The sequence below is a fragment of the Phascolarctos cinereus genome, unplaced genomic scaffold (assembly GCF_003287225.1).
Source record: "Phascolarctos cinereus isolate Bilbo 61053 unplaced genomic scaffold, phaCin_HiC Scaffold_2;HRSCAF=192, whole genome shotgun sequence".
NCBI classification, from domain to species: Eukaryota; Metazoa; Chordata; class Mammalia; order Diprotodontia; family Phascolarctidae; genus Phascolarctos; species Phascolarctos cinereus.
In genome coordinates, this window is record NW_027555625.1 from 24152605 (window position 1) to 24287474 (window position 134870).

At 44.5% G+C, this 134870-nt stretch overlaps 2 protein-coding genes across 2 annotated transcripts; both read right to left on the reverse strand.

The window, feature by feature from the left end:
- Positions 1–17689: 17689 nt before the first annotated feature.
- ATP6V1B1 (ATPase H+ transporting V1 subunit B1) lies at positions 17690–59182 on the reverse strand. The gene is made up of 14 exons (XM_021001055.2): positions 56643–59182; positions 37369–37424; positions 33680–33778; positions 32039–32132; positions 31124–31201; positions 29458–29597; positions 27565–27666; positions 26645–26742; positions 23405–23528; positions 22910–23060; positions 22488–22570; positions 21895–21999; positions 18447–18576; positions 17690–18333 (listed from the first exon to the last, which is right to left on the reverse strand). Exons 1-14 carry the CDS (start codon positions 56758–56760, stop codon positions 18143–18145), a joined length of 1569 nt encoding a protein of 522 aa, XP_020856714.1. The 5' UTR covers positions 56761–59182; the 3' UTR covers positions 17690–18142.
- An 86-nt stretch (positions 59183–59268) lies between these two features.
- On the reverse strand, positions 59269–88320 carry VAX2 (ventral anterior homeobox 2). Its single transcript, XM_021000996.2, has 3 exons — positions 87992–88320; positions 65879–66066; positions 59269–59914 (listed from the first exon to the last, which is right to left on the reverse strand). Exons 1-3 carry the CDS (start codon positions 88314–88316, stop codon positions 59417–59419), a joined length of 1011 nt encoding a protein of 336 aa, XP_020856655.2. The 5' UTR covers positions 88317–88320; the 3' UTR covers positions 59269–59416.
- Between the last annotated feature and the right edge of the window lie 46550 nt (positions 88321–134870).

A 134870-nucleotide genomic window follows, 5' to 3' on the forward strand; every position in this document is an offset into this window, starting at 1 on the left:
GAGGGAAAGAAATCGCCTCCTCACCCTTCACTGTAAGTCCAAAGGAGAGCTGATGGTGGCCGAATCTCAGGCAATGAGGCTGCCCTGAAAGAAAGAGGAAAGTTTTTTCCTCTGTCTTTTATCTGTCCTACTTAGAGGGTGGCTCTTCCTTGCATGGTCATCGTTTGCTTTCAACACAGCACCTCCCTCCCCCCACCATCATAGGGACCAAGGAGAGCCTTGATGAAGCTGGCCAAGAAGCCAAGATGAGGAGAGAGTGCATCCCATCCAGCCTGTTCAGAGCAACCTAGTTTAGAATGTTTTACCAAACAACAGTTTGGTAAACCAGGCAACAGTGAGTGGACCAGTTGGGTTGGAATGTAGAGGCTGTGACGGGGAGTTATATGTGATAAGCCTGGAAAGCTGGACAGCAGCATTTTATTTCAGGGGCAGTGGGGAGTCAGTGGCGCTTCTTGAGCTAGAAAGTGACCTGTGGTTAAGATCAGTGTGGCAGCTGTGTGGAGAGCGGTTTGGAGTGGGGAGAGACTTGAGGCAGAGGCTCTTGTTGTAGTCCAGATGAGAGGTAAAGAGGCCCTTAACTGGATTCATGGTGGAGAGAAGGTGATGGAGATGAGAAATATGAAGGTGAAGTTGATCAGATGTGGAGTTGAGGGAGGGGTGAAGGAGAGAGAAGAGCTGAGCTTGGCTCCATGATTGTGAACCCGGGTGCCCAGAAGGATGATTGTGGCCTCAGCAGAAATGAGAAATGTAGGAAGAGGATTTTGGAGAAAAGGAAATCAACTCTCTTTTGGACCTGTCGTGTTTGAGATGCCCCTGCGACACTTGTTAGAAATGTCCAATAGGCAGTTAGTGAAGTGAGAATGAAGCTCAGGAGAGAGACTGGGGTTAGATATAGAGATCTTGGAATCGTTATTGAACCCATGGGAACTGATGAGCTCAGCACCAGAGAGTATAGAAAGAGGAGAAAAGACAGCCTAGGCCAGAACCTGGGGGGATCCCCCAGAGTCAATGAGCATGACAGGGATGAAGATGCAGGAAAGGAGATTGGAAAGGAGCGAGCAGATAGGTAATTGGAGAACTAAGAGAGGCCAGGGTCGGGAAAATTTAGGAGGAGAGGCTATATCAGATACTGCAGAGAGGTCAAGAAGGATGAGGACTGAGGAAAGACCATTAGATCTTGCAGTTAGAGATCATTGGCAATTCTGGAGAGACTCATTTGGGGTGAATGTTGAGGTCAAGACCCGAGTTGTAGAGGGTTTAGAAGAGAGTGAGACAGGAAGTCGGGGAACAAGGCTAGTTAGCTTTTTCTAGGACTTTGATGGAGAAAGCTAGGGGCAATACAGGAAGACAGCCTGAGGGCATGGTAGGCCGGAGTGAACGTATTTTTAAAAATAGAGACAGATGACTTGGGCACGTTTGTGGTGAACCAGGATGGAACCACCAGCTAGGGAGAGACTGAAAATTAGAGTGGGGGATGATGGCTGGAAGAAATGGGAAGGGATGGAATGGTCTCTTTGTCTACTGAGTGCTTCTTTGCAACTACAAGCATATGGATATCTCTCTTATCTTTAAAAATCCCTCACTTGGCCTCCTTAGCTATCATCTTCTGCCCTTTTTTCCTTTCAGGACTGAGCTCCTTGAGTTCTCTGTACATTCACATCAACAAAGCCACCTACAGTGAGTGCCTCCGCTTCCTTCCAATGCCTTTGGGCTCAAAATCTGTATGGGTGTGGTGTTTATCATCATTGCCATATTTAGCTTCCTTTGGAAGAACTTGGGAAGCTATTATTAAAAATGTGCTTCTTGAAAAGCTTTGGATAAAATACAACACCCATTCCTACTAAAAACGCTAGAAAGCATAGGTATAAATGGAGTCTTCCTTAAAATAATAAATAGCATCTATCTAAAACCTTCAGCAAGCATTGTAATGGGGACAGGCTAGAAGCATTTCCAGTAAGATCGGGGGTGAAACAAGGATGTCCATTATCACCACTGTTATTCAATATTGTACTGGAAACGTTAGCTTTAGCAATAAGAGAAGAAAAAGAAATTGAAGGCATTAGAATAGGCAAAGACGAAACAAAGCTATCACTCTTTGCAGATGACATGATGATATACTTAGAGAATCAAGTAAAAAACTACTTGAAATAATAAACAACTTTAGCAAAGTTGCAGGCTATAAAATAAACCCACATAAATCATCAGCATTTCTATATATTACCAACAAAGCCCAACAGCAAGAGATAGAAAGAGAAATCCCATTTAAACTTACTGTAGACATTATAAAATATTTAGGAGTCTACCTCCCGAAACAAACCCAGGAACTCTATGAACACAATTACAAAACACTTTTCACACAAATAAAATCAGATCTAAATAATTGGAAAAACATCAGTTGCTCATGGGTAGGCGAGCTAATATAATAAAAATGACAATCCTACCTAAGCTAATTTACTTATTCAGTGCCATACCAATCAAACTACCAAAAAATTTTTTATAGAGTTAGAAAAAATAATAACAAGATTCATTTGGAAAAACAAAAGGTCCAGAATATGAAAGGAACTAATGAAAAGAAATGCAGGGGAAGGTGGCCTAGCAATTCCAGATCTTAAATTGTATTATAAAGCAGCAATCATCAAAACTGCTTGGTACTGGCTAAGAAATAGGGAGGTGGATCAGTGGAATAGGTTAAATATGCAAGACACAGTAGTCAATGACTATAGTAATCTATTATTTGATAAACCCAAAGACCCCAGCTTCTGGGATAAGAACCCACTCTTTGAAAAAAACTGCTGGGAAAACTGGAAAAGAGTATGGCAGAAACTAGGCATAGACCCAAATCTCACACCATATACCAAAATAAAGTCAAAATGGGTTCATGACTTAGATATAAAGGCTGATACCATAAGTAAACTGGGAGAACAAGGAATAGTTTACCTATCAGATCTATGGAGAACAGAAGAATTCATGACCAAACAGGAGATAGAGAACATTATGAAAAGCAAAATGGATAATTTTGATTACATTAAATTGAAAAGTTTTTGCACAAAGCCAAAGCAACTAAGATTAGAAGGAAGGTAGAAAATTGGGAAAGAATTTTTACAACCAGTCTCTCTGATAAAGGCCTCATTTCTAAAATATATAGAGAATTAAGACAAATTTATAAGAACACAAGCCATTCCCCAATTGATAAATGGTCAAAAATTCTCAGATGAAGAAATTAAAGCCATCTATAGTCATATGAAAAAATGCTCTAAATCTTATTAGAGAAATGCAAATCAAGACAACTCTGAGGTACCACATCACACCTATCAGATTGGCAAACATGACAAAACAGGGAAATGATAAATGTTGGAGAAGATGTGGGAAAATTGGAACTGTAATACATTGTTGGTGGAGTTGTGAAATGATCCAACCGTTTTAGAGAACAATTTGGAACTATGCCCAAAGGGCTACAAAAATGTGCATACCCTTTGATCCAGCAATAGCACTTCTAGGGCTATATCTCAAAGAGATCAGACAAATGGGAAAAGGACCCACATGTACAAAAATATTCATAGCAGCTCTTTTTGTGGTGGCAAAGAATTGGAAATTGAGAGGATGCCCATCAATTGGGGAATGGCTGAGCAAGTTGTGGTATATGAATGTAATGGAATACTATTGTGCTATAAGAAATGATGAACAGGCTGACTTCAGAAAAACCTGGAAAGACTTATATGGTCTGATGCTGAGTGAAGTGAGCAGAACCAAGAGGACTTTGTACACAATAACAGCCACATTATGCAATGACTAAGTTGTTAAACTGAACCCTTCTCAGCATTACAAGGATCTAAGACATCTCCAGAGGCCTGGATGGAAAATGCTGTCCACATCCAAAGAAAGAACTATGGAAGTGAATCGCTATCACTTATTTTTACCTTCTGTTGAGTTTTGTTTCATCTTTGTGATGGTTCCTCCTATTGGTTTTAATTTTTACTTACAACTTCACTCATGTGAAAATATGTTTAATAGGAATGTAAATGTAAAGCCTATATCAGATGTGCGCCGTCTTGGGGAGGGTGGTGGGGAGGAAGGGGGAGAAAAATTTTCAACTCAAAAGCATATGGAAGTGATTGTTGATAAATCAAAATAAATTAATAAAGTTTTTTAAAATGTGCTTCTTGGAGCGTGCCATATTTCATATGGAATAACTGGATTTTGAGGTGGAAGGAGCCTTAGAGGCAATGGAGTTCAATCCTGTCGTGTTACTGGGAGAATACAGGCCTCAGAGAAGGGGTGTGCCTTACTCAAAGGCCCCTTACTGGTCACTTACTAAATAAGTGACTCTTACCCATGGGTTGGGCAGGCCTACCAATTGGGCTACCCAATCCCAGATTGTTCCTTCTCCTGAAACTTCAGTGTGATCTCTCCAGTGCGGTCAGGGCCAATGGTCCCCCCTCCCATAGCCATCCTCTGCCTAGTTAAAACTCTGCTTTTGAGCTAACCAAGCCATCCAACTAGGAAAGACTTTTTTTAATTTTATTAATATTTTGATTTATCAACAATCACTTCCATATGTTTTTGAATTGAAAATTTTTCTCCTCCTTCCTTCCCCCACCCTCCCCAAGATGGCGCACAAGCTGATATAGGTTTTACATTTACATACCCATTAAACATATTTTCACATTAGTGAAGTTGTAAGTGAAAATTAAAACCAACAGGAGGAACCATCAGAAAGAGGAAACAAAACTCAACAGAAGGTAAAAATAAGTGACAGCGATTCGACTTCCATAGTTCTTTCTTTGGATGTGGACAGCATTTTCCATCCTGAGGCCTCTGGAGATGTCTTAGATCCTTGTAATGCTGAGAAGGGTTCAGTTTAACAATCTTAGTCATTGCATAACGTGGCTGTTATTGTGTACAAAATCCTCTTGGTTCTGCTCACTTCACTCAGCATCAGACCATATAAGTCTTTAGGAAAGACATTTTGAAATGGAATAGTATCTTGGTAATTTGGGGATGTGTGGAATATCCTCTGTCTGGAAAACTGCCGTATCCAATCAGGGACTGCCAAAGTGGTGATTGATGGAATGGACAAAAAGGAGTGTCAGCACTTTTACAATTCTGTTTCCCTACAGTCCTTCTGGCATCTTCGGGCCTTCTTCATGGGAGCTGCCATTTACAAATCTTTGGGTTGGTGTTCTTCCTCATCAAACCAGTTGTCCATGGGTTAGGGTGGTTCCAATAAGCTTCAGTCCCCCAGGATGGGGTGTCAGGGTGGTAAAAATAACACAAGGGCATATGCAAATTCAGAGCGTTAGAAATACAGGAGTTGTGTCTTTTCCACCCCTGTATTCCTATCACTGGGCTTGGGAAGCCAGGAGATAGTTATAGTAAGAATCATCATAAGATGGGGATGGGGAGGAGGGAGGAGAATGAAGCTTGGACAGCCTGGCCTACCCCCCAGTGTGGAGGCCCCTGGAAGGAACTTAAGGTGGGAGAAGGGGCTGGCGTGACAAAGGACAAGATCCATCAGTTCATTTGAGTCCAGGTAGATACCATGACCCTTTCTGGGATGTCAGTTCATACATCCCAAAGCCATGTTTGTTAAGAGGTATCATTGCTGGTTGCACATTCTAACAGGTGGGAAAATTTCTCAGTTAAAAGGCTAATAGCGCAATAGAGAAATGGATTGAGGACCATACTGCTATTACCTCTGCATGACATCTTCTCAACTTTCTTGACAACTGATACCTGCCTGCCCTCCCGCCTTTCCAGTCTTCTTGTACCCTAAACTCCCATCCCCTCATGCTTCAGGCCAGTGACACTGGCCTTTTGGCTGTTCTCTGCATGAGATGCTCAGGCTTTTTCTCTAGCTGGCCACCATACCTGGAATGCTCTGCCTCCTCATGACTGCCTCCTGGCCTCCCAGCCAAAATCCTATCTTCTGCAAGATGCTTTCCCCAATCCCCCTTAATGCTGGTGTCCTGATGTGGAGATTTCTTGGTATGCTGATTATTGATTCAGCAGCATAAATGCTTTTACCTGCCTTCAGTCTGAAATCAGACCAGTCTTATGGTACCAAGAGTTTCTACCACACAGTAAATACCACTGCTTATGACTTAAAGCAGGATGCAAATTGTTTTTCCAGTTAATACCAAGAAGATCATAGTTGTAGCATAACACAAAGCAGTCATTGGAAACATCCATATCTTATATCCATGAAGCCTCATTTCCTAGTTAACACATTGTTAACAGGCAAGGGACTGAACCTGTGATTTCATTAGTGTAGGGAATTTCCAGGTGAGGAATTTCTGCTTCCCAGGCCTGGGGATGAAAACTTCTCACAACTTAGTGTCTTATGGCACTTGTGAAACTTATTATGCAGAAAGATGTAAAGTTAATTTGCTACTTTATTGGCATTGAAGAGTGGGTGGGTGAAGTAAGAGCCTTTGGAGTGTAACAATCAATTTGCAATTTGTGATGTGAAAAGAAGAAAATAATGATCTACAACCATAATTGTTGTTCTCCAAGGGTTCTGTGACAATTAGAGTCCTATAAAAGATAATAGTGTTTACGAGGGGTATTGTTTTCAATCATTGTTCAGAGTAAACTGTGGTAGAATTCACTAAACAATATTTGTCAGGATAAGGAAGGGTTCGGTGGGCTCTCGTTAGCTCTCTGTGGAGAGAAATACACACATTTATAAATTTCATTTAGCATACTGTGAGATAACATGTCAATGTGAAGCTTTAAAAATCCAAAAGCCAAATGCCTGTTGACTGTGATTTTTATTTCTTGGATTGAAATTCTTTTTCTCACGGCTGATCAGACTAAGAGAAGCCAAGGTGTCCTGTTCAGATCAGCAAACACAAGATACAGACAGAAATTTCTGGCGCCGTGTACTTGTTCTGCATGACAAAGAAAGATGAAGAAGGAGAACTTTTCTCCTTAGGAGAGGGACAGGGAAGCAGATTAAGGGGTTCAGTTCTTGTTTCAAAAGGAACTGGGAGGTTTTTCTCTCCTGAAAATCTGCCTGTCAGGTAGCGCCCTCAGTGGGTGTGGAAGCGCGGTCTTCCACACACACTGCTTTATCCTACTCTTTCCACCCAACCTTGTCCCACCAGTGGGATTTCTGCCATATTGTCCTAAGTTCTAGTGCCGCCCTGCATCACAGGCTGATTGAGGGTTCAAGTTCTCTCCCTCTCTCCTCTCCCCTCCCTTCCTCTCTCTTCCTCAATCTCAATCTATCCCAAAACAAAATGGACAAATACTTATTGGTTACCTTTTATATCATAGAATCATAGACAACTTGAACTTTGGACTAATTTCCGTTGCAGTCTGACCCAGCATCCCTTTAATCCAGAATTTTGACAATGTTGGGATCTCCATGAGGGAGTTTGAGGGGGGATGCTCAGGAGGGACGCCCCCTCCATGACATCATCCAGGGTAGGAATGGTCTTCAGAACTCTTGTCCTTTGTTCAGTGACAGAAGAAGAATTCATCCTCTGGGCATCTGGCAAAGTCCCTCCTGATTCTGTCTCCTTCTCCAGCCTGGGACCTCTCTTTCAGAGTAATGAGTTCCCCGTCCCCCACCTCCCATGGCTACCTCCCTGAGGTTTAGACCTGGAACAGATCTGAGAGGTTATCTCATCATCCTAGTGAGCTGGGAGTCCAAGGATCGGACTTGGATGGATGGGTCCCTGAAGCCCCTTTGAGCTCTTGCAGGATCCCTCATTTTCCAGATGAGGAAGCAGAGGCCCCAGGAGGTTAAGTGATTTGCCTAGGGCTACATAGTTAGCAAGTGGGAGAGTTGGGATTTGAACCCAGCTCCTTTGACTGCTCTTTGGGTGCTCTTCTGTGCTGCTGGGCCTTTTCTTATGCCTGTATCAAAGCAGCCTAAGTGCTCACCCTTCTGAAGTGACAGGTACTTTCCCATATGACTTGGAGCTTCCCTGTCACAGTCTGGGAACTTCCCCCTTTGACATTCTCTGCCGCATGCCTGCTCCAGCTCAGGGAAGGTGGGGAGCCTGGCCCTAAGCTCGACAGATCCCCAATCTACCCCCTAGAGGCCTCAAAGTAGTTACCCTGAGTAGATGCAAGTGCCGTGATATTTTCATCCTAAAAAAAAAAAAAGATTGGGGAGTTTAGTGGACTGAAAATTCAATGTGAATTAGCAAGGTGATATGGAAGCTAAAAAATCTAGTTGTGACTTATATTTAACTGCATTTCATCCATTCACAACAACCCCAACCATCCTCCTTTGATAGGAATTAGCTTTCCTTAAAAGGAGACAAAGCTGTCCCCACCTCCTGGTTGGCTCCCTCAGTTTAGCTTCCTGGTCACTAGTTGGCACAGAAAGTCCCACACATGGGCAGTTGGGGCCTCTTGGACCTAGAACTTGTGACTCATTATGCCCTTTTACTGTCCTACAGTGATAACCAATGAGTTCCATATGTAGAGGAGAAGCTAAGTGCTATTCTATTCTTGTGTTAGGGCAAAGGAAACCTCCTTTAGTTAACTATTCAGTGACTTTGAGTGCCCTGCATTGTCCAAACATTGAACCTGAACTGAGAGAGTACTGGCATTAGAACCTTCTCCAACAACCCAAAAGTGAACCCGGGAGCTGGAAAATGTGATGTTCATTACAATATAAATTGGTTTCTTGGCAGGTCAGCCCCTTTGCTAACTTGGACATATGGGAGAGAGTGATTAGATAAGGAGAGACTAAAGATGGAGCTAGGTCATGGAGGGGCCAGGAAGGAATGAGATGGAAGAATGGAAACTATAAGGGAAGAAGTTGAAGCTGTCAACAATCATATGAAAAAAGTGCTCCAAAACACTTAAGAGAAGTGTAAATCAAAGCAATTCTGATATTCCTCCACAGATCCTTCGGATTGGGAGAAATGACAAAACAAAAATGGCAATTGTTGGAGGGGTGAAGGAGGACAGGAGCCCCAGTGGACTGTTGGTTGAACTGTGAATAGGCACAGCATTCTGGAAAGCAACTTGAGACCGTGCCTCAGAGGTCACGTGGATTGCATACTGTTTGATAATCAATAGTGCTATGAGCTATATACCCTTGAAGAGACAAAGAAAAGTAGAAAAGGACCCATAGGTAAAAATGTATTCGTAGCAGCACTTTTTTGTGAAATGAAGGGAGGGGAGGGTGCCTAACAAGTAGGGAATGAGTGACCAAATCATATTATAGGAATGTAATGGGGGTGACAAAAGAGAGATTCAGAGAAACTTGGCAAGAATTGTATGAACAGATGCAGAGGGAAGTGAGCAGAACCTAGAGAACAATTTAAACAATGACTTACAGCTATGAGTAGCTAGGTGGCGCCATAGTGCTTAGAGCGCCGGCTCATCTTCCTGAGTTCAAATCTGGCCTCAGACACTTATTGGCTGTGTGATCCTGGGCAAGTCACTTCACCCTGTTAGCCTCAGTCTCCTCATCTGGAAAAGAAGCTGGAGAAGGAGATGGCCAACCCCTCCAGGATCTTTGCCAGGAAAACCCCAAATGGGGTCACAGAGAGTCAGACAGGACTGAAACCAACAGCAGCAACAACGATGTAAAGAAAAGTAGTTGTGAAAGACTTAAGCCCTGTGAGGAAGGAGACCAAACATGGCCCCAGGCGACAAAAGATCCTCCCTCCTGCAGAAGAGCTGCGGAGTAGACCTGCAGAATGAGGCAGTGTTTTCAGATACTGTCAGTGTGTTGGGGTGTGTGTGTGTGTGTGTGTGTGTGTGTGTGTGATTCTGCTTTTTGTTACAAGGTACAGCCCTTTTCTTTTTGGGGAGGCGTTGGGGGAGAGTTGGGAGGAAATGTGGGAGTACTGATAGTGAGGGGGACCTTGATGCTAAGAGGAAAAGAAGGCGAGAAAGAAAAGAGAGCCCAGTGAATCATCAAGAACAAATTGAGGAAAGCAGAAGGAAATTCCGACAGGGATACAAACAGTCTGGACAGCGGTGGAAGTGCCATGTAAAATCTGAATTATGCCTCCCTCAAGTCCCCCTAAGCAGAAAGAACCAAACTGGAAATAAAAGAAATTCAGTTTCACTTAAAGTCTCCCTTCTTATTTTTTGTGAATATTGAAATGTTCCTATTTGTTAAGTTTGTAATAAAAAAGAAAAAAAGGTTTTTAAAAGATTCTAAGGAAAGAGAGGGTCCCAGCTTGGGACACCCCCAAAATCATGTCTTTAGAGGCCATCTGGTCCCACTCTATTTTACAGAGGAGCAAACAAAGGCCTAGGGAGACTAAATAATAGGAATGTGGGTCTTCTGAACTAAGGTAAATTTACCCTTTGGCAGATGTTTGCTTCTGGGTATTGCTGTGGTTGGAACAGCTGCTGGAAGGGCCATGATGAAGATCGAGGGAGGACTGCTGTCTGAGCAGGAGATGCCAGGTAGCAGGAAGGTGAGGCCACTGAGCATGGTTTCCTGCCGTCCTTCGGGAGCAGTTGGGGGCTATAGAATGGAAGGTGGAGAGTGGGGGTGACCCAGAGTTGGGGACTGGTGGAGCTGTAACTTCCAAAGGACAAGGGGACATATTGTCTAGGTGGGCGGGCAGTACTTTGTTGAATTGCTTATCTGGGGGTGAACATTTTGAAGGGAAGGAAGGGATGGGCCAGGAAAACAGGTAGGACTTAGAATAGGTTTAGAAGCAAGGACGTGTTTAGGAGAGATGGAAGAACAGCAGACTGATCTCAGAGAGGAGTTTCAGAGGCCTGGGTTTTGGAGCAGTTTTAAATGATGCTGAATGATAAGGTGTCTCTGCTTCTAAGACCTGGGTTGCACTGATGCTCTGGGCCTGATTTCCTTCTACATAAATTTAGGGGGTTGGATTATTCATTGATATGAAGTTCTATGGTTCCATGATTTTGAGACTGTGGGATGGTGTCACAGAGTCCTCACTGTCCCTGCCCTAAAGCCTGAGACCTTCCTTCTCCAGAAGCTGCTGGGGCCCCACTTCCTCCCTCACTCCCTTTGCATCTAGATCTCAGATCCACTTTCAGATTTGCTCACTTCCCCATGGTAGCAAACCCCATGGGAAAGTCCCCAGCCCAGTAATCTTCCACAGCCTGGGACTTATTCGCTTACCCCTCCTGGGAGCTGTCCTGAGTAACAACCTGTCAGAGATTAAGGTTTTTGAAGAGTGGACTGAGGGGTGTGTGTGTGTGTGTGTGTGTGTGTGTGTGTGTGTGTGTGTGTGAGAGAGAGAGAGAGAGAGAGAGAGAGACAGACAGACAGACAGACAGACAGACAGACAGACAGACAGACAGAGACAGAGAAATAAATTCTCCAATGTGAATCCAGAGGTCACTCTAAGGACACTGCTTTGGAGAATGTGATGCAGAGGCCTGAAGTAACACAACAAGATGTGTGTGTCTGTGAGGCTTGGCTAGTAAAGGCATATAATGAGGCCCAGTCACCAGCCAGACAAACTGAGGTATGAACAGGAGATGGGACTGCCCCTGATTTCTGAGTAAAACCTTTTTCTATGGATAGGGCTTAGGTACAGTGAAAAGAACCTTGGATTTGGAAGTGAGTACCTGGATTCAAATCTCAGCTCTGTTTCTAAGTGGTGTGACCTTGGCCAAGCCCCATCACTTTCCATCTCTGGGATTCAAGATCTTTTCTTTGCTTTTTTAAAAATGACCAACTTGATGAATATCAACAGACTTGAATGTTTCCATATATCTAGAACAGAACAAGAGGATTGTAGGTCAAACAGTAAATTTCCTTTCTATATGGATAAAGACTATTTTAAATCTGACATGGAGTACTAACATTGCCCTGCTTACATGTGTCTCCTTCTGCTCTCCTCTTTTCATTTAAAAATATTTCATTAATATTCTTTCCTTTTTAGCATCATTGTCATCATTCCCTAGTCAAGAAGATCCACCTCCGGGCTCCCTGTGCTATTGGAATCCTACGTCTGGTCCAAATAAAAGAGGAGAAGGTGTAAGACAGGCTTGGGCCGATGGTCACTGAGGGGAGTTTAGGGAGTTCAAGGCCTTCCTCTGCTAGAGCCTCTCCCAAACTGCCTTTTGGGGACCTTGTCAGGCCTGGGATCCTGACTTGGAGGGACTGGACATACCCCAAGGAGCGTCATGATCCTAGCTTCTCCCACCTTGCTCCCTGAGTTTCAGTACATTTGGTGCATGGTTCTCTTACTTAGTGAACTGTCCTTCCTCTCCGGTGCTGTCCTGGCTGGAGTAGGAGAAGGCCGCTGCCGACCTCAGTGCCCTTACAGATGGTGGGAGATGCCTTTCTTCCAGCTCTGCTCAGTCTCTAGGACCTACTATGTGTCACAGACTCCTGCAGACACTCTGTGGCTTATCAATATCCTCCGTTTTTTTTTTTTTGCTAGGCAATGGGGTTAAGTGACTTGCCCAGGGTCACACAGTTAGTAAATGTTATGTGTTTGAGGCCAGATTTGAACTCAGGTCCTCCTGAATCCAGGGCTGGTGCTCTACCCACTGTGCCACTTAGCTGCCCCTATCAATATCCTTCTTAAACCTGGGGGCCCAAACTGGACCCAATATTCTGTCTTCTGCAGCTGCCACCTGGTGCAGACCCTCACAACAGGACTGTTGCAGTAGCTGCTGGTGGGTCAGCCTGCCTCTCCATGCTCTCTCCCTACTCCATCCATCTTCCACTCAGCTGCTGAAATGATCCTCTAAGAGTGCAGCTCTAAGCGTGGCACACCCTTACTCAGTAAACTCCAGTGGCTTCCTATTGCCTCCTGTATCAAATATGAGATCATCTTTGTCATTCACAGCTCTTCATAACCTGGCCCCTCTTACCTTCCATCCTACCAATTACAGGGGGCGTTGATCTGCCCTCTGAATTCTGAGTTTATCAGCAGGGCAGTCCAGAACCTTACATATTTTCTGAAGACAGCAATAGTAAACATGTACTCATTTATTCCACTCTTGGAATGAATCAAATCCCACATTGCTGGGTTTTCCACATACATTTGTCATGTTAGTAATCTCCCTTGATAGAAATAGAAGTCATATTTTTATCCAATCCAGCCTCCAGCCTGGGGGTTCTTCACCTTCTTTGTCCTGGATGCCTTGAACAGTCAGTCTGGTGAAGCCTGTGGACCCCTTCTCAGACTCGTGCTTTTAAACTGATGACATAAAATGCTTAGGATTAGAAAGAAAACAAACCAGCGGTTAGACAAAATGTGTAGCTATGGAAACAAAAGTGACTTGCCCAGTAATTGTTGAGCTAGCGAGTATCAGCAGACTCTTCTGATTTCAGGTCAATATTCTCCTGCACCTTTCCCATTGCTTGGATGCTGAATAGGGTTACATCAGATAGGAGGATGGAGCAGTGGACTGTGTTTGTTTTAGAGTCAGGAAGGCCTGGGTTCAAATCCTGCATCTGACACTTTACCAACTCTGTGACCTTAGGCAAGTCACTTAACTTTTCCAAACTTACATTTCCTTATCTGTAAAGCTGAGACAATAAAATATGTAGGACCTAAGCCTGGAAGTGGTTGTGAGACTCTAAAAGGTATTTAAAAATACTTTGCAAACCTTAGAGGGCCACACAAATGTCAGTGGTTATGATGAGACACTCATTACCAGGTTTTTCACCCCAAAGACTCTGCCTTTTTAATTGATAACCTTCCAGCAGCTTCATTGACTGTCTATTAAACCAGCCTCTCCCAGTACCCTTCTTGCTTTCTAATCATTCCGTACCTGCAGCATAGGCCAAACACGTTGGGGAACAGTTGGGGAGATATCAAATCTTCAGCTACGTTTATTGACCTTTAAGGTACACCACCCAGTTTTGGGCTTTCTGACTGTTCTGTGCCTGATCCAAGAATAGCTCTAGGGGATTAGCCCTCAGGATGTGGCATTTTATAATTCTATTTTTACTTTTTTTTGAGTGTGTGAGGCAGTCGGGGTGAAGTGACTTGCCCAGGGTCACACCGCTAGTAAGTGTCCAGTGTCCGAGGCCAGATCTGATTCAGGTCCTCCTGACTCCAGGGCTGGAGCTCTATCCACTGCACCGGCTAGCTGTGGCATTTTGCTGGTGTATAAGTCTGTACCGAAGGGGAGGCCCACTGTGGGAAGATCAATAGCAGTATTAAGAAGCTGAATGTAGGAGACATTTTCCTAGATACCAAGGCACAAGTGAATTGATGTGAACACAGGTGCCAGAATCTCCACATTTCAAAATACTGACTAAGCAACAGGGCACATAATCAAGCTTCTTCCCTTGTTGATCTGAAGTGTGTTGCCACAGAGACTTGTAGGGTCAGTCAGAGTTCTCTTCCTCTTTCTTCTCCTACCTCTATCCGGCACAGGTTGGTAGCCCCGTGCGTTTCAGTGTTTCCTGCCAATCATTATAGAGCTGCAGAACATAGACACCTCCCATCCCGTTCAATCTAGAAGAATCTTTTACCATCATCATCTGAAAGTGGCCATGGTAAGTTATGCTGTGAACTCCCCCCTGGACTGTCCTGAAACATTCAACACCCACAAATCCAATTTTGTCAGTGTGAACACCTCTGTTATCTCTAAAGGCAAAGTTAGAGGCATAAAGAAGGTCAACATTCCCCCACTCACCCACCCCAGGATAGTCCAGGGAATGAGCTGCAAAACTTCTCACTGAAGAATGAGATGCCCTAGCACCGCCACCGCCTTTGCTCAACTCATCACAGAAAAGAAATAAGGACAGGAAAGTGTGATTACGCAGAATAAAAGTCAAGAAAATTATTTCTCTCTTCCAGTGGGCTGGGAGAGGGATTAAATGAGCTTTGAAAGAGTAAAGATTACAGCACCTGTTTCATTATAGGGACATATATGGCACTGAGAATTCTCCAGGGGGAACCATTAGTTCCACACTACCCTCTCTTTCTCTCTGAAGGTTAATGTCTGTAGGAAAAGCCTTTTCCCCTGGAAGGGTAGTGGTTCACACCTTTGCTGCTGGAGATCTAGACTTCCCAGGATCCTTACTTTGGTGGTGTTGAGGGAATTTTCTATTAAGCATCAGGGATATAGAAGTACTATTTGTTTCAACCAGTCCCCTGTACCAGAAACAAACCTCTCTGGTCCACTATTATGGAAGAGTAAAAGTCACTTTCCCCTGATTGTCAGGGTCTGCTACCCCCTTTGCCATAATAGTTTAGATGTTAATCCAGATGTTAAGATCCACTACAAATAGCCTGAAGATGTCAACTGCCATTTTAGGTGTATCCTTAGGATAATATATGAGGAATGGGCACCCTTCCCTAAGGGCACTGAGTTTGGGGGTTCACACGGGCTTGCTGGGGGTAGGAGAGGTAACCCTCATCTCCCCACCATTGATCAGCAAATGCTTTCTAAATGTATGAATCTGCTACCATATAGTGGCCTCATGGACGGAACAAAAAATGCCTCACTCAAAACTTATCCAATTTGAGCCACATTTATCGAACGATGTTTAGAGTCATGAATAACTGGGTTGTAGATGATGGGGCCAAGAATATGGCTACTTATTCTCCCAATGTTCCCCTGTATAAAAATTCTCTTATTTTTCCTGTGGGGTTTTCAAGTATTCCATCCACTGGTGACCCAGCCCACATGAAGCACAAATGGGGAAGCCAGCTTGTAAGATAACAGCAGCAAAAATAGCTGTTTTCCTTTCTCCTCATGTATGGGAAAAGTCTCATCTCTGATGTAGGTTGTGTCTCAGCTTTTCCTTCTTCCAAAATTGATATCTTGTTGGGTTCAGATGTCGAATGCCAAACTTTGACTTTGGATTCCAATGGATGTAAGAAAAAGAGATTATTAGAACATTTAGAAACAAAGTAACAGAAAGAAAGTACAGAAGTCATCTAGTACAAGTAGTTTCTAATTTTTCCTAAAATAGTTTTATATTAAAGAAATATAGAAGCTTGTTCCTACAGTATCTATACAAAATTTCTTCATCTACTTTGGAAATCCTACAACGAACTTGGTCAGAAATCAGGTTCTTAACCTTCTTCTGACTTTGAAAAAGAAGAGAAATAGTGGTGGGAAGGGGAAGGAAGAAAACTTGAGGAAGGCATTGGAGACATCAGCAAAGGAACTTTTACAGGAAGTTGTTACCCTATCTATTCACATGTGTGTAGATCATAGAGAAGCAGTTTGGGCTGGTGAATAAGAAAGCCAGCTCTGGAGGGAGCTTCACATGCAGCCTGCCGAGTGACCCTGGGCCAGAATACTTCTTAGTATTTTAGAGATCTCTTTAAGATTTTAAGTTACGAAGAAAGGTGTTGACCTACATTGGTAGAGGGATTTCCTCGTTTGAGACTTCCCTATTTCAAAGAAATCCCAGGTGTAGTCCATTTCTCTATGAATATCTATGCATTTTCATGTAAAATATATAGTATATATATATGTATATGTATATATGTGTGTGTATGTATGTATATATGTATGTATATATGTGTGTGTGTGTATACACACACACACACACACACACACACACACACACGTTCATCTTTTTAATCGGAAGTCAAGCTCTGAGGTCCCTGTTTGAATTTTGAAAAGCAAGTAAAGACATAATGTTACTAATTATAGGTTGGTTTGTTGTTTCTTCTTCTTTGCTAAGCAGGCATCTTCAAGAAAACCAGTTGCTCAGAAGGGAAAAGGACAGCCCTGAGACATATGGACTTGAACAAAGGGATTTTTTAAATACTTGCTCCCTCACTAATAATTCTGTGCATGTAATCCAGGAGGCTATTTGGAAAGCCAGGGCACATGGCTGTGTTTTAAATGATAACGATACCTTACATTTCTATTTGGAGCAGTAAGTGACAGGAGCAGGGGTATGCCGGTAAATGTTTAACAACCAGCCTTCCCCTTCCCCAGTGTATCACTGTATACTTTTAAGTTTAATCTCCATTATTAACACTTTATCACTTTCTTAAGAATAGACAATCAATGAAACATCAAGGTGTGAAATGCAGTGTTTGCTGATTTCTGCAGTGTACATGCTCCCATTAAAAATTTAGTAATCTGTTCTTGAGAACTTCTCCAGCACACCCCTGGTAGAAGTCATATAGGAGGAGAGGTAGATGACAGCTTCCTTTCCCAAAGCTTTAAGGGCAGAGCTGGGAAAAAAAAATAGAGGCTTCTTTAATAGGACAGGATACTGAAAGTCTGGCATCAATTGGTTAAAATTATTTGTTCTGGGCTCAGACTTGAAGTGTTTGGTATGGGAACTTGGAGACCTTGGCGCAGACCTTGGGAGAACCCAGTCAATCCCATATTGTGATGCAAAGTGACTACATACAGCAGATGCTCAGTAACTTCTAGAGTGAAAAAAGTGAATGTCCTTGCCTGAAGAGACACCTCTAGCACTTAATGATTCCCTTTATTTTCTTCTAACTACCTCCCCTCCCCTCCCCTCCCCTCCTTAACTTGCAGTTTCATTTCCCCCGGATTAGGGAAAGTGGTGGCCAGGGGGAATGTGGAACTGGTAGAGAATTAGGATTTGTAAGTGGTCTAGTGATCACTAGAAGAACCCTGGCAGACAGTTAGGAGTATATATTTGTTTGCATGTTGTTTCTCCTGTTAGACTGTAAGCTTCTTGAGGCCAGGGCCTGTTTTTTGCCTCTTTCTGTATCCCCAGCACTAAGTACAGTGCCTGGTACATAGCAGGCCCTTCCTAAATGTTTATTGATTAATTAGCCAAGCCACACACACACACATCTATGTACTCTTCTTAAGCAATGGGATTTTTAATAAAAGATAGTAGCTGAAGTTAGCAGGGTAGGGAGCTATTCTCTGATTTATTTCTTCTCCATTTTCTCCTCCCTGCTAGTATCCAAGGGAAATGATGGAATGACTTGGCCTCTGGGGAAGGATCTAGGGTGGGGCTCAAGCGTGGGGTTTCCTTATTTGTAGGAAGGAGGGGAGGGGAAGTGATGGAGGGGAGGAGGAACAGAAGTCTGGGGGATAGAGATACATCAAAAGCATTTGGCTGGAGGGGGATGCAGGTGGAGTTTAGGTTGGCTGGTGGGAGCCATCAGTGAGTGGGGGGAGGAGGATGGGGACCAGAGTGTATCAAAGGCCCCAGAACAAGGGCTAGGGAGAGGTCAGTGGAGGGAGTGGGCATAAGGTGTGGTCTCACTGGAGGGGTCGGTGCTGAGGGTGGGATCTAGGGGCAGCCCTATAGCAGAGAGGTGTCAGAGGCGTCAGTGAGGCCTGGGCTCGGAGGCAGGGCCTGGTGCAAGGTCTCTCGAGGGTAGAACTCTTCTACGACGCTCTGGGGGATCCGTTTGAGCATCTCTTTGGGGAAGATGCGTAGCAGCTGCCAGCCAAGGTCCAGGGACTCGAACACACTGCGGTTTTCATAGGGGCCTGGGGAAGACGGGGAGAAACCGAGAAGGGGGCTGATCCAGGCTCAGGCAGACGTTCCCTCCGCTCTTGCTCAGTCCTTCCAGGGGACCCCTCCTCCCCCCAAGTCCTCCTACCCTGGTTGATGAAATTCCTCTCAAACTTCTGCAGAAACTCAAGGTACAGCAGGTCATCTGAGGTCAAGGCCTCCTCCCCCACCACAGCCTTCATGGCCTGGACGTCCTTCCCAATGGCGTAGCAAGCATACTGCAGGGAGGGGAAGAGATGAATGGGGCTTGAGGCCTGAGCCCCTGGACATTCAGCCGGCCTCTCAGGGAGGCTGACACAGGGCAACTTGAGGCCTGGAAACTGGCTTCAGTGCTTTGGAAGTCCTCCCTCCCCTTTCCCAACACCCCCTCCCATAACCTTATCTTGGGTTTCACAGAATTTCAGATTTTGGACTTCCCTCAGAAGTCAGCTAATCACAGGGTTGGGAGCTGGAAGGAACCTTAGAGAGGTAGCATCATGCAATCAGGAAAACCTGAGTTCCAATCCTGTATCAGATACTTACTAGCTTGTGTGACCTTGGGTCACCACCTCTCTGGGTCCATCTGTTAAGTGGGGGGTTGTATTCTATGACATCTAAGGATCCTTCCAGTTCTAAATCTACGATCCTGGCTGATCTAGCCCAACTCCCTTGAATTTCCAGATGGAAAAATTGAGGTCCAGAGAATAACTCACAGTCAACAAGCATTTTAAGTATTTAAGTTGTGCTAAGCCCTGGGGATATGAAGAAAGGCCTAGAAGTATTCTACCTTGAACAAAGAAGCTAGGTAATAAATTGATCATTATCCCCAGTTCACAGATGATGAAACTGAAGTTCCAGAGGTCAGTCAGTCAGTCAATAAACACTTATCATCACGCCCAGGCTTATGTAGTGACCAAGTATTCAGAACGGGACTCGAACCCAAGTCCCCTGACTTTGTATTCTGGGAATCTTTCCAGTACATTGTACGGTCTTTCCCTTCCATTCTATCCCATCAGTCGAGGTCTCACAGCTAGTTAATGGCTGCTCATTTACCTCACCAGAGAGAATGTCATGAATTCTGCAGAGTGGGAGGAGAGTTGGCCCAACCTTTCCCGTGCCCTAAGCCATACATGTGCCTATGTATGTGTTCTCCATGGCAAACAGCCATCAGTCAGTGAGTAAGTCAACAAGCATGAGGCTCCAGGCACTGATGTGTTACCCAGGTGTGTGCCCACTTTATCCACTCCCAGGTCCCAGGTGCTCATGTCAATACCTTCCATGCATATTCCCTGGCAACGTGTGTGCTCTGCATATGTGTCTTCCTCCACTGGTGATGTGAGGAGGTACACCATGCGGACATTGTGCAGGGCGTATTTTCTTGACACTTAATTTGCTTGTTTGACTAAATGTCTTTTGCCTTGAATCAGTGTGGCATCTGGTCGGCTGCTGCTAAAAGGAAAATATGTTGGTGGGCTTGTGAGCTAGATGAATATAATGAACCTGGGATATGGAATAGCTTTTTTTTTTTTTTGATGGGCCCCTACGTGGGGGCAGCAAGTGCTCTACTGTTCATAGAATCATAGGTTTAGCGTTGGAAAGAATTGCAGAAAAGGCTGAATAGGAAAAATTCAGCAAAATTTGAGAAGACTTCTAAAAACTGTTTTTTTCCTATTAAACATATTTTCACGTTAGTCATGTTGTAAAAGAAGAATCAGGACCAATAGGAGGAAGCACCAGAAAGAGGAAACAAAACACAACAGAAGAAAAAAAAAAAGAGCAAACAGTCTGCTTCGATCTGCATTCAGCTCCTAACTTCTTTCTCTGGATGTGGATAGCATTTTCCATCATGAGACCTTTGGAGATGTCTTAGATCCTTGCATTGCTGAGAAGGGTTAAGTTGATCAATATTAGTCATCACACAATGTTGCTGTTACTGTGTACAATGTTCTCCTGGTTCTGCTCACTTCACTCAGTATCAGAACATACAAGTCTTCCCAGGTTTTTCTAAATTCTGCCTGCTCATCATTTCTTATAGCACAATAGTATTCCATGACATTCATATACCACGCCTTGTTCAGCCATTCCCCAATTGATGGGCATCCCCTCAATTTCCAATTCTTTGCCACCACAGAAAGATCTGCTATAAATATTTTTGTACTTGTGGGTCCTTTTCCCATTTTTATGATCTCTTCGGGATACAGACCTAGAAGTGGGTCCAAAGGCATGCACATTTTTATCGCCCTTTGGGCATAGTTCCAAATTGCTCTCCAAAATGGTTGGATCAGTTTACAACTCCACCAACAATGCATTAGTGTTCCAATTTTCCCACATCTTCTCCAACATACTTATCATTTTCCTGTTTTGTCATGGCAGCCAATCTGATAGGTTTAATGTGGTACCTCAGAGTTATTTTGATTTGCATTTCTCTAATCAATAGTGATTTAGAGCATTTTATCATATGACTGTAGATAGCTTTAATTTCTTCATCTGAAAATTGCCTGTTCATATCTTTTGGCCACTTATCAATTGGGGAATGACTTGGATTCTTATAAATTTGACTTAATTCTCTATGTATTTTAGAAATGAGGCCTTTATCAGAGACACTGGTTGTAAAAAGTCTTTCCCAGTTTTCTGCTTCCCTCCTTATCTAGGTTGCATTAATTTTGTTTGTGCAAAAACTTTTTAATTTAATGTGATCAAAATTATCCATTTTGCATTTCATAATGTTCTCTATCTCTTGTTTGGTCATTAATTCTTCTGTTCTTCCTGAATCTGACAAGTAAACTATTCCTTGCTCTCCCAGTTTGCTTAATAGTATCAGCCTTTATATGGAAATTGTGTACCCATTTTGACTTTATTTTAATATGCGGTGTAAGATGTTGGTCTGCCTAGTTTCTGCCATACTATTTTCCAGTTTTAGCTCACTTCCATTGAGCTAGATTACAGCTCTTCTATAGCTTAGCAGATGGTCTAAAAGCGATAGTTTCGCCAAAAATTTCATTCCCCTATTGGCTAATCTGCTGATTTAAAAATCTTAATAAGCATTTATTAAGTGCCTACTGAGGGTTTTATAAAAATTACCTCACTTCATCCTTACAACTATTTCGTGAAGTCGGTGCTATTACCACTCCCCTCTTACAGATGGATAAACTGAGGTGCATGCAGGATAAGTGATTTGCCCAGGGTCACTCAGCTGGTAAGGGTCTGAAGCAGGATTTGAACTCAGGTCTTCCAGACTCTAACTCTTGGACTCTCCACTCCACCACCTAGCTGCTCCTGATAAGTCTCTCCGAAGGTCAGTATTAGAAGCCTGCCCAGCTCAAGTTCTGCTGGTGCAGCTTTGAGAACCCAGAGTCACCACGGCGCTCATAGCCATGACAAGATCTCAGAGGAAGAAGGTATTAGTTAAGGGTCAGCTCCATCCCCCAAACAAACGAATGACTTTGGAAAAGGGCGTCCAGCCTCGTGGACGGGTAGCAGAGCTGAGCCCCCTGTACTCTGAAGTGGCGTAATCAACGGCTCTGCACCTGGTCCGTTCCCCAGCGTCCTTTCCTTACCAGCTGGTTCGAGACGTCACCGTGGTCCTTCCTTGTCATGCCCTCGCCGATGGCTGACTTCATCAGACGGGAGAGGGAGGGAAGCACGTTGATGGGAGGGTAGATCTGAGGGAGTAAAAAGGGATAAGAGGGGTTAGGGTGGGGCAGAAAGGGAAGTGAGGAAATCTATTCAGCACCAATGAGCAGCCACCATCCTCCTGGATCCTCTCTAGATCTGGGGACACCACTGGTGCCTCCTCCCGCTCTGTATAGAATCTGAGTGCACAAAGTCGTTGGCTGCCTTCCCCTTTAGAGCAGGGGAGCGCCTCTAGCCTGACCCTGTTTTTGCCTTTCTTTTTATCTCCAGAGCCTAGCACAGCACACGGCACACAGTCAATAAACATGTATTAAGCACTGACTGGCCTCAGTTTCCCCACTTGTAAAAGGAGGGAGCATCACATCTTTCCTATGACTTTATCCTTTCTCTTAACTGACTGTGGAAATGAGGTGTCTACTTATAGTTATCCCTCTGAGTGGTTCAAAGACCGCATGGGCTGGGAGAGAAAAGCAGCATTGAGCAGAAAGAACACAAAGGGGAGGGAAACTGCCGGAACCTGTCTGTTGTGCAGCTGTCTGTCCACATAAATCTGTCCCTCGGTAATGAAGCCAGTCAGGTCAGGGATGGGGTGGGTGATATCTGGAATAGAGAGTTTGGATGTTAGTGGGACTGGGAACCACGTGCTCCCCATCAGACCAAGGAACCGCGTCTCCTCCAATGAATAGCAGAGGATCGTAGATTCATTAGAGTTGGAAGGGACTTTACAAGACATCTAGTCCAACCCTCTTCATTTTACAAATGGAGAAACCAAGGCACAGAGTGATTAAGGGACTTGTCAATGTTCTTGCCAATGTTCTCCAAGGCTGGCTGCCTTGGAGACAACTGACTCTGGGTAGGAGTGGGGGACAGGACTAAAGCAAGGGGAGAGACGGCAAGGGAGATTGTTTGGGGTGGAGAAGCTGGCAGGGGAGTCCTCACCATCATTGGGCATCGTGAGAATGGGGATCTGTGTGATGGAACCTCCCCGGCCTTCCACTCGGCCTGCCCGCTCATAGATGGTAGCCAGATCCGTGTACATGTACCCAGGGAAACCACGTCGGCCAGGTACCTCCTCCCTGGCAGCTGAGACCTGGGTGTGCCCGCCGCGGACAGCAGGGAGAGAGACATCAACTGACGAAGAGTCACCCAGAGACAAAGCAGATATGGAAATAAATGGAGACAGAGACAAGAGACAGAAACAGCAGTAGAGAGGCAAGAAGAGAGATAGACCAAGGCAGACACAACAGAAAAGCAGAAAGGTAAATAAACAAGGATAGAAAAATTCATTGAAGGGGTTGAGGTCCACCATCTGTCTCTTCTCCCAGAATTCCTGGATCCAAGGAGGATTGGAATGATGCCTTCCTACTGCCTCCCCGCCCATTCCACCCGTCCCCACTCTGGTGCCTGCCCCCTCCCCCCAGCCCCTATCCTCACCTCTCTCAGGGCCTCTGCGTAGGAGCTCATGTCTGTTAGTATGACTAACACATGCTTCTCACACTGATAGGCGAGGAACTCAGCTGTAGTCAGGGCTAGGCGGGGTGTGATGATCCTTTCAATCCTGGGGGTATGAGGGATGGAGAAGGGAGTTAATGAACTCAGGTTTAACCTGGGCTTCTGGGCATGTGCAGTTCAGGTCAGAGAACTAGGTGAAGTTACCTCCTTAGTTTCAATTCAATTCAATTCAATTCAATTGAACAGAATAAGCACCTGCTATGTTCCAGGAACACTGTTAAGGCTTAAGATACACAGACAAAAACATAACTGACCCTTTAAGAAGGTTGCCTTGGTGGGGGTGGGAGGGTGGGGGGATACAACATTTGCTAAGGAATGTTTTTCTTCATGGATGGGACTTTCTTTTGGATGTGTTTTCATTGGTAGAGGACATACCTTCCACCCATGCTAACTGCCCCCTACTGTGTAACGTATAATCTTACTGAGTTACCTGAGCCGTTGAGAGGCTGGGTGACACGCCTGGGGTCTATATCAGAAGGGGTACTTGAACCCAGGTGGGCAGCTACGTGGATAGAGCGCTGGACTTGGAGTTAAGTAGACCTGAGTTCAAATCCTGCTTACTAGCTGTGTGACCCTGGGCAAGTCACTTAACCTCTGTCTGTTTCAGTTTCCTCACCTGCAAAATGCACCCACCTCCAGGGCTGTTGTGAGGATTGATGAAGTAACACATGTAAAACTTTTTTACAAACCTTAAAGTGCTATATAAATTTTAGCCATTATTGCTTCTTGTTCCAGGCTGGCTCTATGCACTTTGCCATGGAGACTTTCTAGGTTACTCCAAAGCAACACAGGACAGTCAAGAAAGGCTGGATGTGGGAAGAGGGGGGGAAAAGAGGGGAGAAGCATGCTGCAGAAATGGGGAACCATCTGAGTTAAGATGTGGCATTTGATGAGGGAATGTCTCGTATGGGCTAAAGATCAGTTTGATGGTTTAAACATGCCCCTCCCAATAACCCCCAAACTAGGGAGTCTGGGAAATGTGAAGCTGGTTGAAATATGGTTTCCTCCTCACAGTGAAACATGCTGTCCATTTCTGGATGGAGAGCTGAGGAACTCACAGAACAGACTGAAACAGACTTTCTCCTCTCTCTTTTTTTTTCTGGCCCCCCCCTCTTCTTTTTGGACATGGCTCATGTAGGAATTGGTCTTTCGTGACTGTACATATTAGTAATGGCCTTTGTCTTTCCTGCCTTCCCAATGGTGGAGGAGGGCGAGGGACGAGGAATTTGGAACTGAAAATCAAAATGAATCTGTAGTGGAACATGGCACTGAGGTTTTGTGGCTTGTTACAGCAGCGTTCAGAGCCTCAGGTGTAGTAATAATAGCTGGAACTTATACTTTATGCATATTACTTCATTTCAGTCTCACAATAACCTGGTGAGGCAGAGGCTGTGAGCATTACTGCCCCCACTATACAGATGAGAAAACTGAGGCTTAGACAGTCTCAGTGACTTGCTCATAGTCACTCAACTAGTAAGTGTTAAAGAGAAGAGGGACGTGAATATGGGAATGCCCTGTACTCTCTGCTTAGAAGGCAGATAAGATGTGTTGCTAGGTAGAGGGGCCCAAACCAGTGCTGTGGAGGCCAGGTAATCCTTTGTCCATCTCCAGGAGGGGAGGATCAGTAGCTGCAGGGACTGGCCATTGGCTTTCACCCTGCTGTGTGGGGACTTGGAAGAAACCCCAGTCTCTGGAAACTCCTCTGCTTCCCAGGAATTTCTCCCAAGCCCCAGGACTGGAAGGCAGGTCTTGCTCCTGCTTCCACACCCATCACCCTAGCCACTGCTTCTCATCAATAGATGATGCAGAGTGGGGGTGACCTAGAGTTGGGGACCAGCAAGGTTAGAGTGTCCAAGGGACACGGGAACATGTATTCAGAGGTGGAAAGCATGTCTTGTCTGACTGGGAAGGGAGGGGAGAAAGGAGACAAGAATAATAACTCACATTTATGTAGGGTTTTAAGGTTTGCAGAATGGTCTCCATATATTATCTCATTTAATGCTCGACCTTGTTATTATTGTAGCACAATCGGTGATATTATTAATGGAATCTCAGAGAAGGAGGCTGAGGCAGAGAGAGAGGTTGTGACTTGCCCAGGGTCACACAATTACTAAGTGGCTGATGCCGGTGCTGCAAGCCATCACACCATCTGGGAGATGCTTCAGCTGCTAGTGGCGTTGCTAAGTCACTGCCACTCCTGGGACTTGGGCTCCAGTCTAGCTTTGCCCCTGACTTGCTGGATGATTTGGGGGCCTCAGTTTTCTCCTCTGTACAATGAGAGGCTTGAACTTGATGGTCTTTGACGTTCCTACCAGCTCTCCATCTGTGATCCCATGATCCCTAGAGGCAGCTCGATGTCATAGAAAAAGAGCCGGCCTCAGCCCCAGAAAGATCCAGGTTCAAAGTCTACCTTCGACCCACACAGACTGGGTGACCCTGGGCAAGACTCGTTCTCTCCCAATGGTCTGTGAAACTCTCTGAGACTAGGAGCTTCTCAACAATAGTAGAGGGACTTTCCTCACCTGGGAGTTCCCTTTGTCAAAGCTTCAGTCCTAGATCCAGTCCCTTTCACTACCTAGGGTCTCTAAGGTTCCTTCCAGCATGTACACGCTAGGGTTCCGGGGTGCGCACAATCCTGGACAGCAGTGGTCATAGCCCAGGTCTTATGTTTGGAAGTGACCTTTCCCTCCTCCAGCCTCCCTCAGGAGGAAGGTATTAACCCCCTCAGGAGATGCCTTTCCACATTTTCAACTTGACTTTGTATTGTCGGTCTTATTTCTCTCAAGGTTAGCTCTTGCAGGGCAGGGACCTGGCCTTCTCTAAATTTTGTATTCCTTTGTTGTGCCGAGAGCATAGGAGACACTCAATGAGTGAATTTTGAGAGAGAGACAGAGACAGAGACAGAGAGACAGAGAGACACAGAGAGACAGAGACAGAGAGACCAAGAGACACACACACAGAGGAAGACAGAGACAGAGATAGAGATAGAGTATAGAGACAGAGACAGACAGAGAGACAGAGAGAGACAGAGAGCGTATCAGAGACAAAGACAGAGAACGTGGGAAATCCAAGTCCCATCCTAGGAAACTTCAGAGAGTTCAGAGCATTTTAATATGTGTGGGCAGGGTGGCAAAAAGGGTTCCAAGGAGCTAGGGGGCTCACGTGGGGTCGTTGGCCAGGTTCAGGAACAAGCAGACATTGCCCATGGTACCATTCTGCTCAAAGTCACACTTGAAGAATCGAGCCGTCTCCATGTTTACCTGGTCATTGAGTGGGGGAAAGTCACTGGTGAGGTGGAGACAAAAAAGACGACAGCTCTCTCCCTCCCCACTGGATGATAGGATGGAAAGAAAGAGAGAATATATAATTTTTTTTCAGCTGAGACTGTTAAACTAAGATGATGATTTTCTGAAGGTCAGGGGCTGCATGTGCATTTTTCTCTTGTCTCCTCAGAGCGTACCTGACCCAGCATTGAAGCATGTGTGGGGTTTGGCAGGTGAGAAGGGCAGCTGGGGAAGTGGGGTGTGTGAAGCGGAGGGGGGCGATGCCTGCCCACCTATCCCCCAGGTTCTTAGCGACGCTTCCGTGCTTAAACTGAGAGCTGGAGCTATGATGTCACCCAGGGACCCTGGCCCAACAATTGTCCTTGCTGACTAGAGCTAAGGTCTGTGGTTTCTACGCGCTGCAGGACCAACCCCTAGTGCCGTCCGTCCCCCTTTAAACTCAATAGCCTCACTATCCTGGAAGCCCCATCGCCACGCCTTAGTTACAGTTCTGCTGAGAGCTATGGCCGAAGTTCCAAGCTTCCCCAGCCTGGCTGTCTGCCTCCTCCCTACAATTGTCTTCTCTCCCTTAGCTTCCACTTTCCCGGGTCATACTGGAAGCCATTCTCCGCTAACTTCTCTGATCTCCAAGACCTTCTTCCCTCCTTTTCTCTCTTTCCTTCTAAGCTGGCTGGAGTCACTCATCACAGAGGCTCCCTTCCCACTGACACTATCAGCCTCCCCTCCCCCGCCTCGCCCTCATATCACTCTGCTATTCTGCCCCATGAAAGTCTCAGACCCACTTTCTGTTTTGCTCACCCCCATGGCTGCAAACACAATGGCAAAGTTATCTTCATGATAATCAATGACATCCTTAGACTTTTTCACCAGCCCCGCCTGTCGGCAAATCTGTGCAGCGATCTATTAGGGAGGAGAGAGACAGAGAGACAGAGACAGAGACAAAGACAGAGACAGAGATAGACGGAGCATTAGCATCAGAACGTGGGGGGGGTTCATGTTCCATCCTAGGAGACTTCAGAGAGTTCAGAACCCTTTTATTTATTTATTTTTTCAATTTATTTAGTATTTTATTTTTCCCCAGTTACATGTAAAAACAATTTTAACATTCGTTTTTAAAACTTTGAGTTCCAAATTCTCTCCCTTCCTCCCTCCCCACACTCCACCCCTCATTGAGAAGGCAAACAATTTTATATAGGTTATGCATATGTAGTCATGCAAAATATTTCCAGATCAATCATGTTGTGAAAAATAAAAAGACAAAAAAACCCTCAAGAAAAATGAAGGAAAAAAAAATATGCTGACAGATTCAGACACCATCAGGTCTTTGTCTGGGAATAGATAGTATTTTTCGTCACAAGTCCTTCATAGTTGTCTTGGATTGCTGAATTGCTGAGAAGAGCTAATCAGAGCCCTTTTAACATGCTGTATAATGTCTCATCACCTTTGGTGGGAAGACTGAAGCTCAGAATGAAGTCAAGAGTTATAAAGTATACAACAATAAAACATATGTGTATTTGAGTTGGTATTTGGGGATAAGAATGACTAAATTATCAGATGGAGAAACCAAGGCATGCTCAAAGGATGGAATGGATTCTGTCTTGGAGGAAGCTGACATTTTCCTGTTACAGAAAGGAGCCCGGCTGCTGGTAGGGTAGGGGAGCATGAGCTCTGGCTTAGAGCTAAGGACCTGGACCCAACCTTAGCTCAGCTATGTATGAGGTATATGATCTTGGGAAGGTCATTTTTCCTCCCTGAGTTTCAGGTTTTTGTTTTTCAATCTGTACACTGAGGGATTTGGACTAGATGTTCCCTAATGGCCCTTGAAAACAGTAGGTGAAACTTAAAGGGAGCTTGTGGCAGAATGGGTATCTGCTGGAGTTGGAGTCAGGAAGTCCTGAGTTCAAATCCTGCCTCAAACACTTACTAGCTGTGTGACCCTAGGCAAGTCACTTAATCTCTGCCTACCTCAGTTTCCCACTCTGTAAAATGGGAGAAAATAATAACACCAACTTCACAGTATGTTGTTAAGAGGATCAAAGGAGGTGACGTAAATAAAGTGCTTCACAAACCTTAAAGCACAGTATAAATGTTAGTTATAACAGTAAGAACAAGAACAAAAACAATAATAATAATGATTCCTGACTCCAGGCCAGCTCTCTGGCCACAATGACATTATGATATGATAGATATGTTATTATATGATGTAATAATAATTAATATATATAAAACATACTACAAAAATATTAGCTCTTATTATATGGCACTTTAAAGTACATAGAATGCTTTTGTGCATTTTTTCAATTGGTCCTCACAGTAACCCAGTTAGGTCAGTACTATAGGTATTCTCATACCTACTTCACATATGTGGAAACTGAGGATGAAAAAGCATAGATCACCTCCACAGGGTCACACAGGTAATAGGAGTGAGAGGCAGTATTGGAACCCAGGTCTTCCAGACTCCCAACCAGACTATTTTAAACTATGCAGAACTGATACACTGATAAACCTAAGGATGTGTATTGGAACCCAGGAAGCATCCAGGGCTCTTACACATCCTAGAGGAAGAGGGAGGCCAAGACAGTAGGCTTGGCCAAGGTCAGACAAGCTATGGAGCTTGGCAGCAGCCCTGGGGTTCTCCCAGGAGTGCCAGGGATGCCCAAATGGACACCAGCCTAGCTCTTCTCTTCTTACCTCATTGTGAGGGAGTCCTGCTGCAGAGAAGATGGGGATCTTCTGCCCCCGGGCAATGCTGTTCATGACATCGATGGGTGAGATGCCTGTCTGGATCATCTCCTCAGGGTAGATTCGGTTATGGGGGTTGATTGGCTGACCTGGGGCAAGAAGGTGGGGGAAACACAGGGAGGGGGTGAGATAGGTTTCAGATGGGACTTGCTTTGTCCACTAGGCCTGAAGTTCCGATTTCCCTGAAACTGTAGTCCCCAGACCCATGAGTGAGGAATGGAGCCCTAGGAAAAGAAAGGGAAGAGAGGCCAGTGTGATGATGATGAAATAATCCCCAGAGGACACTCATATATTTGGGGATGCAGTGGTTTGATACATAGCAATGGGACTGATTCAGTAATAGAAATGTCATTAAGTCTTTCATTGAATCTTCAATTCAATTGAATCTTCAGGTCCAAATATATCCGTCTGCCCAACTATCTATCCCCTGCAACAAAAAATAGAAAAGGAAGAGAAAGACCTGTTCAGCACTCTGAAGCCACACATCAACCATATCTGGCAGCACTCAGGATGTGCTGGAGCCAGCTCAGCCTTGAATTAGGCTTACATCACTGACTCATTGTACAACCTGGAAAAATCACTTTTTCTTTCTCAGCCTTGAGTTTCCTTGCTTGTAAAATGATGCAATAGATGCAGCTCTGATATTCTGTTTTTTAAGACCCCTTCAGCCATGATCTCTCTTAGATCTGACATCCTGTGTTCCAAGGTCCCTCCTAAATCTGACATTTTATGTTTTAAGGTCCCTCCTGGCTCTGACATTCTTTTCTAAGGTCCTTCCCAGACCTGACATTCTCAGATCCTTTCTTGATTTGACAGTCTGTATTCTAAAGTCTCTTTCAGTATTGACATTTTATATTCTAAGGCCCTTTCTGGGTCTAGGATTCAATATTTTGCTGTGTTGTTGTAAGGACCAAGGACAGTCCTAAAGAGGAGTGAAAGAATGCATCTCCTCCCTTCTTTGCCCGAGGTTGGAGGTGGGGAGCCCTATGGTGGGATTGGAATGACAGAGTCTGGATGAATGACCACACTTTTATCTGCATTGTTAATGGTTTCACCATCACTTTCTTAAGTCTAAACCAGGAGTGGGGACCTGTGGCCTTAAGGCCACACATGGCCCTCTAGGTCCTCAAGTGTGGCACTTTGACTGAATCTAAACCTCACAGAACAAACTCCCTTAATAAAAGGATTCGTTCTGTAAAACTCGGACTCAGTCTAATGGCTGCATCCAACGACCTAGAAGGCCACGTGTAGCCTCAAGGCAGCAGGTTCCCCACCCCTGTTCTAGATAATCAACAGAGCAATAAATCGGCCCTGATTGGGAACATTTGCTGAGTTTCAAGGTATAAAAACTCACACCTAGAATTGAACAATTGACTCTGGTAAGCTGGTGTGAGCTGGCTCCAGCACATCCTGAGTGCTGCCAGATATGGTTGATGTGTGGCTTCAGAGTGCTGAACAGGTCTTTCTCTTCCTTTTCCATTTTTTGTTGCAGGGGATAGATAGTTGGGCAGACGGATATATTTGGACCTGAAGAGGGCATGAACGGCAGTTGGATATAGTACCTAGAGATGGGAAGAGAGGTCCTGAGGTCCACTCACACCCACTGGTTACTCACCATTGATGTCCAGAAAGTCTTCAGCCATAACCTCTGGCCCTTGGTCAATGGGTTTGCCAGAACCATTGAAAACTCGACCTAAGAGGAAGGAAGTAGGAAGAAGTCAAGGAATATAGAGAAATGTTTGGAGTGCTGAACAAATTAGGATGTAAATTAACTGTTAACTCCTTAATTGTTGATTTCCCTCTCTTGACACCCTGCAGCTATCCAGAGATTGTTCCAATAGTTTTCTCTCCCAATCCCTGTCCCATTTTTCACAGGGCTCTTCTGAGGACAATGTTCCCACCAAGGGAACCAACTCTAATAGAGGAGAATTTCAGGGAATGGGAGAGGAAAAGGTGGGGCCATGGAAGGGTGGTGAAGAAGTACTCTGGGAAAAGACAAGGTCCTGGGGTGTCCTTTGCAAGAAGCATCTTGGGATAGTGGGAAAAATGCTTGACTAATTCAGAAGACTTGGATTCTAAGCCCAGTTCCATTAATTACTAGCTGGGTGACCTTAAGTGAGTCACTTCCTCTATAAGCATCTGTTTCCTTATCTGTTAAATGAGGAAATAATTATGCTCTTGGACAATCCCTCCAGCTCTAATGTTCTATATCCTAAGGTGCTTCCTAGGTCTGACATTCAGTGTTCCAAGGGACCTTCCAGCTCTGACAGTCCCTATTCTAAGGTCTTTCCTCAATTTGATGTTGTAGGCAGGACGGGATCTTAGAGATCATCTGGTCCTTCAGAAAAATTAGATGAATTGCCCAAGGTCACACAGGTCATGAGTGGCTGGTGTGAAATTTGAACCCCTGTTGTCAGCCTCCATTTCCAACTTTCTTTCCACCCAACTATGATGTCCCTACAGCATCATTTGAGGTGACTGACAATTTTGCCTATGTTTGGAGTTGTCCTTTCCTAATCCCATTCCTTACCTAGCATGTCTTCTGATACAGGAGTCCGGAGGATGTCACCAGTAAACTCACAGGTTGTCTTCTGGGCATCAATCCCTGATGTCCCTTCAAATACCTATAGGGCAAGAAGTTAATGGTGAAGGTACTGCTGGTGGTGCTGGTGCTAGTGCTAACAACAATTATTCATGGTGTCCCCAAAATCACTGTACAGTTTTAAGCTTTAATAGCTTAAATACGGTGCATCTAGGTGGCACAGTGGATAGAGGATCAGCCCTGAAGTCAGGAGGAACTGAGTTCAAATCCGGCCTCAGACCAAACACTTGACAGTTACTAGCTGTGTGATTCTTGGGCAAGTCACTTAACCCCAATTACCTAAAAAAAAAATGCTTAAATGCCAAATCTAGCTTTAATAGCTTAAAACAGTGCCATGGTACTTTTGGGACACCTTGTATAACATCAGCTATCATCATCACCACTATTATTATTATATATTACATTTCATAGGCATTTGTTTGTTGTTATATGTACATAATAGTACCATAACTTTAACCTTTCCTAATTGTTTCTGATACATTTCCCTATTTAATCTTCAAACAAGCTTGTGAGATGCCTGTCCTAGGTATTGTAACTCCCATTTTATAGATGAGGGAACTGAGGCTGGGAGAGATTGAGTCACTTGGCCAAGGTTGAACAATAAGAAAGCTTCAAGGCTGGATCTTGAACGCAGCTGTGACTGAGGCAGGACTCACACCCAGGTGTCTCCTCCCTGTGGGGCTGGCATCCTTTCTGGCTGAGCCATTGGTTAAGGGTCTGTGATTTTACCGAGGTGGTGGCTCTTTTCACTGATGAAGATCCCAAACCATTCTATATCTGTTACTTAGTAGGGAGGTCCTTGATGTTGCTGTGGGGTCGAGAGGTTAAGGGACTTGTTTCTGGTCACCCAGTCACTAGATGTGAGAACCAGGATCCCATTCAGTCATCGAATCCCAAAAATATTTGTTCAGTGGTTCCTCTGCCAGACATTAGGGGCTAGAAAGATAAAAATGAAGCTCCCTCCTCAAGGAGCTTTGCAACCTGACTCCAACCTACCTTTCCAGGCATGTTCATGAAGTCTGTGGTCCAGCTAAACTTCTTACTCTTCTTCACACATGACATTTCATTTCCTGTTTCTGGACCTTTGCCCAGGCTGTGCCCTCAGTCTGGAATACTCTTTGTACTTACCTCTGCCTCTTTTAATACTGAGTTTGTTTCAGAGCTCAGCTTAAATGTCACCTTCTCTGATCCTCCAGCTACTAGTTCCTTCATATTTGCCATTTGTTAATTTTGTATTTTGTACGTATGTTTAAGGGTTTATGTTGTCATTCCTTATAGAATGCTGTGTGTGAGACAAGGGAGGAATATATAGTTCCTGCCCTTGGGAAACTCCCAGTGTGGTTGGTGAGACATTATTTACACCAATGAAAGCATTGGAGAGCCAGCTCAGACTGATGTAGACAAGGGCTGCTTCTCAGGGAAAATTCTAGGTGCTACTGTCCATAGAATCAGGGAAGTCTTCCTGGAGGAAGTGGGATTTGATCTGGGCCTTGAAGAGAGGAAGGAGGAAGATGTTCCAGGGGGAGGGTAAACCCTCTCTCCCTATCCACACGGAGTCTTCCCTCTTACCTGAACAATGGCCTTGGTCCCAGCCACCTCCAGGACCTGCCCGCTTCTCTGAGTGCCATTTGGGAGAGTGAAGTTGACGATCTCAGCATATTGGGCAAACTGGGGAGAATGCAGAGCATCCAGGAAAAAGATGTGAGAGCAAGAAGGGCAGAGGGCAACACTGATCAGCCACCCACTCCTTCCCATGATGTGGAAAAGAATGCATAGGACGAGAAGTCCAGAGTTAGGGTTCTGGCACTGACTTACTGTGTGACCTTGAACAAGTCATTTACTGCTGTGAGCTGTGGTTTCCTCTCTCGTAAAATTTCATCTGGTTAGAGCTAACAGGTGAACCAGTTCATTAACTTTGCTACAAATTGGGGATTTATTTACTGTTTTGTTGACTGTTAGACTTAAGAAAATGTAACAACAACAATAATGCAAATTCAGCTGAGAAGTGTGTTGTTCGTACATTTCCTCCCCTAGAGAGCTGGTTGTTAAACATTTACCAGCACACCATTGAAGGCACAGGAAGTCAGCTAGTCTCCATTAAACAATTTTTTTGGGGGGGTGGGGTGGGATGGATTGTGATTGGCCGTGTCATTGAAGAGAATATCTCAATTAATGAGATCACAGATAGCAGACTGATCTTGAGTCTCCAAATGTCATCCTTTTCCATAGAATTTAGATCTCTTCCCCCTATAATCACATCTGTTCTTCATAATTTGGGGTTAGGGCTCTTTCCTTTTAAAATTAAATTTTATTTTTTTATCAGAGAAAATTCACTTTCTTTTCCTTCTATTATCCCTTCCTAATTGAGAATGAAAGAAAAATAAAGCCCTAATCATGGACATGTATGGTTGTAATTCCTTCATTTTATTGAGGAAGGAATATGACCAAAGAGATGTGATTTGCTAAGGTCACACAGCAAAGACGACACCTGAGGTTGGAGCTGAGGCTCAAGTCTCTCCCCTGCTCTGTGGAGCACCTGTTAACCCCATGGGCCCCATGTTGTAGAGAAGCAGAGTCAAGAAGGGTTTACATCCCTGCTGAGGCTCTGAGAGTTATCTAGGGAATTTAGGACCTGTCTCTGCTGTGATGATGGTGAGGGTGTGTGTGTGTGTGTGTGTGTGTGTAGAGTCATTGATCCCCCCAAAACTGTGTCCCTTGGGGACTGGACTGAAGCCCGGGGCTGTTGCTTATTCTAATGATCCCTTCCTCTGCTCCCAGCGGTCTTGCTCTTCACCACAAGAGGGTAGACAAGATCAAAGACAAGTGGGCAAGCCAGAAACCCTGAAGTCAAAAGGCTTTGCTACCACTTGGATCTTACTCTGCCTCTGCCTTGCTTTTGTCCTCCCCTCCCCCCATTCCTGTCTGTCTCTGCTCCTCTCTATCTGTCCACCTTTCTGTCCTGGTACCTGTCCCTCTCTCTGCCCTGTCCTCACTTTACTTTGCCCTCACTCTTTCTGCCTGGCCCTGTCTCCCTCTCTGCTTCTGTACTTGACATCTTCTTTCCCCGCAAACCAGGATTTCAGACTTAAAAGAAGGGAATCTAAGGGTTATTGAGTCCAACCCCTTTGTTTTTACAAATGAGGGAACTGAGGCATAGACAGATTAAGTGACTTGCCCAATGCCACGTAGCCAATAAATTTCAGAGATGGAGTTTATATATGGGCCTTCCTGACTCCAGGTCCTTCAGCTATCCTGCCTCTATGTCCCTGTCTTCTTCCTTGCTCTTCTCTGTTGGTCTCTGTCTCACCCACTCACCCTCCCCCTTCCCTCTCTCTCTCTCTCTCTCTCTCTCTCTCTTTTTCTCTTTCTCCCTCCCTCCCTCCCTTCTTTGCTCCTGTGTCTGTCCTGTTCCTCTGTCTACTCATGTCTTCCCTGTCCCTATCTCCCTCTCAGTTCTTGTCCCCATTCTCTCCCTGCCCCCATTTCCCTCCCTTCTCCTGTCTCTGTCCATCCCTTCTTCTTCCTTCTCCTTATTCCCCTCTCAGCTCCTGTCCCTCTTTCTCTCCCTGCTCCTCTCTCCCTCCCTGCTCTGTCTCTCACTGTCCTGTTTCTCTTCCCATTCCTTTCTCTGTCTATTCCCGTCTTCTTCCCTCTTCCCGTCTCTCTCTCAGCATCCGTCTTTCTTTCTCTCCCTGCCCCTGTCTTTCTCCCTGCTTCCCACTCTGCCCCTGTCCCTGCCCTTGTCCCTTTCACTGTAAAAACTGGTGCTTCTTCCACCACCCTTCTCTGATAAATGGAGTGAAATCGAGACTCAGAGGTTAGGCTGGGGCTGGCCGGACAGTGCCATTTTGGGCATGCTTCCCCAGGATGTTTTCTCCCCACTAGGGAAAGCATGTTCTATAGTGACTGAGCTCTTTTTACAGTGCAGGGGTTGTCAGAAGATGGCGCTGTAGGGACAAACATGAAGAACCTGGAATTTGGAAATGAAAGGGAAATGGGTTCTGGAGCATGGGTGGAGAAAGGTCTCTATACCAGGATCTTAGCACCGTTTACCTTCCCCCACATTCAACCCCAGTTGATCTAGGATTAGCTTGCTACTTCTTACCAAGCTGTGGTTTTGTAGGACCTTAGACCTGGAAGGTGTCTTTAAGTCTTGACCCTCTCATTTTACAGATGAGGAAACTGAGGGCCAGAGAAAAGATTGACTTTCCCAAGGCCACACAGCAAGTTAATAGCAGATCCAGAGAGGACTGGAATCTTTCTACTATGCCAGAAAGAGTTCCTTCTATATTATATCATGTACAGCATTCCACTGTCTGTCTCCTCGTCTTTGCACTGATTGGCCCCAATGTCTTCTTAACCTTCATCTCATAGACTGCCCCCCCCAATACTCAGTTCAAATATTACCTACTCAAATCTTATTGGATTTCCCCAACTACTTATTCCTTTCGTCAATTACCTCATCCTTATTCTGTATATAAATATATACAAAAATGTTGTCTCCTCTGATTGAATGTAAGTTACCTGAGGGTAGATACTTTTTTTTTGTTTTTGTCTGTCTAGTGTCTAGGCAGGTAGAAGGGAGGTAATGGAGCTGGGTTATCCTTGGTTAGATGTGACTATTTCCCATGAGCTTTGTGGTGAGGCTTATTTGCTTCCCAAGTCAAGCGTTCCTGAAATCGTATGGCATTGTTCCATTGAATTACATATCTATACAGACCATCATAATCATCATAATAACCCTTGGAATATATGGTACTGGGCCTTGTCCACCCTGTATTCCACTTAATCCCTCACAGGGCCCTAGGAGATTGTCAGTATTGACTCAACTTTATAGGGAAGAAAATGGAGGTCCATAGAAGGTAAATGACCTACTCAGGGTTACCCATGGAGTCAGTGTCAGAGCAGGGAGTAGAAATCCTGACCTTTCCCCTACCTCTCAGCCCAGAGCTCTTTCTGTTACACCATAAGAGACTTACTCACCTTGATAGATATATTCTTCATGACTTATTACCTTGGCAGCAAATGGAGGATAAGGGGAGGTATTTCGTGTGTTTGTCAGGGACTGGGGAGGAAAGATGTATTGCCTTAGAATGCAGCTTTATGGCTTAGGGGGATAGGGAGGCAGAGTTTAGTAGGAGCAGTAGCAGGTGTTGGGGGTAGGATAAAGAATGAGGAGACAGAGTTTGGGGAAGTGTATCGTGGGTCAAGAACAAGAGAGAAGGATGCAGCTTCAAATCACTCTGCCATCTTCCTACCTTTACATTATCCAGAACAACCAAAGGCCCATTGACACTGCACACAGTCCTATAGGCTGAGGAAGAAGAGAAAAGATAGATGAATTGGCCTCAAAAACTGTATAAATTAATCAACCAATAAGCATTTATAAAGTTCCTACTATGTCCCACAGCTGGGGATAGAAAGACAAAAATGAAATGTCTCTGGTCTCAAGGCACTTATATTTTATTAAGGGAAACACAATTATGATTCACATAAGAGAGCTTCCTAACTCCAGACTCAGTGCTCTATCCACTGCATCAACAGTGTGACCTTCAAAAAGGTTAAGGAGATGTGAGGGCTGAAAAGAGTCTGTGAGATTTGGTGGTGAGTGATCTCTGAGAGCAGTTTCTGGAGCATCATGGCGGGAGAAGTTTGGATTGCAATGGCTTGAGGTCAAAGTGGGTAGCGAGGAAGAGGAAGCCTCAGGTATAGACACATTTTTCAAGATTAGCCGCAAAGATTAGTTAAGTCCAGGGATAATAGTTATTCAGTAGAATGGTTAAAGGAAGGCTTTTTAAGGAATGGAGAGGCTTAAGCATATTTATATTCAGATGGGAGGAAGCCAGTAGAGATGGAGAGGCTGAAAATGCACAGGAGAGACCAAGTAAGGATCTAGGGGAGGCTGGAGGGAATGAAAACCCAAGTGCAGGGGAAGCTCAAGGTCAAATAGGAATTTTATGTGCGCTGGCCAAGTACTCCCACCCCACCAACCTCCATCTCCTCCCTCTCCCTCTGAAATCTCTGACTCTCACTTCCTTTCCCTTCCCCTCCCCCAATCCCAGGTTTCTCTGCCTTTTCTTTCATAGAATCGTAGATCTAGAACTGGAAGGGAACTTTGTGATTTTCCAGTCTACCACCCGTTGTACAGCTGAGGAAACTGAGGATTGGAGAACTGAAGTGACTTGCCAAGATCATGAAGGTTTAAGCAACTGATCCAGGATTTGAACCCCTCTTCCGATGCTGAATCTAGACACTCCTTCCACCACACCATGCTGTCGTTCTCTCCTTTTCTTGTCTACCCTTTTCATGTCTCTTCTTCTGCCCTCCCCTCCTCTCCTCTTTTCCCTTTCCTCCTCTTCTCTTTTCTCCTCCCTTCCCCTCTCTCCCTTTTCTTCTCTCTTCCCTTCCCCTCTCCTCTCTTCTTCTGTTCTTCTCCTCTTCCTTCCTTTTATCAGCCATCTCCCCTTCCCTTTCTTCTCCTCCCCACCCCTCTCTCCCACTTTCCCTTTCTCTTCCCTCTTTTCCCTCCTTCCTTCACTTTCCTCCAGCCCCCTCCCTCCCTCAGTTCTTCCTTCCCTGCCCATCCTACTCCTGACAGCTCGGGCGCATCCAGGCCATTAGCTGTGACAGGGGCAGCCACCATTGCTGTAAGGGTCATGCTCCCGACCAGGGCCCCACCTCACCCTGAACACCTGCGGGAGGCTGGGGGAAGGGGCACAAGGCCTCCCATAGCTCTCATTGGCTGGGCCCTTCACAGCTCACCACTTCCAGAATTAGAGAGGGCTTTTTAATCCCCAGGGGGTTGCTTCCTCTCTTGCCCTCCCTTGCCCCTTCCAGCCTCAGCAGCTATAGCTAACTCCTCCTCCCTCTCTGCACTGTGGGAATGACTCAGGCTCCCAACCCTGCCCAGCCCAACCCTGCCCTACTCAGCCTCTTACACTGGACTTGGGCATTTCATTCATAATTGTTTGAGTATTGTTTCTGTATACCCGGCACCTACCATGGAGCCCGGCATGTTGTAGTCCCTTAACAAATGTGCCCTGAATCAAACTGAGTAATAACGAGATTAAAATAGGGGACGGAAAGTCAGCATGGACAGAGAATTGTCCTCTAAGCTGGGAAAGATTGCCTTTGACATATACTGACTGTGTGACCAAGGGCAAATCATTTAACCTCTCTGTGATGCCTAAGAACTTTCTAATGTTATACTTTGTTGGCAAATTGTAGATCAGTGTCAGTGGGTGGGAGTTTCCACACTGGGAGTTACTCATATCAATCACAACAGCACAGGTCGGGACCTAATAATATAGAGGACACTTACAACCTCAAAACACTTTGCATAAATTATTTCTTTGGAGTCTCACAAAACCCTGGGATGCAGAGAGTGGAATTCTTTTATCCATTTTATAGATGAGGAGATAGATGATATAGATAATAGATAGGTAGATAGATGATAGACTAATAAGCAGAGATGAGTATATAGATGATATAGATATAGGTAGATAGTAGACTGATAGAGATAGGTGAATAGATGGATAAATAGATAGATAATATAGATAATGGATGTTTCCTCATATGTACCATGAGCTAGAGAAGGAAATGGCAAACCACTCCAGTATTTTTGCCAAGAATACCCCAAATGGGGTCATGAAGAGTTGGACATGACTGAAATGATTGAACAACAACAATAGATGATGGATAGGTAGATAGATGATAGACTGATAGAGATAGGTAAATAGATGGATGGATGGATAGTAGATAGATAAGCAGATAGAGTTATGTATTAAGTTCCTAATATGTGCTAAGTGCTAGGGCAGGCAAGATAATCTCTCCCTTCAAGGATAATACATTTGGATGGGGGAAGATGATTCTTAAAAGGGAAAGAGGAGCCAGAAAGGAGTGTGGGGGAACCTGATGTGGAGGGGAATGATGTGGAGGCATGGTTCCTGGAAAAATAAGGTAAAAGCTCACTTAAACTGAGCCCAGCTCCCAGGGGCAGTCCAACATTCCAAAATGGGGTGGGAGGAGAGATCTCCTAGTGTGACCATGCCTAAAGAATCCTTTATATAACATGTCTAACAAGTAATCAGCAAGTCCTTGCTTGAACACTTCCATTGACAGGGAACTCATTACTTTATGAGACATCCCACTGCACCTCTGGACAGCTCTAACCGGTGGGTAGCTTTTCCTCTGACATCATGTCTAAATATGTCTCTCTGCAGCATCCACCCCTGGCTCCTAGCTCTCCCTTCTGGAGCTGGATAGAGCAAGGCTCATTCCTATTCTCTGTGATAACTGTTCAATGCCTTCCCCTTCTTTTTCCTGTTTCTTTTTCTTTTAGCACTCAGGCCTCCAACAGCAAATACCCTATCGGTGAGTCTAGATAGAGAACTCCAAATGCACACTTTTCCTCTCCAGGAGAGGAGTGCTTAAGGTCCAGACTTTCTCATGGACCAGCCACCTCCCTGCACCAAGGGGAATGCAAATGAGCGTAGAACTAGCATTGGGGTGGCATGGTTCCTGGAAAGAGAAGGTAAAAGCTCACTTAAACTGAGCCCAGCTCCCCTTATATTGCCAAGATTTTATAATTAAGTGTGATTCCTGAGTCAGGAGGCCTAGATTCTAGATTCTGGACCCAAGTTGGATATATGACCTTGGGTAAGTCCAATACCTTCTTGGGGCTCCAGTTTCCTCACCAATGAAATGAGAGATTGGACTGACCTGGTGTTTCTCAAACTGTCCTGCATGTTCGAGGGGTTCTCCAAACAAAAATGCTGTGACAGTGGACTAGAATACCTGCTTTGCTGCATATGATGGCTTCATTTAGTGTATACATTAAATGGATGCAGAGAAAACATTCATTAGCATCAGTCACATGACCAGGACCCTGCCTCCTCACTGATCTAGAATCATGCTGCTGATCTCTAAGAACCTCCTTACTGCCACCTTTGAATCCCACATGACCCCATCCCCCACACCATTCCCCCAGTCCTGTTCCCTGCTCCACTAATAATATTAATAATCAATGAGCTGTGACTTTCTTGTTGTAGAAGGAGCTCTGAGTTTGAAGTCAGAGATCTTGGGTCCAAATCTTGGCTCTTTTGAACACTAACCTATGTGACCTTGGGCAAGATCTCTTCCCTTCACTGGGCCTTAGTTTCCCCTGGGTAAAATGAAGGGATTGAATGAGAAGACTTCCGAGGTCCTTTCTAGATCTAAATCTTATGACTTAAAAAGATTTCCTTCACAAGAAAAGTACGTGGCCAAGGTAGCTTAAGGATTTCATCCTACGTTCACTGGAAAGAAAAAAAAATAGGGATGCAGCTAGGTGGCATGGTGGAGAGAATGCTGTATTTAAAGTCAAGAAGTTCTGAGTATGAATCCTGACTGTATGACTCTGGACAAGTCACTTAACCTCTGCTCAGTTTCTTCATCTATAAAATGGGGATAATAATGATAGCACCTATTTCACAGAGTTGCTGCAAAGCTCAAATGAGAAAATGTATGTAAAGAGCTTTGTGAATCTTAAAGTGATGTATAAATGCTAGCTATTAGTAAAATATGTCACACTGATAGGGGATATATGGGAACAGAATCTGGGCTTAGATAATTCAAATGCAGTGGATAGTAAGACAAAAAGTCCTTTTTTTAAAAAAAACCATCATATGGTATGTAAATGTGAAATCCTTTAATATGGGGCCCAGAGATGACATAATCATGGAGGTTTGTCTACTAGCAAAACTAGATTACAGATTAGATTCTATGCCAGGACCACGGAGCAGCGATATTTGGATTACCCGTTTTTCCTGGATCTGGCTTTTCCATGCACCTGGTAACTATGGTAACTCTTCAGGCCTCCAGCAGCTCAGTTCAGTAGTTAGAGCTAAGATCAAATGAGCCAAAGGTTGGGGACTTAACTGTGTACAAGCCACTGAGCAATATTATGTCCCTAGCCCTGGACACAGGCTGACCCCTACCCACAACCACAGACTGACCATCAGTCCTGACCTCTATTTCTGCTCATAGACTGCCTGCTACCCCTGTTCAAAGAATGACAACTAATTCTATCTGTAAACCTACCATTCATCCTGGACATAAACTGATCCCTGTCCTGACTATAGACTGACCCTTGACCTCAGTCACACTGACCCCAAATGACCACTACAGAGTGACTCTTGACCTTGGCTTTAGCATCTAACCCAGACCCTACCCTGACCCCAGCCCCTCGTTACCACCAGAACCCTATCCCTGTCCTGAGTGAAAGAATATGGAGAGCTCAGTAACTCAGTGCTGCCAATCCGTATTTTTAGGAAACATCCATGAGGAAATGCAAAAAGGCCCTTATTCATGCCCCACTCTCAATAGAAAATGTATATTCTTAAAGATGACAAAAGACAGGAATAGCTAGTGTTGGAAGGATTATGGAAGAACAGGCATAGTAATGCATTTTTAATGAATCTGTCAGAGTGAGGGCATTCATTTTGGAATTACAAAGATAAAGTGGCTGAAGACCCCAGACCTCTTAGCCCAGAGATTCCACTGGTAGCCATATGCCCCAAGGAGGTCATCGATGAAAAGTCCCATATAAATTCTAGTAGCTAAGAACTAGAAATAAAGCAAATGCCCATCATTTGGGAAGTGGCTGCACAAACTGAGGTACAAGAGTGAGACAGACTCTTGTGTGAATGTGATCAGTACAGAGAAGCATGGGAAGGTCGATATCAACTGATGCAGAGTGAAAGCAGCTGAGCCAAGGAAACAAGAGAAATACAATGGCTGTAACAACGTAAACAGAAAGAACAACCACGACACAATCCACAAGGAATGTTACAAAGTCACAAAGAAGAGACAAGAGAAGAAACCTCTCTCTACTGTTTTGTAGAAGTGGGGGGTCTACAGGTCTGAAAAAATCACATGGGATAAAAAAAAAATGTTTTTGGTATTAATCAGTTCTGGTATTTACTATTCTTCCTCTTAAATTTTATTTTATTTTCTTATTTTCTTTCTTTCTTTCTTTCTCTTTTTTAAAATAAGGGATAGCTTTCTGGGAGAGAGCTGGAGAAATATGCAGGGGAATTTTTAGGCTGTTAAAAACAAGATATCGATACAAATTTAATTAAACTTTTTTTTCCCAATAATATCAACCATACAAAATTAGGGAGCAAAAGGGGAGGAGGAGGGAGAAAGGGATAGAGAGACTCCCAGACACAGAGAGTAGATACAGAGAGAAAGAGAGAAATTGGGAGAAGGGAGAGAAAGAAATAGGAGTAAGAGACCTAGAGAGAGTCAGATACGAAAAGACAAGGGGGCGGGGGACAGAGACAGAGACACACACGGAGAGAGACAGAGAGACAGAGATGTCAGCATCTATGGAGTAGGGAGAGAGGCAAAGAGGTTCATTCAGAGCTGGCCAGAGAAAGACAAGGGTTAGCCCATCGGAAAACTCCAACGCCATCATCATTAAGCTGTTGGCGAGAAGAAAGCCTTGAACTCCGCGGTGCAAAGACGCAGGGTGGGTGGGCTGGGGCAGGGTGGGGAGCGGAGGGAGAGAAATCGCCAATTCTTGTCCCAGAAGAAAAGTCTTTCAACTTCACCCCGGCCTGGCCTGCCCCCCCCCCCCCATTTCACAGCTCCTGTCACATGAAATCCCCATTAAGCCTGACAATCAGCCGCTATTACCTCCCTGGGGGGGGGGAGAGAGAGGAGGAGAAAAGAAGGGATTGGGCAGAGGACAAAGACAAAAAACAGCCATCAGCGGCCCCCCCCCCCGCCCCAGCCCCAGTCCCAGCCCCGGGGGAGGGGCTTCTTTCAGTGGGGGATCATGGCCGCGGAAGCTTAGGGGCTCACTGCAAAGAGTCTGTCCTTCGCAAAAAATTCCTTTGCTTTCTGTTTGAGACTCAGGGAACCAGAATTATAGTTCATCTCCCCCCACCTACCTCCATCATAGACCTTAGGGCCTCAGGGGCCATCTGGTCCAACCAACTTATTTTACAGTGGGGAAGAATAAGCTTGAGGAGTTTGAGTGCTCAAAGTCACGTAGTAAGTAGCAGAAACAGGATTTGAACCCAAATCTGGGAAAGAGCCATCCTCTTCATCCTCTTCAAGTCCCCTTTTGACTGAGAAATCACTCAGAGGTCCTGCCACCCATAAAGCAACAAGCATTTGTTGGATGGTGCAATGGATAGAGTATGGGGCCTGGAGTGTGAAAGACCTGAATTCAAATTTGGCCTCTGACACTTCCTAGCTGTGTGACCCTGGGCAAGTTACTTAACCCTGTTTGCCTCAGTTTCTTCATCTGGAAAATGAGCTGCAGAAGGAAATGACAAACCTCTCCAGTGTCTTTGCCAAGAAAAAGGTTCACAAAAGGGGTCACAAAAAGTCAGATACGACAGGAAATGACTAAATGCCAAGCCCTCTGGTAAGCCTTGGGGATACGAATTCAAGTTAAAAGACAGTCCCTACCCTCAAGGAGCTTACTTTCTGGTGCAGGAAGACAACACATAAAAGGGTCTGAAAAAGGGAATGAGTCTACAAAGGGGTATGGTGTGCAAGCTAGGAGAATCAGAATCAGGGCTGGAGTTGAATGAATAATGTCAGACCTGGGCCTTTCCTCAAAATGGAGGCCATAGGAGGAACTCGCCAATGGAAGAAGGGGCCAGCATGGGGGAGAGATGTCCCAGGTTCCATTTTCTAGGCAGCTGGGTGGCACAGTGGGTAGAGCACTGGACCTAGAGTCAGAATGACCTGAGTTCAAACCAGGCTTCAAAAACTAGCCGTGTGACCTTGGGCAAGTCACCCAACTTCTGTTTGCCTCAATCTCCTCAACTGTCAAATATGGCTAATAATAGTGCCTCTCTCCCAGGGTTGTGAGGATCAAATGATATAATATTTGTACAGTGCTCAGTGTGACTCCTGGTGCTTAATAAATGCTTGTTTTCTTCCTGAGCCTGGCTTCTGGGTCACCTCTTTTCTCCCTCCTAGTGGACACCTCACTCCAATAGAATTTTCCTGCTCAATTGTCTCTCTTGCTTCTGAACCTTCACATCCTTCAAGGCCCCAAGGCCCAATTCTTCTGGGAAGCTTTCGCTGACTTCTCACTCACTTGGATCTCCACATAAACAATCTAGCATTTGAATTATAGTGTAATCCTCAGCATCCTAGAGAGCAGAACTGGAGGGGTCTTAGTCTGACCTACTCAGGTCACAGTGAGGAAAGTGAGGCCCAGAGACAAGAAGAAGTAGCCTTGCTAGGATTTGAACCCAGGTCTCTTGAGGTCTGCCTCCCACAAAGCTTATTGGGGATTATGGATGCTTTAGGTAGCAAGCTCATCTGAGATAGGGACTGTGACTTCCTCATCATATGGGGAGCTCACTGAGGTTGTGGGCACTTTGTCTCCTCCAGACTCAGCAAACAGAATACAGAAGGACTCTCTAAATGGACCATCTGCCCTGGCTGGTCAGCAAGCCTTTGAGAGACAAGGATGGTTTCTTCCATTTTCCCATAGCCTGGAGGGGGTGGGAGGGTGAGGCAGAGGGGGTGGCTGAGGCCCAGAGCAGTGCAGCTTGGCCACAGAGCCAGTGGGGGCCACAGGAGGAAGAATTCAGAGGCTTGGTCCCCACTTGGTCATCAGAATCATTGTCCCTTCAGAGGATTTTAAGAGCATGGGTTCTGCTTGCCCATGTTTGTGGGTAAGGTTAGAAGGGAGGCAGGGTGCGGGCTCAGATGACTTCTATGAGGTCTGTAGCAGGACTTCTCAGATCTTTTTAGACGCTCCCTCAAGGAGCCCCTGAGCTCCTCCAGCCTCCATTCCCCCTTCTTCTCTTGTGTAACCTGCTCATTGTACTATCTGACAGTTTTTACCGGGCTGTCAGTCCCAGGCAAGCCCCCACTCCTAACCCCCAACCCTTACCCCCAACCACCCCCTGCTGGCTCCCCTGTCAAAGGCCCAGCAGGGGATCCCCCACCAGCCCACTAATTAGGGGCTGGGGACCAGCAGACCAGGCACACCTGCAGCATCATGTGAGGGGACAGCAGAGAAAGGCTGGGGTCGCCCAGGCGTGAGGCTGTGGAGTGGGAGGGGGGCACGGGAGACAGCGATGTGGTGTGGGCCCTGTTACCTCTTGGCCAGTTTCTGGTTGCTGGATTGCAGGGGGAAGAAGGGCTGGGGAAGGAGGGAGGGTGGTAATAGGAAAGGGGGAGGAGGAAAGATGGGAGTGACAGCAGAAATTTGGGGGCAGCAGGAAAGGATTGGGAATGGTACATTTACAAGATATCAGAGCTCGAAGGGACCCCAGAGGCCACTGAGTCCAACCCCCTCATTTTATAGACAAGGAAACTGAGGCACAGAGAGGGAGAGAGGATGGAAGAAAGGGAAAAGAGAATCGGCCTGACTTTCAAGATCTGTTCTCTCCCAATGGTCCAGACCCCTCTCCATCTATGGCTAATGAACACGTATGTGCTCTACAGGCTAACTTTGGCTCAGATGTTTCCCGAGCCTGGAATACTGCCACCACCTTCCCATCCCCTCGTTGTCCATATGTGGCAATCCTAGCCATTCTTCAGGCGATGCAATGGACCATTAACTATTGAAGAACCAGGAATCCCAAGTTCTGTTACCAGCTCTGCCCCAGTCTTTCCAAGGGACCAGAAAACCCTGCCTCTAATTTTCCTCTTCCACACCTTCCGTTATCCCTTCCCTTTGGCACAGACCCAGGTGATCATGGGTCTAGAGCTGGGAAGGACCTCAGAAGCCATCTAGTCCAACCCCCTTCCTTTTACAGAGGAGGAAACTGAGGCAGGTTAAGAGATTTGGCCCAGAGCACACAGGCACTAATAGAGCAGAGATCTGAATCCAGGTCCTTTGATGCTCAATTCAGCCCCCTTTCCACTGTACCATGCAGCTTTAGAGTTAGAAAGAACCTGAGACATCAAGTCCACTTCACCCCTTCCCTCTCCCCCCCATTATGAAACTTCTCTGCTTGAGCTTTCAGTGATAGGGTGCTGATTCCCCCCTCCCCGCATCAAGATGTCCTAGGCCACCTAGCTGCCTCCCACATTTTCAGGTGTATTTCCTATTACCCATTCTATGTACCCTATCTTCCAGCCAAATTGGTGTGCACGCTGTTTCCCATATACAACATTCCTTCTCCTGCCTCCAATGCTTTGCCCAGGCTGGGCCCCATGCCTAAAATGCTCTACCTTCTCACTTCCACTTCTTGCAATCCCAAGCTCTATTCAAACATTCCCTGCTGCATGAGGCTTTTCCTGATTCTCCCAAGTATTACAGACTATACCTTACCCCCAGATAACTTCCTATGATTTGTATTAACTTATCTCTGTACATTGTTGTCTGTCCCCCCCCCCCCATAATGTAAACTCCTTGAAGGCAGGGATCCTTTTCATTCTTGTCTTTGTATCTCCTGCGCCCAACCTTCCGTCTAACACATGGCAGGTGTGACATAAACGCCCACTCAATTGGATCTGGTAGAATTGGACAGCGGCTTTGATAATTGCTAGAAGTTCTTTTGCTGAACTGAAATCTGACTCCCTTTGACTTCAACCTGTTTATTACTTCTTGATTCTTGTGATGCAGAAAGGGAGGTCTTCGAGGGAAGAGAGGGGTTCTATACTTTGGGTGTTCTGTACTCTCTGTCTCCTCAATGTCTGCCCCAGCCACCGTCCTCCTCTCCCCCCAGCCAGAACCTTGTATTCTACCCCTGAGATAGCAGGTTCTAACAGGGGGCTTTTCCTTATCTTCCTCAGAATCAGACCTCTTTGCAGCAGGCACAATGCTCTCCTTTCCAGAACTCCTTCAAATGTTGACACCAAACTCATTGGGGGCAGGAATTATCTTATTTGCTTGTATATTTTATCCCTGGTGCTTAGCACAATGCCTAGCATATAGCAAGTACTTAATAAATGCTCCACTGACCTATCTTTATTATCTAGCTACATCTATCTATCCATATAATCTATGGTCTGTCTGTCTGTCTATCCACCTACTATTGCTCTGCTTGATGGGTTTCCCCCCCTCCCCACTTCCCCCCAGAGAGTGGCAGGGGGATGGTTTAATCAGATGACATTTAAGAAGGAAGGTGAGGTTGGATTACTATATACCAGACTATTGTTCAAAAAGCTTCCTGATTGGCTGATGTTGAGTCTTGCATTTACCACCTGTTGGAGATGAACTTCACCCACAGCAGTGGCTAGACCAGTCCCAAAGCAGAGAGGTACACTGCTGAGGCAGAGATAGGAGGCAGCTTGTGCCATTCAGGTCCAACCCTGCTTCCACCTTGACTGTTACCTCTTTCTGGACCCTGGTGGAGACAGCTAGGACCAAAATTCCAAAAGCTCCAGGCATTGCTGTACTCTCCAGACTATGCTATTTTTAGCTTGGCCCCCACAGCCATCAGGAGGTGAATAACTCTAGGGGAGAAGGAACCCCAATATCCCTACACCATTATCAGAGACCAGAGACCAATTGCCACCAATAAGCAAATAAACTCAAGAGTCGTAGAAATGGCAATGCCTTCAAGAACACTAACCCTCCTACCAGCCTGGTCTTTAGAGCATCATCTGGGGAAACAACCATTGTGGAGTTTCAGCCTGGTAGATTCTTCTATGGGAACTGCAGCTGTAGCTACTGAACACCCAGAAAAGAAAACTCTTATCACCGAAGTCCTTTGCATTATCGAATGGATCAACATCAGCAATGGATATGGTTTTGTCAAGGGACATTCCATTAAAGAAGAGGCATAACCATCTGAATCGCTGTTGCACCCTAAGGTCCAGGGGACCTCACCAACTGATTTAAAGCTGGAGTCTCCTATATGTTGTCTCTCTGTATTAGAACAGGAGCCCCATGAGGGCAGAAACTCTGGCTTTTTCTGTTTGTATCCCATTACTTAGCACAGTGTTTTGCACATAGTAAATCCTTTTTCATTCATATATTTATTCATAGCTGGAAGGGACCTTGAGATCATTTAGTCCAACTCACATATTTTTCAGACTAGGAAACTGCAGCCCAAGAAGAGAAGGGTTCTGATAGTTAATGGCCCTCGAAGGAATCCTGGTGGATGAGAGGAGTTCAAAAAAGAGTTTAGGAAGTTTGGGAGATGTTCAGTATGTGCTAGGGGAAGATTCTTTCAGATAGAGAGATGAGCTTTTCCTTAATGGGGAAGATAAAATTCTTGGACCCACAGTAAAGGGTCCCCAGTATGAGTTTAGAGGCTAATTCCCAGGAAGACTCAAGCCCTTGGTAAATTCTTCTTCTTTTTTTAAGGCAATTGGGGTTAAGTGACTTGCCCAGAGTCACACAGCTAGTAAGTGTCAAGTGTTTTGTCTGAGGCTGGATTTGAACTCAGGTCCTCCTGACTTCAGGGCCAGTGCTCTATCTACTGTGCCACCTAGCTGCCCCTCCTTGGTAAATTCTTTATAGTAACATATAGTATACTTACAAATGTTATATCTGGTTTTATGATGTGTAAAACACCGATTGTTCATAAATAGACTCTTTCCATCTATCTATCATCTATCTATCTATCTATCTATCTATCTATCTATCTATCTATCTATCTATCTATATCTATCCATCCATCTATGTATATTTACACGTGTTATCTCCCCTCATGGAATGTAAACTCCTGGAAGGAAGTTTATCTTAGTGTCCTTAACACCTAACATAGTGCCTGGTGCACAGTAGGTCTTTACTAAATGGTGAACTTGTTCTACTTGGTCTGAGATGAGAGAATGCTTGGTGGTTCTCTCATCTAAGACCAAGCAGAACAAGTGTAGCCCCACTTTCACATGAAAGCACATTAGATATTTAGAATCTTATCATTTCTCCCTTCTCCCCCTGACCCTCATTTTGCCACTGCCTGTTTTTAGGCAAACATCACCAGTTCCTTCAGTAGATCTCCTGTGACATAGTCTCTTGATCTCTCAAGTTCCTGATTGCTGTTCTTTGAGTGTGCCCTTGCATTGGTCATCTGGAGTTTGGAGTATATCCCATCTCTGGCCTCTCTAAGAGCTGATATGCACAGGATCTGACCCTCTTAGCCTGTGCCCTCCAAGACTGAAAAGACCTCAGGGTTTTAGCCTGGCTTTCCATGGGCGACCCTGTGCCCCCATCACTTCCTTCCAGCCCCAGCCCCTGCCCTTTGTGAAAGGTGTTTCTCCTAATGAGCCTCCCTGCCTAATTGGCTTCTCCTCCCACCTCCTCCTGTGAAGGCCCTGCCCTGCCCTTCACACTAGGCAGAGCCAGGGGTCAGAGGTGAAGAGCAGGGGGCCAGAAAGAGGGAAGGAAAGGGATTAGGCTAAGACAGCAGGGAATCTGGAGGTTGTTCTTATGGAAGGAGCTGACCCCTGGGTTCTTCAGAGGCTGAGGACTGTGCCGTCGGGAGCCTCTACCTCCTATTCCTTACTACCCCACTGTACTCTCACCCTTGTATCCTAAATGCCTTCAAAAAACACATCACATAGCCTGCAGGAAAGGGATTAGTCTTCATGGTGTAAGTACAAGGTCGGGGAGGCTTGGCCAAACCTCTAAAGATCTGGGGTATTAGTGGATGACAAACTCAATCTGAGTCTAATGTGGTAAATGAGAAAGGCTGATGGGATCTCAGGCTGAATTCAGAGAAGAATGATGTTTAGTACAAAGGGAATGTCCCTCATTCCACTTGGTTCTTCCTGGTCAGACAGTGGCTGGAGCACTGTGCTCGATTCTGGGCACATTTTATCAGGTGAACATCCAGAGGAGGCCAACCTGCATGACAACAAGCCTTGGACCATGCTATATGAACATCAGTTGAAGAAACTAGGCCTGTTTGGCCCGGAGAAGAGGAGGCTTCAGAGGACACAGTAGCTGAAGGACTGTCACGTGGGAGAGGGATCAGATTGTTCTGCTTGGTCCTGGAGGGCAGGGGGAGGAGCAAAGGGTGAAATCCAATAGGAAGTAAGCTTCTTGAGGGCAGGGCTTTTGTATCCCCAGTACCCTAACAGGGTAGCCACTTAATCAATGCTGAATAAATGAATGACCAGATGTAGTTTCAGAGGAGATCTAGTGTTGATGGGATAAAAAAGCTGATAGTTGGGGCTGCCTCAGAGTGGATGGGTTGTCTTGGAAGGAAGTAGCTTCTGTCTCCTAAGGGCTCTTCAAGACTGTATGATCACTTGTCAGGTTGTAGAGGGGAGTGTTGAACAGGGCTGGGCTGCGCTGTATGCTCCACAAGGTGCCTTCTAGCTCTGAGGGTCCATGGTATGCTGTTAGAACATGAATGCTCTCTCTCCTCTCTCTCTGTCTCTATCTCATTCTCTCCGTCTCTGTCTCTGTCTGTCTCTGTCTCTCTGTGTCTCTTCCCCCTTGGTTTTGTGGTATGCAATGATGTTGTTAGGAGAGGGGCAGCATGGTCTAGTGGATAGAGTACTAGACTTGGAGTCAGAAAAAACTTTAGTTTGACCCCACCTCTGAGATTCCCTAGCTGTATTACCATGGAAAATTCATGAAATTTCTCTGTGCCTCAGTTTCCTCATGAAAAATGGAGATGATGATTCTCATAATGCCTATGTCTTTGTTTTGTGGTTGAGGGCTAAATAGATTTAGACCTTCAAGTTCAACCTGATCTTTGTACAAATGAGGAAACAGACCCAGATAGGGGTAGGGACTTAAGTAAGGTCGTATAGATGGTGAGTGTTAGAAAGGAGGTTCAAATACTGCATCTCTGAAGGGATCATTCCATTACCTGATGCTTAGAGGGTTAGAGTTAACTGGGCAACAAGGGTCAGGTTGCCAAAATCAAGACTTAGTGCCCCCCCTACCCCCCAACAATCACAGCACATATCTCAAGCTGGAAATGCATTTGAAGATCACAAGTCCTCCATGAGGATACTGGGGTCTAGGGAATTTTAGTGTCATGTCCAAGGTCACACAGGTCATCACAGGCAGAGCTAGGATTTGAAGCCAAGTGTCTGGCTTCAAATTTGAACTGTGCCATGCAGAAGAGATTTTCCATGATAAAAGTTTCATAAAATACTGGCCATACCAGTAAGAAAAAAAAACTGAAAACAAAAGTCAAAGGCCATTTGAGAACCCTACCTAACCAAAGTTGGGGTCTTCCAGGTAGCTGCATCGTGGGCAGCACCCCCCCCCCCAGTTCTCTGGCACACAGCAGCTCTCTTCTGCAGTGTTGGTTACAACCATTACTTTATGGGTTGTTCCAAGACCACTTTATCATAAAGGAGGTAGGAGTGCAGCTGTAGCCCTTGTGGTAGGCAAAGATGGCTGACATGAGGTTGATAATGACAGGAGGAATGGCTAGGTGGTGCTGCAGTGGATAAAAGGCCAGGTCTGGAGTCAGGAAGACCTGAGTTCAAATGTGACCTCAACGTTCACTAGCTGTTTTGCCTTCATTTCCTCATTTATAAAATGAGCTGGAGAAGGAAATGGCAAACCACTCCAGTATCTTACCAAGAAAGCTCCAAATGGGGTCCTGAAGAGTTGAACATGACTGAAAACAAGTGAACACAAGTGTGGTATAGTGAAAAGATTGTATCTGGAGTCAGGAGACCTGCATTCAAATCACAGCTCAGCCACATGCTAGCTGGGTGAACATGGGAATGTTATTCCTCTCTCTAAGACTCAGTTTTTGTTTTGTCAAGCATTTATTAAATACCTACTTTGTGCCAGACACTTGGCTAAGCACTAGGAATACAAAAAAGGGCACCTCTGCCCCCAAAAAGCCCCCTCCCCAAAAGGAATTCACATCTAATGGGAAAGAGGGGAGGGGAGAGGGGAAAGTCAGTGTCATACAGTGCATGGAGAGCCAGTCTTGGAGTCGAGAAGACCTGAGGTAGAGTCCTTTCTCTGACACCTAATAGATGTAGGTGACACTGAGCAAATAATTTCATATCACAGGCAGCTAAGTGATAGAAGACTTGCTGAGTTGCCTTACATGGATAATGAGCTACCTACACCAATGAAACCGCAGGTCCAGACCAAAAAAAAAAAAAGAATTTTGCTTCCCATCTCATAGAGGTGTCATGAGAAAAGCACTCCTGAAACCTTAACTGCTACATAAATGTAAGTTGTTAGTAATCTGTGCAGTATACTTTAATGCCACTTCCTCATGGGGCGTGGCCATGCTCACCCCATTATTAGCCACACCAGGCCCTGCCAGACCCTAGGAATGTCATCACTGTGTCAGATATGGGATGATGAAGTAGAATGTCCCTTGGCTTCTCCTGGGAGTAGAAAAGCACTGACCTTGACTCAGCATAAGGACAGCCTCTTCCCTGGCTGTTGACAGTAAACTGCGTCAGGTCAGGGAGGGCAGCTGTGATCAGAAAGAAGCCAGTTGGGCTGGTTCTGAATGCGGCTGTGTGTGAACCCTGGGGCCAAGTGGTTGAGGAGGTGGATGTGGAGAGGATGTCACCTTTCCTTGTTCATTCTATCTGGGGTGGGGGGGAGGGATCCAGGGAGCCAAAGGTCCTGGACACTGGACCCAATGATGGCCAGACCTTCTGGTCACTTAGCTCCACCCGGCACCTTTCTCTCCCTATCCCAGCACTAGTGTCTATACTTCTGGCTCAGTCCTTATCTCTCTGTACATGTTCTTTCTCAACTCTATCAGATCTCTAAGTTTCCTGAAGGGCAGGATCTCATCAGGACACTCAGCCTCTTAGAGGATGGGGCTCCCTCCTTCTGGATCATCCCCAGGACAAGGACTACATCTCCACCATCAGACTAGGGGATCTTCATCCGCTCCTTCAACTCCCTTCTCATTGTTCATTGCCCCTCCCAGTCTCCTGACTCCTCTACTCAGCAGCCATCCGTGTGTCCTATTGCCTAGGAAATAAAGCATAGGCTCTCAGTCCTGGTATATTGGGCCATTCACACTCTGACTTCAAGCCACCTTTTCTCACATATTCTATTTCTGGTCAAATTGTACTGTTCTTGGTCTCCATCTCTTGTGCAGCCCTCTACTGGTTCCTCTGCACTTTTGCTCACATACATCCTTGGGACAGATTGTCCCACCTTCATCTTTACCTAGGACCCCAGGACCCCAGAATAGAGTCAGGGGGACCTTAGAGGCCATCTAGTACAGCCCTCTCATTTCAGGATGAGGAAAATGAGTTCTAGAGAGGTGATGGGATTTATCCAGAACCCCATAGCTTAGTACGTGAAGCAGGATTTGAACCTAGGTCTTCCTGACTCCAAGACAAAAACTCTTTTCTTTCAAGGTCAACTCTAGCATCATAGTCTCCGTTGAGCCTTCCCTGTACTCCTCCCATCATCTCACCCCAATCTTAACTCAAAACAAGAGGCAGGTAAAGATCATGGGAATTAAGCCCAAATCCTACTTCTTCCACTGACAGTGGGACCTTAGGGGAAATCATATAACTTCTCTCTCTGGACTTTAGATTGGGCATCTGTAAAACAAAGCAGTCAGACCAGATGGCCTCTAATGTCCTCTTGGAATGCATATCTGGAATCCTCTTTCTTTTCCTTCCTTCCTTCCTTCCTTCCTTCCTTCCTTCCTTCCTTCCTTCCTTCCTTCCTTCCTTCCTTCCTTCCTTCCTTCCTTCCTCCTCTCCTCTTTCTTTCTTCCTTCCATTTTTGATGTAATTTTTCTAACCTTAACACCCTTCTGTGGGAACATGCCTGACATAGCTGTCTGGAACTACCCTTTCTAACCCTAATTCCCTTTTCCGACACTTGCCGGAATTAGAACCTTCCCTCCCCTTTTCACAACATAAATCTCGTCTGTACATAGCTGATTGTTTGTTGTCTCTCCCATGGGCATGTGAGTTTTTGAGGGCAGGGCCCTCTGTTTCCTCATCTGTAAAATGGAGATAATAATAGCACCTACCTCCCAGGGATGTTGTGAGGTTCAAATGAGATGATTTTAAAGTGCTCAGTACAGTTCTTGGCCCAACGTAGGCTCTATAGAAATGTTAGTTATTCTTATTAATGTTAGCTGCTGTCGTTGTATCCTCAGCACTCATCACAATGCCAGGTGTATAATAAGTGTTTAATAAATGTTTGTTGATTGTAAACCCTCCCAGGGAGGTGAAAGATTAGACTGGATTACTTTTAAGCTCTCCTTGACCTCTAAATCTTTCCTTTCTCAAATTTCTCATGGTACTTTGTACCCTGGTACATGGTCTGTCTCCTTTGCCTCTCCCACATTCTGGCTTTTATCATAGTTAATTACCTCCATATTTTATCCCCTTCCTCTCAGCCCTCCTTCCCAGACTATAAGGTCCTAGAGAGCATGTCTCATCCATGTATGCCTAGTCCTTAGCCCAGTCACTTGAACATAGTAAACATTTAACGAAAGTTTGCTGAATTTAGTGGGATCTAAGTCTCCAACCTGGTTAGCAAAAAGTCTTCCCTTCCTGGGGCATTCAGGAGGTGCGGAGGCTAAGCCTCCCCCTCCTCTCTCAGCTCCTTCCTTTTCAGGGCCAGCCAGGGCTCACCTCTGTCTCTGTCTGACCAGCTTTCAGTAGTCTGAGGCGGCTCCGGGGAGTTCTGAACCCTCCAGGGCTGAGGGGAGGAGCTAGCTCTGTCAGTTTACTCTCCAGGAAGAAGGTGCTCCCAGCTAGCCGAATGGCAGGTGTGACCTTGGTAAAGGTGAGGGGAAGTAGGGGGTGTGTGTGTGTGTGTGTGTGTGTGCGTGTATGTGTGTAAGACTGAGGGAGGGAGATGGATATGGGCCAAGAGGGAAAAGGGTGACTCGAAGGGGGAGACCTTAGGATCGTGGTTGCCCTGAAATCTCTGGAGCTGGGAACACCCATAAATAGACATACAGTGTTGCTTGCATGTCTGCCCCCTCCAAGCACCCTCCACAATGGGCACAGCTGGCACCCACATTAGCACACTCCACACACTTTGGCATCCATACATGGTTTGCAGGGCTGTCCTCCACCTGACGTGTTTGTGGGGAGCCCAGAACCTGTCCATAGTTTCCATAGGAGCTTGTCGGAACTGTGGGTGTCGGTATGGTTGAGGGTGGGGACAGCAGAGAAGACACAGAATAGCCCTCTTTGTTGTAGGATCCTTGCTAGTTTAGGGGGAGAGAGGAACGAGGGAAACCCAGAGTCAGAGTTGATGGCAGCCAGATTGAAGAGGGAGAGGGAGAGAGTTGACAACTTGGAGATACTCCTCCTCCCCAATTCCACTTCCTACTGCCCTGTAATATAAGGCTTTGAGCAAAGGTGCCTCACGACCCCCTAACTCTGCCAGTCTCTCACCCCCCCCCCCCAATTCCCATCCCACTATCAGGTCTGTAAAGTACTTTTTTACTCCATGCTATGAAGACAGACATAGGAACAGGCCCAACATACAGGAGGATCACAGGCAGCATGAGGGACATTTCCTCTCCCCAGCCCTCCACCCCCAAAAGACTGAGGCATCCTGGCCATCCAATGGTTTCCCCCTCACCTGAAAGGGTCCAGGGAAGTGGGATGCTGTGTAGCAGGGAACCTATCCACCCCTCCCTGGAGAGCCCTCTCGTGCCATGGGGGAATAACTCACTGATTCGGGGATGGGTGATGTAGTTTCGTGTGACTGCCTGGATGTGTTCCCCAGCTGCAGCTTCTGCTCCGAAGGTGCCCAGGATGTCACTTGGCCTAGACTCTACCTCAGTTGCCATTTCCCGGCTGGTCTACTCTCAGCAGTGGAGATGGATGAAGCCAGGGCAGTCAGCAGTTAAACTAAGAGTCTGGGCTGGAGCTGGAGAGGGCTGCCTCCTGCCTGCCTAGCTCAGCCCCTTCCTCCTCCTCTTTTCCACACTTGTTGACAGTAAATGGGAAATGCTAGGCTTTCAGAAGGCAGCTGTTCTCTCTGCCCCAGAGGAATCTCCTATCTCCTCCCCTCTACTTAGATCCTACCCCTTCCTTAAGGGCTACCCCTTTGGATAGGATCTCAGAATCAGAGATGTATCCCTGGAAGGCACCTTAAAAGTCACCCGGTCAAATCCCCTTATTTAACAGATGAGGAAACTGAAGCCCAGACACATTAGGTGATTTTCCTAAAATCACACAAGATGTTGACAAAGCCAGGATCTAAATCCAGGATAAAGGTAGCTAGATAAAGGGAAAAGGGAGATGTAGGGAGGGGGACTGTTTGGAGGTTGTTCCCAGGAGTTCCTTTAGGGAGACAAGGATGAGTTCTGAGGAAATGGGGTCATTGCCACTGATAGAGAAGGCTTTATACCCTGGGGCTGAAGCCATCTCCTTCTTTAGTTGTGTTAAGGTGCCATTTGTCTCTCTACTAGATTTTTAGGCCCCCCGGGGGCTGGGACCTCTAAGGTGTATGTGTGTGTGTGGTACTATATCTCCTTCTCAGAGCTGAAGGGTTCTGTCTTCTCATTCTTCCTAACTTTCCCTATGCCATACAAAGAAGTGTGGTTGTGGGGGCAGTGACACTAGCAATTTACAATGATGATGATGATAGAAGTGATGAGGATTGTGATAACTATGATTGTGATCAGGATGGGCCATGGCATTGGTGACAGTGATTTTGACATGGATAGTTGTTGGGCATAGTGATATTTGGATGGTGAGGATATTGATAATGACGAGGGTGAGACAGTGTTTTTGATGATGATAAGAACATTAATGGGGATGAAGGTAGTTATGATGAAAGTGACAATAGTTATGATGATGATGGTACTGATATATTTATAGTGATCATGATGGTGGTGGTGGTGGTGATTGTGTATTTGTAGTGATAATGTTGGTGGTATAGTTATGGTAATGATGGTAGTGATAATGGTAATGATGGTGATGCTAATGATAACATATTTATAGTGATAATGGTGATGGTGTTGCTGATGGTAATAATGGTGGTGATGACTGTGATGGGGATCACACTTCATAATGTTAGTGTGGATACTGTGTTATTGATGATGGAAATGGTGATGATAATGAAGGGTGGTGAAGAGAGAGTGTCAGTGAAGGTGATGTCATGATAGAAGTGATGATAGGGATGGTGGTGAGTGAGGACACAATATTTTGACCCTAGGGATTCTGTGATTCCCCTCTTAGGAGAGTAGACCCACATTCTTTTTTACTGAAGGTATACTATGAAAGGCAGAGAATGATGACAATGATTATCTTACCCTTTCCCTGAGGTTGAGACTCATCTCCTAGGATTCGAGACTCGTTGTCTACCATGCACTAACCTCAGCCATTTATTTTTGGTTATGCCATCTGCATTTTTCTTATTGGTTCTTAGATCCTTCCATGTAATGTACAACATTGCAAAGCAATCTCCCTCTCCACACTCCCCGCCATTTCCCACACCCCACTTATCACCATATCATCACCCCTGGAACACTTTTCCAGGCCTGCTCTCCTGGAGCATAAAAGTGGAGGCATAAAAGTAAGGAATCTCTTATTGCCTGTTTCTGTAGGATCCTGCCTTGTGCCAGTTGAAAGGTAGGTTCAGGAAAGGTGGCCCCACTATGGGTCCATTTCCCTAAATATGGAATGTATTGGCAAAACTTCCAAGTTAGCAAATTTTGTCCTCACTCCCCCCATCCTCCCCTTTCTGAGCCTATTTCTTCCATCTTATCACCCTTACCACCCACATTAACTTAGGGACTGAATGCATTCCTCCCCACCCTACCTCCCTAGGTAGTTATCATTTTAACAGAGAAAGAGTAGTGATGAACTCAAGGGGATTGTGTGTTAATGATGGAATTTCAGGCACTGTGGCACCTGGGTGGGGGAGATATTTTTGGAAGGGAGGAACCTTCCCTCATATCACCTTGTGTAAGCAACCACATCCTCTGCAGGGGAGGCCAGCTGTGGCATCTACATGTTAAGAGGGGCCCTGAACACACAGAAGCCACCTTCCAGCACATATAGGAAAACCAGCACTCTGGCTCTACTTCCAACCATTAACCCTCTCACTCTTCTCAGAACTCTTTGCTCTCAGTTCAGCTCCTACTAAAAGGGCCTGGAGAGGATGAGGAGAATGAGGAAGGAAGGAAGGCTTGAGGATTAGAAGTCTGGTGGGAAGGGCAGGGCAGTTATTTTATCTCCTTCATTCTTGTGCCTTTCCTTTTATTTGTGTGAGAGACACATACTTGCACACTCACTGGAGTGAGCGCACACACATACACACACACACATACACACAAACCGCCCAGACATTTGCTTGATGAGTTTTTTCAGCTGGGAGAGAGAGATTAATGGAGAGTGGGAAAGTCTTTCTCTCCTTACTCCCTGGCTGGGGTAATGGGGTGGAGGGACAAATGGAGGTGTGATGGGGAGGGAGTGTCAGTGTGGGGTAGGAGGTGGTTAAGTTGTGTTGGCCTTCTTGCTACTAGGGCCACTGTTTTTCCTTTCCAGTCGACTGTATGGCTCAAAGGCCGAAGTGCCCAATTCATACCCACTGGGCAAGTCCAGGAGTGAGGTTGTGGTGAAACAAAGTGGAGGTGGTGGGGGTGGCAGCCGAGGAGAAGTTGAGGCTGAGGCCATTTGGGGCCCAATTAGGCTAAAAGGGGCTCCTGCCTTGGGGGGGCTCTCAGTCGGGCTGTTCCCCATGAGGTTTGAAGAGGAGTTCCGGGGGAGCCCCAGGGTGGTGGTCCCGTTGCTGGTGGTCAGGCCTGGTGGTATGGAAGTCAGGGCCAGGAGGCTAGAGGCCCTGGGGACTGAGAGAAGACGTCCCTGCTCCAACAGTCGCAAGATGTTGGATGTGGCAAACGCCTCAGAGGTGGAAGTTGATGAGTTCTTCTCTGAGTCCCGGCTCTGGTCCTTCTTCTGCTTTGTCCGGCGGTTCTGGAACCAGACCTTGACCTTGGTGAGGTGGAAGGAAGAGTAGAGGGGAAGAGAGAAGTCGGGAGTCAGGAACAGCAAGAAATACAGAGAAGACAAATGAGAGGGAGAGAGAGTGGGAGACATGAAAACAGAAACGAGGGCGGTGACGAGAAGCAATGGTTTTGGCCAAGCCAGTGAGAAGATGGGGAAATATTAGATGGCAAAAAGGAGAGAAGGTGGTGATGAGAGCAAGAAGGAGGGATTAGGAAAAGAAGGGAGAGAGAAGAGAGACAGATTCTATTAAACAGGCAACCAATGACCTTTTTGGGGTAGAGCATCCAGAGGTCTCCCTAACTTTTGTCCCCCTACTTCCCTCTGCCAGTCCATCTTCATCCTTAAAAATTTCTTCAATGGAGAATCCCAATGCCTAAGGGTAGGTAGCCATCAGAACTACTGAGCTGCTTTGAATCGCTTATGTTCATGGGAACAGAGATTCAAAAAGTCATAGAATCTAGAGCTGGGAAAGACCTTAAAGGTCATCTAGTCCAGCCCTACCATTAATGAATGAGGAAAAAAAAAAGGCCTGCAGAAGGGAAAGGACCCATCTGACATCATAGAGATAGTGGTCTCCCAGAGGTCTCATCCTAAACCTGTCCTAACCTTAATGTCAACATAGTGCCCTAGAAATCACATTGGTTTGGGAGTCAGGTGATAAGAACTCAAAGTTTGGCTCAGCCTCTTGCTACCTTGTGTGGCCCGGGACAAGTCACACAACTTCCCTGGGGCTCAGTTTCCTCATCTGGAAAAGGAGGGTGCTGGAATTCATGGTCTCTAAGCTTCTTTCCAGATCTGTGGTTCCAACAGGAATGTGGCTCCCATCCCACCCCTCTCTGGGCTTCCTTCTGAAAAAACAGAGAATTGTGATGTTCTGGCCTTCTGCTTTCCAGTCTGAAAGACTTCCAGAACAGGACACCATGGTTACTAGAGGCTCCCTCTGCTGACCATTCTCTAGAAAAGCATTTGGCATTGAGGACTCTGGATGTAGGTATAGTGTCTGTAGCTCCTGTTCTGGGATGAGGAGTTTATAAGGCAATCCAGATCCAAGTTACATCCTGAAAATGCTACACGTTATCTTCATCGCAATTATCATCACCATCATTTCTACTATCATTTAATCACCCCTATTACCATCATCATTGCTCCCAATCATTATCGTTCAAACTTCCTAAGGGCAAAAGCCTGGTCTTTCCTCATCTCCTTTTCTCCCTTATAGCATAGCCTAGCGGAGGGCTAGGCACATGAGAGGTGCTCAGGACCACAGAATCTGAGAGGTGGAAGGAAATGAAGTAGTCATGTTGTATGATCCTTTTTATCATAGGGCCAGAAGATACCTTGGAGACCATGTAGTTCAACCCCCTCATGTTACAGAAGAGGAAACTGAGTCTCAGAGAAGTGAAGTGACTTACCCAGCCAGGGTCATACAGGTATTAAGGAAAAGAGGCAGGATTTGAACCTACGTCCTTTGATTTCAGGTCACTACCTTTCTAGGCATCTAGTTTTAACTCACGCATGAACAAAGATCCCCTTTACATCATAATCAACATACGGTCATCCAACCTTTACTCCAAACTTTCAGTGAAGGGGAACACCCTACTACCCAAGGCATACCCTCCATGTCTGAAGAGTCATAATTGGTATGATGTTTTTGGTTACGTTCAACCTTCATTTAGCACAGTGCCTGGCACATAATTGCATTGTGGTTCAGTTGTTTCAGCTGAGTCTGACTCTTTGTCATTCTATTTGGGGTTCTCTTGGCAGAGATACTGGAGTGGTTTGTCATTTCCTTCTCATCTTACAGATGAGGAAACTGAGGCAAACAGGGTGAAGTGACTTTCCCAGGGTTTCTGACATGAGATTTGAACTCAAGAAGATGCGTTTTCCTGCCTATAGGTGGGATGCTTTATGCATGATGGCGCCACCTAGCTGTCCCAAGACTTTACAATTGTTAAAGTTTACCTTATTAGGGTCACAGACAGGGTGCAAGGTATATACAAAGACAAAACTTTGGGAACTAGGTTATATTTTGAGAACATTTTCCACAGAAAATAATAGTAATAATACTTTAAGATCTGCAAAGCAAGTGCTTTACAAATATTATCTCATTGGAACCTCACAACAACCTTGGGAGGTGGGTGCTGTTATCAGCCCCATTTTATAGATGAAGAAACTAAGGGAGACAGAGGTTGAATGACTTGCCTAGGGTCAACCCATTGAGTAAGTATCTGAGGCCTGATTTGACCTCAGGTCTTTGGGACTTCAGGTGTCTCTATCCATTGTGTCACCTAGATGACTCTAGACAAAATATACACTAAATAATCCACAGTTATTTCAAAAGGGAAATCATATTCATAACTAGGGATGGGGAAGGGTGTCTGGAAAGGCCCTCTATAGGTGGAAACACCTTAACTACGTCTTAAAGGAAGCTAGGAGATGAGGAGGTAGTGCATTCCTGTTGTGGGGGATCACCAGTGCAAAGACTGCAGGTGGGAGGTATAATGTCTGCTGTAGAGAGCCAATAGGTCAATTTGACTATCACAGAGAGAGTGTCTGAAGAGAAAGAATATGAAAGGCATGTGAAAGTCACGAATGGAAAGGCTAAGGATTTTGCATTTCAGCCTAAAGTCAATGGGAAGCCTTTGAAAGCTTTTTAGGTAGAGAAATTCAAATGAGAACAACTTTCTCAAACCTACCAGATTGGAGAACATGACAAAAAAGGGCAAGGCTTATTGTTGGAGGGGCGGTGGGAAGACAGGCACCAAGTTGGAGCTTGAAGTGGTGGCCTTCTTGTGGGCAATCCCAGGCTTCTTTAGCCATAGCTTTCCTAAAAGTAATGAAGACCTAAGAGTACACTGATGGTGAAGCTGGGAATGGTCTAGCCATTCTGAAAAGCAATTTGTAATTACAACCAGCTCATCTAAACTGCATACTTTGACCCAGTGATACCAGTCCTAAGCATATACCCCGAAAAGATCAAAGAACTGCTAGACAAAGACCCCAATATTTATAACAGTCCCTTTTATTGTAGCAAGGAACTGGAAACAAAGGGGATATCTATTAAGTGGGGGAAAGCTGAACAAATTATGGAATCTAAATGCAATGAAATATTTTTGTTGGTTTTGTTCAGTTGTTTCAGTCGGGTCTGACTCCTCATGACCCCATTTGGGGTTTTCTTGGCAAAGATACTGGAGTGATTTGCCATTTCCTTCTCCAGCTCATTTTACAGATGAGGAAACCAAGTCCAATAGGGTTAAGTAACTTGCCCAGGGCCACACAGCTAGTAAGTATCTGAGACTAGATTTGAACTCAGATCTTCCTGACATCAGGCTAAGCACTCTATCCACTGTGCTACCTAGCTGCTCAATGGAATATTACTGCACTATTTAAAAAAATGACAAAGAAAATGATTTCAGAGAAATCTGGGAGACTTATATTAACTGATGAAGGTTGAAGTAAGCAGAACCAACTAAAACAGTGTCAACACCGTAAAGACAAAAGACTTTGACCCACCATGACTCCAGAGCAGCTCCCTCTTCACAGAAGAATGGTGGATTATAGGGGCTAAAAGAGACATACCTTTTGAGACTTGGCCAATGTGAAAATTTTTTGCTCAACTATTTATTTGTTACTAAGCAAGGCTTTTACATTTAGTGGGGAAAGAAAAGATGTTGGAGGTGGGAGAGATGAATAGTGGTATTGATGTAAAAAAATAGGAAGAAAAAAAGAAAAGAGCTTCAATAAAATATTAAAAATACACAGACATGAGCAGAAGAGAGTTCAGAATGGAGCACAAATACAGAGAGCAGGGTTGATACTTTAGTGTTAAATTTAATATATACTTAAAAAAAAAACCCGAGTGAATCTAATAGAGATTTGAGGACTTACATGTAATCCCCTTTTTTTGTGTTCTTCTTTGCATAACAGAAATGCTCATGTTTGTTGATATTTGTTAAGTTCAGAATTTTTAAAAAATAATTTTTTTTTTTTTAAGAATGAACCCTTGGGTCAGAAGCCAGAATTAGAGTCCTCACAACACCAGGGCTTTCATTTCTCTTCCTCTCAGCTTCTTTATGTGTAAAATGAGAATGATGTTAATTAATAATTCCCAGCATTTATGTAGGGCTCTTTGCTTTGCAAAGCAGTTTACAATTTTTTTAATTCTCAAAACAACCCCGAGAGGAGTGTGCTGTTACAGTTGAGAAAACTGACATTTAGGAAGATTGTGACTTGCTCAGGGTCACTAGTAAATGTCTAAGACTGGATTTGAATTCAGGTCTTCTTGACTCCTCATCCATTTTTCTCTATAGCTGCCTCCTGGGGCTGTTGTGAGGGAAGCATTTTGTATTCCTTAAAGTGAGTTATTATTTATAAATCTTAAGATGATGTACAAGTGTGAGTTCTAATGGTGATGATGGTGATGCAAGCACAGGTCATAATAATGACATATACAGGGAGTACAATAATTTGGACTACCGATGAATTGAACAATGCTCTCCAGTTCCATTGCAACCTTCTACAGGAATTAATTTGGATGGCAACCAGAGGCATTGTGAAAGACGGAAAAAATGAACTTCATCTCAGCTGTACTCAGTGCCATATCAGTTTTGCTAAGTGGAGTCCCAGGATGACTTAAAGGGACCCAGGATTTGGACCCAGGGATATGATAGGAATGAAAAGGAATTTTGGACCCTAACTAGGATAAGAGTTGAAAATGAGGGAGCCTGAGCAGTAACAAGTGAAAGGAATCAGATATTTAGAACTGGAAGGGAGCTTATCAGAGTAATCCCCACATTTTACATATGAGACAACTGAGGCTTACAACTCTGCCCTCCCACCTCTGTCATCCTTTAGTACCCATAGGTTGGGGCTGGTTTCTTGGCTGTTAAGGCTGGGCCAGCCAGATGGAGAACAGTGGAGACTCGTGAGCCCAGGTGCTTCTGCCTGGCTTATTTTAAGCTCTATAGGAGTAATCAGGGAAAACAAACTGTCACTTCTCAAGCCTGATCAGTGACAGCCATTCTGAAGGAGGAAAACAGCTTGCTAATTAGACTGAATCACCCCCTTCCTCTCTCTTCCTCTTGCCTTCCTGTTTGTGCCTCCTCTTTGCCTCTCTCTTTCCCCTTTCTGATTTCCCTTCCTGCTCTCTTCCTTTCCTCTCTTTTTCTTCCTTTCCTTTTCCTTTTCCTTTTACTGAATCTATAATGTTGACTTCTTGTGATTTGTCCTCTGGAGAAGGCAATGTGATAAAATAGAAGTGCATTGAATTAAGAGCCAGGTAGGTGTCTGAATGCACTCCCCTTCTAGAGCTCTCTTAGTGCCTTTTAAATCTGAAACATTCTATCTTTTGGCATCCTGAGTCAAAGTTCTGAACATCCAATCCTAGTTATGGCTCTGAGATCTAGGGTTCTCTTCCCAACAGGGGCCTCTTTGAAGATAAAGAATGAAACTTCATCATTCAGGGAAACCATACCTGGAACCTTGTATTTGGCTCTGGGGACCATTTTTTTTTTGGGGGGGGGAATAATATGGATAAGCTGGAGAACATGTAGAAGATGGAGCACTGGGTGAAGGAATTGTGGAAGTCATGTGGAGAGGGGATTTGGTTTATTCTGCTTGACCCCAGAGGTCAGAACAAGGAGCAATGGATAGAAGTGATGGAGAGGGAGATTTCGGTTCACTGTAAGGGAAAACTTCCTAACAATCCAAATTGTCCAAAAGCCCAATGGGCTGCCTCCAAGGGAGTGGGTTTCCTGTTATTGGATGGTTTCAAACAAAGCAAGGGTGATTACTTGTTGGGATGTTGTCCAAAGCATTCTTGTTGATTTAGACATCCAGGGTTTCTCATCAGACTATGGGCTTCCAGAAGAATCAGGCAGAACAATAATCAGAATATCAGGCTATGGGAGCAAGGGAGGATGGAGAAGAGTACTCCTTGGAGACTCTTACCTGGGTTTCTGAGAGGTTCAGTTGGCGAGCCAGCTCAGTCCTTTCTCTCCCCACAACATACTGACACCTCTGGAACTCCATTTCCAAACGGTACAGCTGCTCAGCTGTGAAGGATGTCCTAGTCCTCTTTGGTCGATCCAGGTCGAGACCCTTGGGGAGGACAATTTCCCGGATGGTACCCTTGGCATCTGCAGGAAGTAAGAAGGAGGGCAAGCTCATTAGTTGACAGGCATGTTTGGAGACCATCTGATTCATGGATAGGAACCTGAGGTAGGAGGTCTAGGACCAGGGTGGAAGGGAGCTTGCCCTGGGAGTTAAAATGACAGAGGAGACAGAAGCTCTCAGGAAGGCACCTGGGAAGAATTCCCAACACGTTTCTCATCTGGGCCAAACATGTGGAAGAAGAGCTCTCAAAGAGTGTGCCAGCTAACAGAGGATGAATGACCACTTTGTGAGAGACGCCTCTCGTTACCTGTGTGACCTTGTACAAGTCATTTGGATTCTGGATTAGCTTTCTAGACTCTAAAGTGTTGCACTAAATGGCTTCAAAGTGCCGTCTAGCTCTACAAAGGAGGTCTGGTGAGCCGAGGCTGCTGAGGAGCAGCCCCCGGTGAGCAGGAGGGTCCACTTGATGAAGCAGAATTTGAGCTCCTGCTCAAGTACCACGGTGTACCCCCGCTTGAGGGGTTGGGGCAGACAGTCGAGGCTGCTGCAAAGTAGGGGCCAAGCACTGCTGTTCCCATTCCAGGGGAGTGCCTTTTAAATTGTATACAGCTTAAAACTGATACCTTGGGACAAAGCTCTCTTCACTCCATCCTGGTTATCACCCTCTGATTGGGTGAGCTTGAAATTCCTGCCTGAGTCTAGATTTCCATACGATGACTGGTTCTGTCTCCATAATATTATTAGGGGGTGAGGTGAGTGATATAGGTGAGAAGCTGCCTACCCCATTCTAACCAGAAGGGACATGGATTACCCAGCAAATATCCCCTAGCGCTAGGTAATGGCATCTCTTGCCCGCTTTGTGGGGTTGGATCAGAAGGCAGAAGGCAACCAGGGATAAGAGTCAGCAGCTCGATTCTGCTAAGCAGCAGCTGCAGCAGTATGAAGACAAAACAAGCAAGAAAAACCCCAAGCCATTCCAGAATAACAATTTATTTGGCAGGAAGTATGCTACAGCGGGAAAAACCACGGATTGTAGAGTCTGAAGACCTAGGTTTGAATCCTGATGGGACACTTAACTACCTAGATGATTTTGGGCAAGTCACTTAACCTCTGTGGGCCTCAGTTTCCTCATCTGTGAAACGATAGGGTTGTGCTAGAAGGCCTCTAAGCTCCCTTCCTGCTTTAAATCTGTGCTGCATTTTTAATGGGGTTTCTTAGCTGGCAAACTTAGTGCATCTGTATTTCAGCAAGGCATTTAACAATCATAAACTCACAAGAACATTTCAATTTTCCAAAGCACTTTCTAGCCAACACTCTGAGAAGTCATGCAAGTACCATTAAAGTCCCTTCTTTCTTAGAATCTTATGATTATGTATTGTCTCCATTTTACAGATGAAGAAATTGAGGCTTGGAGAACTTAAGTTACTCGACAAAGGCCATACATCTTAGAAGGAATAAACATAGCACACAAACCCAGGTGTTCTAACCCCAAGGACAATGTTCTTTCCAAGACACCACCCAGAGTCTCCCTTCCAATGTTCTTTTGGGCAAAATGGATTTGATCAGGCTTGATGATAGAATGGATTAAGTGGATTCACAGTAGGTTAATTGACCACTCCAATTCAATTCAATTCAATTCATAATATCATGGATATAAAGCTGGAAGAAATTTCAGGCCTTATTTTACAGATGAAGACATTGAGAACCAGCGATGTTAAGTTCAAGGTCACATAGTAAGTCTCTCTCTCTCTCTCTCTCTCTCTCTCTCTCTCTCTCTCTCTCTCTCTCTCTCTCCCCTCCCCCATGCCCCAATCTCTCTCTTTAGCTAGGCAATGGGGTTAAGTGACTTGCCCAGGGTCACATAGCTAGTGTCAAGTGTCTGAGGCTGGATTTGAACTCAGGTCCTCCTGACTCCAGGGCCGGTACTCTATCCACTGCGCCTCCTAGCTGCCCTTGATAGTAAGTCTCATAGTAAGAATGTGAATCCAGATCCTCTCTTAGAGCCCATACTACTTAATATGCCACCATGCCTCTCAATTCAGTTAGATTCAATAGATATTATGAGCTCTCAACCATACACAACACTGCTAGCCTCTGGGAATTCAGAGATGAAAAATCATACACTTTCTCCCCTCATGAGCATTACAGTCTAAGAGGGAGGAGAGCTACCCTATGCCTAAAGAGTGTTCATTACCGAATCATTTGTCAATCATTAAATGGAGGAGGGGAATGATATAGCAAGGAGGGGAATAGTCTCAAGATACATGCTCCAGACTCTATTCTCAGCCCAATCCTGTTTAATATGTTTACAAATTACTTGGATGATGAAATAGAAAGCATGTTTATTGAATCTTCAGATTACTGAAAACCAGGAAAAAGAACTAATTCATTAGATGACCAAATTCAAATTTTAAAAAGATTCCTTAAAATGTCACAGCTGGAAAAGCTTGAGAAATCATCTAATTAGAAAATTCCCCTATAGGAGTGATGATGAAGCATACAATATACTTCTTGACAGAGAGGTAAATGGAGTCAATGCAGAATGAACATTTTGTGACATAATTGAATGTTTTACTTGACTATGCATATGGGTTACAAACATTCTATTTTTCTTTTCTCCCAATGGATGTGTATATGTGTTTGGGGGGAAGGTAGGAGGGAGAGACAATTAACTGAAAAATATTTAAATTAAAAGTTAAGTTAAATTAATTATTATAATTTATAAGTAAATTAAATTAAAATAAAACAAAGATATCCTATACAAAAATATTTGTAGTGGCTTTTATAATAGCAAAGAACTGGATACCAAATGGGTGCCCAGTGATTGGGGAATAATTGAGCAAATTGTGGTATATGAATGTAATAGAAAATTACTATCACTAGAAATGATGAGTATGAGCCATTTAGAGAAACTAGGGAGGATACATACGCAAGACATGTTGCAACATAAAAGGAATTAGAGGAATGATTTACACAATGACCATAATAATGTCAAGGAAAACATTAAAAGACACCAGCACAGTGACCAGTTCTGATTTCAGATGAGGAAGGAGGAAGCATGCTTCCTCCTCCTCTTATCAGAGATTCCAAAGGTGTTGAATGAAGCATGTCTTGGTGGGTGCTGGGAGTATTTTGCTTAACTATATCTCTTTGTTACTTGTTATCTCCACTGAGGTGGTGATTTGGGAAGTCATTGGGGGAATAAGCAACAAGGGAATGAGCATTTATGTAGTGCCTACCATGTCGTGCACTGTGCTGTTTTACAAATATTATTTTATTTGATCTTGACAATAACCTGTCAATCAATAAACATTTGTTAAGTACCTATTATATGCCAGGCACTGTGCTAAGCATTGTGAACTAGGTGCTGTTATGATCCCCACTTTACGGTTAAGGAAACTGAGGCAAAAAGAGTTTAAGTGACTTGCCCAGGGTCAACAGCTAGTAAGAGTTTGCTGCTGGATTTGAACTCAAGGCCTTCCTGACTCCAGGCCCAGTACCCTTTTCACTTTGAAACTTAGGTGTCATTGAGGAGTCATGTAAAAAATAAAAAAAGGCATCAATAACACCTTTAAAAACTAAATCTAATCCACCGCCCTCCCTTTGAAGGGGGAGAACTGAGGAAACATTGGTCATTGGGCTAGGTGACCTCCAAGGTTCCTTCTAGCTCTAAATGTATGGGTGTTTAATTAATCTTAGTGGCACAGACAGAGCTAGAACATGGATCTGAGTTCTAGATCAGGTGTCTTCCCACAAGACTCCATAGCTTGTTGATGACCCTTTCTGACTCAAAGATTGGTTGGTCCTATGTCCATTATGCTCCATACCTCTCCTATAGATCTAGAAGGGACCTGAGAGGTCTTCTGATCTAATCCCCTTATTTTACAGATAAGGAAACTGAGGTCTATAGAGGTTTGGCGACTTTTCCAATATCACACACTGGTAGAATCCTTTGACTCCTTAGTTCAGGGCCTCGCCTCAGAGATTAGCTCCCACTCACAAAGTCTGTATCTGGCACGAACTTAGTTGTTTGCATGTCGTCTCCCTCAGTAGAATGTGAGCTCCCTGAGGGCAGGGACCGTCTTTTTGCCGTTCTTTGTATTCCCAGCTTGGCACAGTACCAAGCACGTCGTAATGCTTAATAAATGTTTGAAATCACATTTCCGCGGACATCCCACCGAGGCTGGGGTCTAGATCTGCTGCAAAGAACTGCAAGTGGATTTGTTTTTTTTCCAGCAGGGGGTGGCGAGTCCCTCTCCCCAAATTTTAATCCGCTAGAAGAAAAGGGCCCGAGAGCCCTCGCTCCCTCTCGGGGCTTGCCTAGCGCCTTTGCGGTAGTGAGAACTCTAGCAAGCGCAGACTTTCCCTTAACCCGATCACATCTTTTTCTCCCAAGACGTGATTTGCTGGGAGGATTACCACCTACCAAAGCGGCCGAAAGTCAGGGCGTCACTTCCTTCCCCCAAACCGACCATCCCAGGCGATTTCAGCCTGAATTTTCGGGCCTCTCGGAATGCCTCCTGCCTGCCCCTAGTAGGTGGGGGAGGGAGAAAGGATATCTATCGAGGGCGGAGGGGTAAGACAAAGCGAGAAGCCTGGTCTGACCCGGTGAAGTGGCAAACTTGGACAAAGGAAGATGAGGGATTCTCTGACAGCTCAGGGAACTTTTTGCTGGGGGCGCAGAGAAGAAAGGAGATCCACTCGCAAAACCCTGGGGTCTGAGCCTTGGTGAGGTAGTGGTTTCGGGGTGAGGGACTTCGCACTCAGCCTCCAAAGACTCCCGCTTCTGCCTGGAGCCGCTGAAATTATGAGACTTTTGTTTCTTGCTTCTCTCTCCCCATTTGACACCTCGTAATCTGCTCTTGGAACTATTTTCTCTGCAAGAGTGAACCCTGGTATCGCCTACCCACGCCACTCCAATTGGGCACTACAGTTCAAGAAAAGAATAAAGATCGATGAAGACACCTCGAGAAAAGCTCTCGAGCTCCCGGGGAAGAAAATGTCTGGCCCAATGCGAGAGAACGTTCTCTGTCCTGGAGGAACCGAGAGTTTAAGTGACTAGAACAGGGCTGCACGGCATGTCGGAAGCCGGACCGGAACCCAGGCCCTCCAAAACCCAAGGCTGGTCCTCTATTGCACCTTTTTTCTATAGCTCTATTAAAAAAGGAGGACTTCATTTGGGGTCTGTGTCTATCCCTCCCTACCTAACCTACCTACCCATCTCTCTCTCTCTCTCTCTCTCTCTCTCTCTCTCTCTCTCTCTCTCTCTCTCTCTCTCTCTCTCTCTCTCGCTCATCTCTGAATGGGAGACAGTGCTTAGAATTCCAAAAGTAGCATTTACTTATTTATCATTCATTCATTCATTTATCTATCTGTCTATCTATCTATCTATCTATCTATCTATCTATCTATCTATCTATCTAATCTATCTATTTACTTATTTATTCACTTATTCATTCATTCATTCATTTATTTATTTGTTTGTTTATTTGTTTATTGTTTTCTTTGCCAATGAAACACTGTGTCTTCCAATAAGAGCAATTTGGACCTCTATTCAGATTGCTACTCATATCCAATTATGCTTGTTTTTATGCCAAGTCAAGAACTAAGGTTCTGGGTTTGGAGCTCAGGGCCCTTCTGAACCCCAACTCCTGTTTTGTATTTTGCTGCCAAATAGAATGACTTTTGCCTGCTTTTTTCTAAGAGGAGGGCTGCGAGCTGATACCCTTTTGGTTAAGTCCTCTTTCTCTGATACGTGGCATATCGGTGGATTTTCTATTTTTTGGTAATAAATTGATAGAAAATAACATAATAATGATAATTAACAGTGACTGAGAGGAAATGAAGCGTAATGGAAAGAGCAGTTGGGAGGCCCAGGTTCAGATTCAGACTCAGGTTCCAATCCTGCCTCTCACACAGACTGATTGAAAGCCCGAGAGAATCACTGAGGTTCTCAGTGTCCCCAGGCAGTGGCCAGCCAGATCCCCACATATTCGAAATCACAGGTTCAGACTCTTCTCCACTCCCATTGCAAAAGGGGTGGGGGTTGGGAGGAGGCCTGCTATGTTTAAGCACTGCTCCCTATCCTGAAGTGTGATGATTTTATATATACATACATCTACATCTACGTCTACGTCTACATCTACGTCTACGTCTACTTCTACGTCTGCGTCTGCGTCTACGTCTGCATCTGCGTCTGCGTCTACATCTGCGTCTACATCTACATCTACATCTACATCTACATCTACATCTACACATACACATACGTATGCATATAGACACATATGCACACACATGTGTACATGTTACATATGTGTATATACATATGTTCATACACATATGTATATGTATGTGTATCTATATCTATATCTCTCAGAGTCCTTTCCCTCTTGGAGCTTGCAATCTCACTAATGGGAAGTGGGGCTGGTCTGATCTACGCATAAAACAACTATAATATTAAAGGAGTCCAATTTCCTATATAGTTAGGAAAGGCAGTTTGAGGAGGTAGAAAGAGAACTGACCTCAGAGCCAGGAAGACCTGGGTTCAGGTCCCACCTCTGACATATACTGTCTGTGTGATCCTAGAAAAGTCCCTTAACCTTTCAGTAAGTTTCAGGAAAGGTACCAACATGTTTTGGTAAGGGAAATTTCTTCACTTAGAAGTTCCTTATACTAATGAATCACAGGTCTGATCCCTATCCCTTTAGTAAGTTATAGTTGGGTCTTTTCTCCCAGGTCCCCAAACTCTGGGGCACAGTTCTCTCTTCTGCTCGATCCCCATGTCACTCTTTCCTTTACTCAAGTCCTCCTTGAGAACTGGGACTGACTCAGGGCTCCCTGGTCTCTTGAAGGAGATTCCAGAGAAGGCCCAGTGGTGGCAGGTCCTGCTTCAAAGCTGCCAATAAGGACTTTCTGGTTGCCAGAGTCATTGGTCAATGGATGATCAATTTTTTGTTTTTGGCCGGAGTCACTCTCAAAAACTATTTAATAAAGTCTGAAAGGAGTTTAGGGTCCCCATGGAAAGAATTCCTGCACTGATAGACTCAGATCCTGGAGGCAGAAGTATATTTATAAAGTGATATCAACAGATCCCCCTCTATTATACAAGGTGGCTACATACAAAGTGGATAGAGTGCTGGCCCTGAAGTTAAGCAGATCTGAATTCAAATATAGCCTTAGCCATTTACTAGCTGTAGGACCCTGGGCAAATTTCTTCACTTTTGTCTGCCCCACTTTTCTCATCTGTAAAATGAGGTTGATAATAGTACCAATTCTCAGTGTTGTTTTGAGGTTAAATTGAGGTAATGTTTGTAAAGTGCTTCAGCTATAGAAATACTAGCTGTTATCATTATAATAAGATATTTATAGCCTTTTCCATATTCACAGATCCGAATCCATAACTTTCTATTTCGACATACTAATATCAATCAAACAATAAGCGTTTATGAAGCTTCTACTTCCTCCTAGGGAAAACAAAGACAAAAAAAAACCCAGAAAGTATCCTCATCCTAATGGAACATACTTGTTATACTGTTAAGAACTGTCAACACATTTAATTAAATATGAGTCCAGAAGACTGCTGTACCCCTCCAGATGCATGCTGAAACTATATGCACCAAACTATAGCGTCTAAAATTTTTAAAATAAAAGTTAATTAAGTACAAAACATAAAGTAATTAGGGTGGGGTCTGTAGCAATTTGGGTCAGGAGAAGCCTAGTGTAGAGGATGGCTCTTGAGCTGAGTTTTGAAGGAAGCTAGAGATGCTAAGAGGAGTGAGTACATGTCAGGCATGGGGACAGCCTATACAAAGCATGGAGATAGGAGATGGGCTAAGTCCATCTCTAAATGCCAAACCTAGGAGAGTGATTGAATTTGACTCTAGAGGTGATAGAACCAAGCAGGATTTAGGTCCACAACTCACTCAAATGCATCCGCCATGGATCCACCTCAAAGGTGGAGGATTTATGGATTAATAATCGAACCAGATGAGGCCAAGAACTGGCTGCCTTCCGCTTCATTAAGGGGATTACCCACGTCAGTGGGAGCAAGCATCTACTTGGATAAGAGCTCCAACTACATACAAACTCCATGAAAGGTGGGTCAATCTTTGTATGCTCCAGAGTCTAGCATAGTTCTAGACCTACAGCAGGGTCTTAATCAATGCTTGTTGGTTGATTGTTAATTGAGTCATCAATTATTACATATTTTCAACTCCTCAAGAAGGATCTCAGCTTTTGTCCTCATAGGTCCTCCTTGCCCTGGCACAGTATAAACATCAGCCCAGTATACTTTTGCCTTCCAGAGCAGCAGTGATACTCCCCACCACCACCACCAAAAAAAAAAAAAGCCACTAGCTTGCACTCAACCTGGGCAGAATCTCTCCACCTTTAGTTGGATGGCTCTGAGACAACAGATGCACAGCCCAACATGCCCTCCCCTCCTAAGCCTCTCCAGCTTTCCTGTCAGGGATTGGACTCCATGGTGCAGCCACCCACAACCCAGGCTTACCTCTACCATAGACAACAAGGGAGAGGAAGAGGTCTGCTGGGAAGAAGGAATTGTGACTCAACAGACAGAGCTAGCCTCAGAATCAGCAAGAGAGTTGTTATTGTTTGGTTGCATCTGTCTCTTCTGCACCCCCTTTGGGGTTTTCTTGGCAAAGATAGTGGCGTGGTTTGTCATTTCCTTCTCCAGCTTGTTTTACAGATGAGAAAACTGAAGCAAACAGGGGTCAGTGATTTGTCCAGGGTCACACAGCTAGTGAGTGGTTGAGGCCACATTCAAACTCAGGTCTTCCTAACTCCAGGCCCTATGCTCTTTTCACTTCGACACTACCCCAGTAAGAGAGACTTAGATTCAAATCCTGGTACTGGTGATATGGCCTGGAAAGCATTTAACCTTCTACTGCCGCAGCTGGGGAGGTCTCCCATTCAGACACAGGAGACATACATGTCTTTAGCTTCACCATTTCTAAAAATGATATTGTAGTTCTAGAGCTGGAAGAGTCTTCTGGTCCAACTCCTTTGACTTTACAAATGAGGAAACTAAGGCCCAAGGAAAGGAAGTCATTTGCCCAAGGTCACACGGCTAAAATAATTTATTCTCTCTAAGTGACACAATAAATACATACATGCACAGCTCACATATACAAAAGTGTATGGGAATATATGATATAGAATATGTAACTATATAGAATATATAGCAGGTGTACCGTAGCTCATTATATTATTATATGTGTATTATTATTACTGCATTGTGTATATATTCCACATAGGACACATACATGCCCAGCTTATCTGGAGGTACAAATTATATGATAATGGTTGCCCAACATCTTTGACAGAAGGTTCTTTCCTTGATGCCACACACTTGTGAATCACAATCCAACACGATGCCTGACGAATCCCATTTTGTGGGAGCTCAAAGGGCAATTCAGAGACTCACTGTGCGGAAGTAGCACTCGGGAGACTATGACGCCTATGAGAAAGTATCATCGAAGACATATTTGACTTCGGAGTCAGGGAGAAGAGGACAGCAGTCCTGGAGTGGGCAGCAGGTGCCGGGCAATGTTTAAAACAAAATAAAGGAAGGTTTTCAGGTCTTGGGATGGGGGCAGAATTCTCTGGAAAATTGTTTGAAGGACGTGGGGGGAGGGCTTGCCAGCCCTACAGCGGCAGGGCCGGTCCACGGGGATGAGAACAGGGAGCCTTGTGATAGGGTTCTGTACGTTTTTCGGGCTACAGAGAGACCTGGGAAGTTTACCAAGTGTTATTTCAGCCTATCCGACTCCCTTTATAATCACCACTTTACAAGTGAGGCATCTGAGGCTCGGAAAGTTACCCAGGGTCACTCTACTTAGAAATAAACGCTAGCTTCAGGAAACGGATTTAGGTGTAGTCTGACTCCCTACGGAGTGGGGTGATGCTCAAACACCGTCCCTAGACCCTGGGTACTCGAGGCATTTAAAAGAGACCTCCAAGAGCTCCCTCTTCTCGTCAGTGGCTTCTAGAGACTTGGCCAGGAGAGGCAGGCAACGACAGCCCCGTGACGTGTGGGCACGTGGTAAAGGCCGCACGGGTGGGTGGTCTTTGTGGGCAGGCGGGTCGGGTAGTGGTTATGGAACCCTCCCGAGCTCAGGAGGACAGCGGGGGAGCCCATCGCTGTCCCCCTCGAACCCCAGCCCCGTGTGCGGGCCGCTCCCTGGACCCAGGTCCTTCGGACTGGCACGGTAGCCGGCTGTGCCAGCCAGACTCCCCCTCCCGCCGCCGCAGCGGGCTCCGCCGTTTCCATACCTGTCAAGAGGCTCAGTAAACATGTTTCCTGCTCGGGAGACAGCGTGTCATTATTCCGCGCGTGAGCCTGGCATTATCCGCCCTTCCCGCGCCACCCCTCCCAGCCAGCCGCCGGAGCTCGGTGGAGGCGGAGGAGGAGAGCGGGGGAGCAGGCCTAGCCTGACCGAGTCAGCCCTGGCCTCCAGCCCAGGGGCGCCCAGCTGGGCCGAGCTGGGCCACGAGCCCAGGCCTCCGCGGCCGCACATCCCCCGGGGCTGTTACAGACTACCCGGATGCTTGTTATCCGATATAGTACACAGCCATAAGGCATGGGTGATGCAGGCCGACACATGCTTATGCCCGCGGTGGTGAGATGGGGTGTATGTGTGCGTGGGTGCTTGAGATACTTGTGTGCTTGCACGCGTGAATCGTGTGTGTATATATGATGTATGTGGTATGGGTGTGCATGGCGCGTGTTCTTGTGATCCATAGATTAGGATGAGGCAAACATACATGCCTGCGCTATTTGTGTGGGGCTTGGCATGTGTTGTGCAGGTGAGTGCTTAACATGTGTCATGCTAGCGTGTGCTTGTGCGACGCGCCAGGAGAAGTATGTTTGTGTATATTTGTGTATCTGTCTGGAAAGCAAGAGACTGCGGGACAGGAGACACAGCCCGAGCAGACGTCGGATTGTCACTGGAGATAAAAACAGAGGGATGTGGCCACCTTTGGCGGGGCTGCAGAGGGGGCTCTGGGTGGGTGCACCTATGGAGAGAGGAAAGCAGAGAACAGACGACATCTCTGAACCAGCGAGCGGGACACACTGTCCTTAGGGACGCTTTAGAGTAGAGGCTGGGAAGGGATAGGGGGGAGGACGCAGAGTAGGAATTCTGGTAAAAAAAAAATAGGGCGTACACACATCCACCCATCCACACACGCACGCACGCACACACATACGCACATTCACAGCCATAGAGAAAGAGACAGATAAAAAGACTGAAACAAAGAATGAGGAGAAAAAAGCCAGGGCCGAGACCGGCTGAAGGTCGGTAGTTGTAGGCTTGTGTTCTTAGAGACGCTTTGACGTCAACAAATATGACCCGATATCCTGCGGCTGCCCAGCAGCTGCTACAGACACAAGGCAAAACAAACAAACAAATACCCCGCCCTCTGCGAAGCAATCCACAAATCGTGCCGGCATTTATTTGGGGTGGAGGTGAGGGAAATTCCTTTGTGTGTGGTAGAAGCATGTGCAAATGAATCGTTTTTATGTGGGGGCATCTCATGTGCATTTTGTATGAATTTGAATACGTGTGCTATTTGTCTGCCTGCTTTTGTGTACGTGTGTTTAGGTTGTAAGCGGATATTTTGTAGGTGAGTGCATGTGTATTTGTAGCTTTGTCTGACATTGTGTGTTTGAGTAAGGGGGTGTATTTGAATGAGTATGTTGTATGAGGAGGCTATGCATGTTCAAATGTGTTTCTGCTGGTGTTTGTATGTGTTTGTGTTTATGTAGGAGATTATGTTCTGTGGGTAGGTGTACGCATATGCGTCTGCCTGGGAATATGCATTTGATTGCATATGTGAGGGAACACTGCGAGCATTTGTATGAGTTTGGGACTGTGACGATTTCATGAGGGTGTGTGTGACATGATGGGGCCCCTATCTCTACCCAAATAGAGGTTCTGCTTGTTTGGTCTTCCAGTAGCCCAACGCTAAGCCCCAGTGGCGCTGTGTTTCAGCAACCAAAAAGTTCGGTCTAAATGGCTGGGAGGCCACTTTTTTTCACAGCTACCTCCTGGAAGACTGCTGGGATTATTACTATCATCATCATCATCATCATCATCATCATCATCATCATCATCATCATCATCATCATCGTCATCATCATCACCACCACCACTACCACTACCACCACCACCACCATCCTCCTCCTCCTAAAAATTAACTCCCTGCTCTAATTTTTCCCCTCCCACCGCAGTTAGGGGAATCCAATGATCAAATTCATACCTATTGTCTCCAGATGCCAGAGCTGGGGGACGGGAGAACTATTGAGGGGGCAGGAGCACAGGTAAGAGGGGCTACTCTACTAACTTTTAGAGGTGCTACTCTGCTATGAAGCTGTAGAGACTGAGAAATAGAGCCAGATTTGAGCGCCATCTTTTTGTGCCACAGAAAAGTCTCTGATCATTATTCTCGTCAATAACCCCTCAAAGTCCTCACTCCTCACTTGGCAGCAGGACTTTCTCTGAGGCTTCCTCTCCCCACCTCTGAAACTCTCTAGTAAATTACCTATTTTTCCTTTAAAAAAAACCAATCCAATCTCCAGGCAGCTTGGGGGAAGGCAGACAACCAAGGATTGGCTGCGGATTTAGGGTCATTTAAAAATAAACAAATCTTCCTTCCTGCCCCACCCTTTCCCTGGAAAAAGGGCAGGAGGGTGTGTGATGTGCATGTTTGATATGAATCTGTGAGATCTGTGATTTGTAGGTGTGGTATGTGAATTCGTGTAACTGGATGCCATGTGGGTGAAGGTGAGATATGGGTGATGTGCTTGTGTGTGTTCTCTCTCTGTGTGCCACCCTTTTGTTGGGGGAGGGGAGACATGCAGCGAAATGGTGTCCTCTTTTTTGATCTGAGCTTGCTGTTTCTGTAGCCTGTTTGCCCTATTTGAAGTGTTGCTGGGAGAAGACCGAAAATGATCATCCCAATCTCAGCTTTCTTCCTTCTTGGGCCTCAGTCTCATCTTGCCTCTTCTCTACAAGAGTCAACTTTATTCTCAGGGGCTGCGTGTGTGTGTGTGTGTGTGTGTGTGTGTGTGTGTGTGTGTGTGTGTGGTAAGAAGTGAAAGGAAGAAGGGGCAGACTATTTGGGTGAGTTTCTGGGGGTACACTCTCCTCAGGAAGCAGACTTATTGCCTTAAAATGTCCTTAGGTGCTAGTTTCTTGGGAAAATGAATGGTCTCAGACCCATTTGTCCACCATCTAGGCTTTGGAGAATCCCGAGTGGGATGACCCATGCAGCTCCTTCTCCTGTCCATCAAGCTTGGTGTGCCACAGAGGATCTGGAGGCTTGCCAGGGAATGGGGCTTTCCCTGAGACAGGCCTGATGTTAAAGGGAGAGCTGGGGGCTAGATTAAAAGACTCCAGTGTAACTTTAGAGAATGAGGTACTCAGGGGAATAGTACCAGAGTGCTGCTATACCAGTGTTGCAAAGGCTCTGAAGAATCCAAAGATACATGCAGAATAGTTCCTAAGCTAAATCACGTCTAAGACTCTCTATTGGGAATTGGTCAATTATGGGAGTGTGCATGCCTTTGGAAGGTCTAGGATGCTGACTAATCCAGGGTTCTCCCAGAAAGTTTGGGTTGTTTTAAAAAACAATCATATCTCGCCTTCCAAATTGCAATACTTAGGTATAAGCCATGAAAGAAAAAACCCTGAGAAGGGCAAGTACAGAGAACCTAACTTCCTTTCACCCCCAACACTGCCTTTTGTTCTGCTGAGCCCAGTGCAGAACTTACCCTCTCCACAGAAGCCCCACTTCCCCATTGTCCAAGGATATGAAATAATAAGAATATACTTAGACAGCCTGTAATGGATCTGTCTGTCTCCATTCCGAGGAATTGCTTTTAGCACAAGGTGCAGTGGATTTCTATCCAAGCTACACTCAAATTTCTAGAATATAATCATGCAATAGAATGTTAGCAACCAATCACTACTAATAAGGAAAATGCAATTTAAAACAACTCTGAGGTTCCATGTAGTAGCTACTATCATATTATCAAAGATGACGATAAAGAGGAGCAATATATTGGAGAGCCTTTGAGAGGGCAGTGGTCCAGCTAGTCTAGAAAGCAATTTGGAAGTCTACCCAAGAAGTCACTAAACCGTTCATACCTTTTGACCATATCATCAATACCACTACTAGACATAGGCCCCAAAGAGAGAGAGAAGATAAAGAGAAAGGACTCGTATGCACAAATATATTTATAGCAGCACTTTTCATTGTAGCAAAAAACTGGAAACTAAGGCAGGGCTCATCAATTTCAGAATGACTGTACAAACTAGAATATAGGAATATAATGGAATATTATTGTGCCATAAGAAATGAAGAAAAGAATGGTTTAAGAGAAATGTGAAGATTTATGAATGGTTATGTATAAACAGATGCACAGTGAAGTAAACAGAACCAGTAGAACAATGTATATGGTGACTACAATGTTGCAAAGAAAAACAATTTTGAAAGCCCCTTGACCCTAGAGTTTGTGATCAGTTCAATAACTAAGGACTCAGAAGCAATGATGAGGCACACCACCCACCTAGTGACACAGATGATGGCCATGAGGTACACACACACACACACACACACACACACACACACACAGAAGGATTTGTCATTGTGTAAATTTGTTTTATTTGAATATGCTTATTTGACACCAAAGAATTTTTTTTACATTCAAGGCACTTGGGGCAAAGGTGGATAAGTGAGATTAGTGTTTGTCAAATGCAGAATAACAAAAAATTATTTTAAAAAATATAAGGATAAAATTCTTATTAAGGTAAGACCATGTTCTATGCATGTATTACTAAATATATTGCCGGCCAATCAAGCATATATAAAGGGCCAGGTGTGGTGCAGAATGCTGGGGATATAAAAGGGACGGAAGCAGTCTCTGATTTCAAAGATCATACATACATTCTAATGAAGGACATGACATGATATATACAGAACTGAAGGAAGGCAATCTGAGAAGAAAAGCCACTGTATGTAACTTAAAGCCTGTGAATAGATTTCAGGGGATCTGTGAACTTGACTGGGGAAAAAAAATTACATTTTTATTTCAATGAATTAGTTTCCATTATAATCCTATATACTTTATTTTATGCATTTAAAAACCATATTCTAAGAAGGGGTCCATAGGCTTCATCAGACTGCCAGAGTAGTCCATCATACACACACACACACACACACACCCCTCAGCCTAAGCCCCATGATATTTAATTACTGTGTGACTGCCAAAACCTACTTTTCTTAATTTTCCCATTTCTGTCTAAGGCACCATCATCTTTCCAATCACCCACCCAAGCTCCCAACTTACAAGTCAAGCTCTACTCTTCCTTCTCCCTCTTCCCACTCATCTAACCACTTGCCAAGTCTTGTTAATTTTATCATTCTGATATTTCTCCTTTCCATCCCCTTACGTCCCCTAACTCAGGTCAGCACTCAGGCCTGAAGTACTTCTGGTCTGGATTACTGCAATAGCCTCCTAATCAATCTCTGCTTCCAGCCTCTCCCCACTTTGACCCATCCTCCACACAGCTGCCAAAAATGATTTTCCTAATGCACTGGTCTGACCATGGCATTCCCCTGCTCAATAAACTCCAATGGGAGGGTTCCTTTGATGGTTACAGGAAGGCTCCGGGAGATATATTTACATGGAAATTAATGTGATGTAAAAAAACAAAGGGAATCCATTTAAAAGACAAGAAAAAAAAGCTACAGTGTCATCCTATCACTTCTAGGGTAAAGTACAAACTCTTCCAGGATTTAGAGCCCTTTATGATCTGATTGTAGCCTACCTCCTGGTTTATTACATATCACTTCCAGCTACATCCTCAAACTGAGGATTGGTGTTCCTCCCATAGGGATCCTATCTTCCAGCCATCTCTCTCTCTCTCTCTCTCTCTCTCTCTCTCTCTCTCTCTCTCTCACACACACACACACACACACACACACATACACAGACACATTTCCTGTATCTAGAAAGTGCTCAGTCCTCAGCTCTGACTCTTAGAACCACAAATTTCCTTCAAAATCCAACTTTAGCATCACTTTCTTCACAGAGTCTTTCCTGATATTTCCCTGACCCCCTCCTCCCAGTTACTGGTACCTTTCCCACCAATTAATTGCCTCGTATTTACTTTGTTTATGGTTTGTATTTATTTGTAAGATTATGTTGTATTTCCCTTCTCCCCAGGAATATAAGATTCTTGAGATGAACTGTTTTCATCCCCCTCCTTTTTTTGGTATTTGTAGCTCCAGTACTTAGCACACTGCCTGGCCCATAGTAGGAGTTTAATACATGTTTTAGTTGCTTATTCTAGCTCTAGATTTATTATCCTGCCCATGGGTTGATAGAAGGAGTTCTCCCAGGGAGAGATCCCCAACCTGAGGAAATTCTAGCTATATTCTTAAAGAAGGATGAACCCTCTATGGAGGATTTTTAAAGAGGGATCTGAATAGAATGGATGACCTTCCATATAGTAGATATTTAATTTTTTTTTAGGTAAAGAAGTATATGGATTACAACCCACCTCATCCTTTGGATGAGAGATTCTTTGGAGAGAGCATTCTATGGATGCAGAAATCCTTCTAAGTACCTTGGCAGACATGTAGACATCTTTTTTCAAAGATCCCTGATTTAATCCATGTGAGGCATCCTTTCATACATCAGGTGATCCTCCTGGGTAATCTACCTTGCTCTTTCTACTCTTGAGTTTAGCCAGCTTGATGCCCTGATAACACACACACAGCCCATCACTAGGCCCCTACTCAGATGAAGGCTTCCAGCCTGGTAGAATACCCCTGAGCTTCCTCTTTGCTGGCACAGGCATCTCAAAACACCTCTCTTCTCCTTGAAGTTACTGGAAGTCATAAGAGGAGGAAGTTAATGTTTGCAGCCACTTTACAAAATCTGAAGCATTATATAAATGTCTCCTCTTTTTCTGTCTTTATTTCCCATAATACAAATTATATGACACATAAATATATGTGTCTTTAGAGACATGACGGCAATATGTCATAGAGGAGAGAGAGCTGATCTCAGAAGCTGATGCTGGCTGTGTGACCCTGGGCAAGTAACTTAATTCTCATAATTCTCTAAGACTTTAAGTTGTAGAGAAAATGCTGGCCCATCACAGGTCCAGTTACTGAGTGGACTAGGTGCTTGGATATCTTAATGGGTATCTATCCAATTGTGCCATAGAGACATGTATATTTACATCATTTTATAATGGACAGAGAACCACCCACAGAGTCCAAATCTGCCTTTGATAAATACTAGGTATGTAACCCTGGGCAAGTCACTTAATCAGGCAAGTCTAATAATATATATAGCAAATCATTTTATAATAATAATAACAAATGCTAATATTTATGTAGCAACAACTAACCAGTTACTGTGCTAAGGATTTTGCAAATATTATCTCATTTGATCCTTACAAAAACTCTGGGAGGTAGGTGCTATTATTATCCCTATTTTTCAGACCAGAAAACTGGTTAAGGGATTTGCCCAGAGTCACATTGCTAGTAAGTTTGCAGCCAGATTTAAACTCAGGTCTTCTTGACTCTAGGCATGGTGTGCTATCCATTGCCACCAGAGTAGCTGCATAATTTAAGATAATAAAGTTACCCCAGGCAACTCTAAGATAATAAATTGTATAGCCGGTTGCTGATTTATAATTGATGAGGACTTTGTCACCAAGAGATCCCTATACTAATGAAATAAAAACAAACAAAAATATCGCATCCATAGCACTTATCTAAACAGAGTTCTGTGTCCTTTATATATACATATATACAGTTTTTAGATCTCTAGATGCACTGTGGTGTTTGTGTACTTGTGAATATTGTGCATAGACACACAAAGTGTGCATCTCTGTACATAGGAATATTGTTTAGACATATGTCCTATCTGTCTTTCTATATACCATCTAGGGTGAGTGGGGCCCCTACACAACTCATGAGAATTCTGATTGTCTGAGCTGATGTCCATCTTGTGCTACACATTTCTGTGTGAAGACCTGAATCCTTCCAAAAGACAGCTCCTCTCTTTCATATTACTCCCTTCGTCTCTCTGGATGCACCCATACTAACTCATGTTTATGAAGGGACACATTCACTCACATGTGACCACCCACAAACAATGTGTCTGTGAGTGTCTGTGAAGGTATGAAGGCCTGTGGATTGCCATGGGGAAGCCTGTGAAATGCAGTTGCTTAAGAAGGCAACTTGGGTACTGAATTCCTGGTTCTTTAGAGGTCTGATGCATCAGCCTCCCAGAATCTAATGACCCTATTTCCCTGGGGCTCAATGTTGGAAATCTGCAGTCCTGGGCTGGAGAAATGAAACCTTTGCCACCCACCTCAGTAGGTCCCTCTGACCTCAGGAACAGCACCTTGGAGTAAGACCTCTAGCTTTCTTCATTGAGATTGTGTTTGTGGGAGGAGAGTAAGGGAGAAACAGAGCTTTAAGGATTACCCACTTCTAGTGCTGTCTTATCTCCATCCACCTATCCTTTCCTATATTTATCTTGTGGTCTATGGGTCACACCATATCTCCCTCCTTCCCTTGAATTCCCCATGGGTAAGACCTTTTATGTCTATCCTTCCATCTAGCTATTTAAACACTTTATTCATCCATCCACAAGTCTCTCTCTCTCTCTCTCTCTCTCTCTCTCTCTCTCTCTCTCTCTCTCTCTCTCTCTCTCTCTCTCCATCCTATGGCTATGGAGCCATCCATCTCTATTTATCTACCCATCCATTTTAGTTGCCTGTTCATCTACTATTAACCAACTTATCACTCTCTCTATCCATGCATCTCTCCATCTTTATCTCCAATCTAATCTGTCTGGCTCCCAAACGAAGGGAGCGGGCAGCCCCGGATTGGAGAGATTGTGACTTTGTTATTTGGCAAAGAATTGATCATTGGGCTTTTCCCGCATTTTCCGAAATGGGACGTTATTATATTAAGTATGAGTAGAAAATTTAGGATAATTCCATGTATATTATGTATTCCATTATTTTAAAATAAATATAAATGTAGACTATCTCTAGGTGCATTTGGTCTAAGATGTAATACAAAGTAATGCTTTCTTACCTCTGAACCCAGGAATTATATCTAAATTTAGGCTACACACCAAATTCTGAGGTACACATCCACACGCTTCTCATTTCTTCTCCACCCCCCTTCGACGCCCCCTTCTCCGGATCCCCAGGCCTGTTTGTGCAAATATACGTGGCCGAGGATTTCATTTAAGCAGTCCACGTCCCGTTTGGGACAAACGTGGTACGGCAGGCTGGCGTGGTTTTCTCCCCAGGACTTCAATCTACCCACTATTTGGCCCAAGCCAATCCCAATTACCCACCCGTCCCCTTAATCTTTCCTCCTCTTGGGACTCACAGCCTAGGCACGGATGGGCCTCAGGGGGTTAGAGTGAGGTGGGGAAAGGGAGAAGCAAGGGAAAAAAAATAGCCAGAGACTGATGGGCAGAAGAGGCCTCGGAGCCTTCCAAAGAAATCCAGGCATCCGAGAGCGGGAGCTAGCACTTAACCGAGAGGGTGGGGGGGGGCAGTGGGTGAAAAATAAAAACGTGGAGAGAAGGAGGAGAAAGAAAAAGAGACAAAATGAAAAAGAGAGGAGGAAATTAAAGAGAAGAGAAAAAAGTAAAGAAACAGCACAGAAGAGAAAATAGAAAGGAAAAAAAGGAATAGAAGCAAGGGAGAGAGGAAATGATTAGGAAGAGAGCGGAAGAGTCCAACAGAAAAGAGACAGATAGAAAAGACAAAACAGAACGTCAAGTCTGGCACAGATGGCGTGGATCAGAGAGAAAGTCCGTGAGAGCCGAAATTTCATTCGGCAACGGTTGGTTGGGAGGTGTTTTTTTTTTTTTTTAGTTGAATAAAGGAGGGTCTGACCTGTGGGACTTCATCAGGTGTTAAAAGGGGTGAGAAAAGGTCTTTACACTTGTTTCTACTCGGCTCTCAACTTCCCCCACCTTCCGCGCTTAAGCTAACTGTGGTTCCTTCAACCCCCCACCTCTGGCTGGGAGGGGCACCCGAGCGCCTTCCATTGCTGGACTCGGAGGGGGTGGACGGGTGAGATTCGCCCAGAGGTGTTGGAAGAGGGTTTGGGTCATTGCATGGACTTCTTCTCTTTGCATCCCGAATTGGGGGATAAGAGGGAGGGGCAGAGAAGGAGAGAAAGAGGGGGGACTGATGGAGACAGAAACCGAGATACAGTGAGGAAGGAGAGGAAAGGGAAGGAAAAGAAACCAGGAACCGAGGAGATGAGATATGAAGAGGAGGAAAGAGATCGAGAAAGAAAGAAAAAAAGAAAAAAGAGATGGAGAAGATGCCGGGAAGAATCAAAAGTGCGAGAAAGAAAGAGCGGCTGAAGAGAGCGAGCGGAGAGAAAGGAAAGAATGAGGGTGGTTTTTTTTGGGTTGTTTTATTTTTGCTCAATTGATATCTCTAGCTACAACCAAAATCCCTGACTGCCTGAAGACGGAGTGGGCCTGGGCTCTGGAAGCCGAGCCCGAGCCTGAACAGAGCTGGGGTCCCAGCCCCTGTAGACTGAAGACCGGGCAGGCCTGGGAATGGAGGGCGGTGGTGGGCCGGAGAATGGGGTGGGGGGGTTAGTATACATTTTTTTCCTTTTGCAATCTAAGCAGCTGCAGCCTCTTCCTCCCTCCCCACGGCCCGAAACCCCTCCAGTGATGCTTGCGTGACGCTCTTCCTCCGCGACAACCCCGGCCGGGTGCGTGTGCGTGTGTGCGCGCCTGTATGTGTGTGTGTGTGTGTGTGTGTGTGTATGTGAGAGAGAGAGAGAGGAGAGAGAAGAGAGAGAGAGAGAGAGAGAGAGAGAGGAGAGGAGAGAGAGAGAGAGAGGAGAGAGAGAGAAGAGAGAGAGAGAGAGAGAGAGAAGAGAGAGAGAGAGGAGAGAGAGAGAGAGAGAGAGAGGAGAGATTCCTCTATCACAATAACCCCAGCTGTCTGGGACTCCCAGCTTCCTATGCTGTGAGCTCAGGGCCAGGGAAGGGGGTGGACGTTGACAGTAGGAGGAAACAGTCAGCATTTCTGAAAGCTCTCAACCCCTAGACCTCGGACCTCGACTCTCTAGGGAGAACAGAGAAGACAGGGGAGCCAAACCAGGGATTGGGGGAGCCCTGGACACCCGCTCCTCGTTAGCCTCCCCTATATCTGATGCTGGAGCGACCTCGGTATCGAGGCAATGGAGCTGGGAGGGATTTGTGGGGCATATCAGAAGGCTTTAGAGTCAGGGTCACAAGAGTTGTGATGATAGGGGATGAGGAGAGACCTGGCCGGGTTTAGAAAGGCTTACAGGGTTAGCGGGGAGAGGTTTAGAGGGCTAGTGGGAAAACTCATAAGGCCTAGGGTCATACAATTTGAAAAAGACCGTGTAGAGTTTTGGGAGGGAGAGAAGGTTGGTAGAATGGTGAAAGGATGTGCAGATAGAATGAAGACGAGAGGGGAAACCTTTAGGTGCTGGTGTGACCAGAAGCGAGGAGAGGCGGTGGAAGGTTGGAGTAGGGTTAGGGAGCTGATGAGAAGATGAAAAGAGTGATCTGGGTTGGACAAAGAGAATGCCTCCGGGTCAGAGGGTTATAGGATTGGCTGGCGATGGTTTTCTAGACTTGGGGTCATTCAAGGTGGGGAAAGAAGGTGGCAGATTTGAGGAGAGTTAGAGCAGGTTAGAGGGTGGTATGGGAAGGACAGATAACATAGGGATGGGAGAAAGAATTAGGGTGGGGGGGCTTCATAGGTTTAGGGTTATTAAGCAGTAGAAGAGGTTGAGAGTGGGGACCGCATGAGAGGAGGAGAGGACGTAGAGTGTTTGGGGACAGGCGAGCTGTGAGTCTACCTCTCCCCTTACCTCGCACAAGGATCCGGCGGCAATAATCCGCTTCGTTGGCTCCAGCCTGGCGCTCGCTCTCAGTACAGGTTGCCTTAGATCCGGCTGGAGGGCTGATGGCTGAGGTTCCCGCTACGTCCTTGAGCCCGCGGCTACCGCCTCCTCCTCCTCCTCCTCCTGACCCGCCACGGGCCCAGTCTCCCGCGCGCCCTGCGCTCCCCAGCTCTGCCCGGCTCCCCAGCTCCCGCATTCGCTCTGCTGCCGCCAACCCGATGGGGCCGCGTCCCTGCTCAGCTCCTCCATCGCCCATGCCGCCGGCAGCAGCCGCGGCGGCTGGTGCTAGCATAGAGCGAGAGAAGATCCCCGCCCCCTCCTCCTCCCCACCCCCGCCTGCACCTCCCCTCGGCTCCTCCTCTCCCTCTCTCTCCCCATTAGCAGATCCAGTAGGGAGGGGCGGCTGACGAGCCCAGAGACTCGGGTCTTCACTCCTAGAGTGCCCGCCGTTCTGTTCCGGGACCTGGTGGGAGGGGTCTGGCAGGAGCACTTGAAGCTGAGGATAGGCGAGACGGGGATGGAGGGACCGGAGGAGAAGTCTGGGGGAAGGATGGTGGGGAAAGGATGAAAAGATGGAGATCAGGCTGGGGCGGGGGGCGAGGATATAGGCCAGACAAACAGGGAGGGGAGATGGGGACGCTAGGCAGTGGAGATAGGACTGGAGGTCAAGGACCGAAGCAGGGAAGGGGCTAGGGGTCAGAGTGTTATTTAATTTTAAAAAGTAGGGGGATGATAAGTGACCTCTCCACTCCCAAGCCACGGCCTCTCCCAAGAAGGTGGAGGAGTCCAGAGCTGCAAGAGAAAAAGTTAACGTTCAATGGGATAGAACACTCCTCCTCTACCCCTGGGAAGTCTGAGAGTTCGAAGACAGCAGTCACTTCCCAAGTTCGACATCCCCCTCCCATAATGGTTTCTTTCTTTCTTTTCTCTTCTTTCTTTCTTTCTTTCTTTCTTTCTTTCTTTCTTTCTTTCTTTCTTTCTTTCTTTCTTTCTTTCTTTCTTTTTCTTCTTTCTTTCTTCTTTCTTTCTTTCTTTCTTTCTTCTTCCTTTCTCTTTCTTTCTTCTTTCTCTTTCTTTCTTTCTTTCTTCTTTCTTTCTTTCTTTCTTCTTTCTTTCTCTTCTTTCTTTCTCTCACTGTTCAATTGAGGGGCTCAAACGGCCCAGTTATCGGCCTAGAGCCCGCCAGTGCCACTCCTGGGGCCTCAGCGAGGCGTTGGGTTTGGTCTGGTCCAAGATCAATAGCTTGAATATTGGGATGGGGGGCAGAGGTGGGAAAGGAGAGAGAGACACACAGAGACCGTCAGAGACACAGAGAGATACCGTGTGTGTGTTGTGTGTGTGTGTGTGTGTGTGGTGTGTGTACAGGAAGGGAATGGGAAGGAATGGATAGAAGTTGGGTCCGTAAGAGAGAGTTTAGGAGAAAGGGTGAATAGCGAGGGGGGAAAAGATAGAGGGGGACAGGAAAAAGAAGGGACAAAGAGAGAAAAAGAAAAATAAAAATCTTAGCAGTAATGAACGTGGAAGATGGGGGTGAAGAAAAGAAAAGGAGGCATTCATGAATGGTGAGCCTCCAACTGCCTGCTTTCCTATACCTCTGCCCTCTTGCTCTGGACTTATAAACACACACAAAGCCTATCTATGCGGCTGGAAGGGGCCCGGGGTGGCTGAATTCATGAGAATCAGGAGATTTCGGTTCGTGTAGACAGCAAATCTGGCGTGCTTCATTCAGTACCACCACCCCCGAGACCTGTGTTCCCCCCCCCGACTTATCAAACTCTTTCTTAGGGGAGGGGGAGATAACTCTTGGCCACCTCTGCCCCTAGCGCAAAGGATCCCTAGGCCCAGCCTCCCCCCCACCCCCTTCTCTTTCCCTCTCTCTAGCCCCTATCCCAGGCCCCTGCCGGGTCCCCGCCCCTGCTCAGCTCCAAAGGGCGAATATAAGTAGTAGAGAAGGTTTGGGTTCTCAAGGTCTAGTTTCTAAGTTGTAGGTTCTTAGGGTGGGGAAGTGTTATGAACTCACAGACCTGCACACACCGAGGCCGAGGGGTCGGTGTGAAGTGGAGGGGACCTGAAAACCCTCGTTCCTTAATTGTGTGATTGACATCTGGCCACAGCCCGTCTGGCAGTGTGGGGGGCTGCGATGGCTGGGGGGCTGCCTGGCTGGAGGGCCTATTGAAGGAACCCGAGCAAATAGAGAAGAAAAGGAAGAAAAGAAGAGAGGGAAAGGATGCTTTCTCTACTTGGGTGGGTGGCGGGCATCGGCCTCCAGCCACACTCTTTCCTAATCAGCTTGGGAGAAGGCTATTTGGTAAGCACAGGGATTGAGTCTCCTGGCTCTGAGTATGTGTGTGCATATGTGTGTGCCCGTAAGAGCTTCAGAGCTAGTTGGGCATGGGTGTTAGTCTCTCTTTGTCATTGATGGGTGTAAACGTGCAGTTTATGTAGTTGTATGATTGTAGGGATAAGATTCATTGGTGTCCTGTATGGGCATGTTCCAGTGTCTTTTGTGTGTTTGTATGGATTTTGCTGTGGGTGTTTTATATGTGTGGATTGTATTCTGGGTCTTCTCTCCTCCCCTCCACTCCACCTCCTTCCATGACAACACTGATGGATTTGGAAGTAGACTCCTCGGGACTCCTGGGACTCTTTCTTCCCCACCACTTCCTCTGGGACTCAAGGCGTTTGGCTTTTGTAAATTAAAAGAGGTAAGTGACATTTTTTCTTCATCAATCCCTGCCCTCCCTCCTCTAGTTTTGGGGGAAGGGCCCTGGAATTTTCCTCCTCTCAGAACAAGATTGTTATAGCAACTTCAGGCCTCTTGGGGGGGTGGGGAGGGAACTGGGCTTATTCTTTGGCCCTCAGCTGCTTAGAATTTTAGCCCTCAAACCCTTCAGCCTAATAATAATACTAATTATAATTATAATAGCAACAGTTTACAATGTACTTTTCTCACAGCTTTTAGACCTCGAGTCTCCCAGGCCTGGAGACCTTCACTCTTTTTCTCCTAAACTTTCAGGCCCTCAGAACTGCCCCCCTCCTTTCCCAATCTCTCAGCTCCCTAAACCCTCAGTCAACTAGTCTTCTAGTCGCTTAGTTGCTCAGTACCCAACCCCAGTCCCATAGACCTTCAGTGTTCAGCTCTTTGATCCTCTGAAACTTCTGTTCTCCATCAACTTCCTAAACCATCAATTCTCTCCTTTCAATCTCTCAGCCTCCAAAACCAAGAGTCTTTCAGTTTTCTAATTTCTTCAGTAGTCAGTCCCCTAGCCCTGGCTTTTACAGAGGCAGTAAGGCCCTTAGACCCTCCCCATAGACATTTAATCCCATAGTCCCTGTTCCCTATTACCTCCTCCATTAACACTCAGTTCTCTTGCCCTGGACTTATCAGCTTTAAAAAGTGACTCAGTATGTCTTCCTTATGCTCTTGGCTTTGGGGCAGGGGTTGGGGTTGGGGAATAGAGCAAGCAACCAGAGGAAAAAGAGAGAAAATTTGTTTCATTTAGCCTTGACACCAGTGAGGGGCACTTTCACTTTGATCTTATTTTCTTGGTAGAAATTGGTAGAATTCCCACCTCGACGGAATTCAGCTTTATTGCTACTGTTAGTATCATGATTTTATTTAAAGGAAAAGTTTGGAAACACTACGGTCTCTCAGAGATTCTGAAAATAAAATTTGTGTCAAATTTGAATTAGAGAAGAAAGAAATAGTTGGGGGGGGAGGCATTAGTTCTGGGGTTATGAAAAGAATCCCCTTCTACCCTCCTGCTCTCAGAGACAAAAGGTAGTGAAAAGGAAAGCTGTGGCATAGGGTGGGGTGGGAAGGGTCTCCAGTAACCGTGTGGAAGGTTCAAGTTTCAATTTTGGACTATGGAGCTCCTTTGGGGCTAGCTAGAGGGAGGGGAAGACAGGGCAAAGAGGAAAAAAAGAAGAACAAGGCCAAGTTCTAATGACTTCTAGCCAGAAATATTTTCCCAGGGTTTAAGGAAGGACAAACGAGAAGAAAAATACAAACGTTTTGGGGTCCTTCCTCCCCCCCCCCCGCAAACATCAGGTCTTGTGCTCTTTTTGCTGGGTCTTGTTAGTGGAATCTGGTCCTTTCTGGAGGATGCAGGGGAGTTTTTAAGTGTATGTAGGGTCTAGAAGAGTGAGGCAGTAAATGGGAGATAGGAATGAAGAATGGGAAATAAACTCTAGTGTCTGGCAATAAAGGAGAATGGATGTTTGGGGGCAGCTGCCCTTTCTCTGCCCCTCCCACTCCAGTTCCCCCCAGCCCTAACCTCTTTCAGCCCCCCCTTTATCTCTCATTCATTCTCTTCTCTGCTTTGCCCCAAGCGGGAAAAGGCATGATTGTGCTCCTGAAACCAGAGAGGGAAACAGAGATACGAAGAGAACTTACTCCCCTTCTTCCCACCTCCCCCTTCAAAAAAATGATGAAGGAAGAGCAGAGGCACAAGGAAACAGAGACAGAAGTGCAGGCAGAAATAGAGAGACCTAGAAAAGTCTGTGCAGTTTTGGATTACATCTAATGTGTGATGGGAAAGCAGACTGAACATGCAGGTTCGAGGGCCCCTGAGTTAGACCAGCCTTTTATCTTTCAAGGGACTTAAATTCTAGGGGATAATTTGGAGGACTCTACAAATTTGGTAAATTTGCTTTACATAATAGAGTTCTTCAATAGACAGGCAAATGGATGGGTAGATAGGTGTTCAAATAGTTAAGAATCAGTATCTACCACTACTAAATGATAGAGAATGGACATCTTTCTAAGATGTATTTTTAAAAACACTGCTTTTATTTTTATACCTTCATTTCCTAATATATTCACCCTGCTATCCATTACCTGGGGAGGAATTGCTTGTAGCAATCAAATCAACAACATCAGGCGAAACCCAAAGTTCTGCCCCACATTTGTGTATATCTCTAATTAGAGCCTCTTTGCCTCTTTCAGTCTTTATGTCTGTCTTCTCTCTGGCCTTGACTCTCAGGGTCTCAACCTGAATCTCTTACTTCTGCCTCTATTCAGTACAATTCAAATGATGTTTATTAAGCACCCACTCTATGCCAGGCACTATGTTAGACAGGCTCTAGGGCTACAAAAACAAAAGATATAATGCCTGACCTCAGAGAGCTTATGTTTTTACTGGGGAGGAGGTGAGGCCAACGTGCACACAGAGAAATAAATTTTTAAAAAGTTACACGAAGTATCTCTCTCTAGTCCGATCTAATCTCCCTCTGTCTCTCTGTATCCGTGTCTAACAGAAACGTTTTATGGCTGGGGTGTGTGTGTGTGTGTGTGTGTGTGTGTGTGTGTGTGTGTGTGTGTGTGTGTGCGCGTGTTGTAGAGGCCCAACTAACCAATTCCTTTCGGTTTGATCCTGTCTAGTTTTCCTTCTCGAATCTCCCGGGAAGTTCAGCCCCTTACTGCGCCAGGCCCCAGAAGCGTCAGGTGCGTTCAAGGCGGGCGGGCCTGGATGAGTCCGAGTCAGACGAATTCGACTGAGAATTTGGTCTTTCGGCAGGGGGCCGGCGGTAGGCAGGTGTGTACCTGTGTAAGGGGGAAGCTGCTGCTGGTGTGTGTGTTTGTGTGTATGTGTGCGTGTGTGTGTGTGTGTGTGTGTGTGTGTACGTGTGTGAGTTCGCGTGCGCGCGCGTGCATGCGTGAGGTTAAACACCCCCAAACAGACCAAACCACAGTGGAGTGAAGGAGTTAGACCAAAAGCCAGGAGACCTGTCTTTTAGGTCCAGGCACTCGACCGCCGCATGACTTTGGGCCGGGCGCTTGAACTCCCTGAGCCTTTCCCCTCATCTATAAAATGGCTGGCAGCTACTATGTAGAAATAGTACAAAGTCAGACGCTGGGGGGGATACAAAGATCAAAGGAAAAACCGCGTCCTGACCTCCAGGCGTTTACATTCTACTGGAGTGGAGATGTAGCATCAAAACCTGGTCTCAGTTAAGTAAATACATCTCTCCAGGCGTTGGGAGTGCGTATGTGTGTGTGTCTGTGTTTGCGCTCCCGTACGGTCTTCGGGTTTACAGCCTCCATAGAAGATTTTTTTCATCATTTTAAGGTTTTGGGATTTCTCTCATTCGGATTATAGAAGACCTGTTTTCTCTGTCAGCTTCGCTTTGCCTGTGCAGACGCAGTTTTTCTTCTTGAATTTACTTCACTCTGAGCTCGGAAGCTTGCCCCACAGCACAGGAAAATAGCTTCATTTTTGCCAGAGTCTCTGGCTGTGAAGTATTCGTTGAGAATATGGACAAAACCCAAACCTCGCTAGGAGACCAGCCCCGGCTGTCTCGCGTCCTGGATCCCAGACCGCCGCTGCAGAGATATTTAGATCGGATCATAGGATTTAGAGCCTGAAGAGAGCTTAGAAATTGTCTCCTGCAACTACTCCAGTTTATTTTATTTTTCGTTAGCGTTTTATTGATGCTTTTTGTTGCTATTATAGTGATTTCCGGTTACATCACCCCACCCAGGGAGCCTTTTCTGGTAGCAAAGAAAAACAATTTAAGTAAAACCAATCGAGGTAGCCATTCTGCTGGACGGCGTATCCATAATCTCTCCTCTCCAAGAAAACAGTCGCTTCATTTTGTAGTTGGGAAAACTGAGGTCCAGAGAACAAGAAGACCTATTCAAATCCCGCCCCCCCCCCCACCCGCGGTTGGGAAGCCGAAGGACCAGTTCAGGTTGTCCGAATCTATATCCAAGGCTCTTTCTCGGGTCTCCCTGAAGCTGTGGTTTGAGCTAGGCCCTGATCACCCTTCCTACTCGCTCACAAGGCAGGCATCAACCTCAGATCCTCCGAACTTCCTTCGGTGACAGTCGAGAGATTCACCCTCCACAGGGATTTCTGTCAACCCTCCATGACCGCGATCCGCTTTCTACCCTGGGTTCTCTAGAGGGAGAGGGAGTGGGGTGGGCAGTAGGAGTCCTCCACTCTCTTGCTGGGGAAAGAAGGGTCATCCCTGAGGCTGATTCTCTTAGTGGCCCTTTCCCCCTCCCCCAGAGCTCCTCCTCCTTACTGCCTAGGGTTTGGGGGACTATACTGAGTCTTCCTCTCCATTCTTAGACTCAGTTTGTAAGCTCCAAGCTTGGCCCTCCATGCTTATGACCCTCTGCAGCCCTCCTCCCCACTCTTGTCGTCATTCTGGATGTGTGCCCCTTACCTTCATTTCCACGCTTCTCCCCCACCCAGCTTCTAGGGATCCACACTCCAGAGAACTGTTAACCTTAGATTATTCATTAAGTTCAGCCTTCCAAGCTGCCCCCACAGGGCCTAGGACAGTGTGTAGTGCATGAGAGTTTCTGTATTGTGTGCCATGGGTTTGTGTGTGAGTCAGGGCCAGATAGGTACATGACAGTGTCATTGTGACCTGGAATGTCTCTCAGAGAAACACATGTTCCCATTCTGCTAGCTGATCATTTTGAAACAGCTCCAAGGACTTGGCTCGTTCTCATATTTATCTGGAGTAGACCCCTTTAGGGCTGTGTGTCTGCAACTGGCCATGCCTGTGGCTGTACGTGATTAGCCTTGTGCATATGGTATTCATGGGACTATATGCTAGTATGCCTCAGTGTGGGTGAATATTGGTGTGGGGGGGAGGGCTGGGGTGGGGTGGGGGCTTGAGCTTAAGCCTCTTCTTGTCTGGAGTCTACTCTTGAGCGTATTTGTATAGGTGATGCCTAAGTGTGTGTGTGTGTGTGTGTGTGTGACTTATATTTGACTATATGAGTGGTCAGCTATTTTTCCCTTTGGGTAGGCCTCCATTCAGGTCCTCCTATGATGCCACACTAGAGCTTGGAGGTGATCATAGGCTTTCTGACAGAGTGCCTGGGCATTGGGGAGTTTTGATTTGTTTTATGGGATCTCTTTCCTGGGGTGGGACAGGAAAATAGAAGCAATAATTAGCTTTGGATAGAGAAGACCTGTGTTCAAATCACAGCTGTGCCTCTTGCTTTCAGTATGACCTTGGGCAAGTAATTTCCTTTCTTTAATCCTCAGTATCCTCTTCTATAAAATGAAGGCACTGGACAGCCCTTTCTACCTTCTAATCTAGGATCATGTGCTGGAAAGGATTCAAAAATGAAAAGGAGGAAAGGAAACAAACATTAAGTGTCTTCTATGTATCATGTGCTTCACACATATCTCATTTTATCCTCACAACAAATGTGGGAGGTAGATGATATTTTTTACTCATTTTATAGTTGAGGAAACTGAGGCAAACAGAAATGAAGTGACTTGGTTAGGGTCACACAGCTTGTAAGTGGCTGAAGTATGATTTGAACTCAGATCTTTTGACTTGGGGTCCAATGCTGTATTGTCTACCACCAGCTGCCACTGCCACTCAGCTCCTATCTGCTATTCCAAGAGGCTTGTTATCAGGTTGTCAGAGGATGAAGGCGAAGGAATTTTTCCAGTCACAGACACTGACAGGCTTCTCCTAAGTCATAGAAGCACTGTAATTTGTATCTATGCATGAAACTATTATACTAAGAAAACCAGAGATACTTGGGGTATTGAAAAAGCAGGTGCCTGTAGGTGTAGTAAATAATCCTGTGAGTGTGTGTGTGTGTGTGTGTGTTGTGTGTGTTTTATATGTGCATTGCCTGGCAGCTTCCTTTGGTACCTGGATGGCTACATGTACCTGCTTTGTGCAATAGCCTGCCTGGTCTTTTCCTGTCTCTGGGTCTCAGAAGAATGGGCAGCCTGTGTGTGCATGTTGACATGTGGTATGGATTTGTAAATGTGTGGAGAAGGGGGAGTAGGGGTACTCTGCCCCTCTGGCCTAGTCTGTAAAACCTGAGATCTCCACCTGCCCATCCCTACCCCCAGCTGTAGTACCTTTTGCAGTCTGGGAGTTTCATCTCAAAATCTATCAGCTCCACAAAAGACACCAGCTCAACCAGTTCTTCTCTGTGTTGATGACTGCCTTTTAGCCTTCCCCCCTAACTCCACTTCAAGTGCCAGCTTCCAATGCCTGGGCATCCCTCGGTTTACTATTTATCTATTCCCCAGCTAGCTAGACAGTTAGCTATGCATTTAACTGGCCATCTGTTATCTGGCTCTCTGTCTTTAGGATTTCTGAGTCTATCCAGGTCTTTTCTTCTTCTTCCCCTTCATGGGATCCACTTTTTTCCCATCCATCACACACACCTCTATCTGGTTGTCTCTATCTGTCATTTATTTTATCTTGCCTCTGCCTGTCTGCTGCTCCAGACCAGGAAATGTTTTCCTCTTTTCAGCTCCCTTTTCAGGATCATTTGGCCTCCAGAAGTGGCCTCATCTTTCCCCAGTAGCTTAGCATCTTCCAGTGTCTGCCATCTTCCCAGAGTTCATTTACATTCACACATCGATCCTGAATGCTTTCCTCAAGGGCCATAGTTGTGCAATAGGTTAGAGAGTCCCAAAGGGCCCATACAGCTCTGTTAGCCTGGGTTTCTAAGATTTTCTTATTATCCATAGTCTGTCCTCATTTCCCTCTCCCTTTCTGAAGTCTTCCCTTCCCTTTTCTTCACATGGTGCTTTCCTCTCTGCCTAGCCTCAGCTATCTCCTGTGGGGAAGCAAGGGAACTCTGAGACCATGCAGTCTAACCTCAGACTTGAACAGTGCTTAGTACAGTACCTAGGACACAGTAGGAGCTTAATAAATGCTCACTGACTGCACAGGAATATCCTCTACATCCTCCCAACTGGCACCCAGTTGCCACCTGAACACTTCCAGTTATGTGGAACTCAGTAAATCAAGGCACTGAATTCCACTTTGGAGTGGATCAGGGATAGGAAATAGGAATCCTGAATCCTCCCCCCAGCTTTCACTTTTTTCAGCTTCTTTGTTCTGCTTTCTGGGCCTTGGCAGAACAAATCCAATCCCTTCAAGAAGACAGTTAGGATAACCTCATTGTCTCTTAGAGACAGCTAGGTAGTTCAGTGGCTACAGTACTGGGCCTAGAGTCAAGAAGACCTGAGTTAAAATGTGGCCTCAAATATTTACCAACTGTGTGATCTTAGGCAAGTCACTTAACTCTGTCTGGCTCACTTTCCTCAGCTGTAAAATAAGGATAATAGTAGCACCTACCTCCGAGGGTAGTTGTGAGGATCAAAATGAGATAATATTTGTCAAATGCTTAGTTAGTGCTGGCAAACAGTAGGCACTTAATGAAGGCTTCTTCCCCTTCTCTCTTCTATGGGTTGTTGTCCTTCAATCATTTCAGTCACATCTGACTCTGTGTCCCCATTTGGGTTTTTCTTGGCAAAGTTTTGGAGTGGTTTCCCATTTCCTTTTCCAGTTCATGTCATAGATGACTTTAAATGACTTGCCCAGGATCACATAGCTCGTAAGTGTCTGAGGCCGGATTGGAACTCAGGAAAATAAGTCTTCTTGACTCCAGGCCTGGAGCTCTCTGCACTATGGTGCCACCTACATTCCCCTTCTTTATGGATGCCCACCCTCTATTCCTTCATTCTAGTATGGCATCACCTGTAGTCCTCTTCTCATTCTGACCCCTACCCTAGTTTTCCCAACAGATTCCAGCTTGCTTGTGACTTTCCTAAAAGGCTAGTTCAGCATAACTCTCACCTGCCTAGTTCTGGGCACCATGCCTCCATTAATTCAGCCTAAGACCAGAGTGTCCCTCGAAAGTTCTCAGATGCCCATTTTGGCCTGAGGGTGATGGTAGGTTTGCTGAGGCTTGGCCATATCCTTCCAGCTGGGACAGATGACCAACATGGTCCCCCTAGTAACAGACTAATAGTGGATAAACCACTTGATATGGAGTCAGGAAGAACGTGGGTTGGAACCCCTGTCCTGCTGCTTTTAAACTTATTCGACCCTTTGCTGATCTGTGGTGCAGCTGACTCATCTTTAAAATGGGAGGGGGATGTTGGACTTAATGGCCTTGAATGTCCTTCCCATCTCTGAATCTATGATCCTATGAAGGGTCTCTTCAACAGGAGAAGGGCATATGGTCTGTTCAGCTATTGCAACATTCAAGGACCATCTCCTAAGTGGCAAAGGGGTCTATATCTTCCTTGAAGCTCCCACAGAAATGAAATCAGAATTGTCAAAGTATTATACTAAGTGCGATATAACAGCTGTTTCTTGAGGTGAGGCCGCCATGTCTCTACAAATCTATTTCTGTCCCTGTACTCTAAATCTCTGTGCTTTTTCTGTCCAGCCTGGCCCTCCATTTCTCCCTCCACATCACCTTTCAGTCTGTTCCATCCTCTTTGTTCTCCAGTCTTCATGCTGGCTTGGACTGAGTTCTCTCTCCTCCCTCACTTGCTGCCCTATTCTCCCCTCCCACCTCTACCTCATCCCTACTCTACCATTCATTGCCCTGCTCCCCGAAGAGCCTAAGCCTTCAATTCCTTTTCTCAACATGATTCCACAGCACAATGAGAGCTTTTTGGAAGGGGCCCTCACTTTGTCAGCCTTGCCCAGAGACAGACTGGCAATTGGTCAGGGTGGGGATTGGCCTTGTGGAGAGATGCACAGCCTTGGGGAAACACCCACATGCATTGGTTTGCTCAGTATCAGCTGTTGGGAACAGTGGAAAGTCAATGAAGATTGTCTTGAGATTCTACTTCCTTTTTCTGACCCCTGCCCCAAACTAGAACACTCATGGTACCCTGGGCCCTTCTTTCAGAGAATATTGAAAAAGGATTACAAGAGACAGAGGACCCAGGTCCAAATCCTGTAGCTTCTACTATATAGAGACAGCTTCTGGCTAGGCAATTAGAGGACTGGGCCTGCAGTCAGGAAGACATGAGCTCAAATATGACCACAAACACGAGCTATATAGCCCCAAGCAAGTCACTTAACCTCAGTTTTTTCAACTGTAGAATAGGGCTGATGATAGTGATGATGATAGCTAACATTATGTGGTGCTTACTATGTGCCAGGCACTGTGCTGAGTGCTTTACAATTATTTTCTCATTTGATGCTCAAAACAACCCTGGCAGTTAGGTGCTCTTATAAGCTCCATTCATTCACTCATTTATTTTTATTTATTTGTCTATTTATTTATTTATCTATTTATTTACTTATTTATTTATGTGTTTGTTTATTGTGAGGCAAATTGGGGTTAAGTGACTTGCCCAGGGTCACACAGCTAGTAAGTGTCAAGTGTCTGAGGCTGGATTTGAACTCAGGTCCTCCTGACTCCAGGCCATACTCCAAGTGCCACTGTACTACCTAGCTGCCCCTATAAGCTCCTTTTTACAGTTGAGGAAACTGAGGTAAACAGTAGTTAAATGACTTGGCCAGGGTCACATAGCTAGTAAGTGTCTCAGGCCAGATTTGAACTTAGATCTTCCTGATTTCAGACTTGGCTCTTCTATCCACTGCCAACCTAGATGCTTCCCAGGGTTATTGTGAGGATCAAATGAGTTAATGGTAAAAAAAAAAAACCAAGGAAAGTACTTAGCATGCTGCTAGGCACATGGTAGTGCTATATAAATGCTTATTCCTCTCTTTGACCTTGATCAGGATACAGTCTCTCTGGGTCTCAGTTTCTCCAATCAGTTTTGCTTTGTTTTGTATTCCCTCATCTGTACATGTTGCTTTCCTTCTGTAGAATGTAAGTTGTTTGAGGTCAGGAAATATTTCAATTTAGTCTTTGTATTCTCAGCATGTAGCTCAATACCTGGCACACAGTAGTAACTTAACAAATGCTTGTTGAATTGATTTGAATCTCTAAAGGGAGTAAGTTGGGCCAGATAACCTCTAAAGTCCTTTCTAATTCTCAAATAATTTTTTTTCTTATGAAAGTGTGTGACAAAAATTACTCATATGAAGGGGTCTTCCCCTGTTCTGGGGTTTGCCATTTTAATGGAAAGAGGGCAGTGTTTAACCCAAAGGAGTAAAAGGCTAATGGTGGAATTTCAGGCAGAGTGATTGACCAGAAGGAGCCCATTTCAGATAGGGGTACCTTCACATTTCACTCATATATTCTTCCAGCACAGGTTGGTCCCCTATAGATGCACAGATATTCAACAGTCTATTCCCAAATGCTTACCAAATGCAGACTCATTTTCTCCAAATCTTGTCCTTTCTACTTCCAGGCCACCTCTTGAATACTTCCCCATCTCTCCACTCAGACACCCTCCTATTTCAGGTTTCTTCACTTCTTGCCTGGACTATTTTAGTAGCCTCCCTTTAGGCCTCTCTGCCTTAGGTCTTTCCCCACTCCAGTTCTTCCAAACAGCTAACAAAATGATTTTCCTAAAGCACAGGTTTGACTAGAACACCTGAAATGTACTGACTGTAGGACCTGGGAGGGAGTCACTTGATCTCTCACTGCTCTAGAGCAGGTATGGGGAACCTGTGGCCTTGAGACCACATGTGGCCTTCTAGGCCCTCGCATTCAACCCTTTGACTGAATCCAAATTTTATGGAATTTGTTCTGTGAAATTTGTATTCACTCCAAGGGCTGTACTTGCTCTAGACAAGGCTATACATTGCACAGAATGTGCTGATCTACACCAGTAAAGGGATCCTCCTAAAGTGTTTCCACTGAAATGGAAGTGTTTCCACATTTCCAGTTCCTATTCCTATGAACAAGTTGCCTTTCCTGTTAGAATGTAAACTCTTTGAGGGTAGGACTGTTGCATTTTTGGCTTTGCATCTCTATTGCTTAGCACAGTTTGGGCAAACAGCTGGCACTTAATAAATGCTTAGTGACTTTGTGACATTCCATGGACTCTACACATTCCCCTGATCCCCTATCTCACTATTTTGCTCCAGGAGCCAGAGTGCTCTACTCAGGGGATTATAAATGTAGAGTTGGAAGAGAACAAAGAGGTCAGAAAGTGGGATCCTTTCATTTTAAAGATGAGAAAAGTAAGGCCCAGAGGACTTCAGTGAGCTCTCCAAGGTCATATGGGTGGTAAGGGAATGAGTGAGATTTTAGCCAGGTCCTCTAACTCTGAATCCAGAGTTATTTTCCATATATTATACTCCTACTACCCATGGGGATTCAAACCATTTTTCCAGTCCAGTTTAATTCTTGTCTCCTTCAGGAAGGATTCTCCAACCACCCCAGCTCACAGAACTCTCCCTGCCTCCTTTCCTTCACCTCTCTCTCTGTCTCTGTCTCTCTCTATCTCTCTTTCCTTTCCTCTACCTCCCCTGCTCTAAACAGCTGCCTCACTCACTGTCTGATTCACTCATTTGACATTTAGCAACACTGACTTGTATGGTTCTCTGGCTGTTTCATATTTTGTCTCTCTAAGGTGACAGTGAGCTTCTCAACAGAAAGACACAGGGCTGAGTCAGGCTCCCAGTAGGTGCTCAATAAATACTTTTTGAACAATCTTGTGTTCTAGACTCTTTTTGGAATCCTACCAGCTCCCCACGCCAGGATGAAACCTGAGGTTTCTATCCTGAGCTAAAAAGCTGCTCTTTCCTCATTTCAGGGAAATCTGGCTGGCAAGTGGTAAAGGATATCTCCATCATCCTCCCTCCCTGACTGCTGGAGTCCTCAGACCCTCTTGCTCTCTGGCTTCACTCCCAAACCAGGCAGATTGAGGCTTTCTAGTCCAAAACCCTCTCTTTTCAAATCAGGAAACAGATCCAGAGGGGTTTCTCTGTGTGGTGGTTGGGTTTTGGTTAGGGCAACAGACCAGACGTGGTGATTGGGGTTGGATGATGGAGGCAGTATGAAAGGGTGGAAAGAACATTAGTTTTGGAATCAGAGGACCTGGGCTTGAATCCTCAATCCATCAGTTATGATCTGAGTGACCTTGGGTCAGTCATGAGGCCTTCTCATCTACAAAATAAAGAAGGTTGAACTAGGAGACCTCTGAGGTCTCTTCCACCTCTATATCTATGATCCTAGGAGGTATAGAAGCAAGGACACACATACACAGAGAAATACTCTCTATATATCTTGTGAATACCTGGGTTGTCCAGGTATATACCAGGACATGTTGTCTTCCAGTTAGAATACATAGTTGTTGAAAGCAGGGATTGCTTTTTTTTTGGGGGGGGTATGGGGGAGGGGAGAAGGTGGCTTTCTTTGCAACATCAGCACTTAGAAAAGTGCCTGAAACATAGCTAGAACTTAATAAATGCTTGTGGGCAGATTTCATCCCACAAGGACACAATCATAGACAGAAAAACACTGACATTCACAGATAAGCAGACAGAAGCATACACATGCCCATATAACACAAACACCCCACATAGGTTGATGAATTCATATCCATACAGCAGAGCTTTCATACATACCCATTTCACAGATACATACACACAGTATAAATCCAAACACACTAACACACTGAATCACACAGACATTCATGCAGGCCTCTCATGAGATCTGCCTTTCTGCTGGCTCTATTCTCTCAGCCTTCGGGAGGCCTGGGGTAACCTGGTGCTTAAAGAATAGAAAAAGGAGTTGATTGGGCAGCTGGCCTTAGCCTAGGAAGGAAAGGAAGCAAAGGGAGGCCTGAGGAGCTCATGAAAGTCAGGGCCATCACGGAGCCATGTGTAGGGACACCAGTGGTTCATTGCCTGGTGTTTGATTATAACATCTTGAAATGTGAGTAGCCACAAATGAATTATGAAATAACAGTCTCCACCAAGAGAGTATGATGGAGCTACCCAGTAGGAAACCTGATGGTAGTTGACATGGAAGGGAGGGGTAGAGATGAAAGGATGGAACCTCTTTTTATTGTGGGTGGGGCAAAATGGAGCCCAAGTCTCCATCTTTCTCTATTCTACATCTTGCCTCCATTCCAGCATTCTTTTTCTTCTATTAATTTTGGTTTTATTCTTTTGTTCCCTTTTTCCTCTCCCAATCTTATATCTTTTCTATTTTGCATTTATATTTCTTTCTATTTATCTATTAAAATTCTGTATTTATTAATTCTCATTTTTATTTCATTTTTGTCCTGTTAATTTTTATATTAATTATCTCTCCTATTGTATTATCCTATTTTCTATTCTCCTTTTTTCATTTTCCCTCTTTTACTCTTTTCCTTACATATCTTACCTCATTTAACAGATGAGGAATTGAGGCAAGCAGGGTTAAATGATTTCCCCAAGGCTACACAGCTAGTAAGTGTCTGAGGCCAGATTTGAACTCAGGAAGATGAATCTTCCTGTTTCCAACCTGGGCAGTCTATCCACTGCAGCACCCCCCTACCTGCTCTGGGATTTTAAGTAGGACTTAAAGGAAGCCAGGGAAGTCAGTAGACATTCCAGGCATGGGAGGCAATCAGAAAGAAAAAATGTCTTGTTCATCAAACACTAAGTGGGCCGGTGTTACTACATCAATTCGTGCATGGCAGAGAGTAAGGTATAAGAAGACTGGAAAGATAGAAGGGGGCTGTGTGTTTACTTCAGTTTTGTCATCTGTGAATAAGGTGGCGAAGGAAATGGCAAACCACTTCAGTATCATGGCTAAGAAAACCCTCAAAATGGGGTCACAAGGAGTTGGACATAACTGAAAAATGACTGAACAAAAAATGTTATGAAAAGCTTTGAACAACAGAAGATTTTGTATTTGGTCCTGGAGGTGATAGGGACCCACTGGAACTTACTGAGTAGAGGAGTGACATGGTTAAGCCTGCATTTTGGTGACAGAATGGAGGATAGATTTTAGTGGGGAGAGACTCGAGGCAGGGAGATCCCCAGCAAGCCATTACAATAGTCCAAGCATGAGATGCTGAGGACCTGCCCTAAAGTAGTGACTGTGTCAGAGGAGAGAAGGAGGCTTCTCTGGAGAGATGTTACAGAGGTGAAATTGGTAGGCTTTGTCAACAGGTGCTTTTGAAGTATCTCCATTTTGGGATTCTTATTTGAAGTGTATCTCCCCTTTAGTCAAACTTTGGGTCTGGGCTGAAGTTTGAGTATTTGAGACTGGGTTTTGGGAAACGTAGAATCAGAGAAATTATCTGAGCAGTTTGTCTCTCTTGGTGCAGTGGAAAGTCAGAGGACCTGGGGTAGAGTCTTATCCCTGCCACTTACTAGTTGTGTGACTTTGGGAAAGTCACTTAACCTTTCTGGGCTTCAGTTTCTCCATCTGTAAAAAAAGAGAGAGTTGGGCTAGATGTCCTCTGAAGCCCTTTTGAACTCTTAATCTGTGATCCTCATGCTACAAATAACAAACAAACAAACAAACCAACCAAACCCCCCCCAAAAAAAACCCAACCCATCCACCAAAACAATTTCTCTTGAAACCTGAATGATGGTATCAATTCTCCTTTTCTCTCTAGAGGTGGACTAGACTCTTCTTTAGCTTCAAAGTTCCAATCAGAGATATTATCCCTCCCCCCAAATGTAATGATTTTCACTTATGTTCGTGGGAATTCCTTATATGGGGGCAGATGAGAGCCTATCTAAAGATTTAGCAGATTATGGTTTGTCTAGGATCACACAGCTGGCCAGTTTTCAAGGCAGGTTGAATCTAGGTCTATCTGACTCCAATATTTTTTGTCAGCTATGGAGCTCCAGAGAAAAGTTTAAAAAGGAAAAGTGAAATTTTCCTCTGGGCCAAACTCTGAATTCCCTAACTTTCCCCCAACTAGAATATAAATTCCTTGAAGGTAGGGACTGTTCAGTGTGTTCCTGTCAACCCTGTGCCTGGAGTATCCACCTTTTTTTTTCTTGCTGTGATGAATTTCTACCTGACCTTTCAATCTCCATTCAAACACCACTTTCTCTGGGAAGCCTTCTCCACTCTTGGTAGCAACCCATAGGATGTGATATCAGGATTTACGGCTGGAGGGGAACTCAGGTGCTGTCAAGGCCAAATCCCTCATTTTGTAGTTGAGGAACCTATGGCCCAAAGAGGTTAAATGACTCACCGAGGGTCACATATAAGAGTCTGTGTCAGGATTTGAACTCAGGGCTTCTCTCTCCTCTAGTTCACTTAACACTATGCACACTTCTCTAATGCATCTCCCATGCAATAATGTGTATTAAAGCCATGCCTACATGTCTTTTAAATACATGTATATATTTGCTATTTTTTGGTCTTGCATCATTTTCATTTCTGAATGTCTCCCACCTCTGCCATCCAGCTAGCCAGTTATTCTCAGAATAACCCCTGCTTACTTGTTTTCACCATATCTTTAAGATGGGGGCAATTGAAGCTGTTGCTACACTTGGAACAAATATTTAAAAGAAAGGGGGGGGCATTTTTAGCAAAACCAACCATCCGCGTGTCCTATTCCTTTATTACACTGATGGTATATGCAGACAGAAATCATCTTATCTAAGAATTATATCTTCTCTGGTGCCTAGCATCGTGCTTTCACTTCAAAAGTGTTTGTGGAAATAAATTCATTTGAATTGAACTGATGAGGGGAAGCGTAGAGGGGAGAATCGATAACTGAATTGCCCGGATAATTCAGCTCCCCTCTCCACTCGCCATGGAGTGTAAGGCTGTGGCTGGGGGCGGGGTGGTGGCGGCGGTGGTGAAATGTCTGAGTCCCTTTGACCCGAATGGCGGCGATCTTGGCAGAGAGCATAGGATACCCCTTAATGGAATCAGCAGGAATCTGCTAATTCAGAACCATCGGTTTATTGTGGGCAGCGAAGACTCAGCCATACCAAGGCTAGTTACCAGCTGCGACCGCACTAAAGACGAAGTCCGGTATAACCAGTGGGCACCATCCTCCTGCCTTTCCGCTTTCCCTACTGCTTTGGGATAGGGTGGAGAAACACTCAATTTAAGTCACTAAAAATACTCACTCTCCTATCTGTCAGTCCTTTCCGGTTCTTCCCCCTCCAGTACACGCTTCCAGCTTCCCGCTGCTACTACAGAGTAAGTCCGGAGCTAAGAGAAACGAAATCAGCGATGGATGAGAGGGAAGTGAAGCTGGGGGCGGAGGCGGGGAGGGCTGGCAGTGAGCCAGCCCCAGGCCAAGAGCTGGGAGCGTCGGCAGGAGCAAATCAAGGAATCAAGGTCGGACGCTGCTAATCTGGAGCCGAGAATTTCCCTCTATCCATAGACAGGGCCCAATTAAGTGTGGAAGAGACTAAGAGAAAGGAAGGAAGGACCGAAGAAATGAAGGAAGATGAAGGAATGGATCGAGGGAATAACATAAGGGACCAGAGACAAGACAAAGAGAAGAAGCCAGATAGTAGAGACGAAGGAAACAGAGAGGGAGGAGGAGCAGACAGAAAGGAGGCCAGGGCAGTTGAGGAGGGACAGGTAGACAAGGCAGAAGGACAAGAGTGAGGAAGGGAACAGAAAGGCACAAGGGAGAGGAAGACACAGCAGAGGACAAGATAAGATAGAGGCAGACCTGCCCAAGAAAGACGGACCAAAGAATGACTAGGCGCATGAGACTTAGAACTCGAAGGGACCTTAAAGGTCATGGAGTCCAAATCTCTCATTTTACAGATGAGGAAACTAAGGCTCCATTAAGGTAAATCTCTTGCTCCCCCTTCACACAGTGCTGGAGACAGGATTCGAACCCAGGTTTTCCTCACTTTAAGAGTACCCTCTTAGAGTACCCTCTATTCGTCACACACTGCCGCTTAGTCAGGAAAAAGAAGAAAGTGAAAACTCAAAATTTGCCTGGAGCTTTAGTGGAAGAAAGTGAATTGAGTAGTGAAGTGTCTAGTCAAGAGTGGGGCAAGTCAGTCTTTATCTCTGGGCTTCTGTCTCCTGATTTCTAAAACGAGGGAACTGGAGTACGTGAACTCCAAGCTGACATGTCGGGGTTCTGATGATGAGATTCTCTCAAGGGAAGAATGAAGAAGGGGCCTGTCTTCTTCTTAGAGCGCCATTCTATTCTGCACCTCTACTCCCCTACCCCACTTGTCCCGTGGAAGAATGAGCCTTCCTCTCCTTCCATCACCTCCCAGGACTGGGGGCCCCAGGTGAGGACGCAACGACACCGTGATAAGGCTTCACTCCCAGGAACTCGAAGTACCGCTGGTAAGGGCTAAGCTCGTTCAAACTTCCCCTTGTTCCTCTCAGAAGACATTGTGGGCCCCAGACCTCGGCCAATGGATTACTTTTCCTAAACTTTCGTGGTTGAGCTGTTCATGGGTGCGAGGAAAAAACCCTGGACCCACAGAGACCCAGGCTCATGCCTCCCCCAAATCTTGCGGCGTTAGTAACTGTGTCCATGCTCCAAAGGGAGAAAAGGACAGATCCCTTCAGTGCCCGAAATCACACTCATTCGTAGACGGTCAGAGAAAGGCCAAAACCGGTGTCATATTTTTAAAAATCGAATTTTTCGGATTCATAAAATGAGGGAGGTCGAAAGAGATAGCCCTTAGGTGCCGCTCCCAGTCTGATATTCCAGACTGACTTTTATCTTTTGACATAGAATTGGTTTGCGAACCTTTCGAACTAGAGGGCCAGCCAAAGTTCCCCTGGGTCTTGTTTTCTCACCTCTTTCGGCCTGGAAGCAGAGGCTACAAGGCCCAACAGAGGTGGCAGAAGGAAGGTAGAGAGCGAGGAGGGGGCGCGGGCTTTTCTGCGTTAAGGAGGGGCGCCTTGCCCAAGTCCAGCTAGGGTGTGGAGGGCGGCATGGGCCAAAGGGGTCCCCTGGCCATTTGGTGCAGCCTGTTTGGTCCGCTGTCCGTTGTGCGCATCCATTTTAATCCATGAAGGTCCCGGAGAGCAGAGCTTCTGAAGGGGAAAAGGACTGCTCTGTGATATAAGCAAGCAGACACTAGGATTTCCTCCCCCATCCGCCTAGCTCCCCAACTTCGATCAATTTTACAGCAACGCACTCTGGCTCGTTAATACCAAAAATGATACGCTACTGGGAAATAAGAAATACAGGAAATGGGGTACAGAAGTCTATCCTGCCCTACAGGAAAATAGAAGGGGAAGGGGATAAGAGAAGGGGGGAGAAATAGAAAGAGAGGACAGACTAGGGGAAGGGATATTCAGAATGTATGCCATCTTGGGGTGGGGGGAAGGGTGAGATAGGGTGAAAATTTGGAACTCAAAAACTTGTGGAAGTGAATGTTGAAAACTAAAAATAAATAAATTTATCAAAAAAAATACCAAAAATGATAACGTTGTGAGTCTCACAAGCCCTTTCTTCACAAATCTAGGAAGACTGGAGGGCATGCATCATTCCCATTTGAAGGAGGAGGAAGGTTCAGAGAGAGAGTGAGTGAAAAAAATGACTTGTCCAGTAAGCTAGGTAACTTCGGAGCCGAGATTCGAATACGGGCCCCTTGAGTCCAACAATTTGTCTCGAGTCACTCCCTTCTCTAGAGTCTCCTGTCCTACAGAGGAGACAAAATCTGACCCTAGCCTGTGGGGAGTGGGGATGCCTGTTTAACGTTCTGGAGAAAAAAGACCTGAAGTGTCACAATGACCCAGAGTCATTTTCTGCCCCCCCCCTTTAGTTATTCTCGGTAGAATAATTAAAAACAAAAAAGTCAACCCACTTATTCCAATCGCAGGCGTCCTTCTCGACCTTCACTATTCTTGCTCTCTTCTTTTCCCCTCCGGAAAAGCCTAAACACTTGAAAAAACCCTTATCAAGCTGACTCCCGTGGACCTGTCCCCCTCCTAACTCTGTACCCTTCTAAAGACCCAAAGGTATCCTCTTCCACAGCTGTAGGAATGAGAAGAGACGCGGGAACAGAGATAGAGATAGAGTAAAGGACAAACACATAATAAGTGACAAATAAAGGAAGACAGAAGGCCCGAGGGAAAAAAAAAGACCAACAGAAATGGAGACAGACGAGCACTCACAAAGCAAGGAGAAAAAGGGCAACAGAAAGCCAGAGGCTGAGAGATAAAAAGAGACCGAAGGAAGCACCCAAAGTCCACACCCCAAGAAAGGAGAGTGGAGAGCCGGAAACACGCTCGGAGGTGCCGAACTTGTTCTGGGCCCTTCTCCCACTCGCAGCGTGCCAGAATGGAGGGCCAGGGCGCCCTGCTCTCCGAGCTGTCTCGCTGCGTAGTCCAAGAAGCATATGATTTCTTTCCTATTTGGATTTTTATGAAGGCTGAAAACTCGTATGCTTTGTAATAATGTTTCCCCTAACGATTGTTTACCGCGCTAGTTCTTTGCAGACAGAACAGCCTAGAAGGGGTCACGTTTCCTTTTTGTCTGAAAGCGGTTACAGAAGTTACTCTTGCGGATACAATGTTTCTTCTCTGACAGCTCGATTTCCACGAGTTTTCTCTAGACCACAGCGGATGCTCTGGGCCTAAGACCCCAGACCTTAAACAGGTTGAGGAAAAGGTGGCGCTCCTCGGGTGAGACGCCAACCTCAGTCTGCCCAGACTGCGTTTAGGCACGTTAGTCCCCAAGGTCTGGTCTTGGAGGGAAATCACACCAGATTTATTCCCGCAATCTAAGATCCCCAGGGACGGGGAATCTGGGGGAAAAAGACCATCAAGATCAGAATGGTCACCTTTTATTCATTAGTCCGAAAATAAAATCATCTGTGGTTAACATCACCAGAGCTGGGGCTGGTGAGGATAGGGGAGAAGAGTTGGGGCTCAGGGCCAGAGGTGAGAGGACACACCCAGAGGACAATTCTCCCTGGGTCCTCCCTGGGCTTTGTTGTCTGACACTCGGGCCAGTGAGACTCTCCTCGCTACAGTTCCCGGGACGGCCTGGTCTACCAGAAAGGTCTCCCTCAGCCAGCCCGAGGCAGGAGGGATCCCTAGCCCCCAGATTTCCTTCTCTTAATTTTTTTCCTCCCTAACTCCGGGAAGGTAGTTCTAGGTAGATGTCTCAGGGCCTCCCAGTTCCTGGTTTCGGCACAACAGAGGAGGCTCAGGCAGCTTCACTTGGCGCTTAAAGATTTTTCCGATTGCCGACTCAGAGAGATAGTAGAAGACACATATAGGGAAACGGACTGAATGTGAGTTGGCCCAAATGAACGTTAAAGGGGGCTGTATATTGGAGGGGCAGGTGTAAGGAAAAGAGCATTGGTATCGGGGTCAGGAAGCTTACGTTCAGTTCTAGGCAATGCCTATGTGACCCCAAGCCTTTCTGGACCTCAGTTTCTTCATCTGTAAAATCAAGAGTTGAATTAGGTCTCTGAAGTGTCTTTCGGCTCTAATCTAGGATCCTGAGAGTGCACGTGTATGTGTGTGTATATATGTACATACGTGTGTATGTATATGCACATATGTGTATGTGTGTATATACCATATGTATATCCCAAGTGTTTGCAAACACCATGTATACATATGCACATATATCTGTGTGTATTGTGTGTGTATATGAACATACTTATACCAAGGGAGGGACAACCCTAATGACTTTGAACCCAAACAAAGGCTGTCTCATAGCAGAGTACTCCCCATATGCTTTACCCAGAAATATTTCTAGCAAGCGGGAAATGGGCTTCAGAACCGGTGAAACTTTCTTTTTGAGTGTCCAAAGGGGTTCAGAGCTCCAAAGACAGAGGAAGGATTTAATTTTTGGAAAGAGGCCAAAGTGGATGGGGTCAAGCCTTGTAAATTGGGTGAGCTTCGGGCTGCGAGCTCTGAAGAAGTTCCAGAACAGAGACAGGGCTGCGGAGTAGCGAGGTGACTTTTTCTTGTGGTTTTGTAAGTTGACCTCCTGGAGGAGCCTTGGCAATGTTTTAATATACAGACACAGGGTCGAGGCCCGGGCTTCAAGGACGGATAAAGCCGGGTTGGATGGATAAATGCCGGTCTGTTTGCTTACAATGACGGTTTCATTCATTCCTGCACCTTGTACGTGGTGTGTGGCTATGAGTGTGTACTATGCATGTAAGTATGATTACCTGTGTAAGTACGCATTCGTTAAGCGAATGTATATATATATTCAGTATGTGCATAGTATGGGGGCATATACTCCTATCTTTTCCTTTGTGTAAAAAGATATACTCGCGTGCGTGTGCTTACTTGTGTATTTAAGCAAAGATATTAACCAAAACACCGAGAAGAGCAGAAAAAAAGGGGAAGAAGAAGAATGGAAGAGAAAAAATTTGGAAAAGAAGCTGCTTGTCAGCTTTCCGTGTGTGCTGGACTAGGAGAGTGTGCTGGGGGCCGTGTCTTGGGACTTCGCGTTTCACACTTCTACTCTAAACGCAGGAATCACCCGCCACCTTTTCAAAGCCGATCTGACGGAGAAAGGCAGTTTTGGCGCTGTCGGGTCAGAAGGAATTAAGAGAGCTTGAAACCGGGTTAGAGGGATCGGAGCGAGGGTTAGGGTTCGAAACGGGATTAGAGAGTTCAAAAACAGGTCAGGGAGAGCTAAAGCAAGTCGTTGAGGTCTAGACGGGGTCAGGGTTCTAAATAAAATCAGAAACTTCAAAACGGGGAATCAGAGTTCTAAATGGGTCAAAGAAGATATAGCGGGGGCCTAGCGTTCAAAAGCAGCCCCGAAATTTTTAACGGGGATCAAGCGTTCTAAATTGGGTCAAGAGGCTTCTGAACAACAAGAGAATTCTAAAAGGAATTTCAGAAATCGAAACGGAGCTCAAAAGTTCTAAATGGGCCCGAGAATTTCCAAAGGAGTCTCAGAATTCTAACTGGGCCCAAGAGTTTGAAAAGGAATTTCAGAATTCTAAGCGGAATTTAAAAGTTCTAATGGGTCCGAGAGTTCGTAGAAGAGCACCAGAATTCTAAACTGCGTGCTGGGGTTCAAAATGTCTGCCTTTTCAGAGATTTCTACGCATTTAGATTCGCTGTCAGAAAGAACTTGACGCTTCAACCCAAATAGAATCGATTATCATTTTAGACTGGATCTGATCTGAAGGTTCCAAATGAAGTTTTAGTGCCTTTCAGACTGACATGTTAGACATCTGCCCGGAGCTACGTGGGAAAGATTCTCTCCAAGAATTCTTTAGAGAGTCAGAAAGAAAAAAAAAACCCCGAAACATTGTTTCAATCGAAAGGTGATTGAAAAGTAATTGGGAGGGGGAAAAACCCCCAAACCAACCACGAGAGAACCTCACATTCTTTGCTGGCCCTAAAGTCTCTTCAGGGCTGCAGAGCCTCTTTTCCAACTTTTTTTTTTTTCCGAGGTCAATGATTGAGAAAGGAGTTGAGTCAGATCAGCGCGGTCCCCAGCTTTGCTCTCTCTCCGCCATCCTCCCAGCATTTGCAGGCGGCTGCGCAGGAGATAGATGGTGGCTGCAGGCCAAAGAGGAGACACACACGGAATCAGTTAAGTCCCTAGGAGGCGGGGGGGGGGGGGGGACAGCTGGTGCGAGGGGTGGTGGTGGTGAGATGCTCCGGAAAACTGTGACAAGGCCCGGAAAGTTGTTAGGTTATTTTTCTCCCAAGAGATCAAGAGGAGTTAAAATGTAGGCTTGGCTGTAGCCCTCTTATGATAATGGTGTTTGCAAACACTTGGGAAATTGAAAAGTGTAGGTGGAGGAGGGGATTGGGAGAGAAAGGAGTGGGAAGAGAAACAAGGGAATAGAGGGAGAGAAGGGTGTCAGGCTATGAGAAGAGAGAGGTGAGAAGGCAGGAAGGAGGTTGGAATTGAGAATAAGAGACAAAGACGATGGGAAACAGACGTCTCAAGAAACAGATAAAGGGGGAGGAGGAAGACTGAAAGACACACTGATAAAAAAGAGAAAAACCACAAACAGACAGAGAGAAAGGAAAGATACAGATGGAGACAGAGCACAGGAGGAGAGAGAGAAGGGAGAGAAAGGAGCAATGAGAGGCTGAGAGGAGGCAGAGAAAAAGGCTTAAGTACACGGAGACAGAGGGTGAGCGGATAGAGTTAAGTAGGGATTTTAAATATTTTTTTTTTAATGTGTGCCCTCGACCCCTATAGGCAGTGTGAAGATGAAATACATTCTCAGAATGTCACTGAAATGCATGAAATACAAAGGATTGCAGAGGAAATCATGTGGAGTCATAAAAATATTTTTTAAAAAGTTCAGAGAATTCAGGTTAGAAATCTCTGATTAGAAAGCAATGGAGAAAAGGAGACTGAAAGACATACAGAGTCTGAGAGGGAGATATTGACACATATACTTTGACAAGGAGAAAGAGAGGAATGAAAGACACAGACCAGGAGAAAGAAATTGAAAACAGAGACAGACACGGAGGGAAAGGCACAAAAACAGACAAAGACAGGGAAGATAGGAATAGGAAAAAAGACCCAAAAAGAAACAGAGAAAGGACACTGAAAGACATTCTGCGACAAAAGGGAGAAAAAGACACACCTGATAAACAGAGAGAAAGGGCATGTGGTGGGGAGGAAAGAAAGGGGGAAGGAAGGGAGGAAAGAAGGGAGGAAAAGAAGGGGGACACATAGAGATAGAGATGTCCAGGAAGAGAGTGAGGAAATGAGATGGAATGGGGGCAGAGAAGGGGGGGGAGGAATAAGACAAAAAAGGCAATGGGAAAAAGGCAAAATAAGGAGAGAGAAGAAGACAATATTTTGAGGAAGGGGAGAAGGAGAAGGGAAGGGAAGGAGTGACATTAAGAAGGAAAGAAGATGGGGAAGGGAAGGGACCTGAGATGAAAGTCTCTTAGGAAATCAAGAAGGATTCAGTGACCTTAGACAAAGCAGAACCAGACCTTCTGGTGTGATGGGAGACTATTTCCTCTAATCCTGTCTCTGCCAGGCTGAGCCAAGGGGGTAAGGGGGAGGGCAATTCTGGGACTGTGGCTGGAGGTCTAGCAGAGAAACAGGATTGATCTAGGAAACTGGCTCTACCCTCAGCAATTTGGGGATGGCAATTGTTGAGGAAAATCTTCCTATGTCCTCCAGTAAATAAATACATTGCCTTCCCTCCCCTCCCTTACCCTCCTAATGCCCATCACAGGCTGGAGGTGGGCGGTAGTGCCAATGGGAGCAGTCGCCTACATTCTAATCTCTTGAATCCAGAGAAGGAATGAGCAGCCTGGGTTAGTTAGCTATCATTCCATTAAAAGGAAGGGTTGGAATGGATAAGTTGTGCCATAGCAGGGGATGCTGGGATCTTGACACGACTTCCTTTGCCCCTCAGCGGGTCAAGGGACAGAGTTTTCCCTACACAAAAGTGCCACGAGGAAGGTGCCTCTTACTCTTCTCCCTCCCCCAAGAAAAAGTCAGCAGATTTGGATTCAAATTCTATCTCTGATACTCACTATCACCTGTGTGTCTTTAGACAAATCATAACCTCCTAGGGGCCTCAGTTTCTTCATAAACAGCTTACATTTATACAGAAACTTTAGGTTTGCAAAGCACTATACATATATTATCTCATTTGAAACTCCCAATAACTCTGCGAGATAGATGCTCTTATCACCATTTTATAGATGAAGAAACTGATGTTCAGACAGGTTCAGTGATTTGCCTTGGGTCACACAGTAGTAAGGGTGTAAGGAAGAATTCCAGACTCCTAATCCAATGCAACATCTAATTGCTTCTTTCATCTGTAAAATGTGAGGCTGCACCAGATTGCCTCTGAGGTGCCTTCCAGCTCTAGGGCTATGACCCTGATGACCCACCTAACCACTGAGCTGCCTCATAAATAGCTGCCCAATAAATGTTAGTTGATTGAACAAATGATTAAGTACTTGTTCAAGACTATTTTGTACAGCACTTTGCTCATGACAGCCTGTGAGGTTAACAGTGCAGTTATTTACTCCCATTGTATTGGTGAAGAAACTGAGGTTCAGAGAGGCTGGAATGACTTGCACAAGGCCACAGTGACTAATAGCTGAATTTCACATTGTAATATACTCTCTTTAATGTACTTTAAAATATTTTAAAATTGATATATTAAAAGAAAACCCACAGCAGTCTTTTCCATTCATTTCCAATTATTCTGTGCCCTGTCCCAAATGAACCCTCCTTTGTAACAAAGGAAATTAATTAAGGACAGTTGCCTAAGAAACCACATCTGGCAATGCATGCTACATCCCACACCTATAGACCTCCATTTCTCTACCAAGAGGAGGTATGTGTTATATCTTCTGTTCTCCAGAACCAAAATTGTTTATTCTACCAAAGTTATATACATGTCATATTGTGCAGTCTAGTTATCTGTAGAGAGGCATGTGGTATAGTAGAAAAAGAGCCTGCCTTGCAGTAGGAAAGATCTGAGTTCAAGGCCTGCTCATACTGTCTATATGCCCCTGGGTGAGTCCTTCAACCATTAAATTCCACAGGTACTTCTCTCAAAGCAAAATATTCAGAGAAGGCTCCTTTCTGAATTGGTAGGGGTCATTTCCTAATTGGAGTTCCCTAAACTGGTAGACATACAGGTCTAGTTCCATCCCATTCTACAGTGCTCTGCCTAATCACTCCTTTAGATTATGAGCTCCAGGCAGGGAGAGGTTGTATCCTCTTTAAACTCGGTGGCCTTAGGCACAGTGCTATAATAACAGTAGCAGCAGCAATAATAACAGTGACTAGCATTGATGTAATGCTTTAGGGATTTTAAAGCACTTTGCAAATATTAGCTCATGTTATTCTCACCACAGCCCTTGTGAGCTGGGTGCTATAATTATCACCCCATTTTACAATTAAGGAAATGGAGGCAGAGGTGGAGTGACTTGTCCAGGGTCACACAGCTAGAAAGTACCTGAGGCTGGATTTGACTCCAGATCCAGTGCTCTGTGCACCTAACCACTGAGCTGCCTCATAAATAGCTGCCCAATAGGTGTTAGTTGATTGAACAAATGATTAAGTACTTGTTCAAGACTATTTTGTACAGCACCTTCCTCATGACAGCCTGTGAGGTTAATAGTGCAGTTATTTACTCCCATTGTATTGGTGAAGAAACTGAGGTTCAGCGAGGCTGGAATGACTTGCACAAGGCCACAGTGACTAATAAGGGCCAGGGCAGGAGCTGGAGAACAGGTGACTTTATCCTAAATCAAAACTGCTAACTCCTTCCACAACAGCACACACACATACACAATACACACATACATGTACACACATAGATACATACACACATATACAATTTTTGCTTTATGTAAATTTACATTTCAGAGATTCGACTCCTTGGTGGGCTGGTGGCAGGTCTGGGTTCCAGTCCTTGGCAGGCAGTGGCAGGGGTACTAATATCAGGTCCTTCACTCCAGGGGGTGGGGCACAGTGTGGAGGGAGAGGTGAAGAAGAGGTCTGCAGAATGGTCCACTTACGTTAAGTGAGAGCTGACTGTACACACATAAATACACAATAAATATACATATATAGATACACATGCATACATACATATATACAAACATAGATGGGACAGCTAGTTGGCACAGTGGATAGAGTGCCAGGCCTGAAGTTAGAAAGACTCCCCTTCCTGAGTTCCCATCTAGCCTCAAACACTTACTAGCTGTGTGATCCTGGGCAAGTTACTTTGTCCTGTTTACCTCAGTTTCCTCATCTGTAAAATAAACTGGAGAAGGAAACGGCAAACCTCTCCTGTATCTCTGCCAAGAAAACCCCAAATGGGGTCATGAAGAGTTGGATATGACTGAAAAAGACTAAAGAACAACATACCTGTATACACACACACATATGTATATACACATATATGTAAGAAGACACACAATACACGTATATACAATACACAATTCACATATACACACATGTATCTACACATACACACATGCATACTTACATATACTTATTGTATACATATGCACATGGTACATATAAACATATACAAATACATATGTACACTCACTATACTATACTTTCTCTTCAAGGTAAAGCAGCTTTAGACCTGTAACTGTAATTTATGTAACAATTTCCCAGTTGTATTTGGGCAGCAGAGACTGAGTGGCCTTTATGATCAGTCACTCAGAGGCAATTGAGAGGAAGAACAGAGCCCAGTGAGCTGGTTTGAGAAACATTTCTGGCTTTAGAAGGAAGAAAGGGATCCACCTGGGAGGTGGACGGTCCTCAGAAGACCAGGCTTAGAATAGACTGGACCTTCCAGTCCAGGGCAGGACAGAAGGAAAACCTCTAAAGTGCTTCCTCTGTCCTCAGGGAGTCCTCTGAGGAAACAGCCATCAGAAATATGTTGGCCAACTGGCTGAATACCCAGTTACCAAAACTGTGTGGGAGAGGGGAAGAAGGAGAGGCAGGAGAATACCTGTAAGAGCTAAAAGATTTTTAGAATCCCTGACATTTATCCTCAGTAGAAATGACAGCCTTTTGGACTAACCAATTTAACTTTTTTTTTTAAGAATTAAAGAAATAGTTTCAAGCGAACCATATATCTTCATATAATCTGTTGGACAGTAATTTGTTATTGTGGTTCAGTCATTTTCAGTTGTGTCTGACTCTTCATGACCCCATTTGGGGTTTTCTTGGCAGAGATACTGGAGTGGTTTTGCCATTTCTTTCTCCAGCTCATTTTACAGATGAGGAAACTGAGGCAAACAGGGTTAAATTACCTGCTCAGGGTCACACAGCTAGTTAAATATCTGAGGCTGGATTGGAACTCAGGAAGATGAGTCTTCCTGACTTCTAGGCCCAGAGCTCTGTGTACTATGGCGCCACCTAGTGCCCTAATTCTCATAATAGCTGCTTCAAATGCATCTTCACGAAAGCACGTTCAGTGAACTGCCTCCTCTATCACTGGCTTTTGATCTTGCCCAAGACTATGGTTTAGAGAAAAAAAACCCTTCATATTATATATTATATATATTCCTCATTTTATAGTTGAGGAAACTGAGGTAAACAGGGTGAAATGACTTGGCCAGGGTCACACAGCTAGTAAGTGTTTGAAGCCAGATTGTAACTCAGGAATATATATTAATATATTAAATCTAAACCATGCTATAGAAAGATAAATGTTGTATAATGAAAAGAGAGCCAAATTTCAAATCAATAGATAGTTTCAAATCCCAGCTCTGCTACTTAGTACCCATGTGGCCCAGTACAAGGATCCCTGACAGGAAAATCATTATATACATAAATAGGAATTTGCTACATTCCTGCAAGTACAGTTTCAAGTTAAAACTGCTTTATCTCTTTGAGCCTCAGTTTCCTAATATGTAAAATGAAGGGGGGTTGGACTAATGAGGTTCCTCTAGCTAAAACTTTTATTTTCATTTTTACATGCATTTAATTGATGCTGTTTGCTTTGCATAAGACAGTAAGAAACCAATAAGAATTTATAAAGCACCTAAAGTGTGTCAAGTTTTGTGCTAGGTGATGGGTATACAAAGAAAAAAAGCAAAGATTCCTTGCCTTCAAGGAATTTACTGGGGAGACACCATGTGTACACGTAGGTGCAGCACCAACTTTAATAGTATCTAGTTCTGACCCTATGGTTACTGTTCCTGTGTCTCTAAGAGGGAAAAATCTCAGGAGAAATGATAGTTAACTGTGATGCAGAAGGAGCCCATGAGAGGAGCAATGAGAGAATTATGTTTAAACTGTAATTTCCTGAGGAAAATACTGATTTGACCATTATCTGTGAGGACTCTGAAAGCTAGCTATTTGAGAGAAATTGAAGAGATATTCTGACTTTTTTTGTGAGGTAGTTGGGGTTAAGTGACTTGCCCAGGGTCACACAGCTAGTAAGTGTCAAGTGTCTGAGGTCAGATTTGAACTCAGGTCCTCCTGACTCCAAGGCTGGAGCTCTATCCACTGTACCACCTAGCTGTCCCTTGAAGGAATATTCTGCAGAGAATTCCCGAGAGACTTGAATTACCATCCCGCTTGAACTGTATTTGTAGGGTTAAGGGGATTCAGCTGGTGAGAATGTTCCATTTCATACCTCTTTCCTCTGCATTTGAGGCACACGGAGACGACTCAGGCTTTGAACTTTGCTCTTTGCTGTTAGGTTGTAAATAATTATTTCTATTTGTGTTGTCATTTACTACTCTAATAAATTATATGAGTAATAGCATGCTGTTGTACAAACCTATGATACCAGAGGGGTGTGGGTGTATGTGTGTGTGTGTGTGTGTGTGTGTGTGTGTGTGTGTGTGTGTGTGTGTGTGAAAGAGAGAAACACAGAGACAGACAGAGAGAAAGTGAGGGAGAGACAGAGAGAGAGGAAGAGAGAAAGACAGAGAGAGAGAGAGAGAGAGAGAGAGAGAGAGAGAGAGAGAGAGAGAGAGAGAGAGAAAGGTGAAAGCTTATGGGAAAAGAGGTTTCTCTGATTTATTTATAAACTAGAGAGAAGGCTCAGAGCTAATTAATTAATAAGAAAGATTATGCAATTCAATTAATTGATAAGAAAATACCAAGACATACCTCTCGATTGTCTTAGAGACTGGATAAAGAATCAATAAAGAAATAAACCAGTAGCACTTTGAGCTGACTGACGGTTAGTTTAGCTGTCAGTGCATAATATAGCTACTGCAGAGTGATTTGGGGTTAAGGCTGGTCTTTAATAGAAAAAAAACAAACCAAAACAAAAATGTTTCAGAGATTAAAATGTACATTCCTGTTGGAATTGCCTAATTTCTTATCAAGCCTTGCTTACTGAATGGGCACTGCTTCAGTCAGACTGAGACCTGTTAAAGACCTTAGCTTGAAAGGCCAAGGTCTCCCACTTCATCCTGGCCCATCTCCAGTCATCCTGATCTATGTCTGGCCATTGGACCTAGAGGGCCCTGGAGAAGAAATCAAGGCTGGTGACTTTGCACAGCCCTCCCTCACTCAAATCCAATTCACTTGCATGTCATGGCATCACCTCCCTGATGTCATGGTCCTCTTTGAGAACGAAGGACAAATAGCAGCAGCAGCAGCAGCAACTACTGCCCATTAGGAAGTGCTTGGAGGTTATTATCCATATAGGGCAGCTAGGTGCTGATGTGGATAGAGCACCTGGCCTGAAGCTAGGAAGACTTGTCTTCCTGAGTTCAAATCTGGCCTCAGACACCTACTAGCTGTGTGACCCTGGGCAAGTCACTTAATGGCTATGTGCCCCAGTTTCCTCATCTGTAAAATGGGGATAATGATAATACCTACCTTCCGGGGTAGTTGTGAGGGTCAAATGAGATATTTATAATGTGCTTAGCACAATATCTGACACATATTAGTATTTAAGAAATGCTTATTTCTTCCCTCCCACCCTTCATTCATTTCAGTCCTGTCAGAACCGTCTGCCTGACAGAAGGGGCCACTCCAGAGGGTGAAGCTGAAGGACTGATATCTGATGGCCAATGGGCCTGCTGTGCCATCTTTCTGAATGAAGGATTTAAGAACATAGATGGGTATGTAGAACACACTGCTCAATGCACTCAATAATGATATAAATGGATGATATTTATGTAGCTCTTTTAGATTTACAAAGAGATTTATTGACACCATCATCTCATCAAAGGCTTACACCATGTGAGATACACAGGGCTAGACAATGACCATGCTTTCATTGGCACAGGGACTTCTCACCGAGGAAACTCCCTTTGTCACTGTACATTGGCGTGTTGTCTGTTACAGTCTTGGAAAGTCACCTGGGGCACTGCTAGGTAAAAGAATTACTCACAGTCCCACAGCCAGTAGATGTGAGAGTCAGGGCAGGAACCTACGTCTTCCTGCCTCTGAGATGGGCTCTCTATCCACTATGCCATGATATCTGTGAAGTGCATATTACTAGTACAATCATCCCCATTTTTTTGAAGTGGTTGAATGGCAAAAAAGGCATGGGGGAAAAGACGGGACTGCCTTGGGGCAGAAAGCATAGGTGGTAGCACCCGAAGCATGGCACATCCTAGTTTTCTGTGATTGTCCACAGTGGGTATGCAGAAAACTAGATCAGGCCAAGAGCAGTAATTGAGGTTTCTGGCTCCTCCTCTTGGTAACTAAGCTGTTCCTTTTTTAACCTTGTTGGGGGTAGACAGGAGAGGTGGAGAGACTGCCTGGGTCCTTTTCATGGGCTGAAAATGGCGGTAGAGAAGAGGAGATGGATGGAATTAACAACCTAGAGGTTGGGAGGAGTATTCTGGGAGAACTAGAAGAGTTTGCAATTATTCTCATTTTCCTGTTACGCATCCGGCTTTTTAAATATTTAAGGACATCATCACTTTATGTTGCAATGATATACGTATTATGTATTATATTATATACACATATAAATAATGATTAATATCAGCTTTTCATAGGGAAGAGACTCAGAGATGGAAATAATAGGGACTAGGAACATTAATATGAACCCCAAACTGGGTCCTGAAGCCCTGGATGGAGCATTGGAGTTGGGGGTGGTACATATACATTAGGTAACTGAGACTCAGACAATTTGTAACATGGCCACAACTACACAACTATTAAACATTGCACATATACACATAGATACAGATATGTGCACAAAATCACATAATTAGAAGTAATAACCCATAACTCTTCCCTGAATTCTTCCCCTCCAGTTACCAAGTCCTATTGTTTCTACCTCTTTAGCTTCTCTCGAACTGTCTCTCCTCTCCACTCCCAGTGCAATCACCCTAATTCAGACCCTCACTTCTCACCTAGGCCAATATAGTAGCATCTTATTTCTGATCTTCCCTTTTTATAATCTATTCTCCACATTGTTCCTTGAATTATTTTAATGCACTGCTATGATCAATCCCTCTACTCCCCAAAAGCTTCAGTGGCTCCCCCTGGCTTATGGAATAAGATTTAAACTCTTGACCCTGGATTTCTAGGTTATCCACCATCTTGCCTCCAGTCTGCCTGGCACTGCTTTCCTCATACTATTAACCTTCTTATAGTCTATGTTCGATCAATCAATCATTTAAGAAGTATTTATTAAGTAAGCACCACAATATGTCAGGCATTGTAGGAGGTGCTGGGGATATATAGACAAAGATGAAATAGTCCTTACTTATTTTTTCTTTTACTTTTGAGTTTTATTTTTCTTTTACTTTTGAGTTATTTTTCTCCCCTTTCACTCATCTCCAATCAATCTAAAAGAAAAAAATTCTTAAAATAAATATGCACAGTCCAGCAAAATAAATTTCCTACATTGGCCATGTTGGAATATATATGCCTTACTCTACATTTTTAATTCATTCCTGGATCTCTATCAGGAAGTGGAGAGCTTACTTCATCATGGATTCTTTGGAACTGTGGTTCATCATTTCAATGCTCAGAGTTCTTAAGTCTTTCGAAGTTTTTGCCTTTACAATGGTGGCGTTACTGTACACGTTGTTTTCGTGGTTTTGTTAACTTCACAGGTTTTCCCAGATTGCTCTGAATGCATCATTTCCATCATTTCTTAGAGCACAGTAATATTCCATTGCATTCATGTAACATTTGTTAAGTCTTTTCCTAGTTGGTAGGCATTCCTTGAGTTTCCAGTTCTTTGCCATCATTAAAAGAGCTACTATAAATACTCTTATGGGCATCAAGGTGGCAAAGTGAGTAGATCACTGGGTTTGGCATCAGGAAGACTCTTCTCTTTGAGTTCAAATCTGGCCTCAGACACTTAGTAGCTGTGTGACCCTGGGCAAGTCACTTGACCCTGTTTGCCTCAGTTTCTTCATCTGTAAAATGAGCTGGAGAAAGAAATGGCAAACTACGCCAGTATCTCTGCCAAGAAAACCCCAAATGGTGTCATGAAGAGTCAGACATAAATGAACAACAAAAGAATCTTGGGAGAGAGGCAATTTGCCCTTTGCTATTATGATATGGACTGCTTGAAAACAGAGAGAAAAGACTAAGGAGCAGTTCTTTCCTGAGATACTCAATGAGTTTAGCGTCAAGGAGGAAGACTCTAAAGAGACATTTCATGAGAGAACTGAATCTGACTCTTACCACATGAAAAGATACACTCTGGAGAAGATATCTTAAAATGAATTTTTGGGAGACGTTGTCATCTTGAAAGAGCTAAACGGTGGGACTGTGTTTCTAGAATCGAGAGTGTCAGTAGTTGCAAGGAATGGTTAGAAGCAAATTTTGCTTCAAGCTTTATCACTCTGATAAGTTATTGAAATATTTAATAATAATAAAAGCTACTAATAATAGCTAGTATTTATATTGTGTTTGAAGGTTTGCAAAGTACTTTGCAAAATCTCACTTGATCCTTGCAACCCTGGGAAGTAGGTGCTATCATTATTTTCATTTTACATATGAAGAAGCAAGGCAAATTGAGGTTAAGTGACAGTGTCAAAAATAAGATCTAAACTCAGGTCTTCCTGACCTTATTCCATCACTTAGATGCCAATATTTAAGTGTCTTGGCATTGTTTGTTACATTGTTTGATCGATTACATTCATGCTAATTTAAACCTACGAGTCAAGGGGATTTGAGAGGAGAGAAAGCTTAAGGGTACTTAATAAATGACTTTTGATGATGCTGATGATATAACATAGTTGGTACTTAAACAAAGACTTGTCGTTTTAGCGATTGGGTACCAGAGCTTTGCCAAGATATGTGGGAACACCCACTATGTATGTTATCTACACTCACGGTACCCACTCCGAAGAACTCACAAATGGATCATAAGCCAAAGTCTGCTTTCCTACCTTTCCAGAGTGAGAGGAGAGGAAAGCTGGAAAAGGGCTTGGAGGAAAAACAAACCACAGGTTGTTTACAAAGAATTAGCATCAGTATTACTCTGGTCTTGTTCGGTGGATTAATCCAGGGATATCAATTCCCATAGCACACTGCTCCAGTCAGGGGCCCTCCCTTTCTAAGCCCAGTGGGGGTCTGGACCTTGGCTGGAATGGAACACTCCAGTGACACACTCTCAGGGACACAGCCTTATGCTGCCACCTGCTGGCCAAGTCGCCTCACCAACAGAAAACTCCATCAGGTTTGAGTCTCCCTTGCTGCCTTTATTTTAGGGAGGGATTAGGAGGAACCAGGATTATTGTCCTCAAATGAGGGCTAGGTCTAGGGCTGGGCTTTGAGTCAGGTGTAATTTGGGTGGCTAAGAAGACGAGGTGCAGTGGAAGAATTGGGTTCAAATTCTGACTCTGTGACTTATCACCTTTGCGACTTTGGGCAAATTCACCTCTCAGGGCCTCAGTTTCCTCATTGTAAAAATGAGGAGATTGGACTAGATGATCTCTATGTTTTTGGCTCTAAGTCTATTATTCTCTTACTCTATTTTTCCTTATCACCTCTGTCTTTCATGTATAGGGCCCTTAAAACCTGCACATAGCCCTTATTGTGACATTTTCCAGGGACTGAATGATCAATGATAGGATGAGATGTGGGATGTCAACTGGGCAAAGCCCACCCCTCAAAATGCAGAGGAGTCCAAGCTGAGTTGGAAGCAGAAAAATTTTATTACAAGGAAAATCAGATTATTCTTTCACAACGTGACTAATGTGGAAATACTTTTAATATGATTGTACGTGTATAACTTATGTCAGATGGCTTGCCATCTTGGGGAGGGGAGAGGGAAGGGATGGAGGAACAAAAAAAATTTAGAACTAAAAATCTTATAAAAGTGAATGTTGAAAACTATCTTTACATTCAATTGGAAAAAATGAAATGCTGGTAAGTGGAAAAACAAACAAACAAAAAACATCAAAAAAGGAAAATCAGCCACTACTGCTGAGGAGCTCACAGCCTAGGATAGGCAGGGGTGATTTATGCTTGAAAACCACAAAGGAAAGGTTTAGGGAGAGGTTGGGGTCCAAAGAATGGACAACCTTTCCTAGGAACAGGTGGCACACAGAAGCAGGATGTTTTATTGGAACAGTCAGAACTGCAAGGCTGCTTTAGGCTAGTTCGGGGCACACAGCTCGGTAAGGTCCGCAAAAGTGTCTGGGAGTGAGCAAGGCTTTTGCTCACTGCAGGTTCCTGATTTGCTCCTTTCAACAGTTCCTTTCAGGCTTTCTCTATGTCCAGTGCACCTGCCTCGTAAGGTAACTTATAGAAAATAGACATATTAATCTTAGGGTTACTCTCAAAGGGATAAAGAAATACAGAAGTAGAATAATAGAAGAAAGACAGTATTGTAGCATTTTAGAGCTGAGAGGTACCAGAATGCTCATTTAGAGGCAATATAATGGAAAGAGCCCTGAATTTAAAATTGGAGGGAATTGAATTCAAAATAGATCTCTGGCATTTATCAGCTCTATGACCCAAGGAAAGTCAGTTGATTTTCTGACCCTCCATTCCTTTGCCAGTAAAATGTGGGTAATCATTGAGTTATGAAAATATACTTTTAAAAATAAACTTTAAAGTCCTAAATGAATGTAAGAAATTGTAATTGAGTTGAGCAACTTGATTTTTAGAGGAAGATAGGAACTTTTGGGACTATCTAGTCCAAATTCTCATTTTTCCCTCAGGAAACTGAAGCCCAGAAAGGCTCAGTAACTTGCTCAGGGTCCCATGTAACTAGGTGGCAGAGGCAGATTTGAACCCAGGTTGACTGATCCAAATCTGTCTCTTTTTATGCCATTCAAGGTATCACACAGTGAGAGAGCACCTACTGTTCTTAGGGAGTTTGAAACCTGCCATTTTCTCCCGCATGTGGCCCTCCTTATAATATTTCCCAGAGACTGAATGATGGGTGATAAGATGAGATGTGGGAACACCAGGATCAGAATAGTTAAAATCCAGGTTAATGAAAACAACTGATGGATGGGTTTACTGAGCCAATGTCAGTGACCTTTGAAAGACAGCAGAGGAAGGAAGGGCCAAGGCAGGACTAGAGATGGTTAAATATTGTTGTTTGTCCTTCATTTTTGAAGAGGACCAGTGACATCATAGGGTCTTGTCTTGACTTTGGAGTGAATTGGATGTAAGTGAGGCAGAGTTGCACAAAGCCTTACTTTCTCTTCCAGAGTCATCGAAGTCCAGTGGCAAGACAAAACTCAAGATGACTGGTGATGGCTTGGGATGCAGTGGATGACCTCTATGTCTTCAATGTTTAGCCAAGTTCTAAGCTCTCTACGGTGCCTGCTTCAGCCACCTCTATGGCTGTTGGAAAACTCTCCTGGGTAAGTCTTCACATGCTTGTGGTAGACATCCCCCTAACTCTCTGATGGGTATTGAGTCCTGCTGGTTACCCTCAACCTGGTTTAGCCCCTCTGATGAGATGATTTACCAGGATGTGTGACTGCTGTGCATGCTACAGCTTCTTGGAACCACAGATGAGAGTTGGGTGGCTCAGGTGGACACCAAAAGTGGATGAGCAGCCCTGAAAAGAGCTTGGCAATCACTTACACCAATCCTCCCTGGTTAAATTCTATACTGATTGTCGAGAAAAGGAAGACCACGAATTCTCCAGATGTTTGACTTTGATTCCTTGTTAGATTCTTGAATACTTATTAAAGGCATATACAGCCCCTGGGGCTTGCCAACCTAGAAAGCCTCCCCCTGCTTGAACCCCTGGGAAGGTCAATATCTACTTAAAACCATGGCTCAAAAACTTCCACATTTGGGGTTCTTTTGCTTGACACATAAATTTGAAGCAAAACATTTACTCTTATAGCAAAGCAAGTTATTTAACTAGAAAGATCCCCCCATATACACAGCGGTGTGTTCTTCCACAATTGATCACACCACCAGCTAGGAAGGGGAGGCTTGAAGGAAAGGTGTATGGCCAGGGCAAGTGTCTCTAGACAGTGTGGGTAATTCTCAGCTCCTACTCTGTAGGCACTCTGTACTGGCTCTGCTCTCTGCTTCCCTCTGCTGGCCATCTGTGCTTAGCAGCTGGTGCTGTTAGCTTCCAACTCCTGGTCAGCTATAGGATGCCTTCCCCCAGAAGTGGGGGGTTCTTAGCCAGTTTTGTGTTACAGACCTCTTGATATTTCACTTACTTCCTATTTGACTTTGAGGAAATAACATAGCCTCTCTGGGCCTCAGTTTCCTCAATGAAATAATGAAATAAAATTACATAAGTATTGTTCTTTATCCTTCGTTTTTAAAGACGAGGATTATAAAGTATTATAAAGGAAAGCAATTATATTGAAATATGGTTTTCAAAGTTTTATTTTTTAAAGCAGTTAATGGACACCAGTTTAAGGATCCATGCCATGGCAGAATGAGCATTGCCAATTCTTTAGCCTATAACTCAAGTGTTATCTTAGGTCTTAAAAAAAATCAGACTTCAGTAAGCTCTATATAGTCAGCTTCTCTATGGAAGCTCTGGGGCCTTTAGGATTGTCTTCAGGACTCTTTCACACTAAAGTTTTATTTGACTTAAAGCCAGAAAATACCTTTCCTTTCCTTTTTTTTGGAAACATTTTTATTCATTTTAAACTTAAATACAAAATGAAAAAAAGAAAAAAAGAAAGAACATTTCCATGTACACAACACAATATGAGAGGATTCAATATAAAATGATAAATTTCCATTTTGTGAAAACTATGTAATAAATCCTACACATAGTTTTCAAAGCAGCCTCACTTTTCTGTGCTTCCTTCTAGGTTTTCTTTTGTTCTCTGCTGTGCACTTTATATTTTATTTTATTTTATTATTCTCCCTTCCTTCACCCCCCAGGCTACAATTAAATGTGAATATATATCTACATACATATCTATAAACATATATGTACATATACCCACACATATGCATGCATGCATACATTTATATGCATATATATGACCAAACTATGCATATTTCTCTTTGTCATCTCTTTCTCTGGAAGTGGACAGCATCTTCCTTCATAGGTCCAAGTTTTTCCATGTTTTTCTAAATCAACCAGCTCATCCTTTCTTATACCACAGCAATATTCCACCATAATCATATCCTATCTGAGAGACTGTCTGTGAAAGTTTCCCCTCAATTTTCTGCCTTCCTTCTAATCTTGGCTAGATTGATTTTATTTATACAAGAAATTTAAAATTTAAAAAAATTGAAATTATCCATTTTACACTTCAATAATGCTCTTGCCTTATCATATTGTTTAAGGTCAGGTACTGCTGAATCTTTTTCCTTTACATTTTCTCCCCTTAGTTTCTTTGAAATTCTTGACATTTTGTTCTTCCAAATTAATTTTGTTATTATTTTTCTAACTCAATAAATTTTTTTTAGTAATTTAATTGGGATGGCATTAAATAAATAGGTAAAATTGTCATTTTTTTTATTATGTTGGCTTTACCTACCCATAAACAATGAGTATTTCTCCAATTATTTAAATCTGACTTTATTTGTATAAAGAGTATTTTATGTTTACATTCATGTAGTTCTGGTGCCTGTTTTGACAGGTATTTTATACTAATTATTTTAAATGGTTTAAAACAATATTGAATAATATTGGTGACACACAGTGTAGTTTCCCTATTTTTCTCTTTTAATTAAATATGTTTCAGCTCTTTTGATTTCCTTAGAATTCTCAGGATGCCAATTGTGGTTGATACAAATTGCAAGGACTGGGTACAGAGACTGAACAGGGCTGATGACCATTTCTCCTGCTTCCCCCAGCAACTGAAGAACCATACTCTCTAGAAGTAGCCAGCGACCATTTAGAAAAGTAACTGGTGATTACAAAAAGCAAATATGGCTCCATTAAGATGAGCTTGCATCTTATTTTCCTTTTTTTGTGTGTGTGTGTGTAGTTACCAAAAGGCAAAACGGTAATGTGTTGGCTATTTCCTGTGGTTTGCTTAGATATGGCAAAGCATTTTTTCTTTTCTTTTCTCCCCCCCCCCCACTAAATCTTGTGTATTAATCTTGTGGAGAAAGGAAGGAATTGTCTTTATACAATGTTTAGTATGTCAAGAGCTTTTACAAATACCATCTAATTTGATCCTCACAACAGCCCTGGGAGGTAGGTGCTATTATGATCCTCATTTTATAATTGAGAAACTTGGGGCAGACATAGGTTACATGACTTGTCCAGAGTCATACAGCTAGTATATGAGGCTGACTTTGAACTTAGATCCTCTTTACTGTAGACTCAGTTACTGTAGACTCAGTGCTCTATCCACTGTGCCAAGATGGAAAGTTTTGAATTAACTCATTATAGAGTTGGATTTAGAAATCCAGGTCCAGAATGACTTGATCTAAAAGAGAATAATTATTTGTCCTTCATTTAAGAAGAGGACCAATGACATAGGGTGATATCTTGACTTGTGGGTGACTTAGATTTAAGTGAGGCAGAGCTACACAAAGTCTTCAGTCTTACTCTCTCTTCTTGAGTCATTGAAGTCCAGTTGCAGGACAAAAGGCAAGACAACTGGGATACAGTAGATAAAAAGGCTCCTTTGATGTCTAAGTTCTCAGAACTCCACAACTTCAGCCACCTTCATGGTCATTGGAACAAATCATTTTCACCTGCCTATTCCATTGGGGAAGGTCTTTGTTTGCTTGGGGTAGACATCTCCCTAATTCATCTATGGTTTTGAGAACCCTTGGTTAGCCCATCTTTGAGTTGGTTTTACCAGGGTGTGGCCACTGCATATGCTATGGCTTCTTGGAGGCACAGGTGAGAGTTGGGTAGCAGGTGGATACCAACAGTGGATGAGCAGCTGTGGAAAGGGCTCAGCAGCCCTCACACCCAAGGTGCTAGTCTTCCCTGAACACCCCAATCATTATTGTACTGATATCTACTTAGAAGGAGTTTTCTACTGGAGTGTCCAATAAACTGTCCTTGACTTTCTGCTGTTTAACATTTAAGTCAATTATTTAGGTAAAGACAGAGATAAGATATTTATCAGATTTGCAGATGACATAAAGCTGTGGATTCCTCTGTGGAACCCTCATTGTTTTCCTTTACCTTTGAGTTGTAGACCAAGAGTAGAGCCCATCTTAGGTCTTAGATCCTGAGTTTAATCTCTAGCATCTCCATTTGTTTTGAGTGGTCAGTGTGATGCAGAAGAAAGGGCACCAAATCTGGAGTCCTAAGACCTGCATTCAAATCCCAACTCTGCTAATATAGCCTGTGTGATTTTAGGCAAATTATTTAACCTCTCTTGTGCCTTAGTTTCCTCATATGTAAAATGAAGAGGTTGTATTAGAGACTTCTAAAGTTTCTGCCAGACCTAAAGCTATGGGAGGGATAAATAACACCTTGGGTGTCAGGATTGGAAATCAAAAGGTCTAGGCAGGCTAGAAGAATGGGCTGAATCTAATAAGCTGAACTTTAAGAAGCATAAATGCAAAGTGTTATACCTGGGTTCAAAAAATCATCCTTACAATACAAGATAGGGAACATGGTTAGACCCCAATTTGTCTGCAAAAGACATAGGGAGGTTTGTCTGCAAACCCAGTTTTGCAGTTTGTCTGCAAAAGATACTAGTGAATGTGAGGTAGCTATAGCAGCCAAAAAAGCTAAAGTGATCTAGATTTGGAAGGACAATCTCTCATCCATTCCCTAATGTTGAGTAGTAAATGATCTCTAAGTGGGTTATTATGTGGCATATGCTACCATTAAGGCACAAAAAAGTAAAAACAAAAAATTCAATGCAGAACTCATATATGTTAAAGAATGATTTATTGAAGGATATTGAAAAATGAATAAAATCTCAGATGGTTGAATGCGAAAGCTTCCAGGGACTCTTGGGTGATTCCAAGAGAGGGGTACGCAACTCAGGCCTGTATCACTCTTGGTTCCATGCCAGAAATCAGCATATAGAAGCATCGGTATCCAAATGAGGTCTGTTGCAATGTAATTTGAGGTTGGAGTGTTCTTGCTTATACATATATACATACACACACATACATACATACATACATATATATATATATATATGTAGAAAAAACACCACTTCTCACGTCACTTTATTGGCAAAATCTCATTTTATAATTTCCCTTCAAGGTGTGAAGATGCCAATTGGCCAGCATACACTTAACTGACTCTTATACAATGTTTTTTGAAATTGTGATTGATTTTTCAGCCATGGCAAACATTCAACACTCTCAGCAATTTCAGAAACAGATAGCTGTCATTTTGAGGGGAGGCCAATAATGGGCAGGGTCTCATATCAGCTTGAGAGACAGAAGGAGCTGCAAGGGACACAAGAGAAACAACCAGGAATGAAATCAAAGACTCAGAAGGTGCAAGGGGGAAGCAACATGGGGTGCCTGAAAAACATGAGAGGAATGCAGCAACATACGATGCCCCGGAGCTGCCAAGACATGCACAGATTGAGCAAAAAGTACAAAACCTTCAAGACCCACAAGGAGAGAACCAAAATAGATATGGAGACATAGTCAGAGACATTAAAGAAACATATAAAAATTTGCAACGAGGGATACAAGAAGAGAGAGAACCTAGATGTGTGCTGGAAAGAGAAACTATAAAATCAGTGTATCAAAAAATGCAACAGTATTCGTAAGAGGCAAAGGAGATGCATTTTAATGTTTTTTGGTACACCATCTACAAGAGATAAAAAAGAGTGACCAAAATTGAGAACTTTAAAGAGTAACAGAAGTTGCTGGGTTTTACAGTGAGAACCCCTGATCTAGAGATACTGACTCATATTGCACTGGAATCAGGATCACTATTTATTCTGCTAAATGTTTGTCATTTCCTTTAACTGGGGTACACATTACTAGAAGGCTCAGATTTCCTTCTCACAGTCAGACACCAGCTCCATTGTCTTGTCACTAACTAATTTCATCCTACTAGAGTAAATGGATTCTCCTTGGCCAGTGTAGCTAAAGTGTAGCAGCATTCAACTCATCTGTTCCCTGCCTATTCATGTTCTAATCCACCTTTCTTCACTGGCTGGGGCTTGTTATATGTAGCATTCTACTGATACTCAGTTTGGAGAAGAGGTTTCCAACCTGCACAGAGCCACCCTCAAACACAAAAAGCAAGATTGCAATACATATACTAATAAAATGTTTTAGATGATTTGCAGGGGCTGCTTTTCCCCATTCACTTAGTCACTAATACCTCAGGCTTTACAAGTGCATGTATATGTCTTGTCAGTCAGCTTAGTTGACATCACAGAATGTTTACATAATGGATGCACTCCATTGAGCCACCTGCACTGTCACATCCACTGAGGAAGATGCCATTATTTAAAAAATTATACATATGACAATTCATTTCTATAAATGTTTATTGAGCATTAAAAAAAAGGGTGAGGCCTAAGTGTTTGGTAACTTTAGGAGGCAGCTTTAATTTAGAAGTGGGAAGTCTTCCCAGTTTTCTTACTAATAATTAACCTGAGAATGACCTTGGAAGAAGTTATAATTAACTTAGTATTAAGGGAACTGGATGGAGATGCCTGATAAGGTTTCTTAGAGAAGTTGCAAAAGGGGAAAAATTGTCGAACTTTTAGCATGCAAATTATGTAGTTACAAGTGACTCTTCTTTAAAAGAAAACCATTAACTCTATAAATTTTTTTTATTGTTTATTATTTTTCAAGTAACTAACATTTAAAAAATTAATCTATTCTCTCATAAACCCTTGCCCCACTGAGAAAATCAAATTGCTCAAAGCAAAGTCCAGCAAAACAAATTCCCATTAGCCATGTCTGAAAAACATATCTCAGTGTTTTTTAAGTTTATCACTTCTTTTGTCAGGAGGTGACACATTTAGAGTCATTATTTATCACTGCATTGCCTGGAGTTCTAAAGGCTTTCCAAGTTGTTTTTCTCTATAATATTGTTATCATTGTATAAATTATTCTTATTGCTCTATTCACATCAGTTTGTAAAAGTCTTCCTAGTTTCTTCTGAAACTGTGAGTTTCATCATTTCTTATGGCAGGACAATATTCTGTGACATTCCTATTCCACAATTTCTTTAGCCATCACCCAATAGGAGGACACGCATTTAGTTAATCATTTTTGGCTAGCATGAAAAAAGCTGTTATAAATATTTTCATACATGTTCTTTTTAGATCCTCCTCCTCTTTCTTTGATATCCTTGGCAGAGTCTGCGCCTACTGGTGGTATAGCTTGGTATATGCACAGTTTGTTAACTTAAGGATCATAGTTCCAAACTGATTTCCAGAATGGTTGGACCAATTTACACCAACAATGTATTAATGTGCCTATTTACCCACAGCTCCTCCAGCATTTGCCGTGTTTACCAGTTTGTGAGATAGAATCTTGAAATTGCTTTGATTTGATTTTCTCTATTAGTGTTTTAGAATATTTAAAAAAATAGCTATAGATAGCCTGGGTTTCTTTTTTTAAAAACTGGTGGTTCAAATCTTTTGACCATTTGTCTAGTGTGGAATGGCTCTTTGTCATAGAACTTTGAATAAGTCCCTTTCATATCATGGAAATGACATCTTAATCAGAAAAATAAAGATATCTCCTCCCCCCCAGTCACATGTTGTCTTTTTAATTTTTGCTACATTATATTTGTGTGGAAAATTTTTAATTTTATATAATCACAACTGCCCATTTTTTCTATCATCCTTTATCACTTGTTTAGTCATGAACTCTCTCCCTATCCATAGATAATAGTAGTAATAATAATAATACAAGCTAGCATTTATACAGTACCTACTATATGCCAGACTCTGTGATAAGCACTTTACAAATGCTATTTCATTTGATCCTTACAACAATTCTGGGAAGTAGGGGCTATTATCATCCTATTATTATGGGGAACCTGTGGCAAATAGAGGTCAAGTGACTTACCCAAGGTCACACAGCCAGAAAATGTTTAAGACAGGAATGGAACTCAGGTCTTTCTGATTCCAGACCCAGGGCTCTATCTGCTCTGCCACCTAGCTGCCTCTATCAAATCTATAGATCTGAAAGGTAATTTCTTCCTTGTTTTTCTAATTTGTTTGTGATATGACTTTTTATATCTAAGTCATGTAGCCATTTGGAGTTTACCTTGGTGTATGGTGTGAGGTGTTGGTCTAAGCCTTATTTCTTCCAGACTGCTGCCTGGATTTTATCAAATAGTGAGTCATTCCCCTAATATGAAAGATCTCTGGGTTTATCAAGCACTGTGCTACTTTGTTTTTGTAAATTGTATACCTAATCTGTTTCACTAATTGACTTCCCTTTTTTAAAAATCAGCGCCAGTAATTTTTTTTAAACAACTACTGTAACACTAGAGTTTGTGATCCACTGTTCGTAGATTGCCCTTCCTCCCGCTTTTTTTGTTATTACCCTTGAGATGCTTGATAATTTGTTCCTCTATATGAATTTCATCATTTTTTCTAGCTATATAAAATATTCTCTTT

Bases quoted from the DNA above. Each gene is read 5' to 3' on its own strand.
- ATP6V1B1 (XM_021001055.2), bottom strand. From the start codon at position 56,760: ATGGCAACTGAGGTAGAGTCTAGGCCAAGTGACATCCTGGGCACCTTC. The intron at 31,202-32,038 runs GTAAGGAATGGG...CCTTCCTCTTAG, and splicing joins TGTATCAGAAGACATGCTAG to GTCGAGTTTTCAATGGTTCT. The intron at 18,577-21,894 runs GTAAGGAAAGGA...CCCTCCCTGCAG, and splicing joins GTGACGTCTCGAACCAGCTG to TATGCTTGCTACGCCATTGG.
- VAX2 (XM_021000996.2), bottom strand. From the start codon at position 88,316: ATGCTAGCACCAGCCGCCGCGGCTGCTGCCGGCGGCATGGGCGATGGA. The intron at 66,067-87,991 runs GTAAGGGGAGAG...TACTTCCTGCAG, and splicing joins CCGCCGGATCCTTGTGCGAG to ATGCCAAGGGTACCATCCGG. The intron at 59,915-65,878 runs GTAAGAGTCTCC...CACCTCACCAAG, and splicing joins TGAACCTCTCAGAAACCCAG to GTCAAGGTCTGGTTCCAGAA.